The sequence below is a fragment of the Gopherus evgoodei genome, chromosome 7 (genome assembly GCF_007399415.2).
Source record: "Gopherus evgoodei ecotype Sinaloan lineage chromosome 7, rGopEvg1_v1.p, whole genome shotgun sequence".
Classification (NCBI taxonomy): Eukaryota; Metazoa; Chordata; order Testudines; family Testudinidae; genus Gopherus; species Gopherus evgoodei.
Window position 1 is genome coordinate 83,645,273 of NC_044328.1, and position 120,752 is coordinate 83,766,024.

General features: G+C 51.8%; 4 protein-coding genes across 13 annotated transcripts; 2 read left to right on the forward strand and 2 right to left on the reverse strand.

Annotated features, from left to right (window-relative positions):
- Window positions 1-5,101: 5,101 nt before the first annotated feature.
- On the reverse strand, window positions 5,102-23,854 carry PARP3 (poly(ADP-ribose) polymerase family member 3). 8 transcript variants are annotated; one of them, XM_030569717.1, is made up of 12 exons: window positions 23,820-23,854; window positions 22,441-22,775; window positions 16,561-16,764; window positions 14,827-14,952; window positions 12,991-13,182; window positions 11,559-11,694; window positions 9,280-9,506; window positions 8,343-8,498; window positions 7,533-7,619; window positions 6,698-6,875; window positions 5,937-6,083; window positions 5,102-5,667 (listed from the first exon to the last, which is right to left on the reverse strand). In XM_030569717.1, the coding sequence occupies exons 3-12, from the start codon at window positions 16,735-16,737 to the stop codon at window positions 5,498-5,500; spliced, it is 1,596 nt and encodes a 531-aa protein (XP_030425577.1). In that variant the 5' UTR covers window positions 16,738-16,764; window positions 22,441-22,775; window positions 23,820-23,854; the 3' UTR covers window positions 5,102-5,497. The 8 variants fall into 8 exon arrangements, with proteins under 8 accessions (XP_030425577.1, XP_030425582.1, XP_030425580.1 ...); XM_030569722.1 differs by having other exon boundaries at window positions 22,441-22,495; window positions 23,820-23,853; XM_030569720.1 differs by lacking the exon at window positions 23,820-23,854 and adding an exon at window positions 17,602-17,671 and having other exon boundaries at window positions 16,561-16,761; window positions 22,441-23,647.
- Window positions 23,855-24,142: 288 nt separating this feature from the next.
- Window positions 24,143-39,071, forward strand: RRP9 (ribosomal RNA processing 9, U3 small nucleolar RNA binding protein). Of its 2 annotated transcripts, none has more exons than XM_030570308.1 (15): window positions 24,143-24,246; window positions 24,979-25,061; window positions 26,006-26,121; window positions 30,521-30,588; window positions 31,865-31,906; window positions 32,578-32,704; window positions 33,560-33,684; window positions 34,449-34,541; window positions 34,831-34,931; window positions 35,513-35,647; window positions 36,420-36,482; window positions 36,569-36,726; window positions 37,723-37,802; window positions 38,177-38,250; window positions 38,874-39,071. In XM_030570308.1, exons 1-15 carry the CDS (start codon window positions 24,172-24,174, stop codon window positions 38,974-38,976), a joined length of 1,443 nt encoding a protein of 480 aa, XP_030426168.1. In that variant the 5' UTR covers window positions 24,143-24,171; the 3' UTR covers window positions 38,977-39,071. The 2 variants fall into 2 exon arrangements, with proteins under 2 accessions (XP_030426168.1, XP_030426170.1); XM_030570310.1 differs by having other exon boundaries at window positions 36,569-36,714.
- Window positions 39,072-44,876: 5,805 nt separating this feature from the next.
- GRM2 (glutamate metabotropic receptor 2) lies at window positions 44,877-119,966 on the reverse strand. 2 transcript variants are annotated; one of them, XM_030570736.1, is made up of 6 exons: window positions 119,915-119,966; window positions 87,069-87,704; window positions 66,834-67,671; window positions 55,526-56,589; window positions 48,186-48,360; window positions 44,877-47,547 (listed from the first exon to the last, which is right to left on the reverse strand). In XM_030570736.1, exons 2-6 carry the CDS (start codon window positions 87,603-87,605, stop codon window positions 47,474-47,476), a joined length of 2,688 nt encoding a protein of 895 aa, XP_030426596.1. In that variant the 5' UTR covers window positions 87,606-87,704; window positions 119,915-119,966; the 3' UTR covers window positions 44,877-47,473. The 2 variants fall into 2 exon arrangements, with proteins under 2 accessions (XP_030426596.1, XP_030426597.1); XM_030570737.1 differs by lacking the exons at window positions 44,877-47,547; window positions 48,186-48,360 and having other exon boundaries at window positions 55,538-55,659; window positions 55,749-56,589.
- On the forward strand, window positions 78,458-80,838 carry IQCF6 (IQ motif containing F6). The gene is made up of 2 exons (XM_030568812.1): window positions 78,458-78,637; window positions 80,422-80,838. Exons 1-2 carry the CDS (start codon window positions 78,458-78,460, stop codon window positions 80,836-80,838), a joined length of 597 nt encoding a protein of 198 aa, XP_030424672.1.
- Window positions 119,967-120,752: the final 786 nt, after the last annotated feature.

A 120,752-nucleotide genomic window follows, 5' to 3' on the forward strand; every position in this document is an offset into this window, starting at 1 on the left:
CCCCTAGAGGATCGGGGTACACACAACGTGCAGATCAGGGGCAAGGTTTTCCTACATGGCCAGTGATTTTAGCGGCCTGGCTTGAGATGCTATCAAGGGGCCTGACTCTAAGTGCTGAGCACCCACCTTCTGAAAATCATGCCCTCTTCAGGTGTCTCCAAGTGGGCCCCCAAAACCAGAGGTGCCCAGAATCACGGGTCACTTCAGACATGGAGAAAGATGTCAATGGCTGTTAACGGGTCGTGGGCAAAGGGGAAGAGTGACTAGTGGCTAGAGCAGCACGACTTGGGGTGGGGGGAGGTCGAGCCTTAGCTCTGCCACTGATCTATAACGACCTTGAGCAAGTCACTTCCCACTCTTCTAACACAGCAATTTGGGTTTGCAGAACCCATGGCCAGCACGGCTGAAGGCCAAAGGGGGAGAAGGTGGCTGTGAAAGCTGAAGCCTCATGGAGGGGGAGCTTCAGCTGGAGACATTTTGCCTGCCCCGTCTTAACCATTCTTATTCCTCCTATTCCCTCAGCCAAGCCAAATGGTTCCTGGGACCCAACCCCTTTGTGGAGGTGTGTCATACATTCCCCTCAGGCGTGCCCGAGAGGCAAGGGCTCCCCACCCAGCCACCCCCCTGTGGCAGCACCCACAAAATATACTTATTTAGTGCCTATCATCATGTCTTCCCCCAATGGCTGGGCCCAGCAAATGCAACAACCAGCCACACAGACAACGATTACTACTCCAGCTAGAGTGGGAGAAGCTTGTGCTTTAGGTGAAGGTCCCAGGTTCAGTCCTCGTTCATGGCAGTGGCAAGAGGAGACAGCTGCTGTCCAGAACAGAGATCGCAGTTTCCATGAAGGGGCTTGGGGGAAGCTGCAGGAAGCCTGGGATCAGCTGAATAACCAGGCCAGATCCTCAGTTACTGTGGATTGCTGGAGCTCCGTGCCCTGATTTCAGACTACGTCCTTTTCCACCAGCAGAAGATCTGGCCCAATTATGTCTAAGTAAAAATGACTTCCAGAGCCATCTGGAAGGATCAGCCCTTCTCTACAGAGCAGAGGCTTTAATGATTGGAACAAGACCTGTTCCTCATCCCCCATGACTCAGAGCCCATGATGGAAGAAAAGGCACATTTAGTCCCACACCGGTGGGAGCCGGGGAGAGGTTCCTTATTCCCGAGTTTCAGAGTAGCTGCCGTGTTAGTCTGTATCCGCAAAAAGAACAGGAGTACCTGTGGCACCTTAGAGACTAACACATTTATTTCAGCATGAGCTTTCGTGGGCTACAGCCCACTTTTTCGGATGCATAGAATGGAACACACAGACTGAGATATTTATACATACAGAGAACATGAAAAGGTGGAAGTACATACCAACTGTAAGAGGCCAATCAATTGAGATGAGCTATCAGCAGCAGGAGAAAAAAAACATTTGAAGTGATAATCGAGATGACCCATAGAAGGTGTGAGGAGAACTTAACATGGGGAAATAAGAGTCACGAGTTTACATTGCAGCCATTAGCTTGTTTACAAGATTTTTTTTTCAAGGGAACCCATTATTCTCAGGGAGTTTTACCTCTGGATTTTATGGCCCTGGAACAGCTGGAGGCCAAGATTGGATTGGTTGGCCAGCCGAACAAGGTGGCGGGTGGTGCGGCTGACTAGATTTTTGCTCCCATTGTCAAGTGCTATCACGTTATTGAGGGAACAAAGTGACTGATAGCAGCAGGCCCAAGAAACCACTTGTAGCAAAAGAACAGCCAGCAGCCTTATACGCCACACTGATATTGACAAGAGAGGGCATGGGGGGGGGCAGTCCTTATATCTGAATTATGGCCAAGGCCGGTGTAACCACTAGGTGAACTAGGCGGCCGCCTGGGGTGCCAAGATTTGGGGGCGCCAAAAAGCGGTGCCCAGAAAATTTTTTAGACTATTGCTTAGGGGCCTACAGCCATCCTTTGAGCCACACGGCAGGGCCGGGAAACAGCAGCAGCAACGCGGCCTCTCCTGCCCCATGGTGGGCTACGCTCTCCGCCTGTCCCTGCTGCCGCAGAGGCTGCCGCCACCCTGGGCTCGGGCTGCCCGGCTCCCCGAGCAGCTCCCGGTTCCTGCTGCTCTCGGCCGGCAGGTGCGGGGCTCTAGCCAAGCCCAGACCCTTGTGTCTCCTCTGCGGCAGCGCCCCCCACCTGTGTCCTCCCGGGTGGCGGCAGCAGCCGGGGAACCTGAGAGAAGGAGTGGCTCCCAGGCAAGCAGGGGAGACTCCGAGATGAAGAGGCTGCTGGCCCTGGCATGGCCCAAGCACTGGAGACTGACAGGTACATGCCCCTGCCCCTGCCCCATCCTGGCACCGCCTCCCCACCAGCCCAGTGTTACCTGCCCCACCAACCTCAGGGCCCTGCCCCATACTGTCAGCCACCCCAAGTTCACTGTGATACCAGCATCCCTTGGCAAAGGGCCCCCTGATCTTCACAAACAGCTGTCACCGCAGGCCTGACAAACTCACTGCACCTCACACAGGTCTTACAGGGCACTTATCCACAAAGAGGAACGTGGAAGGGATCTACACAAGGCTGGTAACTTGTCAAAAGTGAGAATCTTTGTGAGATGTGTGCATGGGTAATATTGAAGGAATAATGTATTTACCTTTAAAGCCTGCTTTATAGACTTGGAGTAGAAATTAGTCACTAGGTGATAATGGCCCTTTGGGGCAAGGGGGATTTGTCTCCCTGCCTAACCTGGCTGGTGATGCAATGCAAGGCTCAATTGTTTAGCTTTGCACAATAGTAAGACTTTGAATGGGACACCATCAGAGGCAATGGCAAACAACTGAAACGCCTTAAAGGTAAAAAAAGAAACATTACAACAGCCGTTACCTGTTCCGACAGGCTGTTTATAATACTAAGTTTACTAGTTTTCGGAGGTTGTCGGGGGTGGGGTGGCACAAGGTGGAAGTTTCACGTAGGGCGCAAAATATCTTTGCACCGGCCCTGATTAGGGCCCAGATGCAATTAGCACTATGATCTCGTTCCACTGCTCCAAAGAGACTTGCTCTCATTAAAGATTTACAGGGTCAATAGGGAAAGGGTCAGAACTGAGGGGCACTGGCAGAGCAGAGTGGGGGTGGAGCTGGCTTCCGACGGCATGGTTAGCATCCACGTCCTGAGCACAAAAACTGGACTGTGCGTGGATCGGACAGTGGGGACCTGCCCCTTTGGCTGCTGCTATGGGAAACAGCACATAGACACAGCCTTGCGCCCACAGGTGTGCTTGTGCAGACACAATGCAGCAGGAATGCACTATGCAAACATCATGGCAGGCCCCTCACGCCTACACTTTGCTGGGGCAGGGAAGAGCCTCTGGTATCTCCCCAGCTCTGCTTCCCCCAGAAGCCACCCAGCCCTGGAGAACCAGAGGGACAGGCCATGAGAGGATGCGAGAGCAGCTCCAAGCAGGCCAGGGGAGGCACTGGAGGAGTGTGTGAGGTACAGATGCCCCAGGCTCTCTTTGCAGCGCTCCCTGGAACACAACTCCTCATGCTGGAACACTCCTTCCAGCCAGGGCAGCTGCTGGAGGCTGGCAAGGCCATCAGAGCCTGGGTGAAATCCTGGCTCTCCCAGCTAAGGGGAGGTTTGTCATTGATTTCAAGGGGCCCAGATTTCATCCTGGGGCTCCTCAGTGCTCTTGGGTGCTCAGATACCCACAGTGGCAAATCCCCCATGCTGAGCCCTGCCCTGGCAGCTTCAGCCCTGACCCGACCTTCAGGTATCTGCGAGCCCGAGGCTGGGCTACTGCAGCTGATTAGATCTGGGATAGATACACCCCCAAAGTGCAGCAGCCTGGCTGCATAGCCCCACCACGCTGCTCTGCCACAGCCTGTGCCCTGTAGTTCGAAGCCCTTGATGGACCTGGCCCTGGCTGGCTGAGACAGGCCTTAGCCTCCAGGACCTGCCAGGCCAGCCACCTTCCGCCTCCCAGGGGAAGCTGATCAGTGCAGATGGAGCTTTCCTGGGGCTGGCCCTAGACTCTGGAAATTGCCTGTGTAGGAGATCAGAGCGGGCCTGGACTCAGAACGCAATGCACAGCTCAGACAGAGGCCATGCTAGCACTGCAGAGTTAACCCAGCTCAGCTAGGCCCTCTCGAGTTAGCCTGGCTCAAGCAAGAGCAGCCATGTCCAGAGTGATTGCGAGTGGGGCTAACACGAGCCAAAGCCCATCCCACCGGAGTTCTGGGTTCATGGGTGTGGACGGCACTCGCTGTGGAACAACCCTCAAGGGACAACTCGAGTTACCTGCAGCGAAGATAAGCCTGTGGCTTCCCCTCAGCCAGATCTTCCCACAGATGCCCAGAGCTCCGAGCCAATCCAGCTCCTTCCCCACCAGGCCAGCAAGGAAGAGCGAGATAGATTGTTATTGTTCTCTGGCCTAGCAATTACTGCCTCGGTGCAGGATACTATGGTGATGGCAGCCATATAAGTAGCCAGATTAGATAAGGGAATATGTCTCTTTAGTTTACTTTGCACAAATTAACCGCTCAGACCCGGACTTGGGAGATTTGCGATGAGCGTATCAGTCCCGCCCCACTTCCCTGCTCTTGTTTCTGGCCCCCCAATTCCTCCTCCTGTTCCTCTCAGCACCCGCTGATCCCATGTCCCATTGCTCCCCTCATACTTCTCCCAGCACCAGTGTTTCTAACGGGCCCCCCGGCCTCCTCCCTGTTCCTGCCTTTCCATCGTGGGAGAGACCAGAGAACAACCTTCCCCCAGCCTGGGAAGCTGCACAGGGATCCTGATCAGCAACTGATCCCTGCCCTGATCTCCTCACCCACAGCCACCACAGCATGTCTCCTGGGTAGGGCACGCCCATCCCTACAGGCCAGCCCACATCTCCTGAGGCCACTGTGCAGGGTGAGCGGATCTCCCGGGGGGGGGGGGGGGCTGTGTCTGTGGCAGGCCCCGTTTCCTAGGCCTCTCAAAAAGGGGAGGGGTGTCCCTTGATCCCAGACAAGAGCTCTGGGAGCAAGAGCAAGCCAAAGCGATGTGCCCGTGCCAGCCCCTGGATCCGACCCCCGCTGAATTCTCCAGCGCCAGAGTGACACATGGGGGAAAGCTGATTGCAATCTGCACACACTTTTATTTACACTCACAGAAGGCCTCGGAGAGCCCTGCTGCTCGCAGACTCCAGCACTCCCCCTGGAGCCCCAACAGAGGCTGCTGGGAGTTTAACTGGCTACGGCAGCTGCGCCCCAGCCCCCTCCTCCAGGCAGCATGGCTCAGGGACTCCGAATGCAGGAGCCACACACTTCATGGCATGTCATAGAGCATCACTTCCAGGCCCATGGGACCCAGGGATCCTGAGCCAGCAGGCAACAGAGGCATTCCTGCAGCCAGCTCACTGAGCACTGTCATCTCACCCTGCCGCAGGTCGCACCCCGAGGCATCGTCGCCATCGGCACAGCTGGCCACGGTCTCCGGGAGCTGGAGGGGTGCTGGGCCTGTGGGAAAGCACCTCAGAGTCGGAGCTGGAGCAGGTAGCGGATCTGGCACTGGCTCTCCTGGTAGATCAGGTACTCGCTCTGGCTGAAGGAGGAGTCCTGGTACTTGGCCATGGGGATGGGCTTCCCCTGCGGCACCAGCACCTTCCTGCCCTCGACCATCAGCTCTCGGTCACAAGCAGGGTCTGGGAGGGTGGGACAAGGAAGGGGTTAGCGCATGGGACTGGGCCAAGAACTGCCAGCACCAGGCTGTGCGAGACCCCCACTTATCCCATCTCCAAAATCCCACTTTCCACCATCCCCCCATCTCCAGCTCCAAATCCCCGTCATCTCTGTCATGCCCCGCCATTGCCAGCACCTCCAGCCTGCTCCCTTCTGAATCCCCACCCCCTCCACCTCCCCACAGGCGGGTGGCAGCCCCCAGTGGGGAGGGCAGATCGGGGAGCGCACTCACCTGGCTCAGTCCGACCACAGGCGATCACACTGTCATACCCTGGGGGGGCCTTGCGCAATGACGAGTCGTCCTGGGTGATCCGATACTCCTTGCCTAGGGCCACCTCGTTGAGGAACATGATCCCGACCCCCTGGGAGGTGCAGCTCACTGGAGAGGGGAAGACCGGCCTGTGCTGCTGAGGCTGGCTGCAAGGCCCATTTCCATGCCTGGCCTGGCCGCCAAGCTGGCACAGCCTGCCCCGTAGCACTCCTCAGAGCTGGCAGCAACACACTGCCCTGGGCGGTTCTGCTCCTTTGCCCCGCCCTGACTATGGGCGGGGACAGCACTCACTGCACCCCCAGTGCTTCCAATCACCCCTCTGCTGTGGCCTATTAAAGCCACCTGGAAAGCCAGGGAGCCCTGCTTCCCCAAGCCAGGAGCTCTCTTCTGCCAAGAGGAGGGGGAAGCTGCTCTCCTCGCTTCACTCTCCCATAGTCTAACCTCTCGCTCACACCCGTCTGTGCCATCCCACCACCCAGGTGTGTCAGACTCAGCCCTGCCGCACCTGGCACTGCCAGCAGGGCCACACCATCCAGGAGGCACAGACCTGGGGCAGGAGAGGGAAAGGGGGCCCTGAGAATGTAATGCCATGGGCTTCCCACTGTCCCCAGACAGATACTCGCCTTGCAGAGGCTGCCAGCGTCTCCTCTTGCCCGGAGGGGATATGAGAGGGGTGGGGGTGGCTGGGAGAGCTCCCTAGACTGGGTAGCTGTGGGCCTTACCATATCCCACCGACTTGCTGTTCTCAGAGGCGAAGTAAAGCCCCTTGCCCACACGCCCGCCGGAGTGCGGCATGATGCGCAGGCCGCTCTTGAGGATGGCGGCTACGACGGCCACGTTGGTGCCATGCCACAGCAGGCGCCGGTTCTCCAGGTTGTCGTGAGCCTTGAAGCGCTCGCTCTGCGGAGCCGGACAGGGCAGTCCTCAGCTCCAGACAGAGTGGGGCCTCAATTGCTGTGCACTCCCAGCCAACACCGCTCATAACCTCACTGATGAAGAAGGAATCTCAGCGCTGGGGGAAGGGGCTGGATCCACAGCCCTGCAGCCAACAGGACTGATGCGGGCAGCAGGGAGAGCAGTATCCGCTTCCCCCACTGCTGTCCTGGGGGAGGCAGCTGAGAGGCCCGAGGGCAGCTGATGCTCCGAGCCCCTGTAGCCTTCGGCCTCTGCCCAGGCTGCCAGAGGCCCCCTTCGCCCGTTGCCAGCACCAGTTCCGAGCCACTGACATCAGCCACGATGACAGCCCTGGGCAAGGCCAGACTCCCTCTGCTGCACCCATGAGTGCCGGCTGACGAGACCTGCCCTGAGCACAGTTAAATGGTCAATGCTGAACCGAGGCAGAGCAGCTGGAAGCTGCTGGGGCTGAGCCCGTGTTGCAATTGCTGCACAGCCAGGGCACCGCTGGCTCTTGGGGCCTGATACGGAGCCAGGCACCGCATCCAGCAGCTGTTTGTGTCCAGGGGGAGCTGCGGGGGGCCAAACTCTCCCCCACCTGGCCAACGAGCAAGGGCTCATGGACACATGCACCCGCGAGTGGCAGGACACTAGTGCTCTCACCTCTCCTTCCCTCTTCACCTTCCAGATGTTCAGGATCTTGACCTTCCGGTGGCTCACCCCAGTCTTCTCTACGTAGGTCTGGATCACCTGTGGGAGAGACCAGAGTGATTGGGGGGCACCTGGGGCAAGACCGGGCAACAGCAGTCCTCTGCTCACCCCCTCAGTGCCGGCCCCCCATCCCTCCTGCCCTGGCTACCACAGAGGTCCACACGGGGGGCTCTAGGCTTGCGACCCATCCCACAGGAGGTTTCTCTGCTTGGTGCGGGAGAAGCCTCTGGCATGATGACACCTGAAAACATTCACTCCCTCCACACCCAGAACCGCCCCTGTTCCCAACACCTCCAGCAGCTCCAGCTCAGACCCACAAGTTCACCAGGCCTGGGCTCCCACCCTGGCCCTGTCAGCTCCATTAGCGGAACCCCTCAATGGCCTGGAGGGACTAACCCCTGGGGAGAGAGGCCAATTCACCTACACCAGGCTCCTCCCTGGCTCTCACCCCAGCTTGGAGAGCCCACGCAGTGCTGAGATAGCCTGGGGGTTGAGGGGGAGGGGCACTCACATCCCTCCTGGTGGGCCTTGGAGGAAGCAGCTTCCCTTCCATACCAGACAAGTGCCATGCAGGAGGCGGGGTTGGCACTGTACAGACCAAGATGGAAATACCAACCGAAGGACCCCATATTCTCAGGCGCTCCCTCAGGGAAGTGACAGCCCACAACCCCTTCTCACACTGGGCTAGTGACCCCCACATCTCTCCCCTGCCCAAGCTGCTGCCTCCACCAAGACACTTGGCGTGCACCAGCCCCTCCAGACCTGGTAATCCTCCAACGCCGGGTCCACCAGGGTGAGCTCACACTTCAGAAGCTCATAGTCCTTGTCCAGCGGGTGAGGCACTTCCTCCACCTTCACCTCCTCCTCCTCTTTCTTCTGTGCCTGCAGGCTCTGGGCCAGTTCAATGTCTGCCAGCACCTACCAAGGCAGAGAGCCAGGCTGATGGGAAGGGTGGGCCACTTTAACCCCTTAGTAGCCCTGGAAGCTCCTTGCCCATCCTGTCCAGAGACAGCATGGCCAAGGGTGGGCATGACCCCAGCTGAGGTTTGTATGCCCTGCTGTCCTTCGCAGCATGGCCTCAGCCTGCCCGGAGGCTCCCCAAGGGGGTCTGGTTTTACACCCCTGGGGAAGGAGAGGCCCTTTCGCCCACAGCGCTCATGGGAATTTGGATGCACATGGCCCACACATTATTCAGTGGGCCTCCCTGCTGGGGTGGTGGTGGGCAGCGCCGTGCCTCCTAACCCGCTGGGCTCCCAGGCGAGCACCAGACATGCCAACAAGGAGATGCCGCAGACTCCGGGTGGCTATTTCTCTGTGCAGGGCTGGGCCTCTTCTCCCTCTCACAGGGCACTCCGGCCCCGTTCTAGAACCAAGGAAGCAAATAGCACAGTACCACCCCACCTCACCACCACGGCAACAGCAGGGGTGATGGTGGTGGCTTCCCCAAGTGCTGTCCTGGAGCACAGACTTCTTCCCCCAGTCAGAAGGAGATGCTGCGCTGATGGCCCCAGGAAAATCCAGCCGGCCTCAGCCCAGGGCCAGGGGGAGGGAAAACATTCCCATCTGGGAGACTGGGCAGGCAGCAGGAAGGCTGTGAGGAAGGGAGGCCTGGCCCTGGCACTGGGGGGTCCCGCCCTGGCCAGCAGGAGAATCCAGCACAGTGCAGACCCAGCCCAATTGCTGCAGGCAGGACCCTTACCAGCAACATGTCCTTCTTGGCCTGGACGATCTCCTGTGTGTTGATGGGAGGGGGCCTGGCGCGGCCGAAGCTGTGGGGGATGATGGTGTAGAAGCGGGACGACAGCTCCTCCAGCTGCCTGCAGGACAACGGCTGCTCCTGCAGAGCCGTCTCAATGGCCTCCAGGGCCTCGAAGCCCTTGGCGATCTGCTGCTTGCTCAGCTTCCCCAGTGGCATCTTCTTCACGTCTGGGGTCGGCAGACAGGCATGGGGAGGGGAGACGAGCAATGGATGGCTCAGGTGGCTGCCAGCAGGGGCACCTGCATCCCCCCCAGACCTAAGCATGATCCCTTCCCCTCGGGGGCCCCAGGGCAATCCCTCACAGAGACCCTGAGCTCATACAAGCCTCTCCCCCATCCCTCAGGGCAGTGCTTTTTCTGCACGCCTGCAGCAGACCTCTGCCTCACACCCAGCCCCAGCCATGGGTCATCATCACAGGCACCTTCCTCCGGACAACGAGGAGCGAGCAGGAGGTCAGTTCGACTCCCTTCTACCCTAACCTGCAGCACCCCTTTATTCCAACTGGGGCTCCCCACACAGCTCTGCCAATGCCTCTCAGTCCTGATCTGCAGCCGCCCTGCCAATGTCCCTGCAGCCCCCCTGCTATTCCAGCCCTGAGCCCCCATAGCCCTGCCAATGCCCTCCAGCCTGACCTGCAGCCCCTGCTCTTCCAGCCCTGAGCCCCCACAGCCCTGCCAATGCTCCTCCAGCCTACCCTGCAGCCCCTGCTATTCCACCCCTGAGCCTCCCACAGCCCTGCCAATGCCCTGCAGCCTCCTGCTATTCCAGCCCTGGGCCCCCCACAGCTCTGCCAGTGCCCTTCAGCCTGACCTGCAGCCCCTGCTATTCCAGACCTGGGACTGCTCCTGAGCAGAACCATCCACCTATCACACAGCTTTGCAACACAGTTCTAGGGGCTGGGAGCACCAAGCTCACTTCCATCATTGCCCTAGGTACCCAGCTCCAAAGCTTGGAACAGGTTGATTACAAACAACAACTCAGCCAGTCACCCTGTGATCTAGATCAGTGGTCTCCAAAGTGGGGAGTGCACAAGAGGATCCTTCGGGGTGTGCGGCAGGAGGAGCAGCACCGCTTCGGCAGTTCGGATGGCTTTTTTTTTTTTTTTTTTTTTGCTTTGGCAGTCCGAGCAGGGGAGTCAGCGTTTTGTTTTGGCTTTTTTTTTGGCTTGGGGCAGCACGGAAAGGGGTGCATTCTCAAAACTTTTTAATGATAGGGGTGTGCAATCAAAAAAGTTTGGAGACCACTGATATAGAGCAGCGTTTTTCAAAGTTTGTTGGGTCACGGCACGTAAGGCACTGAGTCACTCTGGTCAGCACTGCCGACCAGGACATTGAAAGTCCTGTTGGCAGTGCTGCTCAGCTAAGGCAGGCTAGTGCCTACCAGTTCTAACACCACGCTGCACCCCGGAAGCAGCCAGCAGGGGGTCTGGGTTCTAGGCAGGGGGAACACGGGGTTTTCAATTTTTTCAAATTTTTTTTTCTGGTGACCCAGTTGAAGAAAATTGTTAATGCTCGCAACGCAATGGAGCTGGGGATGAAGGTTTTGGGAGGGGACTCTGGGCTGGGGCAGGGAGTTGGGTTGTGGGAGGGGGTCAGGGCTCTGGGCTGAGGGTGTAGGCTCTGGGATGGGGCTGAGGATGAGGAGCTTAGGGTGCAGGAAGGGACTCTGAGTTGGGGGGGCTCAGGGCTGGGGCAGAGGATTGGGGTATGGGCTAAACTTGGGCAGCTCCTGGTCAGTGGCGCAGTGAGGGTGCTAACGCAGGCTTCCTGCCTGTCCTGGCACCATGGACTGCGCTGCACCCCAGAAGCAGCCAGCAGTAGGTCCAGCTCCTAAGCAACTCCATGTGGTTCTCACCCACAGGCACTGCCCCCCACCCCTGCCAGCTCCCTTTGGCTGGTTCCCAGCCTAGCCTACCTTAGCTGGGCAGCACCGCCAACGGGCTTTTAACGGTCTGGTCAGCAGTGCTGACCAGAGCCATCGCGACCCAGTGCTATACGTTCCGCAACCCAGTACTGGGTCGTGACCCACAGTTTGAAAACCACTTCCCTAGAGCAGCATGGCCTGGCCCCTCTGACCAAGCCCTGGAGACAGCTAACAGAAACACTCAGCAGGGCTGCTGGGCCCCCAGCCAGGAGCCCCGGGCTGCAGCGGGGCCGATGGTGCGGAGGTGTGGGCTGCTTCCCCCCCGCATCCCCCAAGGGCCCCGCTCCCCACTGTACCGATATTCATGGTCTGCATGGCCTCTTTGAACATGTCATTGCTGAAGATGAGTGAGACCAACTCCTGGGTGGCCTTGTCCAGGCTGCAGGGCAGCGTCCTCTGCTTGAAGCACTTCCCTCCATCCACGCTGTCCACCTGGGGGAGGGGAGAGGAAAGCGCCAGCTCAGACAGGCAGAGGGGCTCCCCCCGCCCCCATAGGACATTCCCACCCACCACCAAGCCTACTGCAGAGAAAAAGCCCCCCAGAGCTGACAGAGCCAGCAATGGATCCCCCCAGCCCTGCTCAGCCACCCCTCCCCATGGAAGTTTGTCTCCAGCGGGGAGCTGCCCTGGGGGGGGTGAACTGGGGCCGTCATCTGAAGCAGAACATGTTACTTTGCCGCCTGTGGGCCAAACCCTGAGGCCCTCGCTCACTCTCATGGAGGCAAAACTCCCACCAGCTCCCGTTGCACTCTCAGGGCTTGTCTACATCACAAAGTTGCAGCGCTGGTGAGGGGGTTACAGCGCTGCAACTTAGGAGGTGTACACATCTGCAGGGCATCACCAGCGCTGCAACTCCCTGTTTGCAGCGCTGGCCGTACTCCCGTTTTGTCTCGGGTGTAGAGGATCCAGCGCTGGTGATCCAGCGCTGGTAATCAAGTGTAGACACTTACCAGCGCTTTTCTTGACCTCCGTGGAATAAGCAGGTATCCCAGCATACCTGAGGATACCTCTCTGGTAATCAAGCAGGTCTCCTTCCCCGCGGTGTGCTCTCGCGTTCCCCGAACCCCTGTGCAAGCAGGTCTCCTTCCCCGCGGTTTGCTCTCACGTTCCCCGAACCCCCGTGCAAGCAGGTCTCCTTCCCCGCGGTTTGCAGGGGGGTTCGGGGAACACGAGAGCAAACCGCGGGGAAGGAGACCTGCTTGCACGGGGGTTCGGGGAATGCGAGAGCAAACCGCGGGGAAGGAGATCTGCTTGCAGGGGGGTTCGGGGAACACTGGAGCAACCCGGGGAAGGAGACCTGCTTCCCCGCGGTTTGCTCTCACGTTCCCCGAACCCCACTTGAAGCCGCCCAACAGCGCTGCAGTGTGGCCACATCTAACACCACTTGCAGCGCTGGTTGCTGTAAGTGTGGCCACTCTGCAGCGCTGGCCCTATACAGCTGTACTAATACAGCTGTAACAACCAGCGCTGCAAAATTGTAGATGTAGACATACCCTCAGGCAGCAGCGGGATACATATCCAAGTCAGGACTTCAGGACGTGGCCCCTGCATTGCAACTGCGCAGCCAGGAGGGGGGCTGCCTTCCCTGCTCCCCTAAGTCTCCAAACGAGGCTGCGCCAGCCCCTCAGCCCCACGGCACATATCCCCCTAGCCACTCAGGAAAGTTCCTGTTTCCCTGGCTCCACGTGGGGGCAGCCATACTTATCCCAGGGCTCTTCAGTTACTCACCTTCATGGTCACCTCCTGCTCCTCCTCAGCCCCATGCTGCACCTCGATCAGGGTGTACTTGCCAGGGTGGGCCACAAAGTTCTCCCGCTCAGCCCAGCTGTTCTTGGTCTTCTCCCGGAACTTCTTCTCAAAGTCCTTCTTGGCGGCTTCCAAGGAAGGGAAGGGGCTGAGCTTTGACTGTCCCACCTCCCCCTAGGAAGGGAAGAAACCCACAGCAGGGTCAGGCTTGATCCCCCTCCCCTGTGCTCACTGCTCATCTTCCCCTTCAACTGAGGGCTCCAACTGGCCTCTACAGCGCAACAGCAGGCGCCTTCACACAGGTGCAGCCTGTGGAGACTACAGGACCCAGCATGCAATTCTCCATTTGATAAAGGCAACAAGGCTGCACTGCATGCTGGGTAATCTCCACAGGCTGCATGTATCCTTCTGGGACATGAATCCACTTAACTGACCTTCCCAGCTAAGCCTGACTCTGACTCTTCTGCAAGCCCAGTTTTGCCAAGCCACCCAAAATGTCACTCTCGTATTCCAATCCCAGGATAGGGTTATTCTGGCTAGCCTGGGTAAGTCAGATGAGGGACATTACAGATAGAGGTGATTTTCCTGCCAAAGTGCAATGCCTCCGCTAGTTTTTTGCCCAGGGCAATGGATGGGAAGAAGTGTTTACTTAACAGTGGTTTCCCCCTGCTTTGCCAAGTGCCCATGGCCCCTGCAAGAATAGCCACAAAGAGGAAAGCGGCAGGCAAGAGAACCATGATGGGAGCAGGTGGCTCCTATCTGGACAGGGAGAGCAAGAGACTTGATTCCATAGGATGGTCTAACCTGGCCTACACCTAATACCAGCTGGTCTCCCAAAAAGCGGCAGGAAGTTGCCCCGTCTGTCACACCATCACCACAGGCTACCGGAGCCCTGTTTGCCTGGAAGTTAAAGCTACACCAGCTGCACCCAGCACTGTGTAAAGCAAATTAGGGCAGGGACAGCCCTAGAGCTCCTGGGACCTTGTCAGTGAGGCACCGGGCTGGGCTGTCCCTCGCCTGGCTCAGGAGTTTGCGAGGCTCGGACTCCTTGGGACCATGTAGCAGAGATCTGAGTCACCAGGGCTCAGGGCACTGAGGCTAACAGCCCTAGTGCTAACACTGGCTTGGGCTGGGACTGTCTCCCCATGACCCTGACATCAGCAAGGGGAGTTCCTAGAACCTGAGGAAGCAGTTGAGACTGACACCTAGTGGTCACAGAGGGAATCTCACTACAGCAGCCAAGGTAAATCACCTGTTTACATGGCAGTGTCCATCCCCCAGTGTACTGGGCACTGCACGCACAGCGAGATAGCCCCTGCAGAGCTCACAGCTTGACAAGTCCCTCCTGGAGAGGGAGCCAGATACCCCCACCGGCACCTCTCGGGGGGGACATGCCCGATGGCTTCAGCCTCTCTTTCCCTGGCCTGTCCGGAGGGAGAGGAAAGGGTGTGCTGTGTCCTCCCTGAGTCTCCCCAAGGAGACTTTGGTGGGGTCTGCCACCTCCAGTACCCAAGGAGGTGGGGGCAGGGGGAAAAGAAGAGCATGTGGGTCTGTGCAGCCACACAAATAAACAAACAAATGCCAGCAAGTAAAGGATGTAATTTAAACACCCAGCTTCTGCACAGGAGGGTGGTGCAGGTGCCATGTCTAACCGCCCTGGATTTAGCTTACTGTCATGTCCCCTAGGATGGGCGGCCCTGGCTGGGCCTTGGCCTCATAGCAGCAGAGGTAGCTCCTGTAACAACGCCCCCTCGTGGCTGGCAGAGGGAGATACAGGCCCAGCTGTGCTGGTGGCTGGCCTGGGCGCAGGGTACTCACCACGCGACCCCAGCGGTTCCAGCAGCTGTAGCTGCCATTGTGAGCGATGAGCTGGATGATGTAGAACTTGTTGTTGTTGTTTCCGATGTTGGTCTGGTTCAACATGCAGTCGTAATCCTCATGGATCTACCCAACACACCACAGGAGAGCAGTGAACGTGAGTGTCCCCTCAAGCAGGGATGGCTACACGACTGCTCCAGGACAGCCTGTGCTGGGGTCAAACAGGGAGGGGCTCTCTTGGGCCAGGATCCCTGGGACTGTCCTGTGGAGCAGCATTAGTAATGGGGTCTGCAGTGGGTCAGACAGGGAGGGGCTCCCTCAGGCCAGGATCTCTGGGACTGTCCTGTGGACCAGCGTTAGCTGATGGGGTTTGGAGGGGAGAGGTCTCTTTCAGCTCTGCGTAGGCTGAAAGGCCAGAGTGTTTTACAGCTCCCAGGGACCGAGTCCTTGCAGCTCTGCTGCAACCCCTGAACTGCCTTCTCTCCCAGGGTTCAGGCAGCGGGCTCTCTGAGCACCAGCATTTAGCCTCACGGCTGGGCAAATGGGGCCCATGCCCACGGCACTGTAGCCAGTGGGGCACCATAAAGGACTCGGGCTCCCGCTAGCTGGCCACTGACCAACCGAGGCTGGTCACTGGGGGCACATGAGTTGGGGGGAGGAGGGAGCTGGGCAGAGCAGGGGTGAGGGAGGGGAGACTTAAAGTGACAGTGCACTCGCTGTCTCTCAAACTTCCCTAACACACAGTGTGTGTGTGTCTTGGGATTGTGAGACTAACACACACACACACAGGTTCTCAAACCCACATACACTCTGTCTCTTAAAGTCCCCCCAACACAGACTGTGTGTGTGTGTTAGTCTCACAATCCCAAGACACACACACACAGGCTCTCTCTCTCTCACACACACACACACACCTTTCGTTGTTATTACTGCTTAGTACTTCCTGTCAAAATGCCTGCAGTGAGCCCGGTGTGGCTAGGGGCTGCAGGAGGGCTATGGCAAGATGCAGCCCCCATGTGACAGCGTAAAGCCTGCCTTGAGCCACAGGCCAAGTGCCAGGCACCACAAGCCACCACAGCAGCACAGAAGTAAGCGTAGCAATATACCATATGCCATGCCACCCTTACTTCTGTGCTTCTGCGGACAGTGACCTAGGAATCTGCTAGTTGTAGCAGTTTACTCATTGTGACACTATCTAATTAAAACATGACCATGTAGATCGTTGCAACCACTTTTACATATTTGCAACAAATCTTGTACAAAATGTGGCATGTAAGATGTCTATGAAAAGGTTATGATTTCCTGAATACGTTTATGCTAGGTGCATGCATGCATCATTTTTGTATTTGAAGTTTGAGTATTGGCTCTATATCTGTATTTCAAATGTTTGCGTCTGGAGTAACAAGGTAGTTAGCCAGCATATCCTGAAGGGACTGGTCAAAGTAAGTGGCTCATCAAGGGGCACTTAACTCACAATGGACCATGGGAGATGCTCATCTACATTGAATGGACTTTCCTGTGGACATTTCATATGAAGTATTGGTAATGGCCTGAAGGTAATGGGGGGGGGGCGCCCAGTGAGCCCGTAGGAGCCGGGGCAATGGTGGGAGGAGGAGGCACCAAAATACAAGTTTGCCCAAACCATTTTCACTAAGGCCAGTCCTGGGGCCAGGTGACATGGGAAGGTGTCTCCTCCCCCTCCAGGGGACCCTGCTGCCTGAGCCTCACTCATACCTGGGCATCGCCGCCATTGCTCAGCTGGCAGGCAGAGTCGATCTTGGCTTTAAGCTTCTCCTTGGGAGCGGTCTTCAGCGCCTCCACGGTGGAGCGGACGCTGTCCTCCTCTGACTCCTGCTTCACCTTCTTGTCCTGGGTCTGGGCCTTGGCAGGCGCCTTGCGTTTGGGGGCCATTGCTCCCCTGCAGCAATGGCCACTCTGCTGCAATAAGAATTAGGCCTCCGTCAGAGTCCCTTACGTCCTGCAGAGGCAGGATGGAGGGCAAGGGGGGTGTTCTCTGCCACAGGCCAGCAGCCTGCTCAATTCCCAGGATTATCTCAAAGCTATACAAGGAGTGGGTAAACACCAAGAGCTCTTCAGGACTGGGTCCAGGGACGACGGCTAGTCTTGTGCTTATGGCACCTGGAGACCTGGGTTCTGCTCCCAGCCCTGCCACTGACTTGGTGTGTGAGCTGGTGCAAGCCACTTCACGCTCCTTTACACCTCAGTTTCCCCACCCATAAAGTGGGGATAATAATCGTTCCCCAGCTCGAAGAGAGGGATGTGTAAGGCTTCATCTCACTAGTGTGTTAAGTGCATGGAGATCCTTAGATGGAAGATACTTTGCAATAGTCTACAAAAGCTGCCATGGAAATGTCCCAAGCCCAGGCGCCCTCAAGTTTCCAGTGCTAGCACAGCTGGACTATACTGAGACTTTCCCCAGCCCTTCCACTGGAGCCCTCACAGGACAACTCCCCATATCTGCTTAGCAAAACCTCCCTCCCATCCCCACTCTAGCCCACCAGCCCCATACATGCCAAGAAAGTGCAAGCCTCCCCAGCTGCTACTGTGCATTTTGAAGCACTCAGAAGTGTGATGAGCATACAAGGAAGAAGCCAAGCCGCAGCCACTGTCCCAAAGAACTTACAGTCCAAGGCCCAGGGGCTGGGTCAGACGGGATGTGACTAGTGAGGACCATGCAGCACTGAAGTGGCTGAGGAAGGACGAGGATGATGAGTGGCAAAGGCAACCAAAGAGGAAGAAGGGGAAACCACTGACCCTCAGAGGATGTTTGGTTAGTCTGGGCTCAGTCCTTGGTCCATACAGAGCAGTGTGTCTCTCCCAAATGCTGACAGGAGAAATAGGAGTACTTGTTCGCAGATACAGACTAATACGGCTACTACTCTGAAAACTGACAGGAGGCAAGCTCAACGAATGAAATACCTGTCTAGTACCCTGTGTCGGTCAATGGATACGTCCAGCTAATCCACTTGTAATCATCTGACGGTGGCTACCAGCCCAGGGAGCATGCTGATGGGGAGGCCGGGGGGGAAGTTTAGCCTGCTGCACTCTGGGTCAGGCTGGTGAATATGTGTTTCCAGCACTCTCCTGCAGAGCCTAAGTCCTGGACTGCATCCCAGGCATTGCTGTTCCTCTCCGGCCCCATAGGGGCTATCCTACCAGAGTGAGAGGAGTGGCAGCAAAAGCCTGACTGTCACCAGGTCCCTGATTCGGCTGTATTTGTAGCATGGGTGGGTCTTTACTCCTTGGGAGAGAGGTGGTGATCAGAGGCTGACTCGTTGATGTGAGATCTCTGCTTAAGGGAAGGCCCTGTCTCTAAACTCTCTGTTTAAACACAGATCTGGCAAAGCCAGTTTCTAGCACTGTTCACCTGGCCATTGTGGGCAAATGCTCTGACATTCTGAACAATCAAACCAGGTCTTTCAGGCTCAGCACAGCCAAGGAGGAACCAGTTTTGCTGGATCCTTATTTAAATGTCCCCTCACCTTTGTTTGAGTCGAGCATGGTGATCTGACAGCACAAGCACACACTCCAACTGAACCACACCCAGTCAAACCCAGGCAGCTCCAGCCAAGCTGACATCAATGGGGATTTCATACTCAGCCCCCTGGGTTAAACCTGCAGACTTCACTCAGCATCCAGCCGCGATGTGGCAAAAAAGCAGCGTGATGGGATTATGCAGCAACACAAAGCATGTTGTGTTAGGATGCACTGGCACAACAAGCGTGTCCTACACAACACGCAGCTAAAAGAAACAGCCCCTTGGCCGACTGGAAGAGCGCCCCCTTTGGGTGACCATGACACACAGGTTTCCTTGGTGACTGGTTGCTGATTGAGGAATTTTTAAGGGGTGGGAGAAGTGGTGTCACAGATGTGTCAGTTTTCTGCAGTATCCCTGGGAGAGCTCAATGAACTAAGTTTGAGGCTCTCTGGGGCCCACTGTATTACTAATACATTAACCATTCATTTGAGGGCCTGGATTCTACATAACTGCTCCAGGGGGGAGAGGGAGATGAGAAACCTGGGGGTTCACAGAACTATAGCGAACAATGGGCCAGACAAGAATGGACTATGGAACAAAACGTGTTAAGTGGTTTTCATGGGGAAAAGCTACAGGGAGGTGAATGCAAATACCCCACGTCCAGCTATACATAGAATATCAGGGTAGGAAGGGACCTCAGGAGGTCATCTAGTCCAACCCCCTGCCCAAAACAGGACCAATCCCCAACTAAATCATTCCGGCCAGGGCTTTGTCAAGCCTGACCTTAAAAAGCTCTAAGGAAGGAGATTCCACCACCTCCTTAGGTAACCCATTCCAGTGCTTCACCACCCTCCCAGTGAAAAAGTTTTTCCTAATATCCAACCTAAAGCTCCCCCACTGCAACTTGAGACTATTACTCCTTGTTCTGTCATCTGGTACCACTGAGAACAGTCTAGATCCATCCTCTTTGGAACCCCCTATCAAATCCCCCCTCCCCCTTCTTCTCTTCTGCAGACTAAACAATCCCAGTTCCCTCAGCCTCTCCTCGTAGGTCATGTGATCCAGTCCCCTAATCATTTTTGTTGCCCTCCACTGGACTCTTTCCAATTTGTCAACATCCTTCTTATAGTGTGGGGCCCCAGACTGGACACAGTACTCCAGATGAGGCCTCACCAATGTCTAATAGAGGGGAATGATCACATCCCTCCATCTGCTGGCAATGCCCCTATTTATACAGCCCAAAATGCCGTTAACTGTGTGCCCTTGTTGCCAAGAAGGCTGACTCATACCCAGCTTCTCATCCACTGTAACCCCTAGGTCCTTTTCTGCAGAACTGCTTCCTAGCTATTCAGTCCCTTGTCTGTAACAGTGCATGGGATTCTTTCGGTCCTAAGTGCAGGACTCTGCACTTGTCCTTGTTGAACCTCATCAGGTTTCTTTTGGCCCAATTCTCTAATTTGTCTAGGTCCCTCTGTGTCCTACCCCTACCCTCCAACATATCTACCACTCCTTCCAGTTTAGTGTCATCTGCAAACTTGCTGAGGGTGCAGTCCACGCCATCCTCCAGATCATTAATGAAGATATTGAACAAAACCGGCCGCAGGACCGAACCTTGGGGGGAACTGCTTGAAACCGGCTGCCAACTAGACATGGAGCCATTGATCAGTATCCTTTGAGCCCGACGATCTAGCCAGCTTTCTATCCATTTTATAGTCCTTTCATCCAGCCCATACTTCTTTAACTTGCTGGCAACAATACTGTGGGAGACTGTATCAAAAGTTAGCTTTCCCCTCATCCACAGATCCAGTTATCTCCTCATAGAAGGCTATTAGGTTAGTCAGGCATGACTTGCCCTTGGTGAATCCATGCTGACTGTTCCTGATCTCTTTCCTCTCCTCTAAGTGCTTCAGAATTGATTCCTTGAGGACCTGCTTCATGATTTTTCCAGGGATTGAGGTGACCGGCCTGTAGTTCCCCAGATCCTCCTTCTTCCCTTTTTAAAAGATGGGCACTACATTAGCCTTTTTCCAGTCATCCAGGACATCCCCCATCGCCATGAGTTTTCAAAGATAACTGGCCTTTTGAAACTATACCCTGAGGTGTGAGCCATTGCCTGCTGATTATTTATTACTTGAGGCCAAGATCAAAGGCTCAAGCTGTATAAAGAAAGAGCCAGGACTATTCCTGATGGTTCTGAATCTGAGCTGGTTATGAACTCATAGCCACACTAAAAATCCAGCTGTGGAGTTTGAAGGACTGACATGTCCCAGGCCCAGAGGCTGGAATTGGGGTGACCTGTGGTAAGGCTTTTAGCATACGTGTAGGTTCTTTTAATGTTATTAATATCTTTCTCTGTAATGCGTTCACCTTAAGAATAAATATGCTTGCTTAGAAAGAGCTGGGTGGTAACTGATAACTGCGGGCCGTTATGCTGTTCAGGATCGCTGAGGAGAAAGTGAAGTGTCGACACTAGTCTGTTTAGGCAGTCTGGCTTGCACCTCTGTCCAAGAGAGGTGACAGCTGAGAAGCCTCTGGTGGACCAGAAAGGGGGAAATATAGGGGCAGTAGCCCTGAACAGGGACAAATGTGTTGTGCTCTAGTGTGCTTTTTAAGATGCCCAAAGAAAACACAACATTTTTTCAAATTTCTTTGCTCCTCTATTTTTTACATTATTATACTACTACTACTGCTTAGTTCTTAGATAGGAAGCTGCTTTAGCCTACTCTGGAAGACTCTATGGACCACCGAAGAACTAAAATTATAACATCACAGACACCAAAAGAGTGAAATCTAATGAACTGGGAAGGGAAAGCATTTTTATTCACACTGTTTAAAACACTGATATTTTATTTTAACTCTATTGAATTCAAACACCTACTAAACACTTTGGAGAAAAGCTCTCTTGGTTAAAGATTGACCTTTCAGTCCACACAAGCAGCTGCCAAGGAGTCCTCCAGTAAAGCCAGAGAAGACTAGGCTTGCCATGCCTAATATTTCTAAGGCACGAAACTGCCAAACCTTCCAACCTTCCAAGCCTCCTGTAAGCAGAAAGCATGGTGGGAGGGAGGGCACAAATCTATATGGGGCAGGTCATCTTTAAAATGTAAAGTGAAGAGGTTTATGGGCACATGATCTGTTTGCCCCCCTATTCTGGGAAAGAGGCAGAAAAAGCAGCTCAAACACAACCTCTCCCTTGGGACCACGAGAGATTTAATACACCCAGCCAAGTGGCAAGTACTTGGCTGCACTTCTCCATTTAAGCTTCATTTGCATACCCTGGTGCAAAGAAACACAATGCCAGCAGCAGACCCTAAACCAAATGCGAACCTGGGTTGGAAGAATCACCTGATTTATTCCAGGTGTCCAAGTAACATAAGCCAAGAGCAGCATACAGAAAACAAGGACCAAACAGGAAGGAAATATAGCTGGGCAGAAGAATTCCAGGCAGAGATTGCACAGCTCAGTCTCTAGTGATAATATCCCTACTAATGGGCAATGAAGATTTGAACCTACATACTCCATGAGTATGAGATTCACGGGACTCCAGAGAGACATGGCTGTACTGTATGGACTATACTGCAATACCCATAGAGCAGAATGCCCCAGAATCTTGCCAGGCTCAGTGCAAGACCTATCTCTTTGGGCGGGGAGTGGCATCACCTCCATAATTGTAGTGTATGAGTTAGGCAGGCAGCAGCCCTGCAGGGGCAAAGAACAAACAAGCAACATAAACAAGGGAGGGGTGGAGAATGGGGCCTTTCCAGACATTTCTGTGCACAGCGAAGCAATGGGAGCTTTGGAGAGGCGGAGATGGAGCAGGGAGAGCACTAGAGTTACCCTGGGGTTTGTTGGTAGTGAGCCAGGATTTCTTTGAGGAGGAGGAGGAGGAATTCGGCAGGCAGGGAAGGCCCAGGACCGCAGTTCCATTTCCAAAATTAAGCATGCTTCAGATCAATCCCAGGAGCCATGGCCTGAAGGCAGCAGATTGTGTGCCCTGCCCTTGAGGCCCCTCAGGGCTTTACCAGCAAGGGACAGACTCACAGGGCAGCTGCAGGCTCCACTCAGCTGCTTTCCAACTGCCCTCTGGCCTGCTGGGGAAACAGAGGTGCACTCACCTGCCTGGAGCTCCTTCGCAGACTGGGGGGGCTAGGGCTGCTCCTTGCGGCCGGCCTCAGCGGAGAAATGCAAAGGCGACAAGTTTAGACAAGCCGGAGCTCGCACAGCCGCCTGCTCTTTCCACTCTTCCTGCCATTCTCCTCCTCCCCGTGACCTCAGCCTTTCTACTGCAAAGCAACTCCTCTTGTGGGAGAGGAGCGAGCTTAGCCCAGGGGAAGGAAGAAGTGAGCCAGCAGCCCACGTTGCATTGTCAGTGCCAGGACTAATGCCTGCTCGCAGGTCGCCTGGCATGGGCTCTGCGCTGTGTGGGCTCAGGGGAACTGGAGGGGAGTTGCTAGGGGAAAGAGACAGCAGTGAGAAACTCCGGCCCCTTCCTAGAAAGGAGGACATGGGGGTAGCTCTTAGCCAGGCCACCACATTCCAGCCTGGATGCGCTCAGACCTGTCCCTGTTGGAACAATATGGTCAGGACAAGCCTCTCTTTCCCCGCAGAAATTCTGAGCTGGGTGCAGCTGCAGGGGTGAGAACCACTGAGCTAAACAGCAGCAGGGAAGGAGGGCAGTGAGGGCTAGTGGCTAGGGCACATGCTCAGTCCAGGAGGTAAACCCTCCAGTGGAGCTGTGGCAGTTTACACCAGATGAAGATTTGCCCCCAAGGTTTATTTCCTAGCTACCCCTCATTTTTTTTAAGTGACTCTACGCAAGTAACACCAGCTGTGTCTCCCTGCCAAATCGGGATACCAGCATCCACCAGCTCCACACAGCGCAGTGAGCCGTGTGGATGAACGGCATCACAGAAGGACACCATGAATTCTGCCGCCTGACATCTCAGTCCTCCAGTGAGGTGGGAACTTCAAGGCCCAACTGGGATCAGTTTAGATGCTACTGTTCCAAAGTCTGAACTCTGCTAGAATCTAGTGGCCTTTAGCCCAGATCCTGCAAGGTGCTGAGCATCCCACACAGTTGAACCCAACAGGAGCCATGACTGCTCAGCACCCCCTGGGGCAGGCCCTGTCTGCTCACCCTCCCCGCTCTGCCCCATGGGTCTGCCAAACCCCCAAAGCAAGAGTCCAGATCTAAACAGCACCCCTCAAAGCCACCACCCCACACAGGGACCCCAGCTTCAATGCTGCCACCTGCTACTGCACCAAGGGTCCCCCACACCACCACGACACAGATCACTACCCCAGGGGCGGGCCCAGCCCCTCCCCTGAAACTAGCCCCAACGCTCCCCCCAACCAGCCCCAGGGCCCAAATCCGCTCCCCAACCAGCCCCTCCCCTAACCTCCCAAGCGCCCAGCCCCGAGGCTCCCGCCAGAGCCCGGCCACCCCAGCGCGCCGTGCGCAGCAAGCTCCAGCGCCCCCTCGTGGCACACTCACCCCACACAACCCCCGCCTTAGAAGAGCGCACTGCGCATACGCAAAACGAAACCGGCTGCGGAAGAAGCCCCGTTTACAGGCAGCTCAGCTCACCAACAGGAGACGGGGGGAGGGGGGAGCTGAAGATTTGTCCAATAGGAGGGGAAGGCGGGGCACAATGAGGGAGGAAAGGGGCGTTAGCCCTGAAAAGAACGCGAGTACGAAGGGGAGGACCTGGGAGTGATTCCAACCAATAGAGAGGGAACTGTGGGCGTTGCCGGAGGGGCTCTGTCCAATGGGAGGGATCTAGGGGCGGAACCAGAGCGCCACGTGCAGCTGGCGCTGAGCCGCAGACTGGGCTGGAGGCAGCGGCATGGCGGCGTTGGAAGCGAAGCAGCAGCAGCAGCGAGGGGCCGCGGCGGGGGGAGCCGGGCGCAGGCGGCGCAAGGTGGGGGCGGGAACAAGAACAAGGGCGCCCATTGGGGAGGCGATGGGGATGGGGGTCGGCTGGAGCAGGAAGTGAGGAGCTGGTGGGGGAATTGGGGACTAGGGGGACGCACGGGCGGCAGGGGGCTGGGTGGGGGAAGCGGGGGACGGGCTGGGTAGGGGGAATGGGGCAACGGGCTGGCTGGGGGAAGCAGGGGATAAAGGGGCGGGGCAGAGGGAATGGGGTAGGGTGCTGGGTGGAGAAATCAGGGGATGGAGGTCCTGGGTAGGGGAAATGGGACAGGGGGCTAGCTGGGGAAGCAGGGGATAAAGGGGCTGGGCAGAGGGAATGGGGTAGGGTGCTGGGTGGAGAAATCAGGGGATGGAGGTCCTGGGTAGGGGAAATGGGGCAGGGGGCTGGGTTGAGGAATTGAGAGCTGGAGGGGTTGGGTAGGGGGAACGGGGTGGAAGGCTAGAGGGATTGATAGGAGCTACGGGAACGGAGGTGGGTGGGGATTTCCTAGGCTGGCTAAGATAGTTGCCTATCGCTTTTTCTCTGATTAGTGTGGGCTGGAGGTGACAACATTGTAGGGATCCTAGGGTGGTGCAAGGATTGGGTGCTCCCTACCCATTGCCCCCCTCCCTCCCAGTTATGAGAGGGGAGACAGTGTGGGCTGGTGTGTCGTCCCCCCCCCTCCCCCACATACCTTGTTGCTGTAGCCAGGATGTGCTGAAAGAGGGTTTTGTTCTTGAGGTCCCTGATGCAGAGGAGAAATCCTGGCAGAAAGCCCGCTCGAAGCTGGATGAGGAGATCTCCAGCGACTCCGATGCAGAGAGGTAATGCATTAGCCCCCGACCCCCCCCCCCAGTGGGTGTTGACCCAAAGGGTCCCTCCAATAACCACCTTGCAGAGCAGAACCCAGGAAACATCCCTACCCACGCACACTCCTCCTTCCACTCCAAGGTGCCCAAACACTGTAGAGGTGAGGGCCATAGAAATACAGAGAGAGAGATCCCTCCTCTAGGGGTTCAGTGGGGGAAACAAGGTGGGACACCCAGAGCTCTTCTTTTGTATGCTTTTCCTGAGATCGCTGTGCAACTTTCTACAATCAGGAGACAGTGGTTTTGGAGGCCTGTCCCAGACTGGGAAATGAACTCCCCCAGGAATTAAGGACCATCACCACAGGGTGTATTAACAAAAATCCCAGACCACTCCACTGCATACACTTCTCACTTTAGGAGGAGAGGAGAGAACAAGCATATGAAGATGTTACTCACATTGCTCAGCTGGAAAGCACTCAGATGCTACAGTGATGAGCATGGTGTAAGTATCTACATAGAATCTGGCTCCATGGTTCTACGTAGGCTGTTCCATCCTGTTCATTTGGCTGGCATCTTGCAGAACTATAGTTAAGTTGCACAAAGCACTTCGTTCCAAGCCAGACTTTCACAGTCCCTCTCACTTAAAGTGGTGGGGGCCACTGTTTCAGAAATGTGGGGTCTAATACTAGGTGGTGGGGACCCTCTCCACTTCATGTTATTTCTTGGTTAATTACAAAGAACTTGCCCTTTTATACACTTCTAAATGAAGTTGAGTGGTGCCTGTTTATGTACTTAAACTGCTGTGCATGAATGTGTTTCTGTACACAGACTTCAGTCCAAAAGTAGATTGTATTGACTGGATACTAGACTACAAATGGTCTATAAAGTGAAAGGTGTTATGGTTGGAGGAAGAGACCTCTTCCCGTGCACACCCCCACCCTCCCTCTCTTCCCCTGTAGCCCTACATTTGGTGGGAAGCGGAAGAAGGACAATGAGGCAGATGAGATTGAAGAGACAGCACAGGAGAAGAAGCTGAGATTAGCCAAACTTTACCTGAAGCAGCTTCAAGAGCAGGGTGAGTATTTGGCAGGCTGGGTGCATTTGGCTGGGCAGTGCAGGGGATGCTATTGAGGAGCAAGGACATTAGTAGCTGTACCTCAGCCCTGCTGCTCTTCCTTACTGATTTGCATGCAGGAATTGTGCCTCTTCCCTGTTATACTCAGGCTTCAGTGCTGTAATGACTGGTTGCTTTTGCTTGATGAAATTTACTATTAAGCACAGACCCAAAAGAAGAGGCAGTCTAAACTCCTTGGGGACAATCTAAATAGTTTAATGGATTTACTAGTATACAGTGAAGTATAAAATGAAAAGTGACAAAAATGCGGTGTCTCATACTCCGTTCCTGCTTGCTTACTTTCCTAAATGTGGCAATTCAGCATAGGTTTCCCAGTCACTACACAAATCGAATCTATGGTTTGTCTTGACATGTAACAATTGATGTGTTGTCCGTGTTCCAAGTAACTTGAAAGAAAAACTCTGAAATGCTTTCTTTGTCATCTGCATTGTTATGTCCTGAAACTTGTTGTAAGTCATCTGCTATGTAAAATACTATTTTTCTTGGATAAAGTCTGCCACAGTGGCAGAATAAGCTGCTGGTCTCTGAGTGCATCAGCTGAGGTGTCAGGCCTTGCCTAGCCTGGGACAGGATTCTGCAGTTCTCCTACTCTTAGACTGGGCTACTATATCCTGGGTATCAAGGCTGGTTATCCTGCAGGTGTGATTGAGTTTGACACCTGCAGTTTTTCACTTTAGGAGTCTGATCAGTGGTAATGTAAGATAGTGGACTTATTGCTGGAGTTTCCCCTCGTGGATCGGTGTGGCAGAGCATCTTTTTCCTCATCTAGCGCCCCTTGCTGACAGCTGGTCCAGCCCTGCAGGGGTCTCTTCTCATGACATGGCCCTCTGGTCAGGTCACACTTTAGTCCCATGCATTTTGGGGTAACAGTGTTGCAGCTCAGAGGTACCAGAACTCTTCCACCCTTCTCAGGGTTGATCCTCTGCAGGCTTTGCCCCCATCCCAGGCTCTGCAGGGCCTTTCCTCTCTTACAGAAGGCTGCCTCCCCAGGCTTTATCCCTGACGGTCTGGCTCCTCCCAGGCCACTGACCCTTAGGGCTTCTTTCCTAGAGCAGGGTTTCTTAAACAGGTCTGGCCAATCATGGCTCTCACTGGCTGTGGATTGCTGCTCTGAGCCAAGTCCTTCAGCCTGTGCCGCTTCCAGCAGTTCCCATTGGCCCGGAGCAGCGATCCGCAGCCAGTAGGAGCAGTGATCGGCCGGACCTGCGGACGGGGCAGGTAAGCACACCGGCCCGGCCCACCAGGGGCTTTCCCTACACAAGTGGCAACCCCTGTTTGAGAAACCCTGCCCTAGAGTCTCTCTCCTCCCTGCCAACTTACTGTGAGATGTTGGGCAAGGCCATCCCTTCTCTGCACATCCATTTCAATGCTTGTTAAAGTGGGGACAATACAGGAGCCATGGGCATGATGCAGTTCTAGCTTTCAGCTGCATTCACACTAAGCCCTGGCTCCATTCCCCGTTGAACTGACAAAATCACCACCTAACCCAGCAGGGAACTGACCCAAAATAGGACTTTGCAATGGCAGGAACATTCCGAGACATTAGCAGCTTTAAGATTCCATGGCACATAACAACAAGCACATCATGTTTTCCCAAGATTTCTCTGTGGTGCCAAAGGATGCATAGACTATAAGCTTGGATCCTACAATGCCACACTTGTCATAAGAACCTCTATAAAATAGTGACCCAGTGAGGAAGCTTCAGGTGTGTCAGTCACACCTGCAGCACCTCCTGTCCAGCTGTTTTAAAAATTTTCCCTAGAAAAGGATATAAAACGTTTATGCAGCCAGATGAAGCCCTGAAGTATGCTCAGGAACTGCTTATAGCATGCGCACAGTGATAAACTCTGCCTTAGGCCTGGTCTACACTACGCGTTGAAACTGATTTTAGCAGCGTTAAACCGATTTAACGCTGTATCCGTCCACACTACGAGGCCCTTTATATCGATATAAAGGGCTCTTTAAATCGGTTTCTGTACTCCTCCCTGACGAGAGGAGTAGTGCTAAAATCAGTATTACCATATCGGATTAGGGTTAGTGTAGCCGCAAATCGACGGTATTGGCCTCCGGGCGGTATCCCACAGTACACCACTGTGACTGCTCTGGACAGCAATCTCAACTCGGATGCAGTGGCCAGGTAAACAGGAAAAGCCCCGCGAAATTTTGATTTTCATTTCCTGTTTGCCCAGGGTGGAGCTCTGATCAGCACGGGTGGCAATGCAGTCCCAAATCCAAAAAGAGCTCCAGCATGGACCGTACAGGAGATACTAGATCTGATTGCTGTATGGGGAAACAAATCTGTTCTATCAGAGCTCCGTTACAGAAGACGAAATGCCAAAGCATTTGAAAAAAAAATCTACAGGCTACACAGTGCTGCGTGACAAGCGTAACAGGAAGCCAGAGACTCAAATGGACGCTCATGGAGGGAGGGTGGGAGTACTGAGGACTCCAGCTATCTCACAGTTCCCAGCAGTCTCCGAAAAGTATTTGCATTCTTGGCTGAGCTCCCAGTGCCTGTAGGTTCAAACATGTTGTCCAGCGTGGTTCAGGATATAGCTCGTCAATTTACTCCCTCCCCCCATCGCGTGAAAGAAAAGGGAAAGAAATCGTTTCTTGACTTCTTTCAGTGTCACCCTCTGTCTACGGAATGCTGCTGGTAGACACGATGCTGCAGCAGTGAAGAGCAGTATCCGCTCCTCTCCCCTCCCCGGTGGCAGACGATACAATATGACTGATATCCGTCGTCACCATCAGCCCGTGCTTGATAACTGCTGAATACCCCTGGCTGGCCTCAGGGGCGCCTGGGTAAAAATAGGAATGATTCCTGGTTATTCCCAGTAGATGGGACAGAACGGCTGGTAACCGTCCTCATCGTAGCAACTGGGGGCTGAGCTCCATCAGCCCCCTCCCTTTCCTGTGTAAAGAAAGTCCAGGCAGTACAGAATCTATCTTAGCAGTGGCATGCTGGGCTCCTCTCCTCCACACTGCTTAATGTCCTGCCTGGACTGTCATAGCAGCGGGAGGCTGCCTCCCCCTCAGTTTATCTCACTAACAAGTCACTGTTTGTTATTCCTGCATTCTTTATAACTTCATGACACAAATGCGGGGGACACTGCCACGGTAGCCCAGGAAGGTTGGGGGAGGAGGGAAGCAACTGCTGGGGTTGTTGCAGGGGCACCCCCCCGTGAATGGCATGTATCTCATCATTTCTGCGGGACCTGACACGGAGCAGCTGTGCTCTCTGATACACTGCTTCTCTAGTACACTTGCCCCATATTCTAGGCAGGACTGACTCTATTTTTAGAAACCATAAAGGAGGGATTGACTCGGGGAGTCATTCCCAGTTTTGCTTTTGCGCCCCCGGCCGACCTCAGCCAGGGGCACCCATGATAGCAGCAGACAGCACAGAAGGACAGATAACCGTCATCTCATTGCCAAATTACCCTGGTAGGAGACGGTACAGAACGACTGGTAACCGTCTCTGCTATCATGCAAAAGCAAATGAATGCTGCTGTGTAGCGCTGGAGTATCGCCTCTGTCCACGGCATCCAGTATACATACGGTGACTGTAAAAAAAACAAAACAAAAACACTGAACGGGCTCCATGGTTGCCGTGCTATGGCGTCTGGCAGGGCAATCCAGGGAAAAAGGGCGTGAAATGATTGTCTGCCGTTGCTTTCCCAAAGGAAGGAATGAGTGACGACGTTTACCCAGAACCACCCGTGACAATGATTTTTGTCCCATTGGCCACTGGGCTCTCAACCCAGAATTCTAAGGGGTGGGGGAGACTGCGGGAACTATGGGATAGCTACGGAATAGCTACCCACAGTGCAACGCTCCGGAAATCGACGCTAGCCTCAGACCATGGATGCACACCACCGAATTAATGTGCTTAGTGTGGCTCCGTGCACTCGACTTTATACAATCTGTTTTATAAAACCGGTTTATGTAAAATCGGAATAATCCCGTAGTGTAGACGTACCCTCAAAGTGGTAATGCAAGAGCTAGAATGCTTAAGTTTCCACTTGTTGATATGGGGGATGCATGGTCTGCTGTTGACCAGGAGTGTGCTCAATGATCTGGGGCCTAAATCTGGAGCAGGAGGTCTGACCAAGTAATCACTCGGGACCAGCTCCCTGTATTTGCATAGTTAAAAGCCTGTGCTAACCTTCCAGTGTGTAGTTCTTTGAGGGCTGTCTGCTGCTTGCTCCTCCTCTTGGAGAGTAAGCTTTGCTAATGCAGGAATGTTCATTGCTTCAGTCGTATGTCACCAGCCTTCTTGCTGTGCATGCGGAGCTCCATTCCTAATGTGCTGTCTCTGTGCTTGTCTCTTGGGCAGAGGCGGAAAAGGCAGAAGAGAAGGCCTTGGAGGAGGACTTGGTTGCTGGCCGACTGAAGGAAGATGTGGTGAGTAGGCTGCTTGAGGGAGAGGAGTTAATGGATTCAGGGGCTCCTTGCTTGCTTGCTGACATCTTCTCTTTTGAATCGCACCTGGTTCTTCCCTTCTGATGCTCCTGGGGATTTCCCCCCTCCTCCCCCGCCAATTCCTTTCAGCCTGCTCTTGAGGGCCTGTCTTGTGGCTACAATCTCTGAGATGAGTGTCTGCTCACTCCCACACAAATATGCATTTGACTTTTACCGCAGCGTCAAACATCCTCCAGCTGGGGAGAACGTGACTTGAATCTCTGCATGGAATTTCTCTCTCGCGCGCGCACACACACACACAGCCTAACACATGCATTGGCTTGGTGTTAATATAAAGCATTGGGAAGTTATGTTCACTGCCTCATGGCTAAGATCAAGTGTACTCTCTCCACAATTCTGTCCATCCATGTCAAGTATCCCATAACACCTTGCATTTGCAGAAGTAAGCTTTGGCTTAGGAAGACAGGAGAACGTTCAGGATCAGCACACAAGACTGTTTTACCATAGCAAGAGATAGGGAGTAGCTCTCTCAGGCTACTACTAGAATGTCCCAGAGGAAAAAGATAAAGACCATGTTCTGCCATCTTGCAAACTGCAGAGATGCCTTCACAGGTCTAGTAGCTGGAGTGCATGCTCTCAGAACAAAGAGGTAAGGGGGTACAGCATGGTACCAGAAAAACAACATAGAAAGCTGATTGGTTAAATCTAGTTTCAGGTGATGTACACAGCACTTCTTGTAAATGGGTCGGATATAAAAAGATGACTTTAGGCTGGTGACTTTGGGAGCACATCTTCAGTGTAAGATGAATTTAACACTTTATGAGAGATTCCTGTTCTATGCTTTTTATTGGCTTATAACATATCTATCTCATAGAACTGGAAGGGACCCCAAGAGGTCATCGAGTCCAGCGCCTGCCTTCACTAGCAGGACCAAGTACTGATTTTGCCCCAGATCCCTAAGTGGCCCCCTCAAGAATTGAGCTTACAACCTTGGGTTTAGCAGGCCAATGCTCAAACCACTGAGCTATCCCTCCCCCCAGGGCAACAAGCCTGGGTGACATTGGTGGTTTGGTTTTCTGGAATGTATTTCAGGCCGAACCAAAGTGTGGTCAAGCAGTTAACTGTGCAGCTGAACAATTTTTTGTATCTAAATTGTCCTCAGTCCACATCTTGTAAGGGCAGAATAGTCTCCACTGTGCAGGGACTGAGTGCCTAGGGCTTTACTGCTTGTGTCTTAACTGCCTCGTACTTTCAACAGCTTGAACAGAAGGGAAAACTGCAGCGACTGATCGCCAAAGATGTAAGTTTGCAAAGCTTCGAATGAATAGCTCTCAGAGTTGGGCAGGGGCAGGGAGAGGTTGCTGGCAGCCTGTTCTCCCTGAGGGGTAGGGGGGCATGTCATGTGATCCCTTTCTGGAGTGGCTCAGTCTCCCGGCTGTCAGATCAACTGTTCTCTCCCAATGCAGGCGCCTCGGATGAGCTTGCTCCTAGTTCAGTTGAAAATAACAGCATTTGCAAGATAGGGCAAGATGGTCCTGCACTGACCTGGGACTCTTGTGGATCCAGGTTTGCTCTGGAAGTGTGGCCTAGTGGATAGAGCCCTGGACTGGATGGCAGGAGACCTAGGTTCAATTCCATGCTCTGCCACACACTTCTTGAGTGACCTTGGGCAAGTCATGTGGCATGTTTGTGCCTCAGTTTCGTATCTGTAAAATGGGGATAATAGCATTGCCCTATTACAGGGGTGGTGGTAGTGCTCTGTTATGGTAATGGGGGTAGGGGGGTATATAAGTACCTTAAATATTTGAAAATCTTGGCCTTATAAAGTTGAGTGCTGACAGCTAGATCTTTGAGGTGCTGCGCTCCCACTGAAGTCAGCCCATCCCATCACCAGGGATAAAATAGCTCACAACCCCATGCAAAGTCTGTGGCGCCAGAGCGCTTTGTTAATGAGGTGCTGTGTGTGAACAGTTGCAGCCTCCAGATACAGCAGCTATCCGAGTGCTGCGAGGTCACCAGCTGCCCATCACCTGCCTGGTCATCTCTCCAGATGACAAGTACATCTTTTCAGCTGCCAAAGACTGCTCCATCATCAAATGTGAGTTTTTTTCCTAGGCCACCTCCCCTCTTAGTCCAGTGGCTTGCAGGTTTCAGCATTTCCAAAGACAGTTGTGAAGAGCATCCTCTCCCATAACCTGGCTGTGCTCCATCTCCCGGCAGGTGCTGTGCTCACACGTTAGAGCTGTGAAGGGCAGGCTGTCAGAGCTTGTCAATTTCTAGCTTTGCTTGTAGCCTCCTCTTCTGAAGGGAAGTCTCTTGCTTTGTTACAAGCTAGATTTTAGTGCTGGAGTAGCACTGACCCTGCAAGCAGGATCTAAATCTTGAGAAATGTCCACTAATTTGGGGGGAGGGGGGGTCCCCTCAGTTCTTGAGTGCTTAACTCCAAACACGTACACCCCTGTTTTTCAGAAGTGCCATGCACACCCAGCTTCCACTGCCTTTGGGGGAGGGGAGGGAGGCAGGCAGGCAGAGAGAGAAATGGGTGCTTAGATCTTAAGGGCCCAAAATGAGTTGACCCTCCTGAAAAAATGAGTCACAGTCTTTACCATTCACAGTGGGCTAGAAGGCACTGTTAAGTATAGCGTCAGCTCTGCCCTCTGGCAGCTTGCTTTGGGGCTGGTGCAGGAACTCCACTGTACTGTTGTGATCCTCCTGCACCTTGCTCTGAGCAGATGTGGATAGCTGGTATCTCCTGCCTCATTACCAAGGAGTTCCTGTTAATGGAGTGAGACAGGTGAGCTGGGACCAGCAGGTGTGTCTTGCACTCTCTACTTCCTAACCCTCTGGGGAGGCGCTGGCCCTGTCTCTGTGGCCCTTGGCTTGCCAAGAGGACACGCTGGCCAAGGCAGCCCTGTAGAATGAGGCAGGAGGTGACCGATGCAGTCTGCTGCAGGGGATGTGGAGAGTGGGAAGAAGTTGCACGTGATCCCTGGAGGGAAGAAGGGGACAGAAGCCCAGCACGTCGGCCACACAGCGCATGTTCTCTCCATGGCCATCTCGTCAGATGGCAAATACCTGGTAAGGAGGAGCGGCCGGGCCCTGCCCTCTCCCCTGCTGGCTGGCTCACCCTTGTTCTGTAGTCACGCAGTGAGAGGAGGCTCTTGCCGTTTGAGTTCTTGGCACTCGCTGGCAGCTTCCTGCTTCATTGCAAATGCTGGACCCCCTTTGATCCCCCACCCTGCTGCCCGCTCTCTGTCCCTGGCCCTCAGAGCTGAGTGGGCTGCTCTGACAGGTAGAGCTGGGCACTGCCACCTTCCAGAAAGGATACAGGAGCTGCAAACAGTACATCAGCTGTGAGTGCATGGTACACGGCTTGTATGATGAGACCTTGTTGGGGGAGCTTGCTCTGATAGAAGCAGGGCTGATGGCTGCTGTGCCATGATTGGGCCCATTCACCTGTCACTGACGGCATACAGAATATCACTGCTGCCTCTCTGGCCAGCTGCACGGCTAGATCTCACCAGCCTTGGGCTCCAGCGTTGGCTGTGGCGCCAATGGGACCACCCTGAGAGGAGGAGGAAGGGCAAAGGCTGTTTGCTCTGTATGCTCTCCAAGGGAAGACAGTGAGCTGGGAACAAAACCAAGGAGTGGCTGGTGGGGAATCCCACCTCCCATCTGGCTGAGACCTCTCCTGCTGGCTGGCTCTGCCCCCTGAGTCTCCCTGTGGGCCTCTGAAATGGCAGCAGAGCATAATAGCGCAGCCATGCAGCCCGCTGTGATGACGCAGGCCCAGGAAAGCTTGTTAGGGGCTGCTGGTGAGAGTGTCCTCTGTCCCCTGCCAGGCCACAGGAGACAGGAACAAACTGATCATGATCTGGGAGGCTGTCACATGCAAGCACCTGTATAAATTCACTGGCCATCGAGACACTGTGACGGTGAGTTGCTGGAGGGGAGTAGCTCAGACACAACTAGGCGGCTCCGAGCACTCAATCCTTCCACGCTGACTTGGGAAACATATCGAGGCTCTGCCTAAAAGTCAGGGAGCCCTTCCTCCATGGGAATCCTCTTCCCCCTTTGCCGAGTGCCTTTCTTCTGAGGTGCTGAGCTCGGGACGGGTGGGAAGTTTGGCTGCTTTCCCTAGAGTAGTCGCCTTGGAGAATGCAGTTTTGGATTGGCATTAAAGCCATTCTTCCGTATTTAGCTCCGGTCTCTCCCCCCATGCAGGGTTTGTCGTTCCAGAAGGGCACTCACCAGCTATACAGCGCCTCACACGATCGCTCCGTCAAAGTCTGGAACGTGGCTGAGAATGCCTACGTGGAAACTCTGTGAGGACCCAGTTCTCTGTGCCCCGGGGCAGGAGAGTCAGGAAGCCTGAGCTGGGAGGATTATGTGGCTTTTGGGGTGACCCTGGAGATGGATGACTGGGATTCCTGGGCAGGGGGCTCCAGCAGACTGGCCCAGCAATGCATTTGGCCCCCAAGCTGTCCTATGGTCACTGCTCAAGGCTACCCTGCCCTAACAAGCAGTCCATTCAGTTTGGTGGCACCCATGGTCAGGCTCACCTGATCAGGAGCCCTCCTACTGCATCAGTAGCTGTGATATGGCTGCAGCTCAGAAATCTGAGGGCCTAAGTCATTCTTCCTGAGCGTGGTTCCCTGAGAGAGACGTCACCATGTCTTCTGCCAGCTGTGTCTGATGAGAGGCCAAGTATTCTGTGGCTGTAGCCACAAGCTCCCCATCCAGGAGAACCAGTGATCAGCATTGGCCATGCGGTGGTGGTAGATGGTGACCATCCAGGCTGAGAATGCAGAGCCTGGGTTGGAAGGGATGTAGAAGGTGCCAGGCTGGGTTCCCTGAGTTACTGAGACTGGGTCTCATCTTCTGCTTGGTTTGCCCCCGACTCCAGGTTTGGGCACCAGGATGCGATCACGGGGCTGGACAGCCTGAGCCGGGAGTGCTGTGTCACGTCAGGAGGGCGAGACGGCACTGTCCGGGTCTGGAAGATCCCTGAGGAGTCTCAGCTTGTGTTCTACGGGCACCAGTAGGTGTGGGCAGCAGCCCCTGCAGAGGGTGGGGAGGTCTGCAGGGCATCTGCTTCGCTTAACCTGCTTCACCTTCCGTGGCAGCTCCTCTGCCAAAGCCATCTGGTGGCTGCAAGCAACTGCGCTGCGATCCCTGGTCTGTTCTACCTCCCCTCTGCTCTGCAGCCCAGTGTCTTGTCAGATGCCTCCCAGCACCTGCCTCGTGCAAGGTTATCGGCCACACCTGTTGAGCTGGTGGTGGCACATGCTACCTTGCCTAGTGCCTGCAGGAGTGATGCAGACATGCGGGGGGGGGAGGCTGGCTATCGGCCATCCACAGCACTGCATGGTGCATGGGACCGCTTCTCACTGCAGCAGCTCCTGAAAGCAGCTCAAGCCAAGCTCCTATATCACACTGGTGCGGCATGGAACTAGGCCAGCCAGGCTGAACCACAGGGCAAGCAGCTCAGTCCGCAGGAGGACTCGTTCATGCCAGATCCCAGTGGGGGAGCAGCCAAAAGGGGAAATGTGCCCTACTGGGAGGTGACCTAGGGAATGCTCCACCTCCAGGGGATGCCTGTTGCAGTGAGGGGCTGCCAGGGAGGCCTGTTTTGAAGCATGCTGCGTGCCACCAGCACTGTCTCCTTTGAGGGGTGGTGTTGGAAGCCCGGTCTGACCTCAGCTTAAGTTCTGGGGCTACCATTGCTTCTGGGGCTCTGGCACCCTGCAGGGTAACTTCCCAGGGGGCCCACAACCACAAATCATTCTCCTCCTTCCCTCTGTTCATTTTAGGGGCTCCATTGACTGTGTCCAGCTGATCAACGAGGAGCACATGGTGTCCGGTGCGGATGACGGGTGAGTAACCTTGCTGGAGACATGCTAGGGGTGCTGCAGACCTGGGCTTTGGCACATAACCTCATCCGCTCCACGTCTCACAACAGGTCGGTCGCCCTTTGGGGTCTTTCGAAGAAGAAGCCGCTCACAACGGTGAGGCAAGCGCACAGTAACTTTGGTGCCCAGGGCCTGGAGCAGCCGTACTGGATCTCCTCGGTGGCCACCCTGCTGAACAGTGACGTTGTAGCCACAGGTGCCTCGCGCTGTGAGACCCTCGCTTTTGCTGTTGCTTTGGGACTGGGGCGGGGAGGAAGGATGCAGTACATTGCAGGCCCCCGGCAGCTGGGCGATCTCGGCTTCCTGCCCAGCTCTGGGCTTCCTCCTCGGCTCTTATCCTCCCTGCAGCTTGGGCTAGCACTCTGTACAGCTGGGACAATGCCTGTCTCGTGGGCGGGGCCTGGTTACTGTTTGAAGTGCTCTGAGGGGCTTGGCTGGAAAGGGCCCTGAACGGGTCATTCCTCAGGCTCCTAACTTCTCTCTTCTTCTGGGAACCTGGCTCTGCTTTCCTGGCAGCCCTGGGGAATTTACCCACAACTCGCCCTGTGCTGCCCTCAGCTGTCCCAGGCCCTGCCAATCCTACAGCTCCTACCACAGGCTTGCCACCCTGGCTTAGAAACTAGCTGAGGAGTGGAGAAGTCCTGCTTGGATGGGAAGGGAGTGGTTTGGGGCAGGCTGGGAGGGGGAGGTAGGGCTTGGTTTGAACTTGGATCCATGTCACATACAATAAATGACTGGTGAGCTCAGAGCAAGAGGTGCAAATGCTGCTCCTGGGTTCTGGGGACATTGGCTGGGCCTCTCCAGAGAGCTGCGGCCTTGTGACCAGTCTGTCCTGTGTGTCACTGGCAGGAGATCGCTGCATCGCTCTCCTCTCTGGTCCTGACTTGCTCCCCCAGAGTGATGAGGATCCACTGCCGCCTAACCCCAGGCAGGATGATGATTTCCCCCTAGAATAGGCCAGCTTGCTGCTGCAATTGCCCAGCCAGTAGCTTCAGCTTCCTGTGGTCCACGTTGTGTTGGTGGGGTGGCAGGGGGAGCTGGGCTGTGTGGAGCGCCAGTCATGGATGCCAGCAGGGCTTGGTGTGGTGGCAGGGCTGTGGGACACTGCGCTAGCTTGGATCGGTGCAGATCGCGGGTAAGCGGGCCCAGGGGAGGTGCAGGGCCTGGCTGCCCAAGGCCCTCACATTCTGCTCTGTGACCGCAGGCTCGCACAGCTCCAGCGTGCGGCTGTGGAAGTGTGGCGAGGGATTTCGAAGGCTGGAGCCGCTCTTCGACATCCCCCTGGTAAGAAAGGGACACGGGCGTGCGGGCAGGAAGGCTCCCTCTTGGCAGGCGAGGCTCATGGGAGCGAATGCTTGGGGCTGAGCAGAGATGGGAATTTCCCTCTTCTGTCTAGCTGGGTTCCTCTTCCCCAAATGAGTCTGCTGTGCAGGTTGGGGCGGAGGGGTGAGGTTTTGCTGGGGTCCGGAATAAACCCAGAGGGGCTCCCTCTCATCTGGTGTGTGAAGCCAGTGAATTGCTGAGATTAAATCCTTCCTCGGCCTGATTGAAGTTGCATTGCCCTAATGGGAGCCCTGCACTCAAGTGTCCCGGCAGACTAATAGCTCTCAAGCCTGCAGTGCTGTCCTCATGCCTCTCTCTCTCTTCCTCTCTCTCAGATCGGCTTTGTCAACAGCTTGAAGTTCTCGAATGCTGGGGATTTCCTGGTTGTTGGGGTTGGACAGGAACACAGGTACCGGCCCTGCTGCTAGCTACAGGCTGCATGGGGTCTCCAGGGGCTCTGGCCCAAGGCCCCAGGCGCTAATCCCAGCCCCTCTCCCAGCCCTTGGGGTCGTCCCTCTGCAGAGTGCAGTCTGGAGGAGCTGGTGATGGGGTGGAGCCTGTGCTGGGGGCTTAGAAAAATCCAACATTTGGCATTGGACTCTTATTCAGCTGGGAATTCAGCTGGGAAGAAGGGTCTGTTAAACGCTGGGGAGGGGCAGCTTTCGGGGTGAAGCATGCGAGGAGTGGGCTGTCTAGGAGGGGAGGGCAGGAAATGGCACTAACCCTCTTAAAAGCCCTGCTGGCACTGGTATGAAACTCCTCCTGCCATTGCTTCAGGGCAGCCTTACCAGTGACTTGCTTTCTCCTGGGCGAAATGGAGACAAACCTTCCCCTTCTGTAGACCAGAGATGGTGCCTCTGGGAGGCTGGATCTCTGCAAAGCACTCCAAGAGCCCCTGGCAGGTGCTAGAGCAGCGTGAAGCACTGAGTGCCAGCACCGAGATCCTCTGAGGAGGGAGCTCGGCTTGGCCCCAGGTGGCTTTCTTGCTAGAGAATGGTAGAAACAAAAGCTCAGGGTGTGTCTCTCGTTCAGGTTGGGCCGCTGGTGGCGAATCAAAGAAGCCAAGAACAGCATCTGCATCATCCCGCTTCAGAGGACGGTGGCTGGCAGCGCACAGCCAGCTGATGGCTCCTAACCCTGCTCCCCTCTTGCATACAGTCGCGTTGCTGCTAGAGCTTTGTGAGACTAAGTTAAAACTTTGTATTAAAAGTAAACCCCTGTGTAAAACCCTGCTGTCAGTGTTGGCCTGTCTACGGCTCGGATGCTTTGTCACAAGTGAAACCGGGAGGCAAGGACGTCCTCTCTCTGACCAGTTGCAGGCTGGGCACAAGAGGAAAGGGAAGTGCAGGATATGAAATGAAAAGCCCAGGCCACCCTCGCTCTGCAGCCAGAGCTGCATGGCAGTGAGGAGGATCTTCGACAAACGTTCTCCTGTCCCTGAAAGGCCAGCGACAGAACCTGCTCCATGTGAGCTGCTGAGACCTGGCCTTTTGCGGGGGAGAGGGGAATGGACATGCAGACTAAGCAGCCTCAGTCTGATTTCCTCCTTTCCCAAGAACAGGCCAGAGCCACTCACTCAAATAGCCCGTGACCTTCAAGGGCATGTTGCAAGGGGCAGCCCTATCTCTGCCTGCCGAGATCCCATGAAGAATTCCCTTTCTCTACCACTCAGATGTTGGAGTTTGTGGCAGGGCCTAGGATTCTCTCTTCCCTTTCCTGCTTAGCGTCAGGGATCCAGACCTCAGTTCGGGGGGCGGGGGGAGTGCGCAACAGATCTGGAGAGACTCTACTGCCTGTATTCAAACAAGGAGACAGGCCTCTTATGCCTCTGCTCCAGAAATGTAGCGTGCAATCACAGCATGAGCCCTCCCTCATTCTGATCAATCTGCGGGTGGGTTTGTTTTTGTTTTGCTCTCCCTTGGTCTCTGCTGCAGAGCTTTGGACTGCTGATGCAGATCTCTGTTGGACGTGCCATCCAGGGAGATTTGGAAGCTGCCACTCATGGCTGCTTATGTACTAAAGTTCAAGTGTCACTCGTTTTTGTCTCGAAACTTGAGGCATTTTTTCAATGCATCTGTGCTAACAGCAGCCACAGCCTCGGAGACTGCATTAAGTGCTGTCATGTCCGTTTCCACCTGGGATCTGTCTCCAAGAAGAGCAGCTCTAAACTCTGCATTTTGATCAAACGAGCATGCAGTGGGGGGTTAGGCTGTTTAGTACTAAGCTAGAAAAGCTGGACCATTATAAAACCACCTCCTGTAGTTAAGATTTTAATCTCAGCTGTGATACTATGTGTTTTGTTCTTTTAAACAGAGCTGTTCCTTAAAGCCTTGCAGGCTACTGCCTTAAAAACAGTGACTGCCTGCATGCTGCTTTTACATGGGCTTTCGACTGCTATTCTCATTATCTGAGAGCTGATGGCTGTGCTAGCTAGTTAGCTTGTGTGGGGGAGTCGGGGCAACAGTTCTGCTCCTGGACCTTCAGGGATAAGTTCAGCTCAGCTGCCTATGCCAGCTCGGTTCCTGTGCATCAGCTCGTATGACAGCTGTCTGCTCAGCTGCATTGACTCTACCTGGAGTGGTATTGTACCTGAGCTGGGCCTCCATGTGTACTGTACCTGGGGGAATGACACCAATGCTAAGAGTAAAACAAGGCCTAGTGTCCCTCCCCACAGCCTGGGCCAGAGGATCACCAAGCACATCATCTGATAGTTTCATAGATTCTAGGGTCAGAAGGGACCAATGTGATCATCTAGTCCGACCCCCTGCTCAAAGCAGGCCACAGAACCCTACCCATCCACTTCTATAACAAACCCCTAACCTATGACTGAGTTATTGAAGTCTTCAAATTGTGGTTTGAAGACCTCAAGCTGCAGAGAATCCACCAAGTGACCCATGCCCCACGCTGCAGGGGAAGGCGAAAAACCTCTGCCAATCTGCCCCGGAAGAAAATTCCTTCCCGACCCCTAACGTCCTAGCGTTTGCCCTGTTACAGATCAGACACAACCTTGGCCTGAGGTCTTAGACTTTAAGGTCAGAAGGGACCATTGTGATCATCCAGTCTGACCACCTGCATAACACAGGCCACAGAATCTCACCCACCCACTCCTGTAACAAACCCCTAACCTATGTCTGTTATTGAAATCCTCAAATCATGGTTTAAAGACCTGCCTTAGCCAAACAGTGGCTTCAACTTGCCAGTGGAGCTAACCCTGTCCCAGTGTGCTCTCTTTGCTACTCTCAGCCCCTGGCTGCTGCACACATGGAAGACAGCTGTGTGCCTTGCATAGTGGGGCAGTGAGGACAGGTCATTAGAGAGAGCGTTAGCTGTCTCCAGTTCAACAGGCAGATGTACAGAGCCTGATGTGGAGTGCCAGCCCTCAGGGAACAAATGGAAGCGTTCAGGAGCTCAGTTCACTCCATCCTTGCAGCCCTAGGCCACAAGCAGATATTAGCATCTGTTTAGGGAAGGAAAACCTAAGGAGGGGGAGGGAAGTGATTTTCTTGAGCTACAGCTACAGCCTCTGCTGTGAGGACTCAGCCCAGCCCTGAAAGGGCTGCATGCATTCTGGGTTGTAGTCATGAGCCAAGGCCCTGGAGAAGGGGAGGAAGGGGCTACTGGCAGATGCATTGTGGGTGGTGTCCATCTCTCCCCCTCTCCCTCTCCAGCAGGGGAGCAAGCTAGGTAGCTTTGGCCTCCCCTGGGGTTGGCTTGGAAAAGTCACTGCTTTTAGCATGGGCAAGGGTTCAGCAGCCTGCCGCTGCTGCCAGGGCAGTGTTGACTGGGGTGGGTTGCATCTCACTGCTGAGGGTTGCAAGCTGGGACCTGAAAGCTGCCTTTAAAGAGAGTGTAATCAAACTTGGTGCGACAAGGGCTTTGGCCTCCAGCCTGGAAGGACACAGGTGCACCTCTGCTGGGGGTAAGCAGAATCATTGCTGGAAGCAATAGCACGCATCAGTGTAGCACCTTGCTGGTGCCAGGGTAGGGCAGGGCTGGGCTCTGCCCCAGTATCCTCTGCTGAGCACTACTGTGGCCTTGGGATGACCTGATTCTGTTACTACAGCCCCCCATCTGTCCAACACCCCGATAAGGTGACAGAAGTACATCTAGCAGTCCAGACATCCCAGCCTGGTGCAGAGGTTGTTACACCTCCTCCTGGCCCAGGAACCGCTCCCCACCCGCTGCCCTGAGGCGCTGCCCAAGGTTCCTGTGTTAAGAGCTAGTGCTGTTTCTTTTAGCCATGCTGCTGCTTCCCTGGGTCCTTTTCAGCCCCCGGGGGCTTGCCCAGGAGTCTGTAGTAAAACAGCCTCACCGACTTCTCCCAGCTCCTCGCTCTGCTGCTGGAACAGGCACCCCTAGCTCTCCTCACCCTCTTTCCAGGGCCTAGAGCCCACTTGAGCCTGCCTTCCCCCAGCCAAGGAGGGCTGGCTCTGGAGGGAGTCTCTCCTGCCTAACTTTTCTCCAGCTTCAGTCACTAATTATAATTAATTTGCCTGCTCAGGAGGGTTGCTAGGCCCACGTCTTAAAGAGCCAGACAGGCTATAATACTTAGCTAAGGCATTGGGCTGTGTTAGCAGGAAGGGCATCAGTGCAAGTGGCTGGCTTTGCATGTGTCTAGCCCATGGCTCATAGGAGCTGGGAGGCAGGCACCTCCCATGCAGGAAGGCAGTTCTGATCTAACAGGGGGCTGAAACTTCCCACAAGCACAGCTGGCCCTTGCTATTGGCAAGTGAGCTGCCCAAATACTTAGTATGCTGCCATCCCCTTTACCAGCCTCCTACCCCCTCTGCATTAGCGGAGGGATGTGGGTGTGGCATGTGAGGGGAAGAGTTCATAATTAGCCCCTGCCCTGCTGCAGGATACTACTACCTCACCTTTTACACAGCTCAGTAGCATCATCTTCATTTCACAGCTGGGGAAACTGAGGCCCAAGCCCACCCAGCAGGCCAGGGACAGAGCTAGGACTAGAACCCAGGTCTCCCCAGAACCAGTCCAGAGATCTATTCAGTGGGCCACCTTTGCTTTTCTACTATAGCAACTGCATCGTTTTCTCACCCCAAGGAAAAAGCTTGGTGCTGCCTTGGTTTTTAAAGTGAAGGCCCAGGGACTCCTGCTTAGCTTCCCTAACCTGCCCCCTTCTAGCACCTCAGTGCACAGAGGATTGACCTGACCTGCTGCTGCAACACTGTGTATTATTGTTTGTAGTACGGTGACACAGAGAGGTGGCAGCGGGGCTGGGAGCCCTATTGGGCAGCCCATACACTGACGAGTCCATAGGACAAAGGGTGTCAGATCCTTGCATGATAGAGGAACTGAGGCACAAAGTGATAACATGACTTGCCCATGGTGTGTCACACAATCTGGGGTACAGCAGGGCACTGACCCCACATTGCCTGACTCACACAACCCTGCCACTCCATAATCAGTCCCTGGAGCCCTGCAGTTCTGCCAAGAAGACACAGACACCCAGCTCTTGCCTTTTACTCCAGTGAGAGGCCCACATGACACCGACGGGAGTCCGTTAAAAAAAATGCACTTTATTTACATAAATTACAAAAACCACAAACTGGTCACAAAAGATCTACGCTTAAAAACTCGCTTGGCATGTAATACATGTGTCACAATGATAATTATCCTAGTCAAGGGCCAAAGAACACGCACATTTTTGTTAGCAGCCAGCTAATTATTATAATTTTCTCTCCAGCCAAAAGGCTCCTTCCAATAAATAGTTTATAAAAATTAAAAAAAAACCCACGAGATACAGAGTTATATTGCCCAGCCCAGCCAAGCCTGTCATTTGGTTTTCAGGATTTCCTTTGCATTGAGTGCCAGTGGCCACAGGTACAGCTGTCCCTGGAGTGAGGGGAGATTAGTGATTAGAAGCAGCGGAGCAGGATGCTGATTTTAGGGCTGATTGCTAGTTCCTGTCCAGTAGTCAGGAAGAGTGGTGGTGCTAACAGGCGTCCTGCTGGAGCGGTGGATAGTATGGTTGGAAGGGGGCATTGGCAGAAGGACAGGACATTGGCACCGGTGTCATGGCTGAGGGCTGGGCACAGCTACGAACACTGGAATTCTAGCATTTAGCACCAACATCATGGGGCTACTGTGAAAAAAGATGCGACCCACAGAAAACTCTTAAGAGAGATCAGCAGCACATTTGCTTAAATAATAACTAATAGCTCACCTTGTTTAAATACTTCTATAGTTCTACAGTAAACATGGATTTTTTTCCATCAGTCAGTTGAAAAACACTGGTGCGAACTCTTTAGCACTACCCAGCCCACCAGGGCCTTGATACTGATAATGCCTAACAGGAAGTGCTGTCTAATGATGTCATTTGAGACACAGGAAGAGCAGCTCAGCATCTGAATGCATTTGAAAGGCAGGCAATGCATTGCTGTGAAATTAACCACTAACAAATTCTCATTAAGGATCCAACTTGAAATCTAACTGATTAACAAAACAAATAGTTACAAGTAATTTACCCATGGCCCTCTACAAACACTGGGGACTTTTGAAATCCCATTTTCCTCTTTCTAAATGTCTCTCCCTGGGGCTGTGAGAAAGACCCACACAAACAACAGGAAAATGACTATACATATGGGGTGCGGAGGGAGGGGAACCTCTACACAAAGTGCTGTCAAGTGTAAAAAGGAAACATATGGGAAAAAAACAGACACCAATTTTTGATTCTTTATCCTGAGCCTAGGAGTCACTTGTAACCATAATGGGTAACATAATTCAGTGTAAAATGTACATTAGTGTATTCCTTTAAAGCAGAGGTGGCCAACCTGAGCCTGAGAAGGAGCCAGCATTTACATTGTCAAAGAGCCACAGTAATACATAAGCAGCTCCCTCTCCTCCTCCCATGCCTCCCACCCACTGGCAGCCCTGCCAATCAGTGCCTCCCCCTCCCTCCCCGCACCTCCCGATCAGCTGTTTCCTGGCGTGCAGGAGGCTCTGGGGTGAGGGGGAGGAGCGAGGGCACGGCAGGCTCAGGGGAGGGGGCTGGAAGGGGTGGAGTGGGGGCAGGGTCTGTGGCAGAGCCAGGGGTTGAGCAGAGAGCACCCCCTGGCACATTGGAAAGCTGGCACCTGTAGCTCCAATCCTGGAGTTGATGCCTATACAAGAAGCTGCATATTAACTTCTGAAGAGCTGCATATGGTTGGCCACCCCTGGGGGGATTTTTTGTAGCATCCTGCATAGCCATGGATACCCACCGACCATTTTTGGAGATCGTGGCTCAGATGTGGATACAAATTTTGTATCTGCACTGGGCCTAATGTTTTGGTTTTGATTCTTTATGACACATAAAGACAACCTGGAAGGATTTGTCCCTGCTTGTTTTGTCCACTTACAAATCTCAGGAATAGCTATATAAGAACAGCCACTCTGGTTCAGACCAATGGGCCATCTAGCCCAGCAACCTGTCTTCCGACAGGTGCGAGTGGGATACTAATGATGAGTAATCAGGATTATGATGATGTCCCTACTTTTGCTGGAGAACTCCTTGGAGGCCTAGAGAACCTGAATGGCAGCGTTCTCAGCCCTCAATTGAAAGGCCAAGGCATGCTGAACCTTTCACAAAGAGTGTTTTCCTCCCAGGAGTGTGTCCGGTGTTAGAATTAAGTGGGGGATTTACAATAAATAGAACCAAGAGTTTTAAAGAGCCTCACTGAACATGCTTTTCCCTCTTCAAGGCTCTGGGAATGTCACTAGTTGTTCTCCAGCAAACATATGCATATTGAGACCTGATATTTTGAATTTTGGGGGGCAAAAAGCATCGTTTAAAAAAAATCTTTCAGGCCTATTTATGCATCACACAGAAAACAGGCAATTTTGGGACCAAAATGACGCTGTTTGAAAGGCTCCGAGCAGCTCTGGACAAGAGTGGAACCTTTTGCACTCACCTGCTGGCTCTCGGTGGATGAAGGTGCCAAGAAAACTGCAGCGAAGCAGGGGAGCAGCTTTGCTGCCAGAGTGTTTGGCAGCTGTAAAGCACAGATCCAGATGGTTTATTGCTGCTTTTGCTGCTGCACCAGCGCTCGGGCAACTTTGGCTGCTGGGTGATGTCATGGTCAGGCAGCTCCTGGCAGGGTCAGGAATGGGAGTGGTCTGAGGCACCCTGGCCCTCCACGGAATCAGACCAACCCCTCCCCGTCCTGCTGCTGATGAAGGACATGGGGCATTCTGGGGGAACAGCCCCTTGGGCAGCCTAATGCAGTGGGAATGTCCTTTTCCTGCTGCCTGTAGAGGCAGAGAGTGGCGAGCACCTTTGGACTCCAGCACACCACAAATCCAAACCCCTGTGGAAGCAGGGAGCAGCATGACGTGCCCCCCCCCTTGACCTCCAAGCAGCAGCTGTGCCCGCCCCCCAGTAGAGGGCCTGAAGCATCTGTTGGGGGTTTGTTCCTCCCTGCTCTCTGTGTTGTGGGACTCGTTCACCCTAGAGGCCCAGTTTCCCAAGACAGGACACAGAGCTCCCCCTGAAGTCAGTCCCCAGGACTGCAGGCTGCCAGATTCTCACTCGCTCTCTGCGTCTGGCTGGCCCCACATTTTCAGGTCTCTCCCTCCATTCTCATACCTCATCATTTCTCCATTTGTAGGTGTTGTTTCAGTCCAACGCTACCCTCTTCTGTCAGTGTCCCACACTAGATGCTGACAGGGCAGCCCTCCTGTGCCATGCCTCACCCCGGCTGGCCCCTCCCTCTATCCCTGCTCCCTGGCTAGCCACCATGCCCGTCCCGACTGCCCTTGCTAAACAAAACCCTACAGTCCCGCACATACGGCAACCCCCAGGTAGGGTCCCTCTAGCCAAGTCAGGTAATGCGTCAGCAGGAAGATCATGGGTACAACCCAGATTCCCAGGGTCAGAAATCTCTGATGTGGAAGCACCTGTTTGTCCATTTCAAAGTGAGTCTCTCACAGCTCAGAGGGGGCAGGGGGTTCACATTCCAACCAGAGATCTTCCTGCAAAATCAGCAGCAGCCCTGAGCCCCGCAACTTATACAGTCTGAATTCCTTCCCAGCGCCGCGGGACAGCATAGTCTTGGAGAAGGGCCTGTCTGTTCTCTTCAAGCCATAGCACCTTTGACCCCTTCATATTTGCTCTTTCGGGGGGGGAAGGGTCCTGCTTCTTTTGGGGAGGGAGAGGAAGAGGGAGCAGCCAATGGGGATCTGGGACTTTCCCCTGACCCTATTCCAGTGCAGAGAGAAGTGGGGAAGTACAGATGCTTGGTTTCTGCTCTCTCTGATAATCTGGCCAGCAAGAGGTAACACAGGGTGGATCTGCCAGGAGATCCATCTGGCTCAGCGCTGGCTCCCCAGGGAGATGGAGTCGTTCCTCCAGGCCCCAGCGGGTCTGTTCAGTACCGTCACGACCGCCCCAGCAGGTTTGTGTCTCTCTGGGCCGAAGCTGAGGGAGCAGGGCAGCGGAAGGTGGCACCCAGTTCTCACGCAACGGTTCCTCTCCTTGGGGAAGGCCGGCCCAGCGAGTGAGACGGCATCAGCGAGCAGGCTGGGAGCACAGCTTTGAGAAACAAAAGGCCCAATGGGAACGAAAAAGGCCTGCGCCTTCGTGCAGGGGTCTGCACTGAGGACCATGCCCTTGCCCATGGGAACCGCAGAGCATTTCATAAGGATGAGGTTGTGGAGTCCACCACTTCGCGGCCATTACACACCGTGGGGACTGACTGAGAGGCCGATCCTGGCAGGGGAAGAACACAGAGAGGCATCATGGAACAGAAGCTGGACCTGGATCCCAGCCCCACCATCGCCACCTGCTGCACCCTGCCTCCTTCCCCATGGCTTGGAGAGAGCACCCTGGAGTGGACGCTGTAGCCCCATGTGCAGCCATGGGGCTGAGGCCACATCTGCTGCTGATCCCATGCCCCAGGGCCGTCCCTTCCTCTCTCCATGCCCCAGGGCCGTCCCTTCCTCTCCCCCTCTCACCCTGCCTACAAACTGGGGGTGCCTGCCCCTGCCCTCCAGCCACCATCCCCTCCTGCCCTGCAAAGATTCCCCTACCCCCCCAGGGAAGTGGCAGTGGCGACTACATGTCACGGAGGCACACATGTCCTCAAACATGCAGGAGATGTCAGCATTAACAGAAACCGTATGACATTACAGGGCAGGGCGGGGCAGCTCAATGGCTTGTAACATTTTCAATTCAATGGCCATTGACATTTGAATTACAAAGCTCTCAAAAGGGAGCTGGTGCACAGGGTCACCTGGCCATGCTTCCATCCCCCACAGCATTCAGCCCCCCTTCAGCAACAGGAGGACAGACACCATGCTCTGTGCCCAGGGCCAGGGAGCAGTGCTGGGGGGCCGCCAGCTACTCACCGTGCGAGTGGCTGGAGCCGGCTGCAGTCACGCTGAACCGGTTGGTGGCCACGCGGTGGCTGGCAACATTCTTCTGGGGCTGGAAGAGGATGATGTGGAGTTTGGGGGTGAACAGGCAGCCGAGGACCACGGTGCCGCTAAGGCTGACGGAGATGCACATGGTGGTCGTCTGCACCTGCAGGGAACAGAGGGGAGACATCAGCCCAGAGTAAAACACCCACAGAGATCCAACCCATCACTGAGTAAAGGCCACACCTGATGTCTGACCTGCCCTAAGGCACTGTGCCTGGCTACACCTCCTGCAACCCCCTGCACAGCTAGCATAGGCTCAGAGGGGATATCCATCCACCAGCTTCCTTTGAACAGTTTCTATTTTATCCCCACCCCAGCAGAAATGGGACAGAACCAAAGCCCTGATGCTGAACTCTGCAGGAGTTTGGATCCAGCTCCAACTTTGTGGTTAGCTCCTATTATCTCTGTACAGGGACAAACCCAAATCCTCCATCAAAATCTGTTGCCTGATCTGAGAGACAGATCTAAACTTCCCCACACAGCCTCTTGTCTATATCCTAAACAGATGCAAACTCCAGCCCTTTACAGATACTCCCACCGTATAGCAGATCTGTGGGGACACAGCAATTTTGGTTTGCAAAGTTCCATACAAACAACTCCACTGGTTGCTATCTGTTGAACTGGGTAGAAGAGGGTGGTATGCGTGCATTCACACGAGTGTGCGCACACATGCACACACACACACAGAGACACACACACACACATACACACACACACACGCACACCCCGACCCACCCTTTGGTTTCACCTTGAATTTCAGCTCCAAAACTCCATGTGGAGCTCAGAGGAATCTACCAAATTTTGCTTAGTGCTTAAAGCCATGCAAAGTTGTTGATCCTTCAAAGCCCTTAAGCACAAGACTAGCCCCAATGCCTTCCCCAGAATCAGGGCTGGCTTTATGAATGGTGGAGCCCGATTCGAATACCCTGTGGTGGTCCGGGGCTTCGGCGGCACTTCGGCGGCGGGGGATCCACTTTGGGGCTTCCGTGGCACCAAAGGACCCCTCGCCACCAAAATGCTGCCGAAGACCCAGAGTGGACACACACACACACCCTGCTGCTGGGTGAGTAAAAAAAAATTAAAAAGACGCCTAAGGCGCAGGGCCCTCATAGGCACGGGGCCCAATTCCGGGGAATTGGGGGAATCGGCCTAAAGCTGGCCCTTCCCAGGATGACAACATTATTACTGTTATTAAGTGTGTGTTGAGCATCTTGATGTACAGACAGCTCGGCACTTTGCAGGATCGAGCCCCAGCTAAGGATTTAGCTCCACATGATCTAAGAAAGGACCTCAGGTTTCCTGAACTTTCCATGGTATCCGGTCCTCTGGGCAATAGCCTCTGATAGTTGTAGCCCCTGAGCTCTGCGTGGGTGGAGGTTGAGCCGGCCATTGTCTAAAAATGTCTTTCTGCTGTCAGAGAACGTAGCAGAGTCCAGTCAGTTTCTCATTTTGAAAATGTGGCTGGGGCTTTGTCACATGCCCCGGTGCACACAGGGATGCTGCTTCCTGAGCTCCTGTATTCCCCTCACCTTTTGCAACATTCACTTCCATCTATCACTCATTTCCACACTAGCCCGAAGCCTGTGAGTGACTGTTCCAAGCTCAACTGGGAGCTCTCGCTTACTCATCCTCTCTGGTGTTCAGCAGAACAGCTTTAAGATCTCCAGGTGCGGCCGTCCAAAGCCAGCACCCCTTGCAACGTTCTCCTTTGAATCTTGGCTGCTCCTCCAAATACAAAATGTTCCCCTCCTGCTCCCACACATCAGTCTTCTACATAGCAAGGGTTCCTCCATTCCCCAAACTACGGGCCCAATCTCACATGCCTCATGCAACCTGCACTCCTGCTTCTTTCTGTCGTCAGTGGGCATTTTGCCTACATGATTCTCCATGGGCATAGACAAGAATCATAGAATATCAGGGTTGGAAGGGACCTCAGGAGGTCATCTAGTCTAACCCCCTGCTCAAAGCATGACCCATCCCCAGACAGATTTTTGCCCCAGATCCCTAAATGCCCCCTCAAGGATTGAACTCAAACCACTGAGCTATCCCTCCCTGCAGAAACTGAGGCATAGATAGGGAAATGACTTGCCCAAGGGCAACCAGCAGGCCAGGAGTTAAGTCAGGACTAGAACTTGGGTCTCCTGATTCCCAAGCAAGGGCAGCTCTAGGTATTTTGCTGCTCCAACGACGGCAGGCAGGCTGCCTTTGGCGGCTTGCCTGCGGGAGGTCTTGGTCCTGCGGATTCGGCGGCAGCCTGCGGGAGGTCCGCCAAAGCTGCGGGACCAGTGGACCCTCCGCAGGCATGCCATTGAAGGCAACCTGCCTGCCGCCCTCGCAGCGCCGGCAGAGCACCACCCATGGCTTGCCGCCCCAAGCATGCGCTTGGTATGCTGGTGCCTGGAGTCGCCCCTGTTCCCAAGCCAGTGCTCTATCAACTAAGCCACAGTAATACCATACCAAGAAACCAGATAGTGCTGGCAAATCCTTCCATAGTGAAGACACCCAGCTTATGGGAGAGCCCGATTGTAGCAAGCTATCCAGGGACATACCAGCCCTCCATAAAATGGGGTTCGGGGGTGCAGCTAATTCTGGTGCTCCAGCCCCGAGCACCTCACCTCTATAGGACTGATGCTAAACTAAGGAGGAGTCCTGCATGGTCTCCAGTAGCAGCAGAGTCATGGCCATACCGAGAAGTTTAGCAGCTCCCAACAGCTGAATCCAAAGTTCTACCTCTCTCCAGAAGGCGGTCAGGCAGCAGAGCCATGAGCACCATTGGCAGCCTTTGGCTAGCAGGGAGCTAAGTGAGGGTCCGAAAGCCAGGGCTGTGTGATTACTCCTTACACGTTCCTAGGCAATATTATTAGTGCTAATTACCAAGGGCCTGATTCCAGCCCCATGATTGGCCCCCAGTATTGCTTTATCCCAGTGCAAACAGCGGAGCAGGAATCACTCAAGGCGAGCTCTCGGGGAGGGAGGGGCAGAATGGAGTCCCTCCATAACACTAGAACCCCAAAGCTACAGCACAACCCGCTTCAAGTATCTGCCAGAGGCATTGAATGGTGCAGACATGACTGGAAAACATCTATTTCCACTCTGGTCAACATGGCCGTAGAGGTGCCAGTTGACACCACGGATAACATAACGTAAAACCAGAGGGTTTGCCTCTCCCCTAGAGTTACTCTGCTGAAATCAACTGGAGAGCAGGAATCATCATACTGAAATATATTCGGGAGAGCAGAGCAGCTAGGGCAGGGCCTTTCAGGTCACCCATAGATACTGGAGAGAGGGGAAGTAGGGTGACCAGATGTCCTGATTTTATAGGAACAGTCATGATTTTGGGGGCTTTTTCTTTTATAGGCTCCTATTACCCCCATCCCCATCCCGATTTTTCACACTTGCTATCTGGTCACACTAATGGGCAGGCTACCATAGATCAATTGTTACTCCAGAAGCAGGAATGTCATTCTATTCCAGGGTGAATAATCAGTGCAATTTAGGCCAGGATTTCCAGGGATAGCAAGTTGGATTTTAAGGGCATGATTCTGATTTCACCAATTCTGATTTCCCCTGTGATTTCCTGCTTTCATTTGTGTACACATGAAGCCAGCAGTGTCACACCAATGTAAAACAATTATTGTTATTACTGATCTGTATTGCAGTAGCAGTGAGGACCCCCAGCCACAGGACCCCACTGTGTACAAACGTGCAACAAAAACATGGACCCTTCCCCAAAGTGCCACAATCTAAGACAAGTCTTTAAAGTCCTGCCTGCCTGGGGCTTTGCAAACATGGAAGAAGGGCGCTCCCTGCTCTGGAGAGGTTATACACGAAAGAAGTTGGTGCGAGGGCAAGCAGAAGCAGCCCCTAAGTCATCTCAGAAACATCTTTCTCAGCCCATCATCTGTTCATCAGTTTTAACCTATCTCCTTTGTTCACACTGTTATGGCAAGTATGCTAAGCCCATGCCAAATTAAAGACTACTTGCTGCAGAGGGAGGGTTTTTACTGCTGCCGGCACTAAATGTCACTGAAATTAGCATTATATTACATCAGAAAAACTGCAAAGTCAAGCACTCGAAAGTTGGGACATGCCAAAATTGAGGTTGCCTGGGCAACCTTAGTTCAACCCCCATACGCATTATGATAGGCTCTAATTACATGCTCACATACTATTTTTTCCTCATTGAGGGCACAAGACAGATGGTGCTCAATTAATGAGCAGTTAGGCAATGTTTTGTTTTATCCTCATTGCTCGATGTGTGGCCCAACTCTTAGTTACTGCACACACTATCCAAACCCTGCTCTGGAGACAGAATTGTTCATTTCCACACGGGCTTTTCTATGGATCTCCTCACTGTAATATCTGAGTGATGCACAAATATTACTGAATTTATCATCACAGCACCCCTGTGAGACGAGGGCATATTATTATCCCCATTTTACAGCTGAGGAACTGAGACACAGAGACAGATTGAGGTCAAAAGTACCCACTGGGAGCTGCTTTCTCAGAGAATTTAGCATTTCATTTGTTCAGAGCTGAGCTCCCCTTGGCTTCAGTCACAGCTGTGAGTGCTCAGCAATCCTGCAGATCAGACCCTAGGGTCTCAAGTCAGACTCCAATAAAATGTAAAAGTGATCACATGATGAGTTTGGATTAAGTGATTTGCCCAGCATCACACAGGAAATCTGTGGCAGAAGCAGGGATAGAATCCAGTGCTCCATGGCACCATTCACCAGTTTTAACCACAAAGCCTTCCTTTCTCCTACTACTGTCCCATTTCATTCATTACACTCCTTCCAATTTCTGCAACAAATGAGGCAGGAGTCCTACAGACAACAGGCACATTAATCACAGGACCCTGATTCCCTCCCTGAGCACTGTCCATCCTGTGCACTGAATGGGGAAGGGATCCTGCAGAAAAAATAGCATGTGATCTTGTCATTCAAGTCTGTATCAAAATGCCTACGGACAGGGGGGCCAAATTATAGTTGCATAGGCAAACTTAGCATGTCCTAACTTCTGAGTGCTTGACTTTGCAACCGTAATGTTCTTTTAACTTGGCTTTTTGTGTTCTTAAAAAGCCAACTGAATATTTTTTTCCATCATATGGAATCATATTGACACCCAGGTGGATCACAGCAGGGCTGAAGCTTTTAGATTCACTGCACAGACCTCAGACTCTTGAGCTAATGGAGTAACTGTCTCTATCACACCCCTAGAGCACCACGTCCCAGCCTCAGTTTCCTCCTGCCTCGCCCTTGACTCTTCATCCCAATCCCAGCTTCCCCTGCTCAGCTCCATGTCCTAGTCCTGCTCACCTCTCCTTGGTGTCACATCCCAGCTTCCCCCCCTCGCCAACCCCTTCTCCCCACAGGCCCCACTTGTCATCCTTCTGCATTCAAGGTGGTCTGAGTTCTCCTCCTCACTGCTGGGCCCAGTATGGGTTGGTATCACTGAGACCACAGGAGAGAGGGGTTCCCTGCTCTCAGTTCTGCTCCCGACCCTCCAGCAACCCCTGTATCAAAGGGGGAGGGTGATTGCAAAACAATTCGTGCTTTGCTCAGGCCCTGGGCTGGAACATGCTCAGTGCAGATGGACTCTGAACACAGGGAAACTGAAATGTTCAGAGGCTCATAAGTTGGCCAAATTTGAGCACATATTCACAGAAGTAGCAAAAAAAGCACAGCCCTGACCACAGAGTGACTTCCCTGCCCCATTTCAAGTCCCTGTATCAACGCATGGAGGCACTATACTTCTGAGCACAATGCATGTGAGGATATTTTTTAAACAAGAGCAAAGTCAGCCCATCTTTCCTCATCTCATTCTTGGAAACATCTGAAGCCTTTTTGCTACAGCTTTCCAAAAACAAAAAAAATCAGCCTGAGGCAGATGCCCAGCATGGAAAATTTCACCCCAGCAAGCTAAAGTTTAGCAAAATTGCAAGTAACTGAAAGCAGGGTCTTGGAAGGGGTCAGACAACCTTAGCGATAGACACTGCTGGTTATGCTGTCTATCAAAAAACTACCCTGCTTACCTCCCACCCCAAAAAGATAAGCCAGTATCATTACCCCACTCCTACAGACAGGAGAAATGACTTGGATCAGAAGCCAGGTTTCCTGCCTCCCTGCTGCTTGCTCTGCACACTGGACCACCTTGTCACCCAACAGCATTAAAAAAAGTGTTTCTCCAATGTACATCACTAAACTGTTCTCTATGGAAGAGTGGCTAGTGGCAGACAGGACACCGGTAGACACTGTACAACTCTCTAATGTTCATCTCAGCTGCCACTAGGTGCTGCTGGTTGTCTAAAGAAATACAAGAGCAAATACATTTCCTCAGCATTTTCCAGGACTGCCAGCTCCTGTAGGTCAGAGAGTACAGCAATGAGCCCAGTGATCAGTAATGGGGTTAAACACATTCCCCTTCTCAGGCAGAATCCATTCTAGGAGCAGGACTAGCGCTGTGTTTCACCACTGGCCCAGCATTTGAATTTGCAGAGCTGCCAGAGAGGGGGAATTGGGCTAGGAGATGTGGGTGTCTCAGACATTGAGGGCCCCTCCCTCCACAAGGTGTCACTTGGTGCCTAAGTCTGGCACAGTCTCCCCAGACATGCTTTTATGGCCTCTAGATTTCTGGTTTGCAATTTCTGCTGGAAAAATCAGCCTCCTTGATTGATGACTCTGGTTATTGAGCATTTAGATGAACGAATAAAGGGAGAACCAATGTGTTGGTCTTGGTTTGGTCCCTGAATCCTCTTTGTGCCCCACTCAAGGCCAACCACCACTGGCATCGGGGGTGGGGGATAGCAGGGCAGTCTGGAGGGGCATTGGCAGGGCTGTGTGTGGGGCCCCAGGCTATAATAGCAGGGAGGTGGCAGATCAGGATCAAGATGTATTGGCAGGCAGGTATGGAGGCCTGGGACTGGAATAGCAAGGAACTTGCACAGAATTTGCCTGCATTATGCCTACCAGCCATGTTCTCCCATTTGCCTCCCTCAGAGACACACACCCTTTCCCTTAGCGACCTGCTATGCTGCATTTAACCACAATCTAGAGTGTCCTCAGATCTAATTTAATTATAACAACTGCCCTTCTGTTCATCTGCACAGACAGCTTTCCCACCTACAGGCTGGTCTTCTAGTGTCCAAGACCCACCCTCAACCCTCTACCTCCATCTCCACTTAACAAGGAGCAGGGCCCTGGAATCCAGTGGATTTAGCCACGCTGCTGGCCTCCCATTCCCTACCCTGCTCAGCAGGGATCACTTACGCGGTAGTCAGTGGAGGTCACATAGAAGATGGGCAGGAAGGCCAGCCAGATGATGCATGTGGTGTACATGGTGAATCCAATGAACTTGGCCTCATTGAAGTTTTCAGGGCATTTCCTGGTCTTGAAGGCATAGACTGTACACAAGATGATCAAGAGCACATTGTAGGTCAGTGAAATGAGCATGCTGGAGTCGCGGTTGTTGCACTTGAGGGTGACAATGTACCTTTTGTCAGGCTCCGTCTCCTTCCCCGTGCCAGGGGTCTCCACCATAAGCCAGATGATGACGATGATCATCTGGCAGGAGATGAGGGCCATGCAGATGACCACCTGTGAGGTGGGGCTTATGAAGCGTGGGCGCTGGACCCCTTCCTTCACCCCGCTGAAGATCCGAGCGATCCGGTTGGTCTTGGTCAAGAGGGCGGAGTAGCAGACTGCAAAGGAGGTTCCCAGCCCCAAGCGCCGCAGGGTGCAGACCTCGGTGGAGGGCTTTGCAATGAAGATGAAAGTCATGCTGTAGCACATCAGGACCCCAGTGAGGAGGATGTAGCAGAGTTCGCGGCCAGAGGCCTTCACAATGGGAGTGTCATTGTTCTTAATGAAGACTCCAAAGACAAAGAGGGTGGAGATGAAACCCAAGCAAGATATTGTAACTGGCCCAATGGCCCAGACGTCTTTCCAGCGGATGTACTCCTGTGGTAGCTCATAGCAGCCATTCAGGGTATCATTGGGCCAGTATCCTAGACCACAGTCCATGCAGGTGAATTCATCCAGCAGGTATTCGTAAGGCTGGCATGGGATGCATATCCAGCAGCACATGTCCCCCGGCTGCATGCTCTTCATTTCATTCTTCTTGCAGGGGTCACTGCACTGGGACACAGGAACAGAGGTCTTTGCCCAGGGGATGAGGGTGGTGTTCAGGGTAAGCCCTTCTGCCCAGTAGCCCACCTTCTGGTATCTATATCTCCCATCCGTTCTGTGGTAGTTGAAGATATTGTAACGACCAATTCCATCACCATAGCGGTCAAATCGAACAATGCCTTTGGTGTCTGCTGGCCTGAATGGAGCTGGGTGAGGAGGAAAAGGATGAGAGATTCAATGTACAGGAAAGTTGCGCTTTTTTCCAGTGGGTATCATGCTCAGATTGGAAAACGGCACGTTTTGTCCATCCTCCCTCAGGGGGCATGTTTAGACTAGGATTTAAAGGAGTGCTGTTAGCTCATGTTATCCAGACTCACTGCTCCAGATACTCCAACTAGCTAGAGCAAAGCTAGCTCAGGGCTGTCTGCACCAGCTGCCATCACATCCTGTGATTGCTACGCAGACCTACCCTAATTAACATCTTCCAAACCCTGAGGCAAGAAAAAGGGAGTAGCACTTTAGCATGTGCTACATGGGTGAGTTAATGAGGACAGGGAAACTTGAGGGTGCATCTTCACTGGCATAAAAGGTATGTCCTTAGTACCTCATGTTGTCACTAATAGGAGGTAAGATCCTAGTGAAGATAAGTCAGTGAATAGTTTTAACATGAGTTAGTAGGTCCCAATAGGGACTGTGGCTACATCTGCACTGGGGGCTGGCAGTGTGATTCGCAGCTTACGTGAATATACTCATGGCAGCCCTTAGTAAGCTAGTGTGCTAAAAATACAAGCACAGCATGGTGGCATGGGCAGCAGCAAGCAGTGGCACTGAGCTAGCTACCCCGAGTACATACCAAGGGCAGCCAGGCAGCAGCTTAATGCATGCTACCGCTCACCACTGAATAAGCTACCATGGTTTTGCTTGTATTTTTAGTGCACTGCCTTGATCAGCGCTGGCATAAGTGGGGGGGACTCAGACTCCTAGCTCCAAGTGCAGATGTTGCCTATGAGGGAGCCCAATCTCACTTTTGGGTGTGCTAAAGAACAACTTGATTTGCCTTGACCAACATTTTACAAGGTATTAATGATGTAAGCAGAGTCTGGATGAGCTCTCCCCTGCCTGACATCTAGTAGTGAGCTGTGGAAAAAGACTTCAGAAGCTGATCTTGTTTGCATGGACACACTGTCATAAACAGATAGTTAAGGGTTAATGTCTCTTTTACCTGTAAAGGGTTAACAAACAGGGAACCAAAAAAACATCTGACCAGAGGACCAATCAGGAAACAAGATACTTTCAAATCTCAGTGGAGGGAAGCCTTTGTTTGTAGTTTTGGGGTTTTGCTTTGTTCTCTCTAGGCTCTGAGAGTGACCACACATACCTACAGGCTCTCTAATCTTCTGTTCCAATTTTGTAAGTACAAAAGTAGAAAGACAGTTTAGTCTTTTTAATTGTTTTTCTGTATTTGCAACTGTGTATCTGGTTGGTAGAGTTTTAATGTGTATTTGGGTGAAAGTATTTTAAATTGTATTTCTGCTGGAGAAAGCTTTCTTTCTATTGTCTATAAGCTGAAAGACCCTGTAACTTTTTACCATCTAAATTGCAGAGATAGACCTTTTATTTTTTCTTTCTTTTTATTAAAAGTTTTGCTTTTAAGACCTGTTTGATTTTTTTCCCCTTGTTGAGGCTCAAGGGAATTGAGTCTGTACTTAACAGGGAAGGAGAAGGGAGGGGAAGGGTGGAATCCCTTTGTTTTAGATTCACGGAGCTTGAATCTGGATTGCCTCTGGGGGAAGGTATCATTCCTCTCTGTGTGGTGATTCAAGGAGTTGAATCACGGGGATCTCTTAGTGTACCCAGGGTGGGAAAGAGCTGGGAGGAAGAAAGGAGGGGGAAGGGAAATGGTTTATTCCCCTTTGTTGTGAGACTCAAGGAATTTGGGCCTTGGGGCCTCCAGGGAAGGTTTTGGGGGAGACCAGAGTCTATCAGGCGCTCTACTCTAAGTCCTGATTGGTGGCAGCAGTACAGGATCTAAGCTGGTAATTAAGCTTAAGGGAATTCATGCTAGTACCCATATTTTAGACGCTAAGGTCCAGATTTGGGAATTATACTATGACATGGTAGGCAGTGGTGGGATAAAGATAAGAATCCAAAAGCCAGTAAGATTATTAATTTTCTTTTCTCTGCTAGCTGCTTGTAAGCAAAGAGAAGGTGTTTTTTTTTTTAAACCTACAGCCAGAGAATTTTTTTTCCTTGCTCCTTTCTGGCTGTGCATAGAGATTGCCTCAGGCAGGGCCATTAAGGTTTAACAAGGGTCTTTTGTTAAACAACTACACCAGCAGAACACATACGCAAATGAAGGGGGGTTTTTTTTGTTCTAGTTTTATCAGGGAAGGCTACTTAGAAAAAGTTAGAAAGACACTGTTGCTAGGCAACAAAGAAGCAGCAGTTCAGGCAGTAAAACACCAGAAGGCACCCCAACACAAGAAAGCAGGAACCATGACTACCAAGGACCTGAAACAGGAACTGGCAAGATTGGATGCAGAGGAACACATCAGAGACGCCGACCACAAGCGAGACATGGAAAGAAAAGAAAAAAAAATGAAATAAGAGAAAAAGAGGTGGAGCTGAGAGAAAGAGAAAACAAAATCAAAGAGGAAGCCTACAAAAGAGAGCAAGCAGCCAAAGAGGAAGCCCACAAAAGAGAACAAGAAGCAAAAGATGCAGACCACCGAAGACAGATGGAACTCCAGAGGGAGACCTACCAGCAGATCCTGGCATTAGAACAGGCTAAGCAACAGAACACAGCCAATCCTAACAACACTTCACCAGTTGTTGTTCCACATCCCAAAAAATTTCCCACCTACAAGGCAGGTGATGACACTGAAGCCTTCTTAGAAAATTTTGAAAGGACCTGCCATAGATACAGCATCTTTGAAAACCAGTACATGATAGAGCTGAGGCCACTGCTCAGTGGACCTTTAGCAGAGGTGGCAGCTGAAATGCCTAAGGAGAACATGAACGATTATAAACTTTTTCAAACCAAGGCCAGATACAGAATGGGGATAACACCTGAACATGCCCGTCGGTGGTTCAGAACCCTAAAATGGAACCCAGATGTGTCATTCCCCTGACACGCCTACCCCATTGCAAAGAATTATGAGGGCTGGATATCAGGAACAAAGGTTAACAATATGGATGAGCTGCACTTCCTGATACAAATGGAGCAGTTCTTAGATGGTGTTCCTGAGGAAATAGAGAGGTACATCCGAGATGGGAAACCCAAAACAATAACCGAGGCGGGGGAGATTGGAGCCAAATGGATGGAAGTGGCAGAAAAGAAAAAACCTACTGTCAAGGGGAGCGAATACCCCAGGGGGCACACAGACAATAAACCCTATAACCAAGGGCAGCACAAGACCTCACCGACAACCCAAGAAAGCCACAGATGCCCTATTCTTCCACCTCACCAGTCTCCAGTAACCAACCTTGACCCAGTGACCAGTCAGCTGGAAGATGCTTTAAGCGTAATGAACTGGGACATATAAAGGCCAACTGCCCAAAGAACCCCAACCGAGTGCAGTTCATTACACCACCATCACCCCAAGGATCCCCAGGCCCAGATGCCTCTCAAATACCCTTGGAGCGAAGGGAAATTTTGAGAGTGGGCGGAAAGAAGGTTACCGCGTGGAGAGACATGGGGGCACAAGTGTCAGCTATCCACCAATCCTTTGTCAACCCCAAATTCATCAACCCAAAGGCCCAAGTGACAATTTACCCCTTCACGTCACAAGCTGTAGACTTGCCTACAGCTGAACTGTCTGTCCAGTACAAAGGCTGGTCAGGAATGTGGACTTTTTCAGTTTATGACAATTATTCCATCCCCATACTGCTGGGGGAAGACTTGGCCAACCAGGTGAAGCGGGCCAAGAGAGTGGGAATGGTTACACGCAGCCAAACCAGGCAAGCTTCCAGACCCATTCCTGTTCTTGAGCCATCCACAGGGGACCCGTCTGTGTTACAAGAGACCCAGATAGAGGTAGTGGACCTGGATCCCACGCCCACAATGGAAACAGCCACAGTGCCTCCAGTCCCAGACCAGGAACTGGAAAAGCAGCCAGCACCAGAACCGGTGCCAGCACTGACGACAGTGCTTGCAAATCCATCTTCAACCCCAACGCCAGAGGGCGCCAGCGAGCCTGAACTGGCAAAAGCAGCAGACAACCACACCCAAGAAGTTCAGCCCAAGCTTGAAATACCCCCTGGTGCACCAGCGGAGAGCGGCTCACCAGCAACGGAAACAACCCCATCACCTACATCGCTTCCAGAGGGACCAAGCCCAAGTCCACAGTCTGAGGAAGAACTGGTGTCTCCAGCTTCAAAGGAACAGTTCCAGACTGAGCAGGAAGCAGATAACAGCCTTCAGAAAGCTTGGGCAGTGGCACGGAGCACCCCACCGCCTCTCAGCTCTTCTAATCGATCCCGGTTTGTTGTAGAACAAGGACTTTTATACAAGGAGACTCTTTCTGGTTGACACCGGGAAGACTGGCACCCACGAAAACAGTTGGTGGTTCCAACTAAGTACCAGGGGAAGCTCTTAAGCTTAGCCCATGATCATCCCAGTGGCCAAAGACCATGCTAGTACCCATATTTTGGATGCTAAGGTCCAGATTTGGGAATTATACTATGACACACACCCACCTTGCCTAGGTGCTCAGTATGATGAGACTGTTTGCCCAAATGATCACTTGTGGCTGGTGTTGGATCCCCAGTCTCCTTGTTATTGAGGCAGGAGTAATGAAGCGTTGTTATACTTGTTGTGTGAACTGAGGGCAGCAGAACTGTACCTGGCATAATACTTCAATGGAGGGACTCACCCTCAACTGAACAGCACATGCTAGGCAGGGGACATGGGTTCTAAAGGCCAGTAAACAGCATGCACGGTGCCTGGTGGTGTGGGTAAAAGAGCTAATTTAGATTCAAGTGAGAACCTCACACACTGCATAACTGAAAATCACTGATACCTAGGTATTAGACTAATAGAGATAGTGTCTCTATTGCAAGAGACTACCAAGTGTGCACTAGCATTGAGGCTCCCCCATTAACAGCTGAAATCACTGTGAGCTGAGCTGGGCTGGGTGTGGGGGCCTGAAGACATCTTGGCGAGTGGGCAGCTGGCAGAGAGGTGAGGCAAGAAGCTAGTAGGGTGGCAGGCAAGGTGGCTGGTGGAGAGGCAAGGCAAGCAGCCAGCAGAGAAGCTAGTAGAGAGAGCCAGAGCAGACCCCCGCAGTTGCCCGAGAAGTGCAGCACGTAAGGTGCATCCTTACCCCTCCTTGCCTTCCACACAGGGTGGGAGGTGGACTCTGCAGACGAACCTCTGAACTCTGGGGCTGCACTGGCCAAGGACAGCAACTGTGAGTGAGGTACAGAGAAGGGACAGGCACGTTAAAGGGACTCTTGGGTTGCTTGACTCAAGACCCTGATGGGAAAAAGACACTGCCCAGCTTACTTGGGGGTGAGTCTTTTGCTCATGGTTTGTGTTTATGAGCCCTAGTTGCAGTGTTTCCCCAAATTAATGCTGAGTTAATTCCCTCCTTTTATTAAAAAGTTTTGCTACACTCAGACTCTGTGCTTATGAGAGGGGAAGCATTGCCTCTTAGCAGCACCCGGAGGTGGTGTGTAACTGTCCCAGGTCACTGGGTGGTGGCTCGAGCTGATTTGTGCTGTATTGTTCAAAAGGAACCTCTAGATCAGGGGTAGGCAACCTATGGCTGATTTTCAGTAGCACTCACACTCTCCTGGTCCTGGCCACTGGTCCAGGAGGATCTGCATTTTAATTTAATTTTAAATGAAGCTTCTTAAAAATTTTAAAAACCTTATTTACTTTACATACAATAATATTATAGACTTGTAGAAAGAGACCTTCTAAAAATATTAAAATGTATTACTGGCATGTGAAAGCTTAAATTAGAGTGAATAAATGAAGACTTGGCACAGCACTTCTGAAAGGTTGCCGACCCCTGCTTTAGATACTGAACCTGGCCCTTGGTGCTGCTGGCTCCACCTGGCAGAAGTGTTACAATTAGATTATACAATATTCTCAACCAGCTAAATCTCTGCCTTTGCTCACACTAAATGCTAAGTGATGCTTAACATGTTAATTAATGTACATGAGTTAACCATCTCATTTCCCCACCATATTGAAGCCACAATGGTGCTTCTGATTTGAGCTGAACAAATCATTCACAACAACTAATCTCTTCAAAAAAAATTGACTTCTTTTTCTGTCCACAAACAAATCCCAACATTATCAAAGCTATATATTTTCAGAACCATTCACAATTTTCCTTCAGCAAATAGTTCTTAGCCTGCAGGTTGCACAATTTACAAATGCAACAATGTAATCTGTAATGTTCAATTTGTAAAGTTATGCTGCTAATTTATGAGTCTGTAACTAAAGCTACATTTGGAAGTTACACTGCAAACATTTGAATATTCACAGTTCATGCTCTGTTGGTCAGGTACATAAACTGTCCAGTCAGGGAACATATACTATGCCACATGACTTGTTAACCAAAGACAGTGTGAATTGCACATTGTTAATTTTACAACTGAATATACCACCTGGAATTTGTTTTCAGTGACTGCTCCAGCCTTCAAGCTAAAATTTGCTTGCTGTATTTGTACTAGTAAAGGAGCACTCAGATGTTACCAGTATGGGGACACAAAAGGGTCACAAACACACATGAATCCAAATTCACTTTCAGATTTGAGCAAATATTCAACAGCTTTCCCCCCACCCCACATGCCTTGGTTTTATATTCACCCCTTTATAACATTATAGTACCTAACAATAACATGCATATTCCTTTTCACTTAAGTACATCCTTTCAACTTGACAATCAGTTCACTCCCCCACCTCTGCTATTATCTCAGGTTGGTATTAAACACATCACATGAAAATACTACATTTATCTCCATGAGATTCCTCCCCAAGGAGATCAATAATATAGTACATTTTGCTAAGCAGCACTAACTTCCCCGACATAAGCCTGACAGCCAAAGGCAGCTTATATATGAAATCAAATATAGGTAAGTCCACAATCTCTCTCCCGCTATGTGGTCTCTTGATTGCCAAGCTGGGAGATGAAGTATTTACAGGTTCTCTGGCAAGCCTGCTCCCTTTACTCTTCATAAGATTTCTGAGAGGGGAACTGTGACCTAGTTATGCTGAACAGCAGCTCCACTGACACTAGACTGGGCCGTGGGAAGCAGAGACCAGCCATGCCCCTGATCTGCCTCCAGCCTGCCCCCTATGCTGGGGCTGGGAGCAGGGCTGATGTATCCAGCTCTGCTCTCACTGGAGAGGGGGTGGACTCAGGGAGCTATTGCTGCCCACACCAGTATACCTGAGAACTGGCCCCTGGACACGCATGGAAGATTACATGGAGCAATGTGTCTTGAGAATGAACTCAGGACAACTAGTGGCTGACATGCCAACCTCCAACCATGCCTAGGACCCTCAGGACTACACAGAGATGCATGGTGTGATGTTGCACTCCATATGCTTTATTGAAATATGCTTATGAATGTTGTGACAAGATGACCAATGTTCATATGGTGGTTTCCATGCTTTTCTTGAGGGGAGAGGGAGTGCTAAGATGCCACCCCTTGCCCCTGCTCTTGGGTGCCAAAGGCCCCGCTAGTAGCCTGGGAAGGTGGTAGAGGAGGGAAGTGGGGAAGGGGTCTGGGTTTGTGCCTCACTCAGAGTCCCAGCCCCTGGGGGTTTCTTACCTTCTTCCCCCTTAGGTGGGGTCACTCTCGGTCCTTAGATGCTTGAAGAGGGAGTCTTCATGCCCTGCTGGGGCAGGGTCCCCCTTACTTTGGTTCTCTGGTCTTTCAAATCTCACAACACACCTCCAAGCTCCAGTCCTCTCTCCTTCCTTCTTCTCCTCCTCCTCTGACTGAAGCAGGGGTTTCATTAGGTTCCTGACAGGGCCTTAATTGACTACAGGTGCTTCAATTAACCTGTAGTAACCCTCCCTAGTCTACAGGGAACCACGCCTTAATTAGCCTAGGCCTTATATATTTTCCCCTCCACCACTCTACCACTGCTCCCTGGCCCTCCTGTATCACAATGTGAATATGATGTAACTGGAATACGCTTTGTGCAAAAGGTGTCTTGTAAGGTATCATAACAAAGGTTATAACCTACTGAATATATTCCTCCTATTTGTATGCATGTATCATTCTTGTATCTGAAGCTAAAAATATGAAGGATAACTATGAGGTCCTATGTAATTATGCAAAGTGTGAGCCATTAATTGTGGTTTAAAATCTTGATGGCTCCCATTAACCCAGACAATTAGTTGTAAATGGTTTATTTACCTGCAAACCTTCCTGTGTACGCATGGAACAACCCAGGAAGAATGGCGACTAGAGACCTTACAGTGACATGTAACCATGTCACATAATACTAGAATCCATTTTAATCCTTGTACTTTTCCATTGATGAGGCGGGGATGGGGACAAGCAAAGACAAAAGATTCCTGCCTTGTGTTAAAGCGATGAAAAGGGGTGGAGCAGGACATAAGGGACTGTCAGTCATGAGAAAACCCCTGCTTACCACCTGGGATGTCTGCTGGAACTAACAAGGACTGTACCTGGGGAAAGGATTCTAGGAAGGAGTCTAGTCTGTGAAAGAAGCTTATTGGAACATCTCTGAGGGTGAGATATTACTTGTAATCAGTTTCTTAATGTATTAGGCTTAGACTTGCTTGGTTTTGCTTTATTTTGCTTGGTAACTTACTTTGTTCTATCTGTTATTACTTGAAACCACTTAAATCCTACTTTTTATACTTAATAAAATCACTTTTGTTTATTAATAAACACAGAGTAAGTGATTAATACCAGTGGGAGCAAACAGCTCTGCATATCTCTCTCAGTGATATAGAGGGTGAACAATTTACGAATTTACCCTGTATAAGCTTTACACAGATAAAATGAATTTACTTGGGGTTTGGATCTCATTGGGAACTGGGTGCCTGGGTGCTGGAAACAGGTAACCTGCTAAGCTGTTTTCAGTTAAGTCTTCAGCTTTGGGGGCATGGACCAGAACCCTGAGTCTGTGTTGCAGCAGGCTAGTGGGTCTGGCTCAACAAGGCAGGGTTCTGGAAGTCCCAAGCTGGCAGGGCAAATGATCTCAGAAGTAATTTCAGCACATCAGGTGACAGTCTCAAGGGGTCTCTGTGACTGAACCCATCACACATGGGCTTCTCCTTATCTCACCGGGATGTGGTGAGGATAGCTATGGTAAGGACTGTATGCTGCCAGATCTGACAGTGATGGAGGCTGGATAATAGATAGATTGATGATCATCCTCCCAGGTGTCTAATGAGCTTGGCCTGGAGGAGAACACTTTGGATGGCTCCTCCATACAGCAAGCGCAGGTCTTCACAGTGTGCCAGTATAATGCCCATCTCAGGAGCAGGTCAGTCCTGTAGAGAGCACCACTTTCTCCTAGCTGCCTCTGACTGAATAAAACCCAGAACGCAAAGGAAAAGGATGCAACCTGGAATATTCTGCCTCATTGTTTCTGTGGCATCTTAAACCAGTGTTCCAGAGTCTCCTACAAATGATACACCAGGGGTAAGAATCCATTGTACGCAGGGTCAGTGCAATGTAGTCTCGTCAGAATAAAGCCTCTGAACAGTTTTAAATTGCTTTGACTTATATCTGACTGCTCTGCCCCGATAAGAATGCTGAATCTAAGGAAGAAGAGATGTGACTGGCCAATTCTCCAGGCTCACCTGGCCTCACAGAACTGCCATTGGAACTGATTGTTTAGACAGAAGTCCAAGAGGAACAGCAGAGCTGGTAGGAAAATATGTGATCACCTATTACAAATATTTTGATGCTGATTATTAAAAACTCAAATAGGTTATGAAAGGAATAATGGAAGTGGCACTGGCCCAGGGTGCCTGGGAAGCTGATGGACGGCTGAAGGAAATGGTCTCTCAACCCTCCCAGTTAGTCAGTCATTTTCCAGAAAATTAGAAGACGCTGAACCCAACACAATGTTCAACCGCAATGTTCAACCAGTCTGAAACCTGAGACCCTAACTATGCCCTTGTGTAACAATGTTTGTGTCCTGATGCAATGTTATCATGACACCTGATGCAGCGGTTTCATGCCACCAGCCTAGCAGAGTCCATCATCAAGAGGCAGGAAAAGAGTATGAACTTCTGGGCCAAAGGACTCTGGGCAAGGACATCATCATGTGAGGAATCACAGACCTAGTGCGCTCAGCAAGTTTGGCTTGTCTGGCTCAGATGTGACCAGTTGAAATCCCCAGGCTTTGAGTACTCCTAGTTAAACCCTCTGATTTCCCTTGTCCATTCCATCCCAACCCCTTCAGTTCAGCCACCAATTCCTATTGATGCCCTGGGCTTACCATCAAACTTGACATTGAGCATGAAGTCCTTGTAGAACCTCTTGCCATTAACCGGCTTCATGGAGTCACACAGCTTGGTGGCATTGGGGCACAATGCCTGGTGCATGTTATGGAGGGAGTGGGCCATGGCGTAAACAGCATTGACTACAAACATGATCTTGGACTCCTGCTCGAACTTGCCTGTCTTCAGCGAGTGCCGGCTGCAGTCCTGGGTATGGAAGCTACACTGGAACTTGTGCTCCCAGAACTCCCGGAACCAGGGGTTCCGGCTGTTGTTGTAGGGGTTAAGGTTTCGGAAATAGATGGCAAACTCCTGGATGGGGTAGGCTGCCAGTTCAATGGTGATGGCTCCCTCTGCCACCAACTCGCTTCCCACCACCACGCTCTCCAGGGCACCCCAGCCATCGCTGGCCACCCATGTGAAGGAAACATTGATTCTCTGTGCGGCCGCCAGCAGCTCTCGGGCATCTTCGCTGCGGGTGAACAGCACCACCACCCTAGCACTGGGCTTCTGCAAGAGGGCCTTGATCACTCCTTCAAAGGTCTTCTTGTTCATGGAGCGCCCCACCTTCTCGGAGGTGGCGATGCAGATGTTGCGGGCCCGGGCTTCCAGCTCGAAGGCCTCAATACCCGTCTCACCGTAGTCACCCTCCGAGGCCACTGTGGAGACGTAGGTCCAGTTAAAGAAGCGCAGGATCTCGGCCATGGCCTTGGCCTGGTAGAAGTCTGGTGGGACGGTGCGGGCAAAGTAGTCATAGCGAGACTTGTCACTGAGCTTAGCGCTGGTGGAGGCATAGCTGATCTGTGGGATCTGGAAGAGTCGCAGCAGGTTGGCCACCTAAATCGAAGGGGAAAGAAGGAATGGGTGAGGTTACAAGGTGTACATGGGAGCAAGAGAGAGGGAGAGCATCCTGCCTCCATTTACTGAAGAGAGTGTGGGATGCCCTCACAGTTTTCCTGGGAAATAACTACAGCTGGTCCTTTAAGGTTTGGAGAGGCGAAAACTTCTCCTTGAAGGCTCCTAATTGGACCATTCCATATTCTAACCCTTAGTGGGTCAGATGTAGTCAACAATATTCATAATCTATAAGATTATAGGGAGTTTTTGTGGACTCCCAATCCTTGGATGTTTTCAAGACCAGGCTAGACAAACACCAGTCAGTGATGGTCTAGGTATATTTAATCCTGCCTCAGTTCAAGGGGATGCATTAGATGACCTCTTGAGGTCCCTTCCAGCCCTGCATTTCTATCATTATAAGCACTCAGCTAACACAGTGATGAACATAGTAGAAATGCCTAAATCTGAGGATCTCTGATGCCCAGATTCCACAGTCATTGGTGCATTAGAAATGGGATGGATAGAATACGTTTTCTTTGGGCACACTTTATACTAAGGGTACATTTATACATGGTTTGTAAACAAAGGATTGATAGATGTCAGAATTATGTTGCAGTTCTGAGTATTATGTGTTATATAGGTGATTATAAGCACATCATTAGAAGGTGTTTTCTACACAGAAGGTTTTAAGCCATGGTCATTAGTAATCTACTGACCTGTTGGACGCTAACAATTGGTCAACCTTTTAGTCCAAGGTCTATGAACACTTTGTTAACCCTCCACAAGGTATTGACCCTGATTGTGAAGTGTGACCCATTCTTTAGCCGTGGGATGGGGGCCTGCTGGTGGGGTGCTGGCTCTGTCCTGCTCTCTATTCACAGGTATTAATTTAGGAACGAGACAGGCCAGGACCACAGAAATCAGATATAGTCCATATAATAATCATTTTTCAATACCATCAACAGCTGTAAAATTACATTGGATATTACTATGGATAATTAATTAGCCCTTACATTGGGTTTCTGCTCCTGGGACCTGTCTCACTAAGAACGGTAGAGGCAAAGGACACAAAACTTTCCAGAATCTGCTCATCTCAGGCACATATCCGAAGATGTAGTGATTTCCAAGCAGAGCCACTTACTCTCCTAGGCACTAAACTCTGGGCTTTCCTTTAAAGCGCCAGTAAGGTCAGAAATGTGATTGTAAAAGTGGCTGTTTTTATTCAATGGCTCTGAGCCCAGAGTGCCTCCTAGTCATTATAGGCTGATTCTAACACAAACACACTTCTCTGCCTCTTAGCCCTGGAGACCCCTCAGAGCACCGGGGCCAATTCATGTCTCTTGAGCTGTATTCTGGGATCTCTACATCTCCATTCACCTAAAGCGCCACTCACAGAGTCGGAGGCTGCCATGCCCACTGAACAGAAAGGAAAGAAAGGCCTTAGACCAGTGGTCCCTGCTCTGCCTCAGCACAGCTCAGTCCCAGCTCCACTCTGCCCCTATCCCATCTCTGCCTCCAGCCCACCTCTGCCCTCATTCCCTCTCTACCTCCAGCCCAGCTCAACTCTTCCCTCTGGTCCACTCCCAGCCCAGCTCTGCCTCTAGCCCCAGCCCCAGCTCCTCCCCAATACCCTGTTCAGCCTCCAGCTCTGCCTTCAACCCAAACTCCACTGCTGAGCAACTGTGCGGTAATGGAGCGGGGGTGCAGACAGCTTCCATTACTGGTAAGAGGTGGTGTGACAGGAAAAGTTTGGGCACCACTGCATTAGACCCCTCGACATTCTCACATTGCATCAGTATATGTGATGACATCATATCATGATGCAATGTCACCACCTCTCGATGAACGTTCACAATGTAAGCACTGTGACTCATCTATCTGATGACTCTCCGCTACCCCAGTGGATGACTCTCCAGCAGTCAAAGGCTGAGAGCCACCGTGGTTCAGTGGTGGAGAGTGAGCTGGATTCTATTGGCCTCATATAGCATCACCTGCACTACCACCACATTCCAATCATAGAACCTTTGTTACTGGCCATGATGGAATAAAGAACCCAGCTGGATTTTCGGAACCAGGCAGAGTTTTGCAAAATCATCTTTTAACTTGTAAATGGAGCCAATTGGGCCCTGAATATTGATAATTTCACACATGCAACCGCATTTCTCATTCCCACACGTGAATGTGCAGTCAAAGCAACTGCGGGCACAAAAATTGATTTAGACATCTCCCTGGCTGTTTACACCTGCAGTTGTCACAATTGTACACAGTTGGTGTAACTGCACATGTAGATTATGCACCTGTATTTTTCATGCACGGTGAGATGTCTGCAGTTATAAAATTCCAGCCCTTGATGGGAGTCATGGCTTCATTCCTGAAGTATCTGAAGAAAACAAATTTGATTTCTCTTCAGCTGGATGCTGAGGCTAAGCTGAAGGAGGCTCAAGGACCATGTACACAGGAGAAGGATGTACCACAGCCCAGTGTCCAGAAATGGTGCAGACTAAGAAAATCTTGGACAAAGGTTTTGCCACAGCTGGTGAAGCCACATTCAACCACACATGTGCCCTATGAGACAGAGAAGGAAGAAACCTAGTATCCATCCCTCCCCAATACGATGGAGAAGCAAGCCAGCAAACCTGGACTGGTGACTAAGGGCAAAGCTGTCCATGTCCGAGAGTCCATCATTAGCCCTCTGTGAGGACTCCACAATGGGGATGATGCAGACAAGGGCACCAGGCAGACAACTGAGTGACAATCATCATGGAACTCCCCTCATCGTACCATTTTTACTGGATCACTTTTATGGAAACATGAACAACCCCAGTGCGATGTCAGAAAGGTAGGAGCATGTGGGACAGTGAAGGCTAGAGAGCTTTGATTGGTTGAAAGTGAGACCCTTCAGAGTTCTTTGAGTCCAGTAGCCAATCATATCCTTCCATTTCCAGAGCATTCTATTAATGTAGCAATGCCTGTAGTGGGGCTACATGAGCCTCCTGCTATTTCTTTTCAAAATACTTTTCAGAACAATAAACCTTTTTCCACCTCAAACATTAGATGTGAAGATAATTATCAGCAGTCTAGAGGGTGATAACCTGTCAGGCTTTCCCTACGAGTCATATCATGTTCATTGTCAGGGTGAAGGTCACATATGTCAGTTATTTTGAGTGACCTGGATTTTTTTCCCTTCCAGTCTCTGCTCCTGTTACACTGTGGTTTCCAGCTTTCTGAAAGAGTAGCAATTATCCCGAGCTGTTGGCTTCTTCTGCGTTGTTTTTGTTGGGTTTTAATATTTCATATTTTGTTCTCTTTTTGGGAAAATAAACTGCTTCGGTTGCAAAAGCAGAAGAATCCGCTGCAGGGAACACAACAGAACATCATAATCTTCAAAGTGTTTTCCAAGCGTTCAGTAATTTACTATTATTAATTATTTGTATTGTTGTAGTGCCTAGGAGCCCTAGTTATGGACCAGAACCCCATTGTGCTAGGTGCTGCCCAAGCACAGAACAAAAAGACAGTCTACATCTGAGACAAGATTCCAGCAAAGTATTATCATGGTCCCCATCATTTTACAGGTAGGACAGCTGAGACGGATTCAGGGATTTGTCTCAGGCCACATAAAGCCGTACATCCAAGAGACTGGCAAAGAGGGCGCTGCCAGGGAAGAAATGGGCATAATTACTTTGTTGTGTGTCAATGTCCTGCAGCAAGATGGGAATTCAAGCTGAAGTCCCTTTGGCTACCGTTTCTCTTCAGCTGGATGCTGAGGCTAAGCTGAAGGAGGCTCAAGGACCATGCACACAGGAGAAGGATGTACCACAGCCCAGTGTCCAGAAATGGTGCAGACTAAGAAAATCTTGGCTGCCGTGATCCCTCACTATCATGTCTAATGGAGACTGCACGCTCATTGGAGCAGGGTCCTGACTGCTGAGTGCCAATGCGCCATGCACAGGTAGGTCGCTTGTAGAAAGACTGATGGGATTAGGGTAGATGATCACAGCTTCCATGGCCACAGCCTCTTAGAGCTCCTGCCCCAGGATGGATTCTGGGCGTGCCCAAGGTGGAAAGGAGAAGGGACAATCCTGCCATCCCTCTACATAGGAATGTCCGGTGACCCGCAGGGGGCTTCCATGCTCAGAAGGACCCCAAGGCAGTTTGCACTTCCTCATCCGTGCATCTTCATGCCAACCAACAGCCAAGGCAATGCAAATGGCAACTGCTTCCCACTTCACCATGTGGCATGGTGGCAGAGGAGGGAGGGCCATTGTTCCACAGCATCCCTCTCAGAACGTATAATCACATCAGAGCTACGTAAAATATAGCTCCATCATAGCGAGACTGCTGGCCTCCAACCACGAGGGATGTGATGACCTGCTGAGGTTAGTGACCAGAAGCAAACTATCCTGGGCACTGATCATTAATCCCCCAGTGTAGGGCTGCCAGTTTTGGTTGGATGTATTCAAGGAGGTTTCATCACAACATGATCTTTAATTCCTGGAGACTCCAGGACAATCCTGGAGGATTGGCAACCCTATGAGTGACCCTGGACCTCAGGCATTACTGTGTGTGGTCAGTGAGATGTTTTGCTGCAGCTGAATTTCATCGGACTTCCAGGGTGGCAGGGAGATTTACGGCACGATAAGACTGCCTGCTTTAGCAGGGAGGGTAATACTTTCTGCTTCTCAATGTTCCTCCCCCTCCCAATTTCCCTTGCACCATGGAATCCCAGTCCATCCATGAGAGGTTAAGACTAGATTCAAAGGATCAGCAAACACTGCTCATGCACACTGAAGGGGGTTCCCCAGAGCTCCAAAATGGGTTTCTAGTCCCAGAGCATTCCTGGGGATTTCTCCTCTACCTCTGCCCCCATGAGAGGAGGTTGGGCCATTCCCCTCTTGCGAACCGTTTCCCCTGCCTGACTTGGGGCCCTGCTTTTCTTCCTGTGACGAACTGGGAATGTTCTTAATGTTTTCTCTGAGTACTGTGTTGGTGCCTCAGTGTCCCCATGGCAGTTCTTAAGTATCTGGCACAGCAAAGGGCCAGTGCACCTAAATGCCTGACCCTCTGTCTCCTAGCAACTGATGGCCTGGGCCCCTCCTCTGCAAAGGTGCCAGCTGAAGGTGTTGGAGGCAAAGAGATCAGGTGACCTCCTGGCCCGGGAAAGGAGCTGAGGAGAGAGGAGGGGCTGGGAGGGGTTGTTAGTCTGGAGCTGGCCGGGGTCAAGGGTGGAGGGCAGACCTGGGGGTCTGGCTCACTGCCCCCCAGAATGGACCCAGCCGAGGGGTCCGGTTCGCTGTATCTACAAGCTCTGTTTTAGACCCTGTTCCTGTCATTGAATAAACCTCTGTTTTACTGGCTGGCTGAGAGTCACATCTGACTGCAAAGTGGGAGTGCAGAACCCGGTGGCTTCCCCAGGACCCCGCTGGGGTGGACTCGCTGTGGGAAGTGCATGGAGGGGCAAAGGATGCTAAATGCTCCAAGGAGAGACCCAGGAGGTGAAGCTGTGTAAGCTTCTTGCCCTGAACAAGTCTGCTCCAAGGGAGAGGAGGCTCCCCAAAGTCCTGCCTGGCTTGGTGGGGAGCAGTTCCAGAGCATCGCCCGGTGACTCCGTGACACTTCCCAACACACACTCTGCTTGCCAATGATTAATGAGAAGTCATGTCAGCAGGTGGTAAGTAAGAAGAACTGCAGAGGCTGGGCCATTGCATGGCTTGGCCACACTGAACCTGGAGTGAGATCTCAACAGAAACATCATCAGAGGTGAGATATTAAACCTCCTGCTGAAATACCACAAAATCCTTCTCTGTCAGAGTGAGAGACTTTATAAAAACTGCCTGTAAATGAATCCAGAACATGCAAGACCAGGCAGGTCTGACTCAGGAATTGGAATATGTACATGGGGGCCAAATGCGGAGAGAGGTGGAGCACCAGCAACTCATCTCAGAATACTTCCACCCTACAAAAGTCTCACCTGCGAGGCGGCGCAGGCATCTCTCAGCCCAGATGGATGAAGAGAAAGAACAGGAGAATGAAAAAAACAATGGGCCAGAGCAGAATATTCCACCGCATGCGTCCAGCCATTGAAATCAGAACAGGCGCTGGCGCCTGCCCCTTCCTCCCCCCTCCAAACAGCTCACGCTGGCCGCTCGTTCCAGATGCTCTGCAGCAATTCTCATTACCTTCAAAGGGGAAAAATCAGCACTAATAAGGCTATTAAAAATACAGACTGTCAAAGAGGCAGGCAAGAGGAAGCCTGTGATCTGATTGGCTGGCAAGAGCTGGTATCTGGAGCCGGTTTCCCAGCCCTCGGTGATGTGGAAATCTCCACTGCTTAATTAACATGTACAAATATGTTTTTAACAGACTATTACACTCCTCATGGCAATAAGGCACCAGAGACTGCGAATTACCCTGCATTGATTCACACCAGGCATTGTCATCGAAGGCACTTGACCGTAGGCACATGAGGTGCAAATTACTGGAGAACAATTCACTCCCTCTCATGTCCTATTACCAAATGATCACAACACTCAGGCCCGCAGTCCGCCAGTCGCATTCTGGTTTCAGTGGGCTCCGACTCCCGTTAGGCACAAGCTGGGATCGTGCCAGGTTATACCAGTCCTGATTAAAATGCAGAAGGCAACTCCTCACTGGGAGAAGGTAGAATTCCCAAACACAGCTGGGAGCTATTTTGACATCTGGGAGGTACTAGGGCATTTGGCCGTCCCAAGGAGATGGCTAGACATCTGGGAGGAATTGAGATATTTTGGAGGTATCGAGGTAGTTGGGAGCTACCTAGATATCCGAGTAGTACCTAGGCACCTAGGACAGATCTTTGCTGATCTGGCAGAAGAACTCAGAGCCTCACCTGGGGGATGCCTTCCTTATCTTACTTGGAAGGACAGAACCCTGCAAGAGACACTCAGTGTGTCATGTGATGAAGGTCAGTGGTACTTCCTCTTACTGCCAACTGTTCAGCAGAACTCCACCCTTTCCTCCTCCCCGTAACATCCTCAGAGCCTGGCAGAGAGAGCGGCACCATGCGACAGCCACAGTCTCCAGGGAGTTGGCAGACTGATGCCAACTGGTGAACTCCAGTGGGGCATCGTCCTTTTGCTTTTCAGTGGCTCCCTCCAGCTCTCACGTGTATGAATCCTGGTCAGATGGGGCTCTGATGGGTTCTCCACTTTTCCCTCTTCTTATCAGATCTGTTTGACCAGTTTATGGCCCCATTATCCACCTCTGCTTCGTTACACCAAATTGGCGACTGGCACTTCTGGAGTTGGGTAGAAGGGGGAGATACGTAACACGAGCTGGGTATCCTTTTCCCAGTCCAGCAAGATCCAAACCGTTGGAACTCCCTATGTGATGCAATTTAGGAATGGGCTCTCTGCATTCTTGAGAACAGCCCTATTTTCACAATTTGCAACAGACACACTTGAAGGTCAAGGGATGGCACTTCCAGAAAGCTGTCCAGGCATTGGCAAGTCATTAATGTACATAATGACAGTACCATGCAAAGGTCCCAATCAGGACTGAGGCCTGATGGTGCTCGGCACTATACAAAAGCATATGGAAATGCAGTCCCTACCCTCTTACTGTCTAATGTGAACCATGCTACAAGTGAATGTTAGAACCAGAAGGAGAGACAGGACGCAGGATATTGAGACTGTGTGGTCACACAGGGAGCGAGGCACAGAGCTTCAAAAGTATTTAGGTGCCTAACACCTCTTGGAGTTGATACCTAAGTACCCTTGAAAAGCTGGGACCTACAATTTACTGGATCCAGGTCATGTGATGCTAAAAACAAATGAAGGTAAGGTTAGCAGGAATTGCTGTCCCCATTTTAGAGGGGGGCAAACCAAGCCCCTGAAAGGGGAAGTGATAAGGCGCTGCCAGAGCCTGGGTCACTTAGCTTGCAGTGAGGCTGTCTGTAAGCTTGTGCACTTTCTGACTGTCCCCATCAGTGGGCAGCTAACATCCTAGGAACCGCTATGACCTGACTGACCCTGGTGCCCTCAAATGTCCCTGGAATCTGGCTGCACAGAAGTTGAGCATTGCCAGGGAGTGTTTGCCTTAGGCCAAGCCGCTAGAAGGATACCAGCCAGCACAGCTCTGCCTTTGCTATGATTCTGCCTGCTGCCCTTCCCTTCATTGACACTGCCCTTGCCTCATGCTCATAAGTTTTAATGCCACTTGGGTGAGATTGGCACTTTCCAGCATGATAGCACTGCTGGGACTGAAATCCCACAGGGCAACACATTTTATTGCTCCCCTCCTTCCCCTTTGCCCCCTACTCCTTCTACAACTTGCAGGCCTAACACAGGGCTGGACAATGTATTGTCCCAGGAAAGGCTGCTCTCTCCCAATTGGCCAAGGGAGCAGAGCCAGAGCCAGGTGCACTGGAGCTGTGCAGTGTGCCCAGGGGAGCAGGGAGGATGGAAAGCAACAAGCCCTGTTTACGGGTAATACCAATGCTCCCACATGCTCATCCCGCCCCCAGAGTCCCAGCAGGCACCCGAGGGGAGGACGGTGCTGGGAATGTCCACCAGGCCTTTGTTAAAGAGAATTAAGCGCTGACTAAAGGTGCCAGCTTCAGGGCTGATGCAGCACAGCCTGCGGCAGTGAGCATTCCCCCTCACGGAGCCTCACTTTTGGCCTCAAGAGGCAAACCAGCTCCAGGGACAAGAGGCATTTTCACTCTCTGTAGGGCCATGGAGTCCTGGCTTCTTTACTGAGATTGCCACCAGGCTTCCAAACAGTCTCAATGTAGCACAGACTCATGTCCACAATGAACCAAAGGTGAGGCCACCAACCTTGTCTTACAGAGGCTCCCAAATGGCCCATCATACATCAGGACTTCCATCCACTACTGGCCTGGGCTAGATTTGAACCAGAGGTCTTAGAGGGGAAGGGCTATACCTGTTCCTTAAGCTAGCCAGTCTCCTGGTGGTCACGATTCCCAATACATGTAAACCTCCCACCTTCAAGGAGCCACCGGCTATTAGCCCCTGAAGGGTAGTTGTGGACTCTGAAGCTGAGAGAGAAAGGCTCAGTGATTCCAGGGAAGACACTGGCATGAGAGAAGGATTTGGCCAGGTGCATGTAAGAGAGAGAGAACAAAACGGGCATAGATGTGCCCATGCTCACAGCTGTGCAGAGAAAAGAATGATGAAGAAGATGCCAGCCACAGATAGATAATGTTCCCTCCTGCAGTCAGCCTGATGAACAATCACTGACTCCCTGCTGTTTCTTCAATGCCTCACCCCTCCACACCCTGCCCCCAGAGCCTTGGGGTTCAGCAAGGACATAAAAGACCTTGAACATACCTTTTGAGGACAAGGTTTTCCACGTTTGTGACTCACATGGATCTGGGTTGCCTCCAACCCAGCCAACGACTAACAGCAGAGCGATCAAGGCAGGTCCATTGTTGTCTCATCCATTACTTTGGTTGACCAGCTTGACTGGCGATGTCGGTGTCCATTGTAACATCACAGCTCTCGCCACAGGGTGCTGATGCTAGTGTCCTAAAAGACCCTCAGCTGATGAAAGGTGAACTCCTGCCATCCCAGGGAAAGGTGATCCTCTCCTGAGATGTGAGGTGCCTCATGGGGGCACGAGAAAGCAAACCTCCCGTATGGAGTTCATTACTCACAGATAACACTCTCTTATATCTGGCTGTTGAGGGGGGTAATATCAATCCTAGAAGTAGAAACTTGTCAGGCACAGATCCCTTTTATAGGCACCATGTCTCTTCCCCAAGTCCACTGTTGAGGAGAGGATTGTCTCTTGGGGCAGTATGTGATAGATCTTCTGGAGAAACCATGGGCAATGGGGGCAAATGGAGAAGACGAGGATGGCAAAGCATGGGGAGCAGGTTTCCCCTCCCCTGCCAGGAGTGTAGCTCTCTCAGGACACAACTGGGGGATCCACTGGAGGAGAAGCCTAGGGTTGGCGTGGAGGAGAAGCCTAGGTTTGACAGACCACCCACCTCCTCACTCTCAGTGAGGCAATCTCTTGTTTAGGATGGGGTCCACTGCCTGCCTTCATTCCTCCTCCATTGCATTCAGCTCTCCAGCATTAAATTCCCTGCTTCTCCTCAACCCACCCCCATCCCTGAGCGAAGAGGCTGACCATGGAAGGGTTATGTTTCCACCCAAACCAGGCGAGGATATGGAAAGATTTTCTAAGTGTGTCTGGTACCAGCCTTTGTGACCAACACCGTTGGGTCGGGTGCAATTGCACTGACTGCAGAAGGGCTGAAGCAGTCGGCGATGAGGGCGCTAATGAATAAACTTGCAATTAAACTGAATTAATGGGTTTGCCGCCTGTAGACAATGCCCACTAAAGTCAGTGCAGCCAGGCCAAGCCCTGGGATTGGATTTCTATCCCCCTGGGGCAGGTTATCTCCTAACTGCCTGTCCTCTGCAGCAGCTGGCTCCAGCCCCTGGATTAACTGGTGCACTAGTCCGATCCCGGCTGGGCAGTCCCATGTCTCCTCCTGTCTCTGTGTATGTCCGCCTGTCTCTAGGAGCTAACCTCTGCTCTCAGTTACACCTATCTCTGAGGCAGACTGCAGCATACCCAGTCTGCTGACTCTGGCTCCTGCACCTGTTCTTTTGGAGCCCTGACAAGCTCGGGGAAAGTCAGGGTAACACTGGCAGGTGTTGACGAGAGGAAGCCTCACTGATGGGTGGTGGGGACTTTTCACCTTCGCTGGGCTGCAGTCGTCAGCCCTGAAACCTCCCTCCCATCCTTACGCTGAGCAGCATTTCTCTTTCCTTCCTCCATGGTGAGTGTGAAGGCTCTGGAGGACAGCCCCAGGAAGAAGCCTGATGCCAAGGTGCTGAAGAACTCCATGGTCCCAGACCCTGCCCTGGGAGGCAGGGATGATGCTCAGAGGCAGCTCTTGGCAGCTCTAGACTCCCTGCAGCAGCTGGGCACTCCAGATCAGGCAGCAGCTATGGACGTAAGTATCTTCCATCTTGCAGGTGGGATTTCTTTGACTTCGAACCTCCAGGCACAGCTCAGTGGGGGTCGCGGGTGTCACCCAGCACAGATCTGCCCCCCAACGGCTCCCTTCATATCACTTTTAGACATCCCACTACTCTAGAAGCCAAAGGGGGCTTAGGCAAAAGCTGGCAAGAGCTGAATGGCCAGCGCCAAGACATGTAGCATGACCAGTGGAACTGGGGAAACTGGGTCAGATTTCAGGGGAAGCCTGGCTCGGGGCAGCCTCTCTTCTCTGCACAGCTCCGGGAGTCTTTCCAGTTCTCTGTGATGGTCTTTCTCTGCTAGGCCTGGAAAGCTGATCCTGGTTCTCCATTTCCACTCCTCCCACTGCGGAGCACAGATGCAGGCCCAGACATTCCTTCAGAGCCGCAAGGGCCCCAACGCTTTCCCTGCATCTCCCCCAACAGGCTTAGCGGGATTCTGCCTTCTCCAGTGACTATGGCCAGCCAAAACAACAGCTCGCCCCGCGGGCATAGGAGACCCTTCCTGCAGGCTCAGGCTGGTATTTTAAGTCCATACTGGGCCCCCTGAAAGTGGCAGTGTGCATGGTACTGTGTTAGCAGCTTCACAGAGCTGCAATTGGTTGTTCAGCCGGATCAACCCCAATAAGGCAGCTAGTTTTGGGTGGTCTCTTAGGTCCCCATTTATGGCCTGCATGGACACCTATGTTTGGGCAAAAAGGTGTTCAATAAACATAAAGTGGGTGTCATGTCCCCTTCTAGGGGCTAAGCCACATAGAAGACAGCAGCCTACTACTGCTGTCAGATAATGGAACTTCTTTTTTAGCTCAAGCAATAGAAGTCTGCGCCTTAGGGCAGAAGGCCCTGAGATCAGACTCTGCTGGTGGGCTGTAACTGAGATCATTACAGACACAGGAGTGATGGGGGAAAATAGATCATAGAATCATAGAATATTAGGGTTGGAAGGGACCTCAGGAGGTCATCTAGTCCAACCCCCTGCTCAAAGCAGGACCAATCCCCGACTAAATCATCCCAGCCAGGGCTTTGTCAAGTCTGACCTTAAAGACTTCTAAGGAAGGAGATTTCACAGCCTCCCTAGGTAACCCATTCCAGTGCTTCACCACGCTCCTAGTGAAAAAGTTTTTCCTAATATCCAACCTAAAGCTCCCCCACTACAACTTGAGACCATTACTACTTGTTCTGTCATCAGGAACCACTGAGAACAGTCTAGATCCATCCTCTTTGGAACTCCCTTTCGGGGAGTTGAAAGCAGCTATCAAATCCCCCCTCATTCTTCTTTTCCATAGACTAAACAATCCCAGTTCCCTCAGCCTCTCCTCATAAGTCATGTGCTCCAGCCCCCTAATCATTTTTGTTGCCCTCTGCTGGACTCTTTCCAATTTTTCCACATCCTTCTTCTAGTGTGGGGCCCAAAACTGGACATAGTACTCCAGATGAGGCCTCACCAATGTCTAATAGAGGGGAACGATCAAGTCCCTTGATCTGCTGGCAATACCCCTACCTATACAGCCGAAAATGCTGTTAGCTTTCTTGGCAACAAGGGCATACTGTTGACTCATATCCAGCTTCTTGTCCACTGTAACCCCTAGGTCCTTTTCTGCAGAACTGCTGCCTAGCCATTTGGTCCCTGGTCTGTAGCAGTGCATGGGATTCTTACGTCGCAACTTTGCACAATGTTTCTGACTCAATGAGGAGATGGATGCTATTCTGTGGCTGCCTCTCCTGTAGCGACAGACAGTTTCCTGCCTTCTCTTCACAGCAGAAAGAAATCTCTCCCCCTCTCTCCCCGTCACCAGAGAAGGACCCCAGCAGGAAATCCGCCATTGCCATCCAGTCATGGTGGCGAGGGGTGCTCACCCGGCGAACGGTGCACCAAGCAACCCTCTGCGTGCTGGTGATCCAGAGGTGGTGGCGCCGGGTCTCATTCTGGCAGTGGGAGGAGAGGCGGGTCAGGGCACTGGCAATGTATGTGAGGTCTGTGAGAGCTACTGTCCTCCTGCAGTCGCTGGTGAGGATGTGGCGTGCGAGGATCCAGTACAAGAAATACCAGAGGGCCGTCTTGGTCATCCAGAACAAGTGGCGGCACTACACCTGCCGGAGAGAGGCCGTGGTGTTTGCAGAGAGCAGCCTGGCTGACGGGGCGGTGGACCTGAACATTGAGATTGTTGTTGGTTAAGCTGACTCCGTTAAAGCTGTGGGAAAGGCTCTGTGCAGAGACAAGCACAGAGAATGAAATAAACACGTTCCCTGGAAGCGAAATCCCAGTCAGGAAGTGCTTTCCAGTGAAATCCTGGGATGGGCGGACAGGCAGCGGGCCTCTGAAAGTGGATAGGCCAAGGTGGCATACAAAGGCGCAGTCCAAGCCACTGTAGGCCTTGCGAGGAAGGTCACACTGGGAATCTAGTATCAGAGGGGTAGCTGTGTTAGTCTGGATCTGTAAAAGCAGCAAAGAGTCCTGTGGCACCTTATAAACTAACAGACGTATTGGAGCATGAGCTTTCGTGGGTGAATACCCACTTCGTTGGATGCATGTAGTGGAAATTTCCAGGGTCAGGTATATATATGCAAGCAAGAAGCAGGCTAGAGATAACAAGGTTAGTTCAATTAGGGAGGATGAGGCCCTTTTCTAAAAGTTGAAGTGGGAATCTAGCACCTCACCAGGTAGCATAGGCAGCTGTCCATTCCGGGGCTGTTTACTCCATGCCAAGACCTAGAGAACCAGGCTGGCCGTGGATGCTAGAGAGCCCAGGACTCAGTCTGCATCCACTAGTCTCAAGAACTTTGCATTGCTCACAGCAGAGCCCTGTGACTTCCACCAGCCCAGTTCTGGGGTTCCGAGACCCTTTCCGCTCAGAAGTACATTGGGGTAGCTTCTGAGCCCTTATCCACCCAGTGGCCTCCAAGTTCTTATCCCCTCGGTTCCTAAGAATTTAGCTCAACTCTGAACTCCTCACTGAGGATTGGCATGCAATCAAATGACATTTGAGTTGAGTAGGCTCAAGAGTAGAGAGTGGGTACTGGGCATACCACACCCCACAAAGTTACATAGCAAACTTCTTCCTCTATAGACATTTCCAGATTAAACTGCGTTTAGTATACACTGCATCACAAGTGTAAGGACTGGCTGTACAATCCCCGTACAGCATGCTCTGTCCACGCACGACTTACTCTTTACATCATCTTTATGGGCCCAGTTGATCTTGTTGATTGTTATCTTGGCCATTGTAAATGGTTCCCTTGGGGTTCACCCCTGTCTTAGCTAGTGCAGACATTTTGTTTCCAGGGTGCTGATCTATTTACATCCTTAATCCTGTCTTCTGATAAATGAGTCTTCACCCATGTCTAATTATTCATGTCAAGCCAGGCCTACAACCACTTATAAGAAAATCACCTCACCTGCACTGCCATGCAGCCACCTCTGGGGTGAAACAAGTTAGCTGTTTTTAAAAGTGGACAGTCACACTAACCAACAGGGAGTGCAGGAGAATATCACATCCAGATGGAACTACAGGGGAAATTTTGGCCTTGTCCTTAGCTAGGAGACTGGCAAGGAAACCCTGTACCCTGTAGGAAGGAACCGAGTGGCACAATGCCCTGTTTTTGTGCTAGTAGGTCGCTCTCCTCTGGCTGAATCAGGAGTGAGTGAATACCCAGGGGGCACTGTGCTGCTTAGATTTCAACTGCTTGTGGTCAATAAAAATTCCTCATTAAACTTAGGGTCCTGGCTGTTGGCAATTACCTCCTGTTCCCTAAATTCCAGCCCCTCCACCCCACTGTCATGCCCTGCTGCAGAAGAGGTTGATTACCAGTGGTGGGAGTGATCCGAATGTACACAAGGCCAGATCCCATCCTGGTAGAAGTCAGCACAGCTGCACTGACTGCAACACCAAAGACTGAGGGGATGCGTCTGTGAAACGGCTGGAGACCCTGGCAGATGAAAGGCTCTATATGGCGTAAAGGCAAGAAAGCACTACATGGAATGGCTCAACTCATACTGGGGGCCAGGAACAAGGCGAGTCCATATTAAACAGGGAGCCTGGGCTAAGCAGAAAGGAGGGATTGTGGGTGCAATTTGCCCCTATGCAGAAGATCAGCCCAATGCTACAGGACAGTAAGTGGCAGAGGCCCATGCCGAGTCTGCCAAGGGGTCAGTTTCAGCCGGAGTGACTTATGCAGCTCTTTTAGAGCCATGTGGGTGAATGACCAGGGGAGGTGGTACTTATGAGACAGCCACCCATCCCCTCAGCCCCAAGCTAATGGAGTTTTCAGTGAAGTGAAAGAAGGGGGGAAAGTCCAGAGATCCCAAGGTATTTTGACCCTTGGAATCAATGGAAGTTAGGAGCCTAAACACCTTGGAGGATCTGGGCCAAAGCCAGCATCTTGGCCAGCAATAACCTCAGCAGCAGACTGGAAAAAACAGTTGCTAGAAGGAGTTATGCTGGTGCCTTGGGGAGTGCTACCCTTTTGTGACTCTGCTGATCCACTGCCGTAGGGGGCACTGTGCTGCTGGCAATGCCACCTTTCAGAGGAGCAGTCCCCAACCATTCGTGACTGATAAAAACCTCGGCTTGCTTTTCACAAGAACAGAGCAGCATCAGCTTCTGCATCCGAGCAAAATTCCCACCAGTAACTGCACCTTGCTGTCCTAACCCCTCCTGCTCTCTTCTCCCGGCAGGCTGAACTGGCTCCAGTGTCTCGCCTAGCTGGCTTCGAACAGCTGCTGTGTTCCACCCGAGGTGGCTGCATCTCAGTGTTGGTGCACAGTTCCCGTATATCCAGCTAGCAGTCACATCAGTAGAGCAGTCCTGCTGCATTAATCCAGATTACACCATCAGAGCCGTAACAGAGAGCAATGCTGGGTGCCTGAGGCCTGTGAAAATGTTTTGGAAGCCCTTCTGGATAACAGAGACTAGCATTAGCTATAATCTTGGAAACAAGAAAACATGCAGCACTGACTTTCCCTCCAGGGGGGCTATGGGGAGCTAGGTGAATTATACCTGCCAAAAGTGTCTGGCATAGCACAGACAGGCAAGGAGAGATCCAACCCTGCACTGCTCTGAAAACATATAGGGGCTGATACAGACACCATGAGTGGCTGGAAATCCACCCTACACAGGCACAGCATAGGGCTGAGCGCCCGGGGCTGCTCTAATTTACACGTGGGGCCACACTGGCCCTGCATCTGAGCTCACAGCCACCTTGGGCCCGGTGCTGGGCAGGCTGCATTGTCCTTGGACTCAGCCACTGGTCCTCAAGCCACCCTGCAGAATGAGGGGCTGCTGCTTCCAGAAGGGAGTGTTGAGAGAGAGGGACAGCACCCAGTGAGGAAAGAGCAGGGAGCGCGTGTGCCGCTGTTGGGGTAGGGGAAGGTGCTAATTCAATGCAGGTCTCAGAAATGTGATGTCTCAGCTGGATCAAACTTGGAGCTCTCTGTGCTCAGCCCAGGGGAGACAGCGAGCAGGCTTTGCTTTACTGCAGCCTGGAGGAGACACACGCAGCACTAGGAAAGCCCAAAATTATTAATAAATGGCTCCGTGTTCTCCTCAGTGCTGTGCAGCTCTATCCCCAGCCCTGGACAGTGTCTGCAACTGCAGCTAATTAGCTGCTTATCTTTTTAACGAGCTGCCTAATGATCTCGCTGCCGATCTCCCTCTCCTTTCGTCTGACCAGCGATGGATTTACCCACCTTCTGGACTGTCGATGGATCTAATTGCCTGTCTGTCTGGCCCCATCATCATTTCTATCTGTTCATCCATCCCTCCCCCATCCCTTTCTTTCCTTCCCCTCCTCCTTTTTCTCTTGCTCCATCTACAATAGCTTCAAAGAGAAAATGCTCCCTTTACTTCCTACAGTCCCACTGCAATGCTATTCATGGCACTTCAAACATACATCACAGCTGCCCATCCAGCTCCTGTACCCCCATCTTTTCAGCTCCTGCAGCCTCTCTCCACTCTTTGGCCCACCTCCCTTTTCTCCTGCCTTGCTTCCCTTCACCACTGCCTGCTTGTCCCCTTCCCCATCCCTGCAGACCCCTTGGTTCAGGGCTGAGGGCTCCCCGGCAGCCTGGCTCAGGGGGGCATCATCTTGAGTTGGAAGGGAAAGGAGAGCTGCTTGCCCCAGCTGTCCAGCAATCTACTTGGGAGGGGAATCCAGGGAGTACATAAAGAAGGCCCTGCAGGAAGGGAAGGCAGATTGCTGGCGCAATCTCGTGGGACAGGGGCTAGAGTGTGTGGGGCGGGTAGGGATGCTGCCTGGCATTCACCCACTCAGGGGAGGGAGTGGGGCTATAAATGAATGAAGGTCTCCTTCCTTTTCTGTGCCTCTTCGCCAGCCAGCCAGGGGCCCTGCTCCCACACTGGGCCTGCGTCTCACCGACTCCGGCCGAGCTACCCCAAGGGGAGGCATTTGGCCCAGGAGGCCTGAGGGAAAGCGGCTGATGCTAGCAACAGATGGTGGAGTCTCAGGTGTGCTCAGTGGGGCCCCCAGGTGCCCCTCCTGCAGGGAGGCAATTGGGGTCAGAGCTGAGGCAGAGCATGAGAGCGGGGGAAGGGAGAGAAGGGCTGTGAATGGGCACTGGTGCCCTCCCCCCCCGCCCCGCAGCAGCACAGGGCTCTGCTGAATGAATGGCTCTCCCACACAGGCCTGCTGCAAGGAGCCAGCTCCACTCGGACTCTCGCGGACTCTCAGCTCAGTTTGTTGCACGCCTGGCTCAGTGCCCCAAAGCCCTGGCACCAGGCTGGCTGCCACGCTGGCTCACCTAGCCACGCTCCCTGCTTCCCTGGGCCAGGCTTTGAATGGGATAATGAGAAATTAATTTGCATTAATTACAGCATTAATGCAGCAGGGAGGCTTGGGAGCAGCTGCTAAGTACCGTGGTGGTTGGGAGCGGCAGCTATTGAGCGCTTCAGGATCTAGGCCCCTACTAACCTGCATGGAATCGGGGGTGGGGAGAAGGTGCTCTCCATGAGAGGGAGGCATCGTGGCGGGGTAGGGAAGGCACAACATGGCTGCTGTGCTATAAAAAGCCCCCATCCCACCCCCACCCTCAGGCAGGGAGCTGAGTTAGGCAGAGTTTAACGTCATGGCCACAGCAAGGAGAAAGGGCTTGGAAAATACTAGTGTATGGACGAGGTCAGGGCAAATCACAGGGTCTGTGCTTGGAAAGAGTTCAAAGGCATTCAGTGTTCAACATATGGGTGTATACACATCTGCTACAAGCACACACCAGGTCTCAGGGTGTGACATCCACACCCTGTGCCACATCACCGCCCCAGGGGTCTGAACGCACAGGTGTGACCTCCGCACCACATGCCACATCACCGTCTCAGGGGCTAAGCATCCAGGTGTGTGACCTCCGCACCATGTGTCACATCACCATCCCAGGGGTCTGAACATACGAGTGTGACCTCCACACCACATGCCACATCACCATCCCAGGGGTCTGAGCGTACAGGTCTGACCATTGCACCACATCACCATCCCAGGGGTCTGAATGTATGGGGTGTGACCTCTGCACCACGTGCCACACCATGTCCACTCTGCCTGGGCTGACACGCCCGGATCCCTCACAAGCCCAGAGAGACATTTTAGGTTCTTAAAAGGCCGTAGAGGTTGCAGTTAAACTGACAGGCCCCAAGCCAGCACTGTGTCACCCAGGAATGTCTGTGGCTCTTTCCCTGCAACTCGTACGGTGTTTTCCAGTGTACAGGCTGGAGAGTAGTGAGTGGCATGGGTGTGCACGCATGGGAGCAGGGGTAAACCCGCAATGGGTCAGGAGGAGACTGACTTCTAAATGGTAAATTGGACACTAAAGAAATCAGCATATGCCAGGGGCAATGAGAGAACCAGGTATGGGGCTGCACCAATCATCTCAGGCTGGGGGAGGGCAGCACACAGGGTAGGTTAAGCCAGATACGCTCATTCCTTGGGGTTGGGCAGGGGTCAAACCCATGCGCTCATTCCCTGGGACAGTGATGTGGCCTGTGGTTTGGAGGTCACACCCATACGCTCAGACCCCTGCTTATCCCCCAAACAGGTACAGACAGGATGGCTGCACCTCATACCCCTTCAAATCCAACCTGGAGTGACCACCAGCTAGGGGTCCAACAGTCATCTAGTCCTTGGCATCTCTGCTGAGACTATGCCAGCGAGCACCAGCTCTTTTGATGTGAGCACCTGGTGACCAGGCTCTGGATTGAGACCCACCCCCTCCCTCAGACTCCTTGCACATACTATAGCATACCACATAGCCAGCCAAGTGTAATGACATTCACTCCCTGCCAACCAGAGTTAGAGTTAGACTGACCACACAGAGGTCACCTTAGATCCCATTGCTAGTGGCCTGGGCCTCAATGCCCCCTCATTCTAATCCCCATGGCCCCAGCTTGCCCTCTGTGCATGTACTACCTGGATGGAGACATCGCTGTAGGAACCCCCGATGACCCCGGTAATTGCCATGGGAACGTCATCGTGGATGGCATAGGAGCCGTCAGGGCAGATGTGTTCGGAGCCATCCACTCGGGTCAGGGAGGCGCGGACGAAATCCAGAGACTGCTCCAGGGCGTAGGTGTCCTTGGAGCAGGTGTCCAGGATGTGGGCCCCCAGCGTGATCCCTGGAAGGATGCGCTGGTCCTTGTTGATCTCGTCCAAGGCGAAGAGCATGGCCTCGAGGCGCTGGATCCCTCGGTGCTCATTGATCTTGCCGCACTCCTCGTTGGAGCTGCCTTTCTCGTGCACCGGGAACAGCCCCCCAATGACCAGGTCCCCTTCCGTGCTGATCTCCTTCTTGGCCACTGTGCTGTAGCTGGGGTTCAGGCTGCCGGCGAGGCACGTGGCGGCATACAGCAGCCAAAGCCACAGGGGGACAGAGAGCCCCATGGCCCTGCCCCTGGGGAGTGGGGAGAGCCACCTGGTGGCACTGGTCAAAGCGCTGGCCTCTGGCATCTGAGCATTGGCAACAGGCAGCTGAGCTGGAGCTGGGAGGTTACAGCATGGAGGTCAGTGGGGACCCATCGCCTGGGGAGGAGGACAAGTGCTCAGCACCTGTAGAAGCAGAGGGAGCAGATTGACAGTCATACGTCTGGAGGAAAGAGTTGCTAGGAGCCTGCACTAGAGCTGTGATAGGAGGATGGGCAGTAGGGTCATGCCCGCCTCCAAGGGCCTTGGATATCACCACTGGCCCCAATACTACCTACTCTGGGGTGACTCTATGCAAGCTTCGCACTGCATTTCAATCACTGGGACTGTCGCTGGGACAGTCGTAGGTGCCCTGGGATTGGTCAGACGGTTGCTGTCCAGGGACCTGGCCTGGAATGGGTCCCTCAGCTGGGCACTGACAGCCTGTGCCACCTACACCTGCTCCACTGTTCCAGAGCATATGTGGGCAGGACCGAGACATGGGAGGCGCTCAGGAATATACACCTGGGGCCCAGGTGGAGCTCTGCTGCACAAGGCAGCCCTGGGGCAGGTAGGTGTCTGCTTGGCTGCCTCCCTGCACCCTCTTGCCCTTTGGGTCAGACACTTTTCTCCTCTCTCCATCTCCATTCCCCGTTCTCTATTTCATCCCCTTTCCCCGCCTCCCCCCGAGGCCATCCTCACCTCCCCAGTGACCCACCCACCCATGAGCCCACCCCAGGACAAGCCACCTCTGCTCAGCCGCATCAGGAGGGCTCCAGGAATACTGGCTGCTGGCCCCAGACTGTCAGTCTCTGAGACTCCCCCTCCCCACTGGGCCTTGTTTTTCCTTCTCTCTTTAGAGGCTGCTGGATGGGCAGGGGCAGCAGCAGTCAGGGCTGAGACCTGCCCTAGGAGACGTGTGCCCTCCTCCCACCCACTAGAGCAGACATTCCCTTGGGTGCTGTGACATGGACCCTGCCCTTCAGCAGATAGGAGCATTCCCCAGCTTTCTGCAGGGAGGCGAAGGGGTGAGATCAGAGCCAAGAGGATGTGACAGCTCCAGCAGCAGGCTGGTACTTCCAGGACAACAAAGTGAGAGGGAGAGTCAGAGAGAGACATGGAGGGAGGGAGACAGAGGCATGGCCCACAATCCATGGGTCTATCTCAGCTATGCGGCACACAGTGACCAAGGAGGAGACAAAAGTGCCTTTCTCCTTTGCCAACCCTTTGCTCTGCCAAGGGCCAGCTCACGCTTCAGCCCATGTTTTAAGCAATCTCGAGGTTGCTCTAATTTATGCTGGCTGGTAATAGCCCCCATGGGCTATTCTGGCAACAAGGGATTGCTGGAGTGCCGCAGCACTTCGGCTGCCCACCCTCCCCTGGCTGTTATTATTCTTCATGTTTACTGCGGGAGCACCGTGGGGGCCTCATTGTGCTAAACACTGCAGCAAACCCACAGTGGCAGGCAGTCCCTCTCCCAAAGAGCTTATACTTTAGCCATGCCATCCACATGGAGAGGCAAACCTGGGCCAGTACTGAGCTGGCTGGATCGGCCACATTTCCGGCCCCTTGGCACAGCCAGAGTTGGGCAAAGTGTCCAGAATGGAGCTGAGGAATTGGCCTAAGGAATCAGAATCAGGGAGACAATGAAGCCATTGTTCAAGCCTTCCTCATTCCTCGTATGGCCTGTGCTGCTCCATGTGGGACCTGCCCCCCAGGACACGACAGGGCGTTGGATGACTGGCACAGCTAAATGGCATGTTGTCAGCTCATGCCAGGCATGCCTGGCCCCTCAGTAAGTGACAAGCCAGGCAGAGAGGAGAGCTGCTGTGAGAGGACATCCTCCGGCTCCACTGCCCCCCAAAAACCTCTCACCACCTTGGCATCCCGAGGGCAGGATTAGCTCTTGGCACCAGCACCAAGGGCAGAAGCTCTGTGCCTGCCAGCACCAGGCGGTGAAATTGATAGCTGATCACACCTCTCCACTCAGCTCCATGGCCTGTTAATGCTGCATAAAATGAAATCTCCTTTAAGCAGCTGTTTACTGTGGGAGCGCTCAGACTGGCCTCCAGTCGGATTGGGCATGAATTGGTCTTTCTCCTAGACCTTTAGCTTGGTGGTGCATGTTCCCATGCGTACAGCCATACTCCCATGCAGATGTGCAGACAGCTAGAATAGGTGTAGCGTGTATATCAGTGTGTGTGCATGATGGGTGTATTAGTTGTGCAGGGCTGTATGATTGTGTGTGAACAGGTGAACATAAGTGCATGTATGATAGGAGATGTGCATGTGAGTACGTTTTTGCCAGCATGTCTGTGCTCGTGTCCGAAGGGGAGTGCACAGACAGGTGTGGGCAGGGCTGAATCTGGCACATATCGGCATGTGTGTCAAAAAGCACACATATGGTTTCCGTGCTTGGATGTCAGGGGGTGCACCATGTACATGCAGCTCTGCTTTTAGTCTCCTCCGTGTGTGCGCATTAATGATTTAGTATGATAACGATTTTAGAGAGATGTTAAACCACGTCCTTCAGGGTTTAAGCCAATCTCTAGCTGTTAGAGACCAGCAGCAGACCTAGGTGGGGAGTAGGTTATCCCACATCTGCTACTGCAGGGTTCTCATATCTTCCTCTGCTATATCTGGGGCTGTCCCCTCCCCCCGAGACAGGACACTGGTCTAGATGTACCCACAGCTGGCTCAGAGGCGATTATCCCTATGTTCCTATCTGAGTACTTTAGTCAGTGGGTCAACTGTGCTACAAACCACAGAGAGATCTTTGTGTGGACGCTGCCCCAGAGAGTTCAAGGGGGATTGATCACACAGAACTGGAGCCATGGGTTCTGAGCAGAGATATTTGGTATTTTCCTGTGTGTATGTATATATATTGGTCGATGGACTACCAAGATGTATATATATTTGTGCTATGTCAGTGATCTTGTAACAGGCACATGACGTCCAAGTGAGCCTGTGTATGGGATTTTGGGCAGGGGATGGGTGAGTATTACATTTGTGTGTGGTGTGTGCACATGCACCTGGTATACGTCAAGGGATGCATATACAGCCATGGTTTTGTACAACTATGGATTCAGACGTGTGGTTTTGTCTGTGGGTGCCTGTAAACGTGCAAATTTGCAGGAGTGTGCAGATTCTCAGTGCATGTGGCTCTTTCTTCATACATACACTTATAGAATCATAGAATATCAGGGTTGGAAGGGACCTCAGGAGGTCATCTAGTCCAACCCCTTGCTCAAAGCAGGACCCATCCCCAGATTTTTACTCCAGTTCCCTAAGTGGATCCCTCAAGGATTGAACTCACAACCCTGGGTTTAGCAGGCCAATGCTCAAAGCACTGAGCTAGCCCTCCTCCCATGTATAGATTTCCGAGAGTACAGATTCACACATACACGTGGGTGTGGTACATGTGGCGATCTGTGCAAATTTGTTAATCCATACACACATGGATTTTGTGTGTGTGTGGATTCAGCCATACCTGCAGCTCTGCCTGGGTGGGTACAGACATGTGTATGGATTCAGAGCATATCCACCCCCTCACTACACATGTTCTGGCAAATGAGTTGCATACACCTACACATGTGGTGAATACCTGTTCGATTGATTCCTTTAGCAGAGAAGAGGCAAAACAGCTCAATAGGGGACAACGATCTAATAACTGTTCGATTCTAGAATTAAAACTGCATTAAGAAGAAAGTGTTTCTGTTTATAGCCAAGGAGCAACTTAAAGAAATGATCAGAATCAATTTGACTGCCCCACTGGCAGGAATTGGAAAGAAGGAGCAGCCAGCCCTTCCGGGAGAGATGGAAAGCGGGCCGAAAGCAACAAGAAAGCAAACAAAGAGTCGACCTTGCCGTTCACTCCTCATTTCTCACCACTCCTAGTTAATGTCACACCTGGGCACAGCCCAAAGCAGAGACAGGGAAGGCCTGGCTGGCACCAGGATGGCAGCCTCAGGCTGTAAAAGATCCTTCCATTCCCCACCCACTGTGATGCTGGCAGGCCGCAGGCCACATGCCAGGTCATGCCAAGGCCCTTAGGCCACACTGAACTCTGATGAATGCATAGCTGGAAACCAGTCTGCCTCACCTGTGCGTTAGCATTGTTTAAATAGGGATTAGATTAGAGAGATGTGTTTAGTATGAAACACTTCATTATATCTGCTGGGCCAGAGTCATTCCACCTCCCTGCTTAGCCCGGCCCATAGCACAGAGGGGAATTCACCCACCAGGCTGCCAGCACTTGCCAAGTTTGCACAGGGGGCGGGGATGAAGGGGGCTGCTGAGGGAATGTGCTGAATTAGCACCTGTCAGCTGCCCTGGTACAGCAGGGACACTACACTTGCCAGACCTTGACTCTCATTTATTTGCAATAGTTTGGTGTTGATGGGGGCATTGCATGGTCACTCGGCTACCCTGGGGAGAGCGTGAGATGAACGGGTGAAAGACAGACCGACTGAGAACTTAAGGAAGCAGAGATCAGGTGCCCAGGCTGTGTCAGAAAAAGGAAGAGAACCCAGTTCTCCTGACAGCCAGCATTATGCGCTAACCATGGCAATACACTGTCTCACTAGGCATTAGTCCATCATGTTCCACAGGTAGATATATTCCAAGGTCAGAAAGGATTATATTATAATCATGTAGACTGGCCTCCTGCATAACCCATAGAACTTCCCCTGCCATAGCTCCTGTTTGAACTGCAGCTTCTCTCTGGGAAGAGCATCCACTCTTGAATTAAAAATTGCCAGTGATGGAGACTCCACCATGCCCCTTAGTCAGCCTTTCCAATGGTTAGTCAGTCAGTGGGAAGGACTGAAGGCTCCTTGCACAGAGATGCAGGAGACACTTCAGCCTTGTAGAGCTTGCTGGGGACGTTCTGGGCCAGTTACTTAATGTCCTGTTCAAAGAGGCAGAGCTGGGGACAAGCCCAAGTAGCCCCGATGGAACAGCTTAGCTGAAGAGGCCACGTGGGGAGGCAGGGGGAGGGGATCAAGAACTGTCAGCCTGGGTCAAGAGCAAACGGAGGTTGAAATGGAAATACAGGAAACAGGCGGATCAGACACACGTGCTTCAGTGGGGCCAACCCCTGGGCTCACTGCTCAGCCCCCACTTAAGCAAAACCTCAGTGGGGCCTGATTCTGATCTCACCCACCTCAGCACAAACCCACTCAAGTCAATGGGAGCTGTGAGGGTGAATTCTTCTCTAAACCAACACAAAGCCTGGTGACAGGGTGAAGAGGAGGGAGCTGCTGTGTGAGGGAATAACTAGCATGTAGGAATGAACTATCTGCACCTCCTGTCCTGACAGTACACCTCTGACCTACCCTGGAACAGCCCCTGGCAGGAGAGGTGCATGGAATTTGTGGGGGTCACCCAGACCAGTGAGGGGCCGTGTCCCTGCCTGCCCTATAACCCCAGGTGCTTCTGTGCTATGCAGCTTCTGCTCAGAGTCGAGGCACCAGCCCTCTGCTCAGAGCACAATGGCCTGATTCAGGCTTCCCCCAGCCTGGTTACCCCAACAGTCCTTTCAGTCCTGAGCCCCCCTGCAGTGCCCAGCTTTTTTCACTGGACCCTCCCAGAAGTTCTCAAGTTCACTGCTTCCAAAGAGGCAGAGCGCACACCAGCCTGGTAGTTTGGCTGAGGATCTTACCCTTCAGTTTAGTACACAGCCCTGAGATGGGTTTGTAATAAAACAAGAAGTTGTTTATTAACAAGGAGCAGAGATTGAAAGAATCCTAAGGAAGAACGGAAGAGACGGGCATGGGGAAAAGGAAACCCAACCCAAACCTGTTTTCTACTGACTTAAGCTTAATTTCAGCAAGTTCCAATCTTTGTCTCAGCATGTTTCACACCTATGATCCATTTCCGACGACTCCTGACTCCCGGTGCAAGAGGTCCACTTTTCCTGAACTCAGAAAGTGCTGTTCCTCCTTTGTCCCCTAAGCGGTGGATACCCCCAATGTCTTTCAGCAGTTCCTTATACCCTCAAAATTTTTCTTTGTTTTCAAAGTCAGGGAGGCTTCCTGGGCACTCGCTTTCCGTGTCCACTGTTCACCAGAGAGCCGACACCATGTTACTTTTTGCAGTCTTCCTGCCATCGAAGAGCCCATTACTCTGGGCCACACCTGGCGTGATTTGCAATCGAGCCCAAGAGGCATTGGCCATTTTCCTTTGTCTGGAAAAAACCTAAGTTGGCCTCCTTGGGACTCCAAAAGACAAATCTGATGGTGTATCTGTAAGTCCACATACAGACTTGTTACGTACATTTCACAGCAATATTAAAGACCAGCTTGTTACTACTTTTCAAATGACATATTACAAGCCACCTTTTAAACAAATATGATGACAGAATCTGAGGTGTATTGAGCTGGTCAGGCCAGCTGAGTTTTACTGCTAAATGCCCTTGCCATCTGGCACCAGGGTGCTCTTAAGGTCACTGACTTACAGCCCTTTGCTTGTGTCAGGCAGCTGCGGCAGATTCCCCCGCTGCTGTGCAAGCAGAAGGAGGCACAGTGAAAACAGTGACTGTGGGCAGTGCAACCGCTGGGGGAAGGGAAGCATGGGAAGCAGGTGGCACCTGGCACATGGCGTCTTCCTATGGCACATATGAAACATTCCAACAAATACATTAATTCTTTGTTTCAAACAAATTATTTGAGAATAAATCAAGTGGGACGTTTCTTGAGGCTTTTTTAACAAGCATTTTCCCCTGCATAGCCAACAGTGTGTCCTCCACCCTTGAGCAACATCGTTTGTTGGTTGGCTTTTCTTTTTTTCCTACTTCTAATTTTAAACAGATTTTTTCCCTTCCAAATTAAGCCTTTTTTAAATTAAAAAAATGACTCTCCTTCTGTGCACAAACAACTGCGGGGGCTGGGGAATCAAAGCCGTTTGCAACAGACAGGGATTTTTTGGCAATAACTGAAGTCCCCTTAGGGATTACTTGTCTTCTCCCGAACAACAGGAGAGTTTTGTTTCCCAATGTCAAGTCCCCTTTTAAAATCTGCGCCAGTGCCCCACAATGGGTATTATTCAAACACACGTTCCTTCCTTGATATGCTCATAGGTTCTATTAGCATAACCAGGAGCTCCCTGCATACAACCAAACAGATGGATGGGGGAGGACGATGAAAAGAGACGAGAGCTCTCACCAACTCTTTTCTGGAAACGTGGGACCAAATTACACCTTCCTCTGCAGCAGCTGCTGCTGGTCCCTCTCAGAGATAGGACAGCGGGCTCGGTGGACCATGGGTTTGATCCCCATGTTCCAGAGGCTCTCCTCCATGGGAAGATCTCTGAAGTAAAAACAATGAGGAGTACTTGTGGCACCTTAGAGACTAACAGATTTATTTGGGCATAAGCTTTTGTGGACTAGAACCCACTTCATCAGATGCATGGCGTGGAAGTGCAGTTCCATGAGGGTAAATGGGGGACAGGAGTAGGTCCTGATGCTAGTGGTAAGAAGTGGATCACAGACCATGTGCCCAACTATTTTAGCAGCACACGCTCCCCTCAGACAGTTCTGCCAACATTCAGTTCGGCCTCTTCTTAAAGGAGGGGGCGGTAGCTCCCTTTGATGAACACCTAGCCAGTCACTTAGCTGTAAAATTCCTCTTGATAGCTGTTCTTTACTTGCTTTACCTGTAAAGGGTTAAAAAGTCCCCCAGGTAAAGAAAAGAGTGGGCATCTGACCAAAAGAGCCAATGGGAAGGTAGAACTTTTTAAAATTGGGAAAGAAACTTTCCCTTTGTTTGTTCTCTCTGGGCTTAAGGGTCAGGGCAGCCATGCTATATGCAGCTAAGCCAGGTATGATTATAAGTCATCAGATCATGCCTAGATGTACTTATCTGAACTCCAATGTGTAAGTAGATCAGAATGTTTAACTCAATGCAATGAGAATTATTTTATTTCTTATTGGCTTGCGGGCTCCTCTGTGCTAACCCCAGATGCTTTTGTTTGCTTGTAATCTTTAAGATGAACCCTCAGGAAAACTATTTTGGATGCTTGACTTTTGGAATTGCTCTTTTAAAATCTAGCAAAAGCCTAAGTTCCAGATGGATTTTCTTTCTTTTTGTTTTTAATAAAATTTACCTTTTTTAAGAACAGGATTAGATTTTTGGTGTCCCAAGAGTTTTGTGCATGTCGTTTGATTAGCTGGTAGCCACAGCTAATTTCCTTTGTTTCTTTTTCAGCTCTTCCCCAGAGGGGCGGTAAAAGGGCTTGTGGGCACCCCACAGGGAGGAATTCCCAAGTGCTCCTTCCTGGGTTCAAAGATGGTTTGGTTGCATTTGGGTGGTGGCAGCTTTTATCAAGCCAAGGTCAGAGAAAAGCTGTGACCTTGGGAGTTTATTACAAGCCTGGAGTGGCCAGTATTTATTTTTAAAAATCCTTATGGGTCCCCACCTTCTGCACTCGGAATGACAGGGTTGGGATTCAGCCTCGACAGTGCCTCATCGCTGATCCATCTCCTAGGCCTTGGCCTCTCTAAGAGGGTCCACCAGAACCAGTTGCAATAGGAAGTCTACTGAGGTGAACAGCTACCCATCTCATCGCCCAAAGAGCCATTGGCTGCCAATGGCTTTCCGGTCACCACCCAGCAGGGCACGATCTACTCGGACATGTTTGAGGGCACTTTTGTATGGCGTTAAGTAACTGACTTGCTCAGAATGGAAAGGCAAAAACTGCTCCACCAAAAGCCTGCTGGGAGAGGAGCTGTCATAAACAGATAGCTAAGGGTTAATGTCTCTTTCACCTGAAGCACCTGACCAGAGGACCAATCAGGAAACTGGATTTTTTCAACTTTGGGTGGAGGGAAGTTTGTGTCTGAGTCTTTGTTTTCTGGCTGCCTGCTTTCTCTGAGCTTTGGAGAAGTAGTTCTGTTTTCTAATCTTCTGTTTCTAAGTGTAAGGACAAAGAGATCAGATAGTAAGTTATATGGTTTCTTTTCTTTGGTATTTGCATGAATATAAGTGCTGGAGTGCTTTGATTTGTATTCTTTTTGAATAAGGCTGTTTATTCAATATTCTTTTAAGCAATTGACCCTGTATTGTGTCACCTTAATACAGAGAGACCATTTGTATGTATTTTTCTTTCTTTTTATATAAAGCTTTCTTTTAAGACCTGTTGGAGTTTTCTTTACTGGGAAATTTCAGGGAAATTGAATCTGTACTCACCAGGGAATTGGTGGGAGGAAGAAATCAGCGGGAAATCTGTGTGTGTTGGATTTGCTAGCCTGATTTTGCATTCCCACAGGGTGAAGAGGAAAGTGCTTTTGTTTCCAGGACTGGAAACGGAGAGGGGGAGTCACTCTGTTTGGATTCACAGAGCTTGTGTCTGTGTATCTCTCCAGGAGCACCTGGAGGGGGGAAGGGAAAAAGGATTATTTCCCTTTGTTGTGAGACTCAAGGGATTTGGGTCTTGGGGTCCCCAGGGAAGGTTTTTCAGGGGGACCAGAGTGCCCCAAAACACTCTAATTTTTTGGGTGGTGGCAGCAAGTACCAAGTCCAAGCTGGTAGCTAAGCTTGGAGGTTTTCATGCTAACCCCCATATTTTGGACGCTAAGGTCCAAATCTGGGACTAAGGTTATGACAGGAGCCAAAACCACAGCCTGCAGCAAACCACAGCAAGGCAGCAGAGGGACATAAGCCACTGCTGATGGCATCGAACCAGGCGTGGGATCAGGCTGGCTGGGGATAGATGTTCAAGCCAGACCCAATGGAGGCAGCATTCACAGCAGCACAGGAGGTGAATACCAGCGCCAGGCCAAGGGGACTGGTGCAGTCTGAACAGCTAAACTCACGACCTACAGACCCCTAGACTAAAGTCAGAAGGGACCACTCATGATCATCTACTCCTGCACATCGCAGGCCTCAGAACCTCCCTGCTCCTCTAATAGACCCCTGATTTCTGGCTGAGACCCAGGGCTTCTGAAACCAATCAAAGATGAGCCAGCTCTTACGGCTCCAGGGGCCACATTAGCATCAGTCTCTGCACCAGGCTGGATGCCAGTGGCAGGAGGTTTAGGAAACCTCAAGGGAGTTGGATATCTTTCCTAGTAACACACTAATGGGGGTGGGCAGAGCGTGAAGGAAGTTACCATATAAAGGAACTCTGACCTTTCCCTTCAGCAAAGCTGCTTAATTACAGCTCCTCTGCCGCCCGTCTGACTGTCACATTCTCCCCATGAAGAGCTATTGTTAACTCCTGGCCCTGAGCCTAGTTGATCTTATGTTGCTGTATGTATGATTATTTCCCTAGTCCTTCTACAACAGGCCACCCGCCTCCCTCTCTGCCCAGCTACCTGCTCCAAGACCCCCCTATCTGTCCAGCTGAACAGAAGGTACAACAGTCTCTAAAGACTTTCTTTCCATGGATCTTCAGCCCAAGCCCGTTGAACTCAATACAAAGCTGCCCATTGGCTTGGATGAGTCTATTTTTATGTGCCAGGCCCCCAAACTACCTCAGATGTGGGTCTAAGGCTATGAGAGGGGAGATCTCACTTGGAAGTGTTAAAGACAAGTCAATGGTACGTTTCTGATCTCAGGACACACTGTTGTTGAGTGTAACGACTTGGGACAATTCTGTTCATCACATTTCTAAGGTTGTGTCTAATGCAGTTTAGAAGCAGATCTGTGACAAAACCAGTGCGGACAAGTGGTTAATTATACGTGGAGGGCAAGAAGGGAGATGACATGAGCCTCTCCTAAAGTCTCTCCCCATCTCCTAATGCTGCAATGACTTTCCATCTTGTTAGGACAGTCAGCCAAAGGGCTGTGTTCCATTCCCTTCCTTTGAGCAATCTAGTCTCCCTTCCACTTGCTTTTATCATTTTTTTAGTCTATATCCTTGGCATTGTGCGTGGCATCGGTTTGTTGCTTCTGATTTATCTAATAGTCCCAACAGAGACTATGAAAACACAACTTCCTAAACTCACTGCTGTGTTAGCCATCGGCACAAAAATTAAGGTTTCGAGGAGACATGGGATGCCATCAGCTTCAAATGGGTAATCAGCTGGGAATCTGGCCCTACAGAGCTGTCTACGGGTTTTTTTGCAGACTGTTGGAACAAGTGACTCCTCTGATCACTGTAATTGAAGCAGATTAGAGAACAAACATCTCGGTGTTTGCAGTTTGTCTACTGGCAGCGTTTTGTGTGTCACAGCATCATTTAGGGCCAGATTGGCACAGCCTTACTCCCACTGGGTGTGATTCTGGGCTGCGGCTCTTAACAGCTCAGCACAGAACCCTGAGCCCAAGGGCAGGAAAGTAAGGTGGCTCTAAGCTATTTCTGTACCCTCCCGATCCTGGGCTACTCTGGGACTTGCAGATGCCCCAGCCTAATTTAGAAAGCTCTGAGGGCCTAAATTAAGGCAGTCTCCCTAGTCTGCCCAATGGCTGCACTGCAGCTCAGCATCTTCACATTATGTGCACTGTGGCCCTGCCACAAACATGCTCTGTCTGCCCCTAGCCTGCATGGTCTTGCATGAGAGTCCTCAGAAGACAGCTTCACGGCTGCATGCCCCAGGGCCTGTGCCGGGAAATCCTCTCAGGGATCAGACTGGGGCTTTCAGAGCCTTGTCACCCCACTCTGGCCCTTTTACATGGTGTGGAGGGGCTGGAGCAGAGGCCCTTGCCCCATGACTTCTATGGCAGCAAACGGCGTGGCTCAGCTTGAGCGAGGACCCATAATCAACCTAATCTCCATTTCCCCTATTGCTTGTGCAGCTCTTGCCCACAGAAGGAAAGGAGAGAAAAGGATCGGACCAGGAAAGAGGGATCCTCAAACTACAGAGACTGGCTGAAAGATTTGGTAGCATTGGAAATGACTTCAAAGTCATGACAAGCTTTCAAGTTCCAGTGTCTCTTTAAATCTGGTTAAACAAGTGTCTATTTTCCTTCCAGGGACCAAAATTAGGACTAACCTCCAAACAACCTGATTTTCAAATATTCCACCCACTGCTCCATCGCTGGCCATCACCATCCAGAGCCCTTTGCCATTGCCCCACCAGCTGATCGGAAAGTCAGATGCTCAGATATTTTTATGCTAGCCTTTCAGTTTTCCACTAACCCTTGTTTGGCGACTCGTGGAGCACTGACTGCTAGCTCCACTGGGAGCCCACCGACCTCCTGCCACCATGCACAAATGTTAGCATTTAAAAGTTAGTGTCGATCCTGAACACGACACCATGTCACCCACCCTGCCGATGACACTGAGAGGGGATGTTGACCTGGTCAAGTTAGATGCTGATTTCAACAGTAAAGCTCCTTAGGAAAATGATCCATAACAACAAAATTTCAGCTTGCAGCACAATTGCCCCTCCGGCCCCACTCCCAAATTTCATCCCTAAAAATATACATCATGGGCCAGGAGAATGGTGAGGGACATCAAGGAGCTGGGGTCTGGCTTCCTGATCCTGCAGGCTGGTCTGAGCCAATCCTGGAGGAAGTTAGCACTGTCCATAGGTGGCTCGAACTTATGCTACTTTAGTCCCTAAGAACAGAGGGGAACAGAGTTCCATCAGAACCCTTCCCCCATTCAGTGTAGCCACACGCTTTCCCCCTATGCTGAGGTAGCAGGATGGCTGGTTCAGTAATCAGCTCCATGGTATTTATGCCCAAGAGGTGTCCCCCACTCCATCAGGGTAATTCACAGATGCTAAATTGTTTCCAGAATCTGGCCCCTCCCCACAACCTGAGCAGTGAAAAAGGGGTCAGATCATAACAGAGAATCTAGCCGAATATATTTAACACCCCAAATACCAGCCATTTTTGCTGTGCCACTTCCCTGGATCATTTTAACACAAACAGAACGAAAAAAACCTGATAACTGCACGGCCGAATAACCACTACCAGAGAGCCAGCCATGCATACTGCACCCCCTGGATCTCCCTCCACTCGCATCCCAGATCTGGAGCAGCGGGATTTCCCTCTCTGGATGGGGTTTCTGTCCTGGTGTCCCGGAAAATCCTGCTCGAGGCGCTGCCTGAAAGTGAAGCAGCACAACTTGGAAGCTTCAGGGGAGGCGGGTGGAAGGAATTACAGTGTCAATACCTGGAAAGGAAACAGATGCGGGAAGCAAAAGGTGATGCGAGCTATTGATTAGTGGGTTTAATTGTTTACCCCCATGAGGCTGGAAGCCTACAGCGTCTGATCCAGTCGTTGTGAGTGTTAAATGCTGTCTGGAAGGCAGCCAGCAGGAGCTGGCTGCAATTATCTAAATCCAATACTTCAAGCCCTTGAAGAGGGAACAGCATGGTGGAGGGTATAATTTGGGTGATGCAGAGCAGATGAGCTGAAGGATCCTACACATGCGCTTCCTTGGCATCTGTCGCGGGATGGGAGCTTCCCCTGTCTCCCCTCAACCCCACTTTGGTTAAAGTGCCTTCCATGAACATATTCATTGCTCCCACTTACTCGGCCTATTGCATCTCCATTTACACTATGGGCCGATGGCAACAAACATTTGAAACTCCAGCTCTCTTGCTTGCTGTTGCTCAAACAAGTCATGTGGTGTTGGTCCTCTCCCTGCGATGGACAAATGCAAGCACTTTGGGACAAGACTTTCCACATGGGAATTTAAAATTTGGCTTCCACAAATAGTCTCATGAGAGGCTATCTGTCTATATAGTAAGGGTTGCCTGATCCTTCCCATTATAAGACCCTGATTTCAGTTGCCTCTTTGCCAGACTTCAACCATTTGGGCTGAAATTTCCCATACCAACATCAGCAAAAACAGTCCAGCCATTTCTGAGAATGAGGCAAAAGAAAAATACATTGTTTTACCTGGATTGAAAAAATCCTGGTGCCCTTTTCTTTGAGACACGTTAGCGTCCCACCCTTTTGAGCAGGGATTTGACATTCGACAGGGGGTGGCCTTTATGTCAAGGATGTGCCTTTCGCCATTCCGGTGAGAATACACCCAAATTTGGCCAAGTGATAAGCCTTAAAAAAAAAAAAAGAAGAAGAAGGAGTCACAGTTCGCATATGCTCAGTGGAGACTTGCTAGAACTTTGCTAAAGTCCATACCATCCTCACTGGTCATCCTCCAGCCCAGGGCTGCAGAGGTGAAGCTGGACTTTCCCTGCAATTGGAGATCCCCCTTCTGGGCTTGGTCAGCACAGAGGAGGACTTGACTTGAATACAGAGGGGACAAGTGCCCGAGCTGAGGGAGAAGGTGTGGGGGGGTGGCAGGGCAGATTGAGAGAAGAAGTCAAGAGGAGTTCGAGATTGGGACTGGAAACTGGTGACCGGGAGGGGGACACAAACTGGGAGTTAGGATGGAGGGAAGTTGAGAGTGGCTAGGAAAGGAGACAAAGTGGGAGTCATGTAGGGAAACAGGGGCAGTGGATCGGTAACCAGTGGGATGGGTGAGATTGAGATCATATGAGGGGTCAGGGGAGACTGGGATAGCTGGGCAAGGAGACTGGGACTCAGTGTGGGGAGGAGCTATGGGGGAAAGGAGATAGATCTGATGAGAAGGCAGGGTTTGGGGGAGAATTGGGAGTGGTAGGGCAAAGAAACTGGGACAAGAAGCTGCCAGAGGAGAGGAGGGGTGAGGCAGAGAAATTAAACAGATTGGATGAGGAAATTGTGGAGGGAGATTGGGACTGGAGGCCAGGTAGGGAAGGAAAGAGATAGATCAGCTGATGAGCTTGGATAGAGGAACTGAGACTGGCTGGGCAAGCAGTCTGGGGTTAGGGGTGAAAGATTGGGAGAGGGGTAAGGTGACTTGGACTGAGAGGAGAAGCTTGAGGAATGGAGACTGGGACTGCCTAGGTGAGACTGGGATGAGGAGGCAGGGTGGGGAAGATACAGGACTGGGACAAAGACAAGCTGGGGGGACAGGGCTGAAGGGGTCAAGCTTGATGGGGAATGGGTAGAAAGATCTGTGACCACTAGAGAACACTGCCCTCTGGAGCCTGGAATGAAACCCAGGAACCCTGAGTCCCACCATTCCTCTGCTGACAGCAAGTGTCTGGGAAACCCACTGGCAAGAGGTCCCAGTGCTGGTCCACATAGAGGATAGCAATACTAGCGCCCGGACCTCACTGGGGTTGAATGAGGGTTGTGCAGTGAAGGAACTGGTTAAGGCAGGTGAGCGCTGCCCTGGACAACTGGATTCTAACTCTGCCTCTGCCACAGAGTTCCTGTGTCATGCTGGGCAAGTCATCTGAATCAAGCAGTTCACATGTGGTCACTGTGTGCATCTCACTTCAGAAGTGCTATATGCCATTGAGTACTCCAGGAAAATCAGCCCCTTGGCATCTGGTCACTCAACATTAGTAGATACTTTTGACCTTAATCTCTCTGTGTGCCTCAGTTCCCCATCTGTAAAATGGAAACAATACCCCCTCCCTTTAATGAATATTTGCAACGTCCTCAGTGATGAGCACCGCAGCACAGCCCATGAGACGACCTGTAACTCTGGCTTCAGAGCAGTATTTGAACAGTGCACAGGAAATAAGGCAGGGACCACACTCTGAACAATGAGGAGAGAAAAAATATGAAACAGCTGCTCATTCAGTGAGCAACCTCTGTTCCAGGGGCTGTCAAAAGGTGGACCATGGGCCAAACCTGGATTGCCAGACACTTTTGAATGGACCCCAAAAGCTTTCATTTACTTCTTACTACCGTTATTAGGGATTTTTATTATTATTTTCTCTGGATTCTGGACTTTAACCAAGACATTTGGACCTTAACAAAAAATAATTGACTACCCCACTCCATTCTGTGCCCTGAATAAGGCAGGGGTTCTGTGCATACACACAAAGGAACTGAATTCAGGTTGAAGAGGCAACCTTCATTCATGCATTTGCTAACTTTCTAGTGCTTGACTTTGCAACCTTAACAATGTTCTTTTAATCTAGTTTTGTGTGTGTGTGAGAGAGAGAGAGGGAGAGAATTACATGCACACGCCCATCTACAAGCTGGCACTTGTCCCACTGTCATAGGGTTATTTCTCTAGGGACATAGCGTGACGCTGGTAAGCCAAGTGCCAGAGCTGCCCAAGGCCTGGACATCAGCTGAGACCTGACAAACTCACTGCTAGAAACCAGGGCCACTCACTTGTGTATTAGTCTAGATCAAAGTGATTGTTAACTAGATCAGAATGTTTTGATGTTCAAACTTCCTGAAAACTAATGAGATGCTGCATACCTTGGTAGCACTTATCCATATCCTATTAGAATGTCCCAGCACATGTTTACATAGTGTACACCCTTGTGCCTAGCAGCATTGTCTTTGCTGTGAGATCTGGGATAGAAATTAACCTGGGTGAGTGACTGGTCTCTTGGGACTAGGTGCAACCTGAATATTTTGTGATTTTGTGGTGTCACTATTTATCATTGTCCAGCCTGCCTGGGTGGCAAGATAGACTGGAGTGCCTAGGGGACTGGCTGTGACTCCATTATAAGACTATTGCAGGACTTTGGGAGTTTGGGTTTGTGAAATCTAATTCTAGAACATACCACCAGTTTGGGGCATAGGCCCTGCTTTTGACAGTCTGTTCTGTGGTAGGCACTCACAGTCATGAGCTACTCCAGATGGCACGACACATGGTACCCCAGCTGAACCAAGCCATGATAGGAGCTGAGTCCTTGCCCTGATTCACTACACCCCTGTACCTGCCCACCTTGACTTTCCCTCCCTGCCCCATCTAAAAAGGACTAAACAGGGAGGACAGAGCCCAGGAGTTCCTAGGTGTTTACCTCAGTCTCTCCATGGAGAACTCTGGGCAGGAACAGGAGTCCCCTACCCCATGATACTCCCAACTCATTTGTCACTCTTTTAACCAGTAATCACGTAGCCACATATACAATGTATTTACACCAAAACTGTTTCCTTGGGGATTAATGAATCCTTCACAGCATCAGCAAACAGCTTGGGCAAGCTTCCGTACAGCCGTCTGGACTTTACGACAAGAAGTTCACAAGTCCGGGGTCTCTTCCTGGACCTGGATATGCTGCCGGAGGTATGCCCCCAGGATGAGTGTAGACTCTGTGTGCCAGAACCTGTGTACCACCTTTGTTCTGGCCTCCTGTCAGGCCACGTCCCCTTCTGGATCTGGTACTTGAGGGTCTCTCTCTCTCTCTTTGGGAGGGGACCATCTCTCCCTCTCCCCTTAGACCAGAGCACACAACCCTGCAGTGAGAACAAGAAACTCAACCCACCACTGTTACACTGATGCTTCTCCGGCTGCTGCTCTGGCAGCCACAGCTCACATGGGGGCCCTGAGCTCTTGACTTCCTCATCAGTCAATCCAGCTGACTAGAGCGCTGGCTTCTTCCTGGTGGCCTGGGGACCTGTCAGCCCCAGGATCCTGACTCCTTATCACCCCTTCCCCTTTCTCCTGATATTGGGAGAGGGTCAACCAAGAAAACCCCACTAAATCTCTGTACGGGATCAACAGCCCCCTTGCACACCCATTGGCAGTAAGACTCAGTGGCTGAAACATTCATGGAAAATGAGCAGACCAAAAATGTCTGAAGCTAATTCAGTTGCAAATTCAAATAAATATTTCCAGGAAATGATTTGTCCAGCTCTATCAGCAAGTTCCTAACACTGGAAAGAAGCTTGCAGTATATCAGAGCTTGGCTGCTGGGCTACCTCTGTGTTGCACTTGTCAGAATACATCCATTTTGAATGACTAATGGTGAATGACTGACAGAGCTGGGTCACGCAATGACAAGGATTTCTGTGGATGGTTTTGACAGACGCCTGGGATATTTCTCCCCAGCTTTTTGGGAAGATTATTTTCCCCGATGTTTGAGTTTTCCCATGAAAACTTAAAAATCAACAATTGTTTGGGTTTTGGTAAACATATTGCCTCACGTTTTTACTAAAAACCAAAAAACAAAAGAAAAAAGTCCATTTGAGGGTTTATTTGCTGAAAAAACAAAACTCAGAACGAAAAATGTTTTCTCGAAAAAAACCCCAAATCAATTTTAAAAAAGGCTATTTTTCATTTTAAAAAGTTGACAGCACTTCTGCCCAAGTCTAATTAATTAATTAGATAATTCTTCTTGTGCAGACAAGAATGAGGCACCAGTAGGAACAATGAATGTAAATGTCACACATGCATGTGTGTTCACACGCCAGAGGTATGCGTCCAATCAAGGAACAGAAGTGATACTATGTGACATCTGCCCATTCACAGCAATCAACTCAGCTGAAATGGAGGAAATCCACAGGCCCAGCACAAGGTCCGGACCCCTCTTCGCTTTCTCGTATGCCTTGTTTTCAGGGCTGGAGCAGAGCCTTGTCCTTGTCCCAGTGCTCTGCGCTGGGTGTGTTCCCCCTGCAGCCAGCCCTATGCACTCAGAGACCTCTCCCTTACCAACCCTCTCACTTAAAGGGAGCTTGCAAAAAAAGAAACAAAGCCACAAACAAAACCAACCAAAAAAACCTCACCACTGAATAACTTCAAGCAAAAAATGAACGCAAGGCAATGGTGATTTGCTCACGGGGATTCCTCAAGCAGGAGAAGAGGCTAAATTCATCACATGCATTATTCATAGAGAGCCTTTCACTGCTCACTCCCTCCCCACAGCTTCCTCTCACTCGCTCGGTGTCTGTGTTACAGTCTAGCGTTTGAATGCTTGACTGGGGGAGTCAGGAGACCTGGCTTCTGGCTGAGCTCTACCACTGCTGTGCTGTGTGAGTGCAGGCAAGTCCCTGCCCCTCTGTGCCTCAGTTTCCCCAGCAACCCTTTGCCTATTCAGACTGCAAACTCTTTGGGGCAGGGGCTGATCTCAGAAGTGACTCCCTGGTGCGACTATAATACACATACAAGCCATTAGGCTTCTAGGTACCCTCTGGTCAGGCCACACCTGTGTTCCCCATCGTACAGCAGGGCTCATCCTCCCTTCCCAGCTCTCAGACCACTACTGGTTTACCACTCCATTCGGCCTCTTGCCTCTGACTGTGTAGAACCACTGCAAAGTTCCCACAGCGCACCTGGAGGGAGTCACGACTCCATAGCCCCTGGCACCTGTCACGGCCACTCGGTTCACTGGACAGAACACTCTGGGTTGGTTGTGTGTGTGCGGGGGCTGTTTCTCACTGGTGAAATTCCAGCAGAGAACAGCAGGACTGTTCCTGTCAGCTCCCAGCACCATCACCCACTTCCAGAGGAAAGCGCAGCGCACGGCTCAGAGCGCTGACACAGCCAAAACCCAGCTCTCCCCCTCCCCCTGGCTCCCCAGCCTGTCCCTTGCTTTCCTCACCCCTCCCTTTCTCCAAGCCAGCCCTGGATAGGAGAGAGTAGAAGTGCTGCCCACAAATGCCCATTTCCATAGGAAGAGCTGGCTAGTGGCACAGTGCAGCTGTAGCTCCCTCTGTGGCCATAAATACCTTGGCCCTATGGCAGTGGGAGTTGGAAAGCTGGGCTGGGAGGTGGGATCTAGAGGACTCAGTCTGTCTATGGTATGCCCTCAATGCACTCCAAGATGCAACTGCAGCATGTGTAGACATCCCTGAGCTAGCTTTGATCCAGTTACTGGAACATCATCAGTGAAGCTGTGTGCCACTGAAGTACCTGCCCCGGGTGTCCAAACCGTGCTAGCACAGCTCCACAGTCACTGGAGCTAGCTAGATCACAGCCAGCTTAGGGATGTGGAGAGATGCAATCATCACACCTCGGATTGCAATGCAATACCCATAAGGTCAGCCTAGCACGGTACCTACATGGGGAACAAATATTTGCTGATGGGCTCTTCAGTCCAGCAGAGAAAGGTGGAACGTGATCCAGTAGCTGGAAGCTGAAGCTACATAGGTTCAAACTGGAAATAAGATGGAAGTTTTTAACAGTGAGGGTAATTAACCAAGGAGCAGGGCGGGGCGGGGCGGGACGGGACGGGACGGGGTGGGGCGGATTTGCCATCACTGGCAATTTTTCAGTCAACATTGGAGGTTTTTCTAGAAATGCTGCTCTAGGAGTTATTTTGGGGCAGTTCTCTGGCCTGTGCAAGGCAGGAGGTCAGAGTAGATGATCAAATAGTCCCTTCCGGCGTTAGCATCTATGAATCTCTCCCAGAGCAGTTGTCAGAGGGGGCATCTAAACACCCGGTGCCAACCTGCTCTATTCTCTTCATTTAGATGCCCAGCTTCCTGGTACCTATGCTGACTTCTTTAACTCATGGGCAATGCTTTTATCCAGCACTCCTCCCCTCCATGCCATACACCCCCAAAGAAGAGTATTTACTGTGCCTCAGTTTATCCATATGTATAGTTATACTCTCATCATACTCAGCCTCCTTTGTAAAGTGCTTTGAGACCCATGCATGAGAAACATTGTATGAGTGCTAAGCCTAATACATGACGATCTATTACACCTGTGCAGCAGACAATGCAGTGAACTGAACCTTTGACCCTGCTTGTGCTTCTCGAGATATTACGTGCACACAGACAATCCCAAGGGAATCCTGTGCTCGGTTAGGAGTGGAGTCTCTGCTTTCCTCAGACTTCACACATCCACATTTGCTGTGCTGTTTGTTTGCATGCACTCTGAGTTGCAAACACCTGCTCAGCTCACCCCCAATCACACGCCTTTCGCACTCCTTGCTGTTTACACATTTCTTCCTACAAGGCTCGTCAATTATAAATGTTTACAACTTGCAAACAGGCAGCTCTCTGCCTGCCGACAGACAAGCCCCGGCTCCTCCGACCTGCCGGCTGAATTCCACCGAGCCACACAGGGCACACAATCCGGCTCCCTCCCAGCGCTCCTGGCGCACGCTCCTCCCAGGAACTGGGGGTGTCACCATGTTCTATAGCACGAAGAAAACACCAGCCAGCCGAACTGTCCAGAGCCCAGGTGCTACCCTTGCATTGTCTTCAGTTGGATAGAGTACTTCCACAAGGCGATCTTGCTGGGAGATACTGGAGCAAGTTTTCAAAGGAGGGGTGCTGTGGTTGCACCCTCACTTTGTGTGGTGCTCTGTCCCCCTCTTGCAGTGGTTGGGCCACAAATAGAGGTTAAATAGCTTGCAACAACCTTGGCTAAGAGAACTGGGCCCTTCAGCTCACTCAATATAGGTATTAAGATCCTGGAGTCCTAGGTTCAGTGCTGCTGCCAGTGACTCACACAGGGATGGGTAAAACCATAATGCCTGCAAGGTGAGGGGTGTGTGTAGACAGACTGGGATTTTCACCCACAAGTGAGGTGGATGCAGATGCAATGGGACAACTAGCCACCGAGATGTAGAGGAGGTTAGAAAATGGCTTATAAGGAAAAATAGCTTCTTGACCAAAATGAACATTTTTTGCAGGATTTTCAATCAACATTTTCCTTCCGTGCACCCCAACAAGAAGCTCTCAGCTGAAAATTTCAAGAAGAATATTTCAGTTTTTAAAAAACAATATTTGGTTGACAAAAGCAGGTTTTGAAACCTGAAAACACATCAATTTTCCAGCAAAATAACAGAACCTTTTTTTGTAGGGAATTGTTTTTAATTATTTTTTTTCAAAATTCCTGGTTAAAAATGGATGGTAGCCTTTTCCAAGCAGCTCTTCTCTTTTGCAGCCAGGCACCCACTAGGGGCAGGAAACAGCAGCAGCAGGCCAGCAAACATAGAGCCGATAACAGAAGCTGACCAGAATGCCCTCCTGGGTCTCTGTGAAATGAAAATGGTGGATCTCCCGGGATTTGATGGTTTAGCCACAGTAAATCCTGCGCCTTGGCAGGAGGTTAAACCAGATGACCCTTGCAGGCCCTTCTAACCCTTTGGTTCTAGGATTTCTCTCCAGTTAGCTTTTCTTTCTCCCTCCTTCTTCTCGCCACCTGAACCCCCTTCCCTCACATGCTTGAATGCAAGGAGCTGGCAGCAGGCTTCTCTGCTCTCCACTTCTAATGCTGTAAACGATCATGCAGACTTGTCTACACACAAAGGGTGTTGTTGCCTTTAACAGTATTGGGGAAGTTTAAGCAATACAGCCCCCTCATGTGGAGGTAATGATACCAATATAATAGTGCATATAGGAAGGGGCAATCACCTATATTGGGGTAGGCCCCCCCGTATGCCAATATAACATGTCCATGCTAAAGGCTGTACTGGCATAACTTTCTGGGCAAGAACTCTCACCCCTCAGGGAAAGAGTGATCCGGGTATGAAAACCATGTGTGGAGCAGGTCAGTTGCAAAGAGGATCAGCCCATGAATAGTTAAATGCTAAACTCTGCCAGCAATTTAGCAGTAACATGAAACGATCATGGACCGAGCAAGACGACCGCAGTCAGTTTGGATTTTCCTGGGTATCAGACTGACCTATTTAACTCACAGAACACTGTCTTGGATTTGTCACTCCATCTGTGTCCACGCACACACATGGACATGTACACACAGAAACGCTCACAGATGTTCTTAGGCCTCTAGCAGGGAGGAGCCTAATGAGCTCATCTGGACTCAGCCAGCACTAACCAGGCCCACCTGTATGGCTTGGAGCAGGGGAGCTGAAAAAGGGAAAGCCCCTCACAGGAAGGGGTGGGGAACAGGAAGAAGACCACTGACTACAGAGGCTAGGTCTATACCACAATTAAACCTGCAGCTGGCTCAGGGGCTGTTTAATTGCAGTGCAGAGGTTCAGGCTTGGGCTGAAGGTGGGAGGGTCCCAGAGCAAGGGCTGCAGCCTGAGCCCCAGCATCTACACCACAATTAAACAGCCCTGCAACCTGAGTCAGCTGGCACTGGTGTCTAATTGCAATGTAAACATACCCAGAGACAGAACAGCCAAAAGGCAGACAGTTGCAGGCTTCCTTGCTCCTGAAATGACATGGACCAGCTATGAAGCAGGGTCTCCCAAGAGTCCGGGCTGGAGGTAGACACCATTCCAGCTGATAAGCCATGCCCTGAATGGGTGACCCCAAACGACAGCCAAAGGTTGTGTCAGCCGAAGGCAGGTTGGGTCTGGCCAATACCTGTCTTAAGGGAGCTCTGCAGAGCAAGCAGCGGGCAGGGTTAGTGAGCCTCTCTCCAGAAGAGCGGAGCCAACATCCAGCAGGGGACACTGTGCTGCTGTCTTTAGTGTGAGACATCAAGCCCAGGCCCTGGCCACCAGCCATGGTCAGTGGAGTCCTCTGGAGGTTTTTCAGAAGAGCAGGGGCATTAGCTCAAGTGTCCAGGCTAAACATCACTCTGGTCATTGTTCGCTTCTGCCTCCTTGGAAATTCCTCCAGCAGTTCTTCACTTCCTGTCCCAAACTGGCTGGGTGCTGTTAACTGGCTGCTGTGCCCCATCACCCCCTGCTGGTGGGCAACACACCATCACTTGGAGCAGCATCAGCTAGAGCTGGAAGGCAACTGGATTTTCCATTTCAAGGGCAATTCCTCAATTGCCCTTTTTTTCCCATTCCAAAATGACCCCAAACCATTTTCAAAATGTCCTGCCAAATCATAGAATCATAGAATATCAGGGTTGGAAGGGACCCCAGAAGGTCATCTAGTCCAACCTCCTGCTCAAAGCAGGACCAATTCCCAACTAAATCTTCTCAGCCAGGGCTTTCTCAAGCCTGACCTTAAAAACCTCTAAGGAAGGAGATTCTACCACCTCCTTAGGTAACCTATTCCAGTGCTTCACCACCCTCCTAGTGAAACAGTGTTTCCTAATAGCCAACCTAGACCTCCCGCACCGGAATTTGAGACCATTACTCCTTGTTCTGTCATCTGTTACCACTGAGAAGAGTTTAGATCCATCCTCTTTGGAACCCCCTTTCAGTTAATTGGAAGCAGCTATCAAATCCTCCCTCATTATTCTCTTCTGCATTGCTGAAAAGATTTCATTTGGGGTTGATCAGAATGTTTTGCTTTGATCAAACTGAAACATTGCATTCCAGTTCCAGCAAATGGTTTGTTATAGAAAAAACGAATTTTTCAACCAAAAGGTTTTGACCCTAACATTCCACCCCGGTCTAGCGTTAGCCACCTTCCCATATCTAATGGGAAATCAGCACAAGGTCTTGTCACAGACTGCAGCTGCTCCCCTGATCAACCAACTCCTGCCCTCAGATTCCCCAGAGGAATGCCCCTGCTTAGCACCAGTGTGTTCCCAGGGATGAGGCAGACGTGCTGCAGAGCATCCCCACTTCCCTGTGGCTTGGCCAGGTTCCAGTGATTTTGGCTCTTCTCTGGCCCTGGGCCTAAATACTGATGTTAAACCAGTAGAGCCAACACCGTTCACACCCCTTCTCTTGCAGAGTGTCCTCCCCACAAAGAGTGGGCCGGTTCTACAGCAGTGTGAACTGGCACAGTGTCTGGGCAGTCACACATATAATCTGCATTGGAGGCAACAGAGCCACATTGTGGATCTGGCCCTGCGTCCCCAAAGTGCCTCTTAGCATTAAAGACTAGCCAAGGGAGTGGGGCTAAGAGGCACTGACAAGCAAGAGAGAAGTGGGGATGGGGAGTGGAGCAGAGGAGAGTTTGAGTCTGATCTCAGTTACTCCAGTGTAAATCAAGGGTGACCACCACTGAAGTCAATGTCATGACACTGGTGTAAAACTGAGGCAAGTGAGAGCAGAATCAGGCCCCAAAAGTTGTGTGGCAGTGAGATAAGGAAAACTTGTTCCAGATCCCACTTCAGCCACCAAACAACACGTTCTTCTCTGTGGTTCACTAAGCTAGTCCTCAGGACCCTCGCTCAACTTCTGGAGAAGGCATTAGAGGAACAATGCTTGTGGGTGGAGCATGCCGGGTGGGGGGATGGGACACGTGCTTGTCTCCCACAAGCCAGCTAGGGCCATCAGGAGGTGAATGGGGTTGCACAAGTCTGACACACTTGGCACTAGCACTACAGATCCCACGGAGATTCGCTAATGAAGCGCTGATCATCTTGCCTTGATGCTAATGAGAAAGGTGGAAAGGCCTGGCTCCAGCGTGAAGAAGGACACCTGGGAATAGATGGTGGCTGAGTGTTATGGTGATGGGCCTACTAGAAATGAGAAAGAAAGAACGAAAGAAAGAAAAAGAATTTTCAGCACCAGAGCAGCCCAGTGATGCCAGTGGCAGCTGCTTTCCATAGTGCAGCTCTCTGGGCAATACCTGCACCTGGTGCTAGCAATTGATTCTCTCTCTGGTGGGGGTCAGCCCCGCCCTGTGGCTGCAGAGCCGGCCTCACAGGGGAGAAGGCACAAGAGGCGCAGCACTGAATAGACATCAGGCCCTTTTCCAGGCTCCAGGCCACAGACAAAATCCAGTGGGTCTCTCCAGCTCAGTTTGTGCTGCTTCATGTCACCGGCAGCCCAGAGGATCTCTCTAGGGATGGGGCTGCTGTCTACATCGTGTTGCAACAGAAATGCACTGAGGAGAAAAGTCTGCTTGGTTCTTCTTCTCCTAGGTTGGTTCTGCTTGGTTCTTCTTCTCCTCTTCTTCTTCTGCTCCATTCCCAATTTGGCCCCTTCTTGGTTCTTCAGGGGTGCAGGCCAAGAGGGATCCAATTATTAGCAGTAGCATTGACATTACAGTAGCATCGAGGGGCTTGATCTGAGATCGGGGTCCCATTCTGCTGCTACTCATCGAGATCCAGCAACTGGCCAGCAGAGCTAAATCTAACTGGACAAGACAGACAGTGGTGGGAGAGGGACGCAGCCCAGGGAGTAGATCCTCAGTGGGTGTAAACTGTCCTTGCTCCCCTGGCTCCCTCGCCTTTCAGAGGGGCGAAGTGACTTGCTAAAGGTCACACAGCAGGTCAGTGGGAGAGCTGGGAAATCCCAGGCCTGGCAGCCACGGAGGGCCAGAGCCTAGTGCGCACTGAAATTACAACACAGTGTTGTGTGGCACTGAGTCTTGCAACCTTCGTTCGCTGTATTGGGGTAAGGCTTTTTGGGCTGGCTGCCCTGGAGTCCTGGAGTCTGCATGCAGGAGCCCATCCTGGCAGTGACTGTGTGTGCGATCTGCAGCAACTCACGGCTCCCATCCTTTGTCCTTTCCCTGCCCTACGGGGACGGAATGGACAGGATGATGTGCTTCCTGCAGCCCAGAGCCACCTGAGCATGGCCGGCACAGGCAAGAATAAGCACCCAGGGGTAACTCCTAGAAGCCCAGAGATTTCTAACTAGGTCCTTGCTCTTTGGAACCCGGGTATGGTCCTTTAATTGCAGCCCCTAGTCCTGGCCCATCCTTCCTGCCCCACCCCCACCCCCTGAGCACACTAGGCCTGGAGCCCGGTTGCTTCAAAGTGGAAGGCTGAATGGGATATAAATAGGATGGTGCCGGCTTCCTTAAATTAAGCATTTGCTGGCACCCCTGTGCGATGGCACAATGAGGCATGCTCGGGCAATCCAAGCAGAATTATTACTTTATTGCCTTTCACAAATATGGCTGAGCAGAACCGCTCAGGAAACAGGAGATCGGATCTGAAAGGTGGTAATGGCTGAGAGACAGGGCCAGCCAGGCAGAGAGACAGGGAGCACACGGAGGTGGGGAGAGCTCAGGCAAAGTGTCTCCAAATCACACACCTCCAGGGCTGTGGGCTCCTGACAGGGGCTCAGCGCACTAATAATCAAGGGCGGAGATGAGTGCCCCTCTCATCCCAGGCAGCCCTGGCTTTCACTGGCGCCTGCTTGGCTTACAGCCGCGGCTCCAGCCCCTACAGCCACTGTTGGCTCTGGCCTCAGAAGTTTGCTCTCAAATAGCAGCTGACAGAGCTTGCTTTTTTCGCTAAGCGCCTGCAACTGGCGAGCCGTATCCTTTCTGCCATTACTTGAGCGGATCAGCGCCTGGCCAGCCGGCACCATGTCTTTGCCTTCACGTCTCGGTGTCAAGGGGACCCAGACTCCATCCCCGAGCATACGGCCCAGCAGGTCAGGTCTGCCTTGTCCTACCCATGGGGTTGGCATGGTGGCAGATGCATGTCCTGCTCCTGTTGGTGGCTGTCACCTCACTATACTGTGTGTGCTATGGCGTGAGTGTGCCGAGGCATGCCAGTGCCTCTCACTCTGCAGCACAGCAAGGGGAGGTTCACGGCAGGCGTAGGGCACATAGCCACGACCACACTGACGCAACAGGCAGGGAAGGAGAGCCAACCCCACGGGTGGGAGATGGTGGCAGCAGCCAACAAGTGCAGGTGTGGGAGAGTCAGAAAACAACTGATCTGTCCTGGGTGCTGAACTATTCTATAGCACTTCTCAGCCATAGAACTCAAAGGGCTTCACAACATTATCCCCATTTTACAGATGGAGAAACTGAGGCAGAGAGCAGGGAAGTGTCATGCCCAAGGTTCCCCAGCAGGCCAGTGGCAGAGCACAGACTAAAAATCAGGTCTCTGGCTTCCCAGGCCAGTGTGCTATGCACTAGGCCACACTGCCTCTCCATTGAGTACTGAGAGGGCGATAGGAGACAGCGAATCAGTGATGAGTTTGTAGTGCAATCTGATAGTTAACAGGCTCAGTGTCAGGAGGGGCTATATACAGAGATGCATCAGCTGTGGTGTGACCACATCACAAATCCAGCTCTGGATTCTCAGCTGGTGAGAATGGCAGAGTGCCACGCCAAGTGCAGGACTGGCCCCCTGCATTTGATGCCAGAGCCCCTCCTGGCCGAAGAGAGTTTGGCAAAGGGGAGGGTGTTCAGGGGAGCGCTCCGGAGGTGGAAGGGATCGCTTTATGAGGGAAGATTGAAAGAAATAAATAGCTAGAACTCGGCTAAGAGATGGTGAAGGATGGGGCACATAAGAGCCTACAAAGGTCTGAGGGCTGTGAGCACCAAGGAGGCCAAGGGATTGTTTATGTGGCACGTATGGGGAAGGCCTAGGATTAACGGGAACAAAGGGAACATTTAATTTGAACATCAGGGGGGCCATCCCAACAGTGAGAGATGCTAGACTAGACACAGTCTCCCTTGAGGAGTGGAGGTTGCTCTTGCAATCCCGCCTTGTGCCTGACTGAGGCCCCTCATGCCTGATCCATTCCCCTCTTGCACCCTCCCCCCCGTGACCTCAGGAAGTCCCTCTTGTGCATTGTCTGAGCCCTAGCACTGCACACTGGAGCCACTAGGCCACCAGAGAGAAAGAATTGCCTGGTGGTTACAGCACTGGTCCTGCAGTCAGAGGTTCCAGTCCTGGCTCATCTACTGCCTTGCTGTGTGCCTGTGGGCATGTCACTTCAGCTGTGCATGCCTCCCTTTCCCCTCTGGTCACATGGAGAATAATAAAACTCCCTGCCCCATAGGGGGGTTGTGAGGGTCAATTCATTAATGTTTGTCAGGTGTGTTAGCTCCTGAGATGGCAGGGGCTAAGGAAGGAGATAATCAGAGTAATTCTGGGGTTCTCTAGGGCCCATTCTGTCTCTTTCCCTCGCTGTAGTAGGTGAGATGTCACATCGATTCATTCTGAAGAGCCCTAAGCTGCCTTTATTTTCCCACTAGCCCTGAAGTCTGTGGAACAAAGGAAGTGTCTGCGTCCAGCTCCCCACGTACATCTCGACCTGGGCTCTGCTTTTAGTCACTGTCCTGTACAAACCGAGCCATTTCTCAAATCACAGCCATGCCCAGCACTCGAGTCTCCCTCGCGCGTTTCTCTTCTCCAAGCATCCTAGCTTTCTGCTATCTGATTTAGTATCATGCTGCTCTATCCCTCCCAGTCTTGCCTATTAAATGGCTCTTCCATCCTAAAATCATAGACATGCAAAACTTCCTTAATTCTTACTTCCTACGAGCCTAAAAACTGAATCTAGCCAGCATGGGCCAGATCCTGTGCTGATGTGAAACAGCGTCGCATCATTGATTTCAATGGTGTAAATGGGTCTACTCCTCTTGAGTTTAATGGCTTTGCACTGATGGCCATCAGCTCAGAATCTGGCCCAGGTCAGGAAAACACTGGAGCACGTATATGTACTCATCCCTACGCAGGAGAACATGCATACAGTGCAGACACAAATTGCTTACCTTTAAGCATGCTTGGTAAGCTGGGTGCAAGCAAACAATACATGGCCAAATGCAAAGTGATACATCTGGAAACAAAGAACATAGGCCATACTTGCCGGATGGGGGGCTCTATCTCAAGAAGCAGTGACTCTGACAAAGATTTGGGGGTTGTTGTGGAGAATCTGCTGAATATGAGCTCCCAGCATGACGCTGTAGCCAAAAGAGCTAGGGTGATCCTGAGAGGCACAAACAGAGGAACCTCCAGTAAGAGTAAAGAGGTTGTTTTACTTCTATATTTTTTCTCTGGCGTGACCACTGCTGGGATAGTCTGTCCAGTTCTGGTGCCTGCAGTTCAAGAAGGATGTGGATAAATTGGAGAAGACTCAAAAAAAGCCACAGGAATGATTGAAGGATTGGAACCCCTGCCTTATAGCGATAGTCTCCAGGAGCTCAATCTATCTATTTAACAAAGAGAAGGTTAAGGGGTGACTTGATCACAGTCTATAGCAGGGGTCGGCAACCTTTCAGAAGTGGTGTGCTGAGTCTTCATTTATTCACTCTAATTTAAGGCTTCGCATGCCAGTAATACATTTTAACATTTTTAGAAGGTCTCTTTCTATAGGTCTATAATATATAACTAAACTATTGTTGTATGTAAAGTAAATAAGGTTTTAAAAATGTTTAAGAAGCTTCATTTAAAATTAAATTAAAATGCAGAGCCCCCTGGACCAGTGACCAGGACCCGAGCAGTGTGAGTGCCACTGAAAATCAGCTCACGTGCTGCCTTCAGCATATGTGCCATAGGTTGCCTACGCCTGGCCTATAAGTACCAACATGGGGAACAAATAACTAATAATGGGCTCTTCAATTTAGCTGACAACGGTATAACATGATCCAATGGCTGGAAGTTTAAGCTAGATCCATTCAGAGTGGAAATAAGGTATTCAGAATTTTTCCAGCATTGGCAATGTTTAAATCAAGATTGGAGGCTTTCTTAAAAGATCTGCTCTGGTTGACAAAAGAATTAATTCAGGGATGTCCTGTGGGTTGTGTTACAAGGGAGACCTGACTAAATTATTACAACCATCCCGTCTGGCCTTATAAACTATGAATCTATTAATCTGTAAGTCGCATTGATTTTGAGCATATACTTAAAGTGAAGCACATGTTTAAATGCTTTCCTGAATTGGGGGCCTGAGAGATGGTGCTGCAGTTGGCAGTGCTACTCCTCTGTGAGTAGTTAGGTCCTTGTCTTTATATGTATTTGTTCAAAGAGCTGTACTGGAGACATCGGATGCCCTCTAAATTCTACACAAGCCTGGAAGGGGATTGGGGGCAGCCAGTTTGTGAAGGTAGCAGGCAAGGGGTTTTACATGCAAAAGCAAAGACAACAAATACGCCCTCCAACCCGCTGCACATCTTGTGCACTAGCATTCATTCAGCTCTCCTGTTGCTCTTCAGTCTTCTCACCTGACAGATGAAACCGCAGCTTCAGGTTCCTTTCTTGGTGATTTTCTGAGATATGGAACATACAAGAAGACTCCGAGAGCAAGCCCCAGTCTCCACAGGCCCTGTGCTTAACTGACACCGTCAGTCATTTCGATAAATTGCCCCAAAATAGACATCCTGTCGGGTCTGCTTTATGAGAGGGTGATTGTCTGTCACTGATTGTCTGATGGATGGCTGTCCAGGGTGATTTTAAATGCACACAAGTTAATTCAGGTTGCTCTTTGGAATAGCTGGTCAAATTGAGCATTCACAAGACATCAGAGGCAAAAATGAGCAATGTGCTCTGATTTCTTGTTTGCCTTTCTTACAAGTGTCCCTAAAGGATTCAAAGAAATCCATGGAATGGAATGAGTTAAAGCTTTTCTCTTGCATTTGTAAAACAGACTCAACTTTTTGGAAAGAAAGGAGTTTGGGCTTTTGAGACAGAACAATAAATAATGCACTTTGTTTTACATGAATTAGATTGCAGACCTCATCTGGCTAGTTCTTTTGAACTGGAAGGCAATTGAGCACCTTTTCTCCCCCTAGGAATTTGTTAAATGTTACAGCATTGTCTTCTTAGCATGCCCCTGGCTCTAACTAGATAGCAAATACCTCCGAGCCTTGCTGGGACCTACACACTTAGAGCTGGGAACTAGTATTCTTCCCTCTCATGTAGAAAAGAGAGAAAGAATTAGAGAGGTGAAGGGGAAATTCACAAATTCCTCGATCCCAAGGCCAGAGAGGACTATTGTAATCAGCTAGTCTGACCCCCAGTATTGCACAGGCTGGAGAACTGCCCCCAAATCATTCCCGGAGCAAAGCTTTTAGAAAAACAGCCAATCTGGATTTAAAAATTGTCAGTGATGGAGACTCCACCATGCTCCTGGCTCAATTGTTCTAATGGGAAAGAAAAGAAAGATAGAAAGAAAGTCTTAGTTTCCTGGTCAGATTTCCCCTCATCCAGTCATTCACTTCCGATCACTTGGTCAGTTGTTAATTGTGTGACTAGCTTGAAAAACTGGAAGAAAATAACAACAAACGCCCCTGCCAATTGCGTCCTCTCAGCCTGTTTCTGCGCAGCCTGCACTTGTTTGGGGGTGATGTGTGGGTGGAGGGGTAAATCAAAGAACATACCGAGGCCAAACAGAAGGAGGGCTCCAAGTTACCTTGTGTGGCTGGGGGCTGCTTTGTACAAGCCCTGAATTAGGGCTCTAGACTCTGTGCAAAGGAGAGAGGAGGAAACAAGTGTCTCTATTTCACTTGATTCCTTCACACTTATCTTCCCTCCCCCGCTTTGCGCTTTGCTTTAATCTCCCTGCCTGCTCGGTTTGTTTATTAAAAGCCACGCGGAGCAGTCAGCCCCTTTTCACATATTCAGACTTTTTCGTCTTGCCCACGAAGGACATTGAATAATTCAAAAGCAGCAAAACCTGCTCAGCCAGGCCACTCGGGCTGGTATCAAACGGAGAAGACAGCCCTGTCTTCCCTAGACAAGCCAGCAGCAAAGAGGTAGATTTTTGCTGCCCCAGAGCTCCCGGGGAGACTGCAGGAGGGTGGGCTCAGAGTCTGGATCGGGCTAATAAAATGAGTTCTGGGGTGAATCGCCCCCTCCAGCCGCCCTATTCAACTTTAAAAGAGGCTGAACGGCCAGAATGGGGAGTGGGTGCCCGGCATCTAGCACTGCCTGGCTCCCAGTACAATCTCGTACCAGTCTTTCCATCTGCCGGGAAGAATAGGATTAGACACCGAGGCGATGTGTAGGCTTAGCAAGCCTTAACCAAGCAACGGATCCCCCACCCCCCAGAAGAACGAGGGAGAGGGGTTAGCACCAGCCCTTTGATTCTGGGGAAGACAAGCAGGTGCCCAAGGGGCAGCATTGCAGAGCCAGGTCTCCTGCAGCCCCCAGGACGGGCTGGGCTGCTTTGCCCAGGCGGGCACAGGGAAGGGAAGGGAAGAGAAGGGAAGGGCGCTTGTGGCAGGAGATGCCGATGGAGAGCAGTCGCTTACCGGGGCAGCAGAGGACCTGTTAGCGGCTGGGAAGCAGCTGTCCCCTCCCGGGCCAGCCTCTTCCTCGCCTCCCCATCGGAGCCAGGCAGAGGCGAGAGGAGTTGGGCTGCCTGCTCGCTGGCTGGGGAGCTGCTGCCTCCGCCCGGTGCTGGAGGGGCTCTGCCTCTCGGTCCTCGGCTCTTGCATAAGTAGCTGCCCACCGCGCTGGTGCTGAAGGCTCTTGATTTGCTCAGCTGCCGAGCGGGGCTCTCCCGCTCCCGCGCCCTCTCCCTGATGCTCGCGGGTTGGAAACTCCTCCAAAGGCGCCCAAGCCAAGCAGCTGGCGCGGGCGGGCTCAGCAAGGAGCTGTCCGAGCCCGGGGTGCTGATCCCAAGCGGCGGGCGCCACTGGGGACTGTCCCGCTCCGACGGGGGCGGGTGGCACGCAGCCCCACGGCTCTCACCCACCTAAGGGACAGGGTCTGCGGGGGCAGCTGGCTCATGGCACCGGGGGGACACCTAAGGGCTCCCCCACAGAGGAGCCCGGCCGAGAGGCCCCACTCAGCCCCCCCCCCGGCACCCCTGCCCTCAGGCCCCATACTGCCCCCCCCAGGCACCCCTGCCCCCGCACCCTCCCGCTGTAGCCTGGCCACAGCCGCAGTGGCAACAGGAGCACAGAGCCCTTGGCCCAGTGACAGGGCACAGGCTTTGCCAGGGGCTCCAGGGGTGCGTCCATGAGGCTGCCATGGAGCCTGCATCTCCTTGGGTGTCAAGGCCCTGAGCTGTCCACGGGCCATAAGTTGGCTGGGCTGGAAGGTCACATCAGCCTCCAGTGCAGCTCCCCACTTTGACCCCTGGGG

Coding starts and splice junctions, on each gene's coding strand:
- PARP3 (XM_030569717.1), bottom strand. CDS start 16,737: ATGGCCCCCAAACGCAAGGCGCCTGCCAAGGCCCAGACCCAGGACAAG. Junction 7,620..8,342: donor CGGCGTTGGAGGATTACCAG/GTCTGGAGGGGC, acceptor TCTCTCCCACAG/GTGATCCAGACCTACGTAGA. Junction 5,668..5,936: donor CTGTGGTCGGACTGAGCCAG/GTGAGTGCGCTC, acceptor CCACCCTCCCAG/ACCCTGCTTGTGACCGAGAG.
- RRP9 (XM_030570308.1), top strand. CDS start 24,172: ATGGCGGCGTTGGAAGCGAAGCAGCAGCAGCAGCGAGGGGCCGCGGCG. Junction 33,685..34,448: donor CGTCAGATGGCAAATACCTG/GTAAGGAGGAGC, acceptor GTCCCCTGCCAG/GCCACAGGAGACAGGAACAA. Junction 34,932..35,512: donor AATGCCTACGTGGAAACTCT/GTGAGGACCCAG, acceptor CCCCGACTCCAG/GTTTGGGCACCAGGATGCGA.
- IQCF6 (XM_030568812.1), top strand. CDS start 78,458: ATGGTGAGTGTGAAGGCTCTGGAGGACAGCCCCAGGAAGAAGCCTGAT. Junction 78,638..80,421: donor ATCAGGCAGCAGCTATGGAC/GTAAGTATCTTC, acceptor TTCTCTTCACAG/CAGAAAGAAATCTCTCCCCC.
- GRM2 (XM_030570736.1), bottom strand. CDS start 87,605: ATGCCAGAGGCCAGCGCTTTGACCAGTGCCACCAGGTGGCTCTCCCCA. Junction 67,672..87,068: donor ACAGCGATGTCTCCATCCAG/GTAGTACATGCA, acceptor CCTTCGATTTAG/GTGGCCAACCTGCTGCGACT. Junction 48,361..55,525: donor TGACCTCCACTGACTACCGC/GTAAGTGATCCC, acceptor TGTTCCCTGCAG/GTGCAGACGACCACCATGTG.